This window comes from Plectropomus leopardus, chromosome 2, assembly GCF_008729295.1.
Source record: "Plectropomus leopardus isolate mb chromosome 2, YSFRI_Pleo_2.0, whole genome shotgun sequence".
NCBI classification, from domain to species: Eukaryota; Metazoa; Chordata; class Actinopteri; order Perciformes; family Serranidae; genus Plectropomus; species Plectropomus leopardus.
The window spans coordinates 30,030,974-30,150,518 of record NC_056464.1 but is presented as its reverse complement, the minus strand read 5'-3'; the positions used below and the strand labels follow the sequence as shown (position 1 = coordinate 30,150,518).

General features: G+C 39.0%; 3 protein-coding genes across 3 annotated transcripts in view; 2 read left to right on the top strand and 1 right to left on the bottom strand.

The window, feature by feature from the left end:
- The first annotated feature begins 6,850 nt into the window (after nt 1-6,850).
- Nucleotides 6,851-11,747, top strand: LOC121952779 (parapinopsin-like). Its single transcript, XM_042499608.1, has 4 exons — nt 6,851-7,181; nt 8,175-8,503; nt 10,454-10,696; nt 11,634-11,747. Exons 1-4 carry the CDS (start codon nt 6,851-6,853, stop codon nt 11,745-11,747), a joined length of 1,017 nt encoding a protein of 338 aa, XP_042355542.1.
- A 2,455-nt stretch (nt 11,748-14,202) lies between these two features.
- On the bottom strand, nt 14,203-103,738 carry cacna1da (calcium channel, voltage-dependent, L type, alpha 1D subunit, a). The gene is made up of 48 exons (XM_042508265.1): nt 103,500-103,738; nt 100,153-100,606; nt 97,050-97,155; nt 71,992-72,131; nt 67,694-67,866; nt 66,369-66,521; nt 65,327-65,523; nt 64,836-64,939; nt 62,408-62,577; nt 59,814-59,888; nt 57,774-57,861; nt 57,429-57,455; nt 56,751-56,911; nt 55,533-55,758; nt 55,219-55,426; nt 54,226-54,346; nt 54,025-54,112; nt 53,906-53,936; nt 53,654-53,808; nt 52,959-53,088; nt 49,357-49,416; nt 47,803-47,909; nt 45,027-45,114; nt 44,813-44,920; nt 43,746-43,798; nt 43,502-43,648; nt 43,188-43,389; nt 42,616-42,774; nt 41,534-41,644; nt 39,929-40,012; nt 33,650-33,682; nt 31,923-32,051; nt 31,767-31,832; nt 31,589-31,680; nt 30,600-30,759; nt 29,813-29,940; nt 29,602-29,698; nt 29,003-29,105; nt 28,741-28,842; nt 25,782-25,915; nt 24,809-24,925; nt 23,238-23,626; nt 21,793-21,819; nt 20,635-20,763; nt 20,341-20,480; nt 19,031-19,137; nt 17,469-17,786; nt 14,203-15,179 (listed from the first exon to the last, which is right to left on the bottom strand). The coding sequence occupies exons 2-48, from the start codon at nt 100,458-100,460 to the stop codon at nt 14,874-14,876; spliced, it is 6,357 nt and encodes a 2,118-aa protein (XP_042364199.1). The 5' UTR covers nt 100,461-100,606; nt 103,500-103,738; the 3' UTR covers nt 14,203-14,873.
- A 14,326-nt stretch (nt 103,739-118,064) lies between these two features.
- Nucleotides 118,065-119,545, top strand: part of LOC121951342 (transketolase-like) — a 16,082-nt gene continuing 14,601 nt past the window's right edge. The window contains exon 1 of the mRNA XM_042497627.1: nt 118,065-118,398. Coding sequence (XP_042353561.1) covers nt 118,292-118,398 — 107 coding nt within the window. The 5' untranslated portion in view covers nt 118,065-118,291. The remainder of the gene's footprint in view (nt 118,399-119,545) is intronic.

The following is a 119,545-nucleotide window of genomic DNA, read 5'->3' as shown; positions in this document are numbered from 1 at the left end:
TGAATCTTGCGGAGGTGAAGTCAGCAGAAAGGGGGGGGGGGGGGGTCCTCCATTCAGCCTCCAGCTGAGAGGAGCAGCGTGGACAGGTGTCATCTGCCACAGAGCTACAAAGGGACACAAAATTCAGCTGCAAAACGGTGAAAAATTAAATGCTAAACTTCTCTTCTACGGCTGTTGAGAAGTTGTTGCATTTAACGCTGACGCTGCATTATACTGTACACGCTCCATGTGCTGTATGTCCCCAATTTCCACGCTGCACGCACAAAAACCCGCCAAAGTGTGTGTTTTCATAAATGCATATCAATGTGATCAAGTAGCCTAGTGCATGAATGACACAATATTTATTTTAAAATATAAAGGCTGGAATAGGAAGCACAGATAAAAGGAGATTCTGACCTAAAATGGCTCTGTGGGCGATAATGAGACTGCAGATATTTGGTGAAAGCTTCCGCACCGCCAGCAGCACTGTACCATAAAAAAAACAACACAGTTCATAATGGAAGTCATTTATGTGCACAGAGTTCATTTTGCCTAATAAATACTACAAAACAACACAAGTGAGAGAGAGAGAGGTGGAAGAAGTACTCAAATCATTTTCTTTAGTAAAAGTACTCAGTTTTGAGTAAAAGTCCTGCACCAAAAATTTCTCTTAACTAATTGTACAAAGTATTAAACAGTGGCGTGTCCAGACTTTTTTAACAGGGGTGGCCCAGGTGGAGCACTGACTTATGCAAGAGCTACTGCGAGCACACACATCGACATTGCTTTAATTTAGATTTTTTGTCTCCACTCCCCATACAAGCTGTAATTAACATTCACAACAAAGTGACACCACACAAATGTAAAATAAAGCTTCCAAACAAACTGTTCCTACAAAAAAAAAGTACAATAGCAAATATAAAGTGCCGACAAAAGTGCCAAAAATTCAAATAAATAAGCCTGTGTGAACAAGTTTTTTAACAGTTGTAACAGTTTATTTGTAAAATTAGTCAGGCTTGACTCTGGCACATTACTGCCTCTCAGGTGTAAGACCGAACTGCACCTATAAACCAAAATTTAGTTCACTGGTCAAACAGTTCAAACTGACTGGACAGATAGCCGATCTTAATGAGGTGGCCAATCACACAAAATACTCAAAATGCGCGATGGCTAAAGTCAGTTTGCAGTATTATATTAGCAGACTATCAAATATGTAACTTATTGTGTACTTTAATGTTGTAGGTGGTCTAATTTTAACATATTTTGGTAGTTTATCGGGGTGGGGAATCAGCAGAGGCCCCACAATACAATATTATTATGATACTTAATTCATGAGAGCATTTTAATGCAATTCTAAATGTGTTGCAATATGTTAAGTATTGCAGTAACATGTGTTGCAATTTATTACCTTTTATTAACTGCAAATTTTGTCCCCAAAGGAAACTTTGTCATCTGATTTATCTAATAAGATCAAGTTTTCAGTCTGTTCTTCCCTTTAAAATCATTTTTATTGCAGTTAAGTGTATCTAGTGGACTAAAAAACAAACAACTTTATTATTCTACTATGCTAGCAAAAGCTTAATTTATTTGTAATGCTAATCATTGATATAATGAAAGAGTTGACATTTTTTATCCGTGCCAACACAATATTAGCATGTATTATATGCTAATATATATATTAGCATAAAGTGGAAATAGGCAGAGTATGGCAAAGTTGTATTTACAGTACTTGAGGAAATATGCATACTTTTCATTGCTGGAGAGAGATACAGATAATAAGAGATAAAGAAAATCTAGGAGCTAATCTCCCACACTGTCAATAATAAACGATATCCTTGAGAATACCTGAAATATTCGTTTTTTTAATGCTAAACTTACATTTATGTATGAAGTGCTAAAATCATTACTAGATTAATTATAAAAAATGTTTTGTATTCTCTTCTTGGGTAATTGAAAAAGACAAACACCACATTTTCTCCAAATAATGTTCAGTCTTTCAAGATATGGTCCATGATGAATCTGCAATGTTCTTATTCCTCTGACATGGGATCTGCATAAATGGATTTTTTTAATATAATGAAAACAATTAACTGGCAAATGACCATCAAAGACCCCTTTGGCATGACCAGCATGTCCAGCTGGTGACCCACCCAGCAAAACCATCAAAGACCAACAAGAACTGGACCAGGACCATCTAAGGCCATCTCAGCTAAAAAAACACCAAAACCAGCTCCCAGGATAAGCTGATTACCTAAAGTTAATGTTTCACTGTGCACTTCCCCTGTCTAAATGAAATTTCATTATGAAGTCTATCATCGCTCAAATAATCCGTTTGGACAATGACGTCATTCACCTGCAACTGTACCCACGTGGGTCCCGCAGATGCTTCCAGGTGTGGTGGTGATGTAGCGCCTCTGTCGCGTGACTGGCGGAACAACAACTCCTCGTGTATGAAGACACAAAGTTTCAGTTAGCGCGCCACATTCATCAGAGCTCACTACATAAAATAAGACCGGAAAATGTTTCCGTCGTCTTCTCTAAACGCTGATTAGGAAGCGATAATGATGTCAAGGCAGCAGGCCGGTTGATGCACCTCCTCCTCCTCCTCCTCCTCCTCCTCCTCCACAGGAGCCGTGTTTCCATTTGAAGCTTTTATTAGTTTAGTAATTGCATCGTACATCAAAGTTGTGAGGAGCCCGTACTGTCTGGGACGAGCCGATAAGGTGGCTGCATGTTGGATGACGGACAGTATCATCCAGTCTCTCTCAGCACACCGCCTCCCTGAATGCTTTAATTAACTATCGACGGCAAATAAAAGCAGCTTTCTGTCACGATACTGAACAAAGTCCCCCACTTTTATTCGTCCGGCTTAAAACATGACTAGGGGGGATTAAGTCCCGCTGGAGGTGTGTCCTTACCTGCTTCCGGGTCGTTGCACCAGTCTCACCACTAGATGCAAACTCTCCATTTGTTTGTTCTTTCAAATAATGACCTCCACCACACGGTGCAGCAGGTCAAACAAACACATTAGAAGGCCTGTGTGCATCTCAGTTGCTGCATGACCCCTGGTTTGCTGCACTGTTTGTGCTGGTGTGAAAGATTTATTTTCATGCATTGGGTTCCAGCAGTCTGTCACAAGTATTAAAACCTTTGAAACCTGAGAAAAATCATTTGGTTTATTTTAAAACTTGGGAAAAGGGGTAATGTGTAAGAGATGCCTCACAAATCACAAGAAATCAGGAAAGGGTGACAAGGAAATTACTTTAAAATGAGTTTGTTTTTTTAAAGGACAGAAATAACATTATTGGATTTTTTTAAAACTCTAATTTATAATTTATAACTCTATTTATAACTGTATATTTAAAATTATGCTACAAAAATATATATTGGCACTTTTGATAGGTCATTCACTTTTTCCCTTTTATTCTTTTTTTTGCTAACTTCTGGGTCATTTTCCTGTAACTTTTTTTAATCACACATTTCTTTCTAATTATGAGTAATTTATGTTGAATTGCTTTTTGCCTTTTCCCCATGTTTTTCAGCAAAATCAAGGCAATTTTCTCAGGTCTCAGGGTTAATTGTAATCCCGCATCGAGCCTCTGGAGCCTTTTGGTTCTCTCAATGCTGCTGGATTTGTGACTGCACCTTTTAACAAAACATTTAGTTTTTATTTAAATGAAAAAAAAATGTATTTGACATTAACTTAGAAGCTTGTTGGGGGGCTTTCAACCACACCACACAAACTTCATCAGGGAGTGGAGTTTGCTCACTAATCATGGAGATTTGTCTGTTCACATGTAAGCTCAGTAGCATTTTGAGGACTACTTGTCCGCATTGGCTTGATGTTAGTCCAAGTTTGACCTTGAAAATAGTAGTTTGACAAAACAGTTTGAATTCAAGGTCCGCTTAACTTTTTAGAAAGCTTTGAACCAGAAAAAGCTTAGAAAACTCAGTAAAAAGATTTAATACGCTGAAACCTCTGGGAAAAGCGAGTTAGTGGACCTTGGGATGAATTGTTCAGTCAGAGTGCCAGAGTCAAATGTCAGAGTTAACATGTAATCTTCTGTAAACAGATAAAGTTCACTTTTCTTGATTTGATTTGGGAATTTTTTTCAAACATCTAAAAAAAAAGAAAAAGGATCATACAAACAAGTGGACAGACAGAAAAAAAGTAATATTTACAGACAATGCAACATGATGACTTTGTTTACAAATTCAAAAATGATTGAAAAGACGTACACATTTATTTTATCCCACCCCTTCTCAATAAGTCAGTGATTTATAATTAACCAGTTTTCATACTAAATTAAACCTATACTCTTATTAATTTTCCTGAATGTGTCTAAATATAATATTTATGGACTTTTATCTTTGTCATAAAAAAATAAAGTCAGTAGTGAAATATGTCAAAGATATAAATTCATTATTTACATATTTATATCAATCAAAAATACAAATGTATTACTTATAAATAAATTTGAAAAAAAATTGAAAAATGTTATTGTTCCAGACATACAGCTTAATAATCAGAGCCAGACTGCTGTTGAAAGCTCAACCCAAACAGTTGTAATCTCCGTCTTGACTTGATTGAACATAAACCTCTTAAAGGGTTAAACACGGGACACCTGTTGTCATGTTAAGTCCAGAGGCTTATCCTCACCTCATTCATGTCCGACCACCTGCAACCTTCACCTTATTCTTATCCAGCGAACTGCAGAAAGATGACATCTCACCTCAGTGTAGCCCGTCATATGTCGGTCTTACTCACGTTCAGTCTCATAGTTGAGTGTGTGAAAAGCTTTAACGCTTTTTAATGTAAAACTCAACATTAATCTGACTCAGTGTTTGATAACATACGGATCTTTTTATAGCACATCACAGTGATCCTGAGTCCAGACTCTCTGCTGCGTTCATAATAAGAGCTTAACCGGTTACCATTTTGGGAGCAGAGGGGTTACATGAGATCTCACTGCAGGAACATGGATTTGTTCTTAAGCGACAGAAAACACTGTAATGTTTCAGACGAAAATGGAAACACAGGACTGTCCAGAGATGTATCAGAGGTACTGATTTTACATGCTTCGTGGTAGTTTACATCGTTGTTTAGCAAATGAATCATTAAATGTTGCAATGCTGGAGAGGGCTGATCTATAATTAGGTGTACAACAGTGATAATCAATTTATGGCCCATGGGCAAAAGCCGGGCCCCGATCATTTTCTAATTCACAATAAAAATAAAGTGATTCATGCTGGGATTTGTTTTTGTACTTTTAGTATACATAAGGTGCCAGAGTGTATAAAACAGCATCAAAATAAGTTTATCAAAAAAATCAAGTGAAGGATCCCCTGCACCCCCTGACAAAGGTCCTACTTAAGCAACTAATCCCAGACGTGTCCTAAAATCTGAGAAACATCCTAAAATCCTAGAAATGTCTTAAAATCATTCAAGGGTCTTGAAATCCTACAAAGGTCTTAAAATCCTGGAGATGTCCAAAGGTCCTTAGAAATGTCCAAATATCCTACGAAAAGCCCTCAATCCTAGAAATGTCTGGAAATCCTAGAAACATCCTCAATTCCTATTAATGTCCTGAAATCCTAGAAATGTCCCAAAATTCTAGAAACATCCTAAAATCTTAAGATACATCCTAAAATCCTAGTAATGTCCTGAAATCTGGGTGGTCTTGAAATTCTAGAAATGTCATTAACAAAGTATTTTTACAGTGTGGCATTACTTCTTCTAAATACTTCTTTCACCACTGGTTACATCAGGATGTTTTTAAGCCCCAAGGTGAGATAAAAGTTTGTAAAGATGTTTTGAAGCTGGAATCAATCTTTCAAACACACTGATACACACACAGAAACCAACAAAACATCAATGTCAAAATCTGACCAACAAATCTTTATCGTTTATTACAATTACTGTTTAGATAATTCTCTCTTCCAGCTACTGTAATTTCTAAAGCCATGAATCTTTTGTGTGTATTGTGCAATTAATATTTGTCTTTTCATGGCTAGATGAATGTAACTCTTTTTCTGGGAAATCCTAAAAAAGTCCTAAAAACTGAGAAACATCTGAAAATCCTTGAAACATCTTAAATCCCAGAAAGGTCCTCAAATCCCACATATGTTCTAAAATCCTACAAATACCAGTCAGTCATACCAACCTGCAGCTTGTCCACAACAACCTGCAGCGAGAGGAGAGACGATGACAGTTATGAGCAGACGTATTCAATTTAAATAAGTGTATTTATCCGTTAGGAACTTCATTTGTGTTAAAGCATCAGTGCGTATACAGTTAACATATATGACAGCTCAACACAAGAACAAACCATACAACTTTCTTATGCTGAAAACACTTATTTGCCTAATCATTTTGATTTCAACAATGTAAATGTCCTTTAATGATTGTAAAGCGCTCTGGTTAACATCTCTTGTGCTCTATAAATAAGTTGACTTGACTTGATGCTGACTGAACTTTCTATGACCCCTGCCTGGTTTGTGAATGGAAACAAGAGGACCAGACAGAGATCATCAGCCCTCATCAATATTTACTGGAGTTACTACACGTTGTGAAACACCTCTGAGCGTTTCTTTTTTTGCACTTGCTTAGCAGACTTGATCCTGCTGAGCAGCACTGTGTGGAGTCATCCTTTTCAAAGTGCCTTCACAATCAAGTAAAAGGACAGGGATCAAGGATCATCATCATTTGGAGGAATTACTCTTTGTTAAATCCAGATCTGGAGGACTTATTCTTAGACTGCTGCCATCTAATCTCAGCTGTCACACTCGAGCGGCGAGATATTGAACTTCTAGAAGCTCCGGGACAAGAAGAAGAAACAACCTCAACACTTCTTAAAAAGGTTTGATTGCCATGCAGCCGACTGTTTACTTCCCAAATGCTTCCCTCTACGTCGGACCACACGGGGAACCCCCTCTGTCACGCACTGGCTACATCCTGCTCTCCATCATTATGGCCTTTTTCACCGGTCCTGCCATCATACTCAACGCTACAGTGATCATTGTCTCCCTCATGCACAAGCAGCTGAGGCAGCCGCTCAACTACGCTCTGGTGAACATGGCTGTGGCTGACCTGGGCACAGCTATGACTGGAGGGCTGCTGTCTGTGGTCAACAACGCCCAGGGGTACTTCTCCCTGGGAAGGACAGGCTGCGTGATGGAGGGCTTTGCAGTATCCTTGTTTGGTGAGTAAAAAAGCAGAGCGTAGTAGGTTAAAGCATTGAAACCTGAGCAAATCTGCTTGTCAAAAGCATGCAAAGAAAGCAATGAGAAAGAAATTGTTAAAATTATTCAAATTAATTGTCACGAATCTCAGCTGTGGAGACACTGGTGTAGATGTCTCTTTGTTGTTTGATTGACTGAACTATTTTTATGGCATGATTTTTTTTATTTATTGTATGCAATGTTTTGTTTATATGGACCCTGAGCCTGGAATAATGATTGATAACTGAATGATTGATAACTGAAATTAGCGAGAAAAAAAAATGAAAAAACAGGAAATTACCTGAAAAAAAAGCTATTTTAAAACAAAAAGTAACTTAAATTTGTAGGATATTTCATGCCAAGTTACTGACTTTCTTTTTTTGCTTTTTTTTTTTTTTTAATTAATTATTTTTATTTATTTGATTTTCTTTTTAAGAAATCAGGGTTTAGATGCATGTGAAAGGTATCAAGGCAGCACAATAAAACTGATGTCAATCCAGGTTTCAAGGGTTAAGTCTTTAAACTAATCATAGTACAGCATGCATATACATGTAGAATTAGGTGTTGATATATAATACTAAGAATCATATAATTTAGTGTACATTACACTTGAAGGAAAATTAGGTCTTTTATCTATTTATTTATTTATCTTTATTTTATATATATATATATTTTTAACAATTTAAAGGCCTTAATGAACAAAATCCAGTTTTTATTTTTTTCATTCCTTCTTTCTTCTGTCCTACTCTTCCTAACTCAGACGCTCAGGGGAAATGTAGTGGCGCAAAGGAAAAGTTGACAAAATACAAAAACTCAAGTAAATTACATATACTTCCAATAATACTTAAGTACTGTTAAAAAAGGTATTATTACTTTGTTCACACCACTTTATCCGCAGAACAATACTGACTGGCGTGTTTCAGTGAGAAGGCGCTGTCCTGCTTCTCCCCTGACTTTCCCTCTCTTGTCCGCAGGCATCACATCTCTGTGCACAGTTGCTCTGATCGCGGTGGAGAGGATGTTTGTTGTATGTAAGCCTCTGGGGCAGATAACCTTCCAAAAGAAGCATGCATTTGGAGGTATCGCCCTGTCCTGGCTGTGGTCTCTCACCTGGAACTTACCTCCCCTCTTTGGTTGGGGCAGGTACGAGCTGGAGGGTGTCGGGACGTCCTGTGCACCAGACTGGCACAACAGAGACCCTAAAAACGTCTCCTACATAATTGCTTACTTTGCAGTGTGCTTTGCAGTTCCCTTTGCTATCATCGTGGCATCCTACACAAAGCTAATGTGGACTTTACACCAGGTGAGCATTTATGAGTCATTCCACGAGACACATCAGATTTGGACTGAACACCCCATAACATTAAGGACATATTTAACTTCCTTTAAATCATATTTGCTCACCTTAGGCATCAAAAGCACCATTATTATTGATTAGTATTTTATGATTTGGGCACAATTCTCCTCAACCCTATTAACCCACAATGGAAGCTGCCTGGATATTATTATAAAATTTAATTGCAATAAAAATCAACATTTTCCTTTTAATCAGATGTCTTTCAAACTAATTAAAAAAATGCAAAAAAACCCCAAAAAACTTAAAATCTCAAACTTTACATTTGACGTCATCACAGGCAGTGGTTAAGTAACAACTCTAAGTACGTTTATTTAAGTCATATACTTTACAGTTTTGAGGCATTTGAGTATTTCCTTACAACACTAAAGAGGGAAACATTGCACATTTCTTCCCACATGTAGTTACTTGTTACTTTTCAATATAAGATTTTACCTCAAAATAACACTTACACAGCCAAAACTTGTGGCTCCATACTTTACAAACAAGAAGTGCCCTTCAGTTGTTAACTCCTTCACAACCCAATCATGCAAACAGAAAAAGTATTGTAATGGTGGTTTTCTCTAAATTAACATTTTTGGCAAAGATATTTTAGGATTAGGATAATTTATGTTCTTTTTACTTTCCATTCCAATGGACAAAAAATCAGAACACAGGAATCACTTAAAAATGACGATAAATGGTCTTAACAGACCTTTTTTCAACAAAAAACATATTTATTTATTTTTTATGAATGCGTAAACTCACATCAGTGGCTAAAGTGATGTTATAAAACAAATGAAAAAAACCTGACTAAAAGCTGTTAATCTTCAGATAATATTTTGACATGCCTAAAATATATCTTGTGTTTACTCTAAAAACTGTTTAAAGACAAATTAAGTAGCTTAACAATATGATTAATAGATTAAAATGTGCCTTACTTTTCCTTCCTCACATTTGGCCATGCTTGTTAAAAAAGGCAGCTTGGCTCTACTGCAGTCGACCTCATATGATGTGGAACACTGTGATTGGCTGACAGACATCCTATCAAATAAGTCTGTGAATTTGGGTGGAGTCATGTGACAGTAATCATAAATCCAGAAATTCTAGAAAAGTTATGTCCGTTTACGTTAAGAAGTCAGTTTCCCCTCTAAACTTCTCAAATGGTTTTATTATGCCACTGCAACTGCAACAGCCTGCACAACCCTCACTTTGTACTCAAAAATGAATTGATCCGATTTGGTGGTCAAAGGTCACCGTGACCTCACAAAACACCTTCTTTGGCCGTAACATAATTCATGCACAAGGTTTCACACAAATATCTGATAAGATACAATGATGAAGTGATAATATTTTATACTAAACTGGATTTTTAACATTAGCTGCACTGTGATCAGCTGCAACAGTAAATCACTGCCAACTTGTTGCTTCAGTACAATAATCATACATAATACTCACATGGGACATTTTTTTGCAGAAATAGTAGCTCATCCTCAACTAATCCTCTGTTCTCCAATGTAAAAATAGTCTTGTTTTGTGGTTTTTATTTATTATTTTTTTTGTGTGGCAAAAAGGTACTTCATCTTGCATTGTGTTGCGCAACCTTTTGTTGTAGAATGACAATAAATTAACATCCAGCCTTTATTTTTTATTATTTAAGCACATTTTACTGAAAAAAAAAACACATAAAAAAGTACTCTTATTGATGTAGGATTTTAACTGCAGGATTTTTATTGGAGTATTTTTACAGGTGTATTGGTACTTAACTTAAGCAGAGGAGTACTTTTTCTATGATTAATCATAGAGTGCACAGTGACACACAGTGGTAACCTGTCTTTATTGAACCCGATACTCTGCAGTCATGTGACATGCATCGGCCACTGGACCCCAGACTTCTTTAAACGTTATTTTGTGTCACAGGTGTCAAAGCTGGCCTGTCTGGAAGATGGTGCAGTGGCTAAAGGTGAAATGAAGGTGGCGTTCATGGTGATTCTGATGGTCCTGACGTTTCTGATCAGCTGGATGCCTTACGCCAGCCTGGCCATGCTGGTGGTCTATAACCCTGAAGTAGAGATTCACCCGCTGGTGGGCACGGTGCCTGTTTACCTGGCCAAGAGCAGCACTGTGTACAATCCTATCATCTACATTTATCTCAACAAACAGGTAACGTAGCTCCATGTGCAGGTAATTGTGTGATGTAGATGTGATGAATAAAACAGGGTAAAAGCTTGCTGTAAATCAGCCACAAAATACTTCACATCGGCACCATCTAGTGGTATTTATGGACAGTGTTATATGTTTTAACAGATCAGGGGTAAAGATAAATACATTAAAGTGTAATTATAACTCTCTGTTAATGTTTTATTTGGATTTGATTTGATTGATTTCACTTTATTATCAGAATATTTTCTAGTTTTGTTTTGCATCACAGGAGCAAACACTGTATTAAATACATACACATAAATACTAAAACAAAACGTAACAACAAAACATACTACAGACACTACATGTCCCATCAGACATTACTTTACGTTTGTAGCGCAAATTATTTAATTATTATAGTAAATATTATAATTTTATTGGATTAATTTAAAACATTTCACAAGATTTTTAAATCCACCTTTCCTACTGAATGCATTTTTTAAAACATAATTTCAGTTTTGTTCTCCAAATTTTTCAGTGTATATGTACATTTGTATATTATTAAAAAAAAAGTCCTCAGGTACAGCAAAAGTTAAGATTAGTATTACAGCGGGGTTACAACTTTATTAATAAACACTGTGTTCCCACTACATTATAGTCTATTATGAAGATTTTTTATATATTTATATACTTCTTATGAATGCTTAATAGTGGGAGTTAAAGGAAAAGTGTTGTTGAAAAGTGTGCAATTATTTATTTGTCACACAATTTTTAATTAGTGTTAATTGATATTATTATATAGCATACATAATTTATATGATTTGGATTTGTTTGTATGCACAGTATACTGGCTGCTGAATGATTTCTGAATGTTGGTTAATTTGTTAAAAAAAAAAAGAGACGGTATGCCTCATCCTGGCTGAACTTTTTATGCTCTTGCTCATTTTATTTTCTATAGTTTCGTAAACACGCGGTGCCCTTCCTGCTGTGTGGGAGAGAGCCCTCTGTGGACGTCGAAGCATCAGAGGTGACGACTGCAGAGATTGCAATGAGCAAAGTTACTCCTGCCTGAAATGTATTTACACCCTCAACCATCGATTAAAAATGTTTTTGCCTAAAAGGTGTACAAGTCAGTTTCCACATTTGATTTGTCACCTGCTGCACACACATCAGTGAAATCTTTGTTTGTTAAACTAGATTTAATTGTTGTTTTAATAGCAAATACTGAGAGTTCAGACTGAGTGGTGATAAAAAACAGTGTTTGTTCTCTAAAAAGAAATACAGGAAAACAGTAATTCAGCATAAGTTTATTCAATGATGATCAATAGAAAATAAAATATCAGTATCGATTCAAATAAAGTCAAGGCCAAAATAAAATGAAAAATACAAAAAAATGTATTGATACAAAACCTAGAAGGTTATAGTAAAGCATTTGCTACTAAGAGAAATGATGTTTACTGAATAAAAACATTAAGGAGCAAATATCAAGACTTTCAAGTAGAGAACATTACCATGGGTCTTTCCATACTTTTGTACATATTTTACATTATCTTCTATTTTAATACAGCTTTCATCAGAACATTAATAGATGTAATAGTAATTATAATCATAACCATATGAAGAAAACTAATAGAAACGTTCAAATCAATATGTGTTTCTCTGTAAACTGGTACTTTACCTTTTTATTTTTTCCCTACCTGCGAACAGAGAAACAGTGCACCTTGAAAATATTTTTTTAATACTCTTTCATTCCCAGCATTGTAAGGTGAGGTGTAAATGACAAATATAGATTCCACTAAACCATACACACAGTCACAAAAAGTACAAAATTGTCTCACCTTAATACACAAATCTGTTTAGAAAAAGGAGAAACAAAAGCACTATACAGTTACTTGTGCAAAGACAAACAGCTATGTGCTAATATTTAAATACCATTGGTATAGACTGAACCAAATCATTATTTTCTTTTCTCAGGAATCCCTGACATGAGGTAAAAGTAAGTTCTTTTCATCTTTAGTTTAACACAACTTTTAAAAGTGTTTACAAAATAATGCATATCTTCAGTTCATCAGTACTGTAATTGCTACGAATAGTACAATGTGCCTGTTATGTGCATTGGTCCTTTTATATGACGGTCATCAACAAAAGGACTAGAACACATTTTTTTTTTTTTACTCACAAACAATTCAAAGAGCCCTTTCAATGTGCACACAAAATGGAAAACCTACATTTTCATGACAGTATTCGGTTGAATTGGAGTACAATACGCACTCGCCTACAAATCAAACACTCATGAACGACACATTTAATATCCTCGGTGCTTACTCAAACTCTCAACGGTAACGCCTGAAAAAGCCCACTTCAGTTGATTTAGCCTGTTACAGATCGATTAATGATAAAAAGATATTTTGTCGTCTCGTGTTCCAACTTGTGGGCTTCAGTTGCTTCTTTTTTTATGCATCCAGGGTGAGTTTTCCCTCCTAGTCTCATCAACAAACATGATCAGGGAAAATAAAATCTCCTTCAAAGACTCCACTGTGGGACACCGTGACAGACAAAGAAGCTGAGACAATGATATGTTGTCACCGTTGCCTAACGAGGTATACTGTATGCAGGAACCAGGCAGGCTGAGAGAGAAAGGGGCAGGGGGTTAGTATTGCTTAGCCTCTCTCCAGCATCCTGACACCAGGACACCCTCTGTCCCTCCACCTAACAACGCGCGTCGGACTGTTTCTGACCTTTGGATGTGTGCATGTGTCTCCTGCCGCCGCAGGCTGCGAGGCCTCACACACTACATGAAGGCTAAGATGTGATTGCCAAGATTCAGTACAAAGGTTTTAATGGAATTACACCATCAACAAAGAGTTATGTCATGGAAAATCCCAGCACAATTAATTTATCCCTGTTATAACCATCTGTCATTTTTCGTTCTTTCAGCAGCAAAAAGGCATTTCAGTAGGGGCTGACGGAACCTAGGTTTGACTCTGAAACCAACTAAAAAAGCAGCATTGATAATGCACTATGCATTTTAAAATCCTTGTGCATGCCCTGCACAAAATATGCAAACAAATGTGTTCGTCACATCTGTATAAAATTTCAGCGCTGGATCCTTGAGGCTTGCCTTCTAAAAATGCTCCTTTAAAGGGGGCGTAACCTTATGCAACTGGTGTTGGTTGAATGAACTAAGCTAAGAAATCAAAGCCATTTGCATATCTTGTGCAGAAGTGTTGTCACACAAGCAGAACTTCTTAAAAATGCTGTTTTGTATATGCAAAATAAAGGGTGCATATTAGCAAAAAAAAAAAAAGAAAGGCAAATAAACATCAGAATCTTGTACCTAATAAAGTCTGCTTTTATAGCATAACAGGAGTCACAAGGGTCCATATTGCTGATCTTTTAAATGATACATAATTACAAAATATAGAATATCTCTTTACAAAGTTTCTTTTGTTATATAATACAATTTACAGCATATCAACTATGAAATATTAATCAGGATATTCTAAAATTTTAAAATAACCTGCCTGCTAGTGCATTTATCACAAATGCTTTTGTCGCTTCAAAAGTACATATCTCAAGTTGAATGATGCTATAAGTAGGACAGTAAGTTCCTGCATAATCTGGTAGGACTCTACTGGTGCTCTTCACTTTTTGACTTGGCTGTAGCGCTCAATAAACGTTCTGCTCTAACGACAAAGGGATCAGGTCATACTAATGACTACAGGGAGGAGATATGCCTTTCTATGCTTGCATTGAAAACTTGCATGATATGCCAAACCTTAATAAAGTGACCGAGGTAATGACATCGTACATCTGATTGTCATCACCTTTAGAGACCCGTCCTAGAGAGTATCTCACACCTTTGCCAATTGGTCCATCTTTCACTGGCATCAATATCGTCATCTCTGGTTGGCTGCAGGCCGAACCTGTACGTCACCTCCAGCTCGAGGCCCTCGACAGGAGGGTGCCGTCAGTCCCTCTGTGCTCAGCAGGGATGGTATCTGGCTCTGTGCTGTGACCTCCTCATCTGGCAGGTGGAGAACAACTAAATGAACAGGACTAATGTGTCTCTCGTCTTTATGCCTTTTTCTCTTCGATGTAAAAGGCACTTCTTTTGGTCAGAGCCAACAGATGCATTTCTTTTTAAATTTTTCGCTGATTGTAGTCTGACAAGGTTCTGAGATTTCTCCAGCCACTGCTATAAAGTCGTAATGCAGATCATCTCGTCTGCCAGGTCCTCCTCGTAAGGAGCTCTCGGTTCTGTCTCTGGCTCCTCGTCGCTGTAGCTGGCTGCGGTGTCCTGCAGTTCATAGTCCCTTGGAGTCAGAAGGGGGAACACGTTAACCCCGTTGACGCTCGGGGCCATCCCTCCGTTCAGCAGGTGGCTGGCTGCGCTCTCCATCTCATCTATCGTCATCTCACATGCATCTGCTATCTCGTGCTTTGTGGCAGCGACGAACTTGGGATCCTTGGCGTATCTCCCAAGCCCTTCAGATATCAAAACCTACCCGACAGGATGAGAGGAAAAAAATATGTTACTGTTTCTGAAATCTTGTTTTATTTTATCTCGCTTGTCACATTTTGTTTTGGCAGCAGCATACATTTAAAAATGCGCCTGAGCTCTTAGAATTAAAGGTGCTAACATACAGGGTTCTGCGCCTTGTCCCCATCTGAGAACCCTTTTTTGTTCTTGGTAGATACTTTTATAAAGATTCTGCCTGGAGCTGTGAAAGTCTCCATCTAGAACCACCTAAGAAAGGTTCTATAGAACCCTTTTATGTGATTGTTCCACCCACAGCCCTCTCTAAGGGTTCTATCAAGAACCTTTCCACTATCTAAGGGTGCTTTGAACAGGGTTCCCACACATTTTCATGGAAAATATTTCAAAACTTCTCCATGACTTTTCAAGGACCCAAAATATTTTGTTTCTTGCTGAGCATTTTTTTAACATGTCAGATTTAAACTTTATTCCATTAATAATTTAAATTTCCCAAATAATGTGTTTAAGGACCGTTGGAAATTTGAAAATCCAATGACACTTTCTGTTTTGATTTTTTGCCATGATTTTTCAAACATAATGTCAGATAGGGAATGGTGGGAAAAAATAGCAAACGCACATGACAGTAAACAAGACGTCAAACAACGACACAAATTTCCATGACTTTTCCAAAACATTCAATAATTTTAACTAATTCCATGACTTTTCCAGGCCTAGAAACTGTGACTGTAAAATTCCATGATTTTTCTAGGTTTTCCATGACTGTGGGAACCCTGTGTTTAAATATTTGAGGGTGAGGATCTTTTAAAACCAATGCTTCCAACAATCCTCGAAGAACTCGAAGGGTTCTTTAGATGAAGAAGGTTCTTAAATGTGCGGTCTGTGATTATCGTCCAATATACTTTCTGTCAAAATCAGCAAACACATTCTTCTCACTGTCAGCTAACTGTCCCTTTGTATGAGAGGAAAAATAAATCTGGTGATCAAACGCAGTCCTGGCTCTGTAAAAGGAACACAAACAAAGTGGCTCCGACCAAGCTTCACAACACTGTTGTAGCCGTAGCAACAGGAAGCGTTTGTGCTCATGCACAGGACAGGGGGAAGGCTGTGTAAAAGAGAGAGGCAGGTGGAGCGACAGGAACGGTTTATCTGGCAGCACATGATGAAGTGAATTATAAAGAACGAGAGATGGCAGAAAAAAAGCCAAAGAGGGGAAAGTCAGAGGAACAAAAAATTACAAAAAAGGCGGTAATGATTGAGCCAGGGACAAAAGCTGCGTCAACAATTGTGAGGCTTTTCAACGGTGGAGAGAGCTCCGGCGATTAGGCATGAAGACGGATATAGAGGTTGCTATGTTTCTAATTAGAAGGCGTACTTGTAGGTCAGCTGTGAAATAACTTCGGATATATTACTTTTCAAATTTACTACAAAAGACCTCACATTATCTCCATTGGAATTACATTACACCGTTTAGTCTGTTTTGTCTGTTACTTATTGAGGCTTACTTACACTCGGGCAGCAGATGATGTGGATTCCACCATATCGCTCTTTTGAGCTGATCTCTGCACTTGTGTTTGTTTTGGTTTTGAGTTCAATTATAAAGAGTCATAGGTCAAGGATCATAGACTCGACCCAGCTCATTCTGTGTATCTGGAAGAGCCCACACAGGCCGGAGTTTACAGAGTGGCTGAAACTCATGACAGACTGCTGCCTTTGAAAGTATGATAGAGTGAATAATCCCCCGAACGAGACCAGTCAAATATGGCAAATCTTTCTGTCTCACATTAGAGGAGTAACACCTTAGAAGTGGTGGAGGCTACTCAGCGACGAGATGTTTACATATGAATGAATGTGTAGACTGTATTGTGTATACGTATAAATGTATATGTATGTCTAAGAGCGATTAGGGTACCAGGGAGGGTTTTATGTGGCTGCCTTTTAAGTTGGGTGTTTCTTGTTGCGTTTCTTTCATGTTAGTTTAGTTCGTCTGATTTGGTTTGATTTACTTTTTTTTGACTGTGGATCCTTTTATATCTATATCATTTGTATTTTTGTATAAATTCTAACAGTCAGTATGTTTAAATTGATGTTAAAATGAACACAAATCTGCATAACAAAAGAGAAGAATCATAGACTCCACCTTTAATGGAACCCGTAGTCTTACATAAAACCCTTAAAGAACCCTTCTGTCAAAAAAAGGTTCTTCAATAGTTCTGGGTAGAGTGTGTGAGATCAAATTATGAGTCACACACGTATTATCCCCTCCCTACATCTCAACTGAGACTTCAAACTCACCGCTTCCACAAGGCTGGTGGCGCTCCCTCTCTTCTGGTGGTACTGGTTGTGGTACTCAGGTGGCACCTGCAGGTGGACAGGTGAGTACGTCCTCTGGGAGAACTCGGGGTCGTCTGTGTACCAAGAGCTCTTGCGCACAGACACTTGGCTGCTAGCAGCACTCTCCCTGTGTGGGTGGTCCACACGGATGAGAGGGGTGTAGTATGGGGACTGGTCTTTACTGGCCGGTGTGGCGGGGGGAGTGGCCCAGGAGCGGGTGGAGCGGGTCGGGGAGAGGCGGTGGGCTCTGCTGGAGTCCAGGCCTGCTACAGCCATAACCTGATGGTTCGGAGGAGAATATCTTTATAGAAGGCGCACATTGGCAGTTAGAGCACAGTCAAGCGAGTGTGTGCAAAATTTAGATCAGATTCAGCTTTATTGTCACTGCACAGAGTACTGGAGTACTGGAGTACTGGAGTACTGGAGTACTGGAGTACTGGAACTAAGACGACAAAATTCAGTTTAGCACCTCACCAGAAGTGCAAAAAAAACAAACAAAAAAAATCCCAGTAAAAATTAAGATTAATGCACAAAATTTACAGAATAGAATATGGAATAAACAAGAATAAACAGTAAGGGGTATAAATACACTAGTTAATACTGTATGTGTAGTATAAACAGTATTAACAGTTGTAGAAAATAGATAAGATATATAAAACTATAACAATGGTTCCCAACTGGTAGGTCGCAATCCAAAAGTGGGTCACAAACTATTATGAATAAACCGCAAGTGACTCTCAACCATTTCAAGTTTGTGTAAAACTGGAGGTGTTTGTCCTACATGATGTGACAATTCAATGATCATTTTTGTTGTAAAGTTTCTGGCTGTGATAAATGGTGTCAATTTGGTGATTTTTTAATCTCTGCGGGCTGCAGTTTGGAAGACATGTTTTCTTTAAAAATCGTCAAAATTTTTTCAAGAAAAGAAAATTGCCAAAATTAAAAAAAAAACAAAACACCGATATTAAAAAAACAAACAAACAACAAAAATTCTCCAAATTTGAATAAGTAAATGTTTTTTTTCTGACAAAGCTCTGGGCTAGGCCCCCAATGTCTTCCAATGATAAACCCCCTTCCTGGTTTTAACTAATTGCACTTTATTCTTGCAATATGTTGTATGTTATTATGTTTTTCACCCATGTTATTTACATTTTGTCAAATAAATCTGAATATGTTATGATTTCTTTTATATACTGACCTTGAGTTGGGAACCACTGCTCTATAGATCAGGTATTTTACAATATAAACAGTGGCATAAATATGATTACTGGTAAGTATGTGCAGTATGAGCTTTAATATACATGCATGGGTATGTGAGAGTGTGTTTAGTGCAGTTAGTAGGTGAATGCGAGGTTGGCAGTGTTAGATAAGTAAGAGTTTCCCCATGCTGCAACAAATATACATGTTTTTTTACAACTTAATTTAGAGACTGAGGGGAATTCCAAACATGTTCAAAATGTGACATAGTGATCAAAACAATGTGAGTGAGCAAACAGTGCAGGTGAGCCATGTGCCTGTGTTACCTGGTGCTGCATAAGGTGCAGTGGTAGAGCAGTACGCTGATGTGGAAGCTCGTCCTGGCTACTTTGTCTGCGCAGACACTCAAAGTTGAAGGATGGTCTCCTGTGACCTGAACGAGTCAGGAGTGGACCAGTGAGTGACCTCATGCAGTAAGCTTTGACAGCATGCAAACACTACTAAAGGAATTTAAAAGCGTGTGAGAGGGTAAATCATACAGCGAGTGTTGAATGTGTTGGTGTGAGTGCATTTAGTAGGAGAGGCTCTTTGATGACAAAAAAAGATGTTTTATGACTTCTTTTATTCTGGGCAGCAAATGTCACATTTTCATTATTGGTTCATAACTAGCCTACAAACTGTAGTTTTGTTATATTTGCAAATTAATGCAACATAAGCCATCTCGACAACATCACAGGACAGCAAAACCACCTGTATAGGAGCCAGATTAGAATTTTACAGAGGATTCCCACACATTTCCATGGACAAAATTTCATAACATTTTCATTACTTTTCAAGGGCCTTTCATACTTTTTTTTTCTTGTATCACTTGTCCAGCGTTTTTCAAATATATATGATTCAAAATCTCTTCATGCATACATTCTGTGCAGTGTGCTTCTGGGAACGTTTTGGTTCTCAGATTTTGCTGCGGATTGAGTGCTCTTGACCGCCATGTTACGCTTTGGCACAGGCTGCAGCGGCACAGAGGAAGAGACACTCTGACCGTAAGGCTCAGAAAGAGCTTCCCTCTTCTGCCTACAAGTGGTGAATTTACAGTTCACAGCAAATTAATACGAGACAGTCTCTGGCTTTCGTTTGATATCTAATTTTGGCAAAAAATATTGTTGCACATGTGTGATCTGTTGTTATTGCCATTAGCTTGTTTAATATATCACATGTTGCTGTCACACTGAACATGGAAAAAAAAACAAAACTGTTGAAGATTAGTATTTAATGGTGGAATCTGATTCGAATACATCATTCTGAGTCGGGTACGGCCCTACTAGCATTTAAGTGTCTTTCAGTTAAAGGGTCATTGTTCAGTAAATCAGACATTATCAGTGGTAACTTTATATTATAAGGACAGCACACATCAATCAACATTTCTGTAAATGGGCCAGTGTTTGCCATCAGGCTTATTTTCAACTCTAGTCCTTTGGCAAGATGTTTTGAAACCTATAAATGATGCAGCACTCTATTGTATTGCTTTATACAGGCATTATTTTCTACCAAAAATAATTTGCACTATTCAGTGGGTACTTTGTTAAAAAAACATTTCAAAGTAGGATAGGTTGTAGGATAAAAGAGGGTGAGATACCTTGAGGCGTTGCAGGAAGCAACCGTCTCTTTGGTGACCTCCGTGAGTCGCGGTAGAGAGGCTGCTCGTCATCGTCATAGTAACTGTCGGGGTGATGGTAACCTTTGGGAGTCTCATACTCTGTATCACTGTTCTGGTACCTGGGCAAATATAGAATAAGGAGCATGTTGGACAGCAATTCATTTTGCACATACTTTCCTAAAACACTTTTATTTATACATCTTTAAAGGTGTTTCTTATCCTGAGCAGGGTTAAACTGCACATATTCTGCTCATATGTCAGAAAGACAAATACCTGTCCCCTGACAGCATGCTGTCGTCCTCATAAAACTCCTCCCCGCTGTAATACTCCCCAGAGAAACGGTCCTCATCAAACTCCTCCTCCCTGCGGATGGTGGGGTGGCGTCCATCAACACCCTGGGACCTGATGAGAGGTCAGGGTAAAGGGATTAGAGCGGGCACGCTGCTGCTGTTCAGTAACTGGAATTGGGCCATGCACTGCCATGCAGACGCAAGCCTCCAGGGGGCAGCGATGCAACTGACCACCCTCGCTAATATTAACCACAGCCAATCAAAACAACAGGCAGAGGATTCGAGCTGAGAAGCATCACTCTGTCATCTAAACATCCCATCACCTTGACGTCCATTATTAGATTAACTAAAAAACTCAAGGATCAAGGACTCTTTATTGACATTCCAGCCATGCAGTACATGAGAAGATCAGAATTAAGTACTCAGGTCCTGGTGATCATTAAATAATAACATTATAATGACTAAAACTCTGGTTTAGCAAATTAGTAATTTAATAAATAAATTAAAAAAGTGAGCAGTGCAGTATGTAAACAGTAAAATCCTAAACTCCAAAAAACAAACAAACAAAAAAAACCCACAAGAGACATTTCTAAAAGTGCCCTATAAAATATAAAGTAAAAAATAAAGTAGAATTAAAAAATATTAAAATCACAATAAGTCGCTGTTAAAATAGCAACAGTTAAGAATCAAAAAGGCAGTTCAGAAAACACAGATCTGTTCCGGAGTGAGTTTAGTGTAGGACCTTTAAGGATTTGAGCATCAAAGAGAACTAGCAGTGATTTAAAGGGTGATTATTACAAACATTCTCATCCATGTCCTTGTTTTCGAGCATCTGGTTCCTTCTTCAAAGCAAGCACGTCACTTTGACACATGCATAAAGCAGGGCTGCTCTCAGCGATATGCTGGCCACTAACATTTAGGTTATTTCTACTTTAAAGCATCGACTCTGCATCATAACAGAGGCAGATATCCACCAGACAAATAACTGGCCAGCATATAGCACATAACACTGACTGAGCAAGGATGCATCCATTCCCCGATCCAAAAACCAAGTCAAAATGAAACAAATAAACATAAAAATAAAGTCCTTGTTTTGCTGTCGAGACAAACTGCTGGAGCCAAACCTAGAAAAGCAACATACCTAACATAGGTCTCATAGTAGCGCCTTCTGTCCAAGAAAGCAGAGGGATGGTTGAGAGAAAGCATTTTGGTTAGGAAGGAGAAAGGGAGGAGAGAACACAGAGAAAAAGACACAGAGAGAGCATGACATATATATATCATACAGTATATGAAACATATACAGCATTCTCATATATATGTATGAGGAGGAGAGAGAGCGTGATGGCGGATGTCGACTCCAGTGTTGGTTGACAATTCCATTTTCTATTCTTGAGATAAGAAACAAACTAAAAGCCATTTCTCTTTTGTAAAGTGGCAGCAATGAAATTGTCCCCCAAACTTATTGGGCACTAAAGAAAAACAGGCCCAACACTGGAGCGGCTGACTAAACAGAGCATGGGAAATCAGGAGATAAGTGTGCTATTGATCACTTATGAAATTAACTGTCAGTATGAGAGTGGGCTTGCGATCCATTATGGAGTGAAAGGTTTACAGTACAATAAAGGTTTGTGAAAAGGGAAGGTTTGATAAGAAGCTGGGTTCTGCCTGTGGGTAAAAAAAAACAACTTATGCAACAGATAATGTCCTTTGTGCTGCAGCGAGTGCTCAATGCATAGATAGTTTTTTTTTCTTTTTTAAAGAAATGTCCTTAGTTATGTGCTGTCATAAGATAGCTGCATGAAATCGCCAAGAAAGCAACAGTGGAACAAGATTAATTAAAAAACTTCTGTAATAGTTTCTTTTAGCTATTGAATTTCTACATTCGGCACGTTTAAGAATGAGAACACACCTCTGTTGAAATGTGCTCAAAAACAGACTGTGCAGAGATTAATCATCTGATATCAGAGATATTTCCCTTTGATACCTGAGCAAATTGTCTTGATTTCTTTCAAAAACATGGGAAGAGGGCCCAAACAACTTACCATGAAATGGACCAAAAACCTTAGCAAGAAAATTAGCTGAGAAGTTACAAGAAAATTACTTCAAAATAAGCACAAAAAAAGTAAAAAAAACAAAACAAAGAAAATTGTTTCAATAAAGTTCTGTAGCATAATTATAAATATATGATTAAAAGGTTTAGAAATATATTTTTCTGGACATTGTTCTCTTTTTTTTTAATAATATCAAATAACCCCTCCCAGCTAATTTTCGGACCATTTCCTCGTCACTTTTTATCAGAGTTCCTACACGTCATTGACAAAATTCCAAAACCTTTCCGTGACTTTCCAAGGATGCAATTTTTTCTCTTGGCCCACTGGCATTTTTCAAACATGTGAAATTCAAACTCCATTAAAACATAATGTCATCATCCAATATGATGAGTTGCAATTTTCTCAGGTTTCAGAGGTTTAAATAGCTTTTGAAAGGCGTCTGAATGCAGCACAAGAGAACTGATGTCCATCCAGGTGTTAAAAGGATAATATATTACTGCAGCAGATTACGGGCTGATGATCAGTGTGTGGATACCTTTGACCCTGGGGTGTCCGCGGCTTGTCGTAGTCATAGTAGGAGCTGCGTAGACCCGGGTAGCCATTGGGAGGTGCATGTTCATAGTACCGATGGTGTCCTCCGTTGGGAAGACTGGACACATTGGCGTTGTTGAGGTTGATGTTGGTGGATTTTGGAGACTTTCCGTAAGAGTTGTGGTGGCGGTGGTGATGGTGGTGGTGGTGATGATGGTGGTTGGGGTGGGACATTGCATTGGCTCGAGACAGGCGTCCCACCGGCTGCTCCATGTGGGCGTAGTGAGGTGGAGGCTGCACCTGCAGAGGTCGCTGCGTGGCGTTGGTCTGGTGGCCATTGGATCGCCGATGACCGCCGTTCATGAGGTGGTTCCCGAAGAGTCCGCCGTTACGCTGTGAAGGAATGCTCAAAGTAAAACCACCGGAGCCTCTACGTCTTATTAAGCAGCAGAACAACTAACTATTGATGTTAAGTCTCAAAGCTGATTTTGTTTTCAGACAGCTCGTTCTCATTCCCAGGGCGTCAAATACGGCAGCTTGGTCAGCGGCGGTTCTAATCTGACGAGGCGGCTTCCATTAGTGTCTGTATAAGACAAACCAGGCATTCAACTAACTCTACTGTAAAACCACCCACAGCAATGATGTAGCATAAAGAACGAGAAAGTCCGAGCTGGGTGGCAGGGAGAGGAGCTATATGGGTCAAACAAAGACGGACTTTCACAAGGAGACAGCTGTTTGTGTCACACATGAAACAGGTGGTCAACATAGAGGAATTTTTTTAACTACCTTACGTAGTTGGGACCAACTGGCAATGTGTGGGGATAAAAAATTACATGGAAGTCCCAAAAACTGCAGTTCATCGACAGGCTTCATATAACGCACCAGTTTAGATGTTATTAAGGGGTAAAGTTACGCATAATTAAGGATGGGCCACTTTGAGTGACAGGCTGTCTGCTGATAGCATCCTCGGCTTTTCAGTCGGATCCACCCCTCCCTCCTCCACTGTGTCAGCCTCTCGCCCAACTATGGTCACTTCTGGCTCCAAAAAACTAGATGGTGGCTGCATCCATTATTTTCACAAAACCTACATTTCCTGTGAACATGTTATTTTGTTTTTTTTAAAGACATTGTATGTAAAAAAATGACATGTCGTCCAAAGCTGACACTAATACCTAGAGTGTGAAGAGTAGAGCCACTGACCAAGCAGCCAAATTTGATGAGCTGTGAGTGAGAACGTCTTGTTTCAGAAATTGTATGAGCAAAAATAAGTTTAGAAGCTGGTTTCATGACACATGACGTGAGCAAAAAATGAATGCACTGTTTGTAGTTTGTTGAAATTGAAATGGAAGAAAAACAAAGGAAGCCAAAATAAACTAAATGAACAAAAAACTACATATTGTAGCAATAAAAATGAGAGAAAATACATCTACATATTCAGTGGATTTATATTGCCTTTTAGAGATAGCTTTTATATGTACCATTACTGTGTTAAAACACTAATAAGAAACTTCACAAGCACATTATTTAAATGTTGCCACAAACATTCCTCCTGTCATGTAAAATTAAAGCAGTTACCCTATAAATTTCCTCGTCTTCCTCTGGAATAAAGTCTACTAGCTCGTCATCTTGCAGATCACATGATATCGCTCGGCGAATTTCGGGCCCAATATCATGCAGCGTGCGAAGGCCAGCCTGTAACCATGACAATAAGAGGGCTAAACGCTCCAGCGAGGACCTTCATCTTACAACTCACAGTAGGAAATCTGACATCACACAGTCACAACCACCACACATACTGGGCATACACACACCTGTGCTGGAATATACAACACCTGACATTTACAGTACTGACAGACTGTGAGAGATGAGAACACACAGACAGACAAATGTGCTCTCCTGAATGCAACCTGCTGTGAGGATTACTCTGCAGAAATGTCTCGTGCAGCATCCAGCTGTGCTTTGTCTCACATGTGCCGCAGTGAGAGTAATTACTCTTCTTCCTTTCCTTTACTTTGTAGGGGCACTTAACCAAATTAGCACAATATACACAAAAATGTCAATTTACATAAATGAAAAGCTGGTTATGTTTACCGTCTGACAATGATATATGGGGGTGCATTGTAGCCATATATCACACATTTTAAGGTAACACAAAATGGCGACAAGCTTTGCATGTGAATTCCATGAGTCGATGAGTGAATCGTGATGCACAGAAAACACAAGAAATGATTTTTTTGGAGATGATGACACACGCTTAACATCAACATCTATGATATATAAAGACACAGAGACACAAATAACACACATTGGAAACATAAAAAAAACACAGTAACAGATTCATACTGTACACCAAGATCATGAACGTCCTGCTGGGTCATAAACCATAACATTAGCACACTTGATGATATTTGAATGAAATGCACAAAGACACATTTTACAGACTTGACACAACAGAATTGCTCATAAATCCACGTTTCCACACAATGTCAAGCAATCTCTCTCCTCTCTTTCATTAATAAAACGCACACACAAACACTGTGAGACTCACCTGTAGCGCGATGGCCGTGTTGTTCTGCGACGGGTGAGCACCCACCAGGCCCTCCTCTTTACGTTTCTTGAATTTCCTAAAGTAGTCCTGTATCAGGAAGGTGGCATAGAACTTCCCCACGGTTACCTCATCATCTGAGTGAACAGACCACACAAATGCTTCCTGTGTCAGCAGGTCACTACACACAGCACCCAGGGAGAGAGAGGGAGAGGCTCTTCTCCTCCCTCGTCCATTCTCCTAAAAGATCGTGGGTCAATCAGCTCAGGACTGCAGACAGGTGAGGCACCCCTCAACCCCCAATCAACCAAAAATGATTTATATTCCAATTATATACATCCATCTTGATGGTGTATATACTGTACCTCAATCTGCATCACATGAGATCCTTCGCTGGATTTCAAAAAGAACAGAAAATCAGATATTTGCCACTAAATCTCCATCTTGTGTTTGTGTGTTTCTTCCTCTGAGCCGCTTTAGATGAGGAACAAAGAAAGAGATTTTCTACATTATATGTGTTTGATTTTAAATCGGATGGATTTATTTTATTAGTGTGACCCATTAAAGCTGTGACTAATGTCTATTGTAACTTCTCTCTCCTTTTCTCCCTGTTGTTGGTTATGAGGAGGACAGAATGAGCTGAATCGAGGTCAGATAAACTACAAATAAACAGTATTGAGTATGAAATGCTGCTACTTTTCAATTAGCAGTGTGTGACAGCAGAGAAATACAGGCTGCAAATATCTGGAGTAGTGGTTCCAAACTGGTGAGTTGCGGGCCAAAAGTGGGTCGCAGGTCCATTCTGAATGGACCACAAAAAACATGCAACCATTTCAAGTTTGTGAAAAACTGGCTTTTTTTGACTCCCAAATGCTACAAATATTAATCATTGAGCCTCCCCAAGTGACTCTGGAAAAATACACCGTGCCGTCCCACACGACGTGTTCAAAGACTGTCGGAAATTTAAAAATCCAATGACAATTTCCGTTTTTAATATTTCTGGCTGTGATAAATGGTGTCATTTGTTACAGCCAGCTGGCTATTTTCTTTTTGGCCTGATGGCTAGATTTACTTTGGCTGTCCTGTGGTTTGGAAGGCACGTTTCTCATTATTCTTGTAGTATGTTTTATTTCATTATGTTTTAAGCCCACCTTTTGTTTCCAGTTTGTCTAATAAAATTGAATATGTGGTCATTTCTTTCATGTATGGACCTTGAACTGATGATTAGGGAGAAATCTGGACCCAATGGCTGGACCAGCTGGGAACCATTGATCTAGAGAGCATTCATCTTCAACAACTGTCGCTCAATTAAAATTACCTTTGATACACCATTTTTTTAACGGATGCACCAATTCATTGGCTGAACATCCGTATCGGACGATATTCACATGTTTGGAAAAAACAGAGCTCTTTCCCTGGACGTCGTCGGGATAAAAGGGCGAAGTAACTCACTATAATGATAATGTTACATTGTGAACCGCAAATCTGGGTCGACATAAGCAAGAAGACAGCTAGTTAATGCTGCCTGGTAGAGGGTTGGTGGCCGCAAGTAACAGCTCATGTTGCATTCAAGCTCTATTCTATCAAAATGAGTATTGGGCAAAGGTCAATTAAAAAAAATGATATTGTGATGTGTCCTGATGTAATTTTGTTAAAAATAAATTTGTTGATGTTTTCAAAAGAACATCATGATTTATTATGTATATTGAAAAGGCTAGGCAGGCAGTTTTTAAAAAATATGTTTTCATGTGAAGGACTGAATGAAACAGTTCAGTCATTTTTATAATCATAAGGATTCTTTGTTTCACACAAAAGGGGGAATAAATAAAAACAAAAAACAAAATAAACAACCACAAAAAACATTGTTATCAGGTGTTGGCCAAATTGTTTTAAACATTGATATCAGCCCAGAATTTCACAATCACTGCATTCCTACTTTTTTAAAAATGTGTTAATTTTTTTAAAAATACTGTGTAAGGAGGGTGTACGAACCAAATTTTTGTTAAAAATATGTTTATAAATGCCATTTAATTATCTAAATTAGCACATGCAAGCAAGCAGATCTACAGTATGCGTCATACATGTCAGTATGTTTGGTAAATTCACCTGTTGGTGCTCATGTATGCCTTTTTGTTGTATGGTGTGAAACTTTTAGTCGTAGGCATGTTCTTGCATGTGTTTTTGTTCCATTTATTTTCCCAATTTTCTGATTTATTTGAAGAGTGTGTGAGAATCATTCTGAAGCAGGGGTCTGAATCACTTTGAACAAGCACGCTGGGGACAGAGATCGGAGAGAGAGGCAACACTAGTTCCATGCCACCACCCTAAAACAGAACTGCTTCAGAATATTCTGAAGTGCCTCAGAGTTTTGGATACAGAGATATTAAAGTGTGAGAAGAATAAGCTGTGGAAGCTCAAGCGGTGAGAAAAAGGACAGAGATTAAGACAACTGAGTGAGTCGGAGAAATTGAGAAAGGACAGAGACAGATAAATAAGAAAAGAGAGAGAGATTAGTGAGGAGGACAGAGCATGCACTTGCACAGTGGTCTACGAGGCCATGCAAGCCCAAAGCCCAGCAGACAGTCAGTGGCCTCCTTCAGCATCCGGGCCGGAGAGAGACGAGTGGATCAAACACACACACACACACACACACATAGATAAGAAACACACTGCTTAGGGGGCAACCAGGAGAACATGAGCAGAGCAGAAAGAGCACAAAACAGCTTTACTTGTGTGTGAGAATTAATGTGTGTGAGCGAGATTTTTTTATGAAAGGACAAGGTTATAAAACAGCTTCCTGTAATTTTAGGCAAACAGCATGTGGGCAGCATATGGTGTGTGCGATTCCACACGAGCTGCGTTAGCTTGGTGTGTGTGTGTGTCAAACTATAACAGAAGGACCAGGAGGTGTGTGTGTGTGTGTGTGTGATTTCATTGACAAACAGAGGCAGGTTCCACTAACCACCAGCAGGGGGCACCACTTGATCCAGCAGCTTCATGCTGGTCCTCTTCCAGATTTTTTTGATGACAGCTCGCAGCTCTTCGTTGGCCTGCTCGAGATTACCTGCAACCACAGGAAGACAAACGTCCCAGAGAAACCACAAATCCACACAAGCTCGTAATTACAGGTAACAGAGAACGCTCAGTGAATTTATCACCACAGATTTTTGTATGTATGTTTTTAGGAGCAGAACGGTCTGATGTGATTTATATTTGGCTCATACCTTCAGTTTTGATCTTCAGCGCAGTGCGAACCAGTGCGAACAAAGTGGCGTTAAACATGACCGTGCCATCACTGTTCAGAGGCATGTTCATGGCTACCAGCCTCTGAAAAAAGAAAGTGCATAGAGATCTTTAACCCTTTGAAACCCCTGAGCCAAATCACTTGTCATGTGCTGCTTTCAAACACCTTTCACAAGTATTTAAACCTCTGAAAAAATTGGTGCGTTTTTTTTTTTTTTTTTTAAAACATGGGTAAAAAGGCATTGATCGAAATAGTAAGAAATGGTCCATGAATTGCAAGAAATTTGTAGATTTAAAAAAATATTTTTTTTTTAAAAAAAAGAGGAAAAACTTTACATATAATTATTATAATTACATATTTAAAATTGTGTTTCACAATTACTATACATTTTTAAACAGTTTTTTAAACAAATTTTATTACTATTTTTCAAGTAATTTTCTTGTGCTTTTTGCTAATTTCTTGCTAATTTTTGGGTCATTTCTTCTTTCACTGCACATTGCCTAATCAAGTCAGCTGAGTGGTCAGTATTTCTGTGAGCATTTTGTAAATTCCATGATAAAATAAGGAAGGAGAAGAGACCTTGCAAGCGACTCTGTGAGGGCACAGTTTGCCAAAGCCAAGAGGAGGCTGGATACGCCGAAGAAGTGTTACAACATCCAGATGTTTAATTCTGCCCCTGTATGACAGAAAAACACACATAAGATCAGTGTACTCACTGACAGACACAAACAACTGCACACAAAAAAGGACACTAAATACTGTCTGATACTGCAGGTAATAAAGCACATACTTTGCCTCTGGGTCGTACTCTGACCAAATTCTCTTGAATTCATCGAGGTGGTGCGGTCCAAGAATGGACCAATCACGTGTTAGATAGTCAAAGTTGTCCATGATGACGGCCACAAACAAATTGATGATCTGGAGGGGCACAAGATACATTTACTGATAATATACATTTGCTGAGCATTGTGGAATAGTACAAACTTGTTTCTACAAATCATATTAAACATAATTATTAAACACACATATTCAAGTTATTATAGTTCTTTTTTTTTTTTTTTTTTTTACAGCTATCTTAAAATAGATCTAAACTTAAAAGTGTATATTGTGAATGTTGCTTGCTATTCTGTAAGTCTTACAGACATAATAAATTAAACAAAATTACAATTACAGACATATATTCTTGCTGTTTATCAGTTGTATTGGAGTGAATTACAGAGTGCTGGAGATAAGGGCTGTAGAGAGTAACCGGGTCATGATTTCTGGAAAGAAACATACTGTTACAAACAAACTGTTTTCAAATGCAATTTCTTGGCAATTTGAGCATCACAAGTCACAATGTCATCTAGTTCCATAATATTAGCAACAGGGCGAACTTCTCTACGGTCGATATCTCCAACATTCAGCAACTCACACCAAAAACAACCCAGATTGATAAATAGCACAAGTGTGAGGAAAAATACACATTTTTTGGATTTGGGGGTAAACTGTGCCTTTAAGCTGTTCTGTTTTTTTAATTTAAAATCTTAAATTCTTAAATAATTAGTACGACAAACACTGTTTATGTCAGTGTGTACCAAGAAGGCGCAGAGCATGTAGAAGGTGATGAAATAAATTATTGCAAATCCACTGCCACATGTCATCTCCTCCCCGGGGTTGTAGTCGGACTCTGGGTCACACAGTTTCCCTGACATGCAGGCCAACATGATCTCCTGCCACGCCTCTCCAGTGGCACACCTGGTGGAACAGACCGCCATGACCAAAACACAAATCAACAACTCAATTAAGTTACGCAGAAAACTAAAAACGCAGTGAGTCAGTTTCTTGATGACCCCAAAACACACAACTGGTTCTCATTGTCATGTTGTCAAATACTGATTCTTTGTCAGCGTCTTCAGCATCTCATAACGCACATGGTGCCCTTTAGCGTCCAGTTATGTGATGCACAACACAAACACACTGCAACATGAAGTTAATGTTGCAGGGTTTCCACACAGTTTCATGGACAAAATTTCAAAACATTTCCATGACTTTTTAAGGACTCATAATGACTTTTCCAAAACTTTCAATTATTTTTACTTATTCCATGACTTTTACAGGCCCGGAAAACATGATTGCAAAATTCCATGACTTTTCCAGGTTTTTAATGACTGTGGGAACCCTGATGTTGTCAAACGGTAAATAAATTACTTGGTTAGGTTTAGAAAAATAAATCACATTTTTGGTTAAGTATGTTATGTAACAGTAACATAATACGACATTAATTGGTCACGAGTGATGTTAATTACAAAACTTTACGTCAAAACATTTAGTTTTGGGTTCACACTGTACACACACTGTGGTCTCCTGGGTAAAAGTCTCGTTTCTCTCCGCAGACTTTCTCTTCACTTTTTATACTGCTTCAGTTGCTCTTGGCGTCAACAACTACAGCAGATGGGTTTGCATTGGAGTAAGTTGAAATCCCAGTTTGTCTGATAAAGATGTTATAAAGGGTGCCTTTGTGTCGATATCACACTTTAAGGGGCGTGACATCGTGACCTTGAAATGAGGCTGAAATCCTACACACCTGAAGAGAAGGAGCACAGCCTGAGGGAAGGTCTGGAAGTTGTTGTTTCTGTTGATGTGCGTGCCGTCCACCATGGCAACCTTTCCAAACATCTTAAGCAGACATACATTTGCGCATGAATTAAACTGCAACTTTGGTAGCACAGAGGAAAATATTTCTGTCACATTAAGTTACCAACCTGCATGCCGATGACAGCGTAGATGAAGAACAGCATGGCTATCAGAAGAGCAACATATGGCAAAGCCTTCAGGCAAAAACAGAGAAAAAAGTAGAAAAAGATTAATGGGGGAATATTTCTGTCAGTCACAGACCAGATAATTACACTACGCCTCACCTGGAAAGATTTAATGAAAGTCCACAGCAGCGTGCGAATGCCCTCCCCTCTGCTGAGGAGTTTGACCAACCGCATGACTCGAAACAGACGGAAGAAGGTGATGGAGATGCGAGCGCTGTCCTCCGTGTTCTGTGGAGAAACAGTCTGGAGTCAGAGGACAGCAGGGCAACAGGGCAACAGTGCATGTGGAGGACACAGAGCACCTGGCTGCGCTTTACGGGATGATGAGGTCTGAGCTGAGACCCCAGAGCCAGATACATATGGGCTGAAAGCAGCACTGCATCTTACACACTAAACTGGATGTTTAGAGAAAACCTAACTTTGCATTTGAGCATTGATTCAATTTCTAGTGTGGTGGCAACATTTGTTAGATGTTCAAAGTGCAGGTATTCTGTACAGCAATGGTTCCTAACTGATGGGTCCTGGTCCAAAGGTGGGTCGCAGATCCATTGTGAATGGACCCGAAGTGACTTGCAAGCATGTCAAGTTTGTGAAATATTTTTTTATGTTTTTTGAACCCAAATATATAACTATTTGTCCATTAGCCTCCCTGACTGACTCGCTAAAAATGCATGAAGCGTTCTTCCCACATACAGTGTTTAAAGACCTTTGGAAATTTGAAATCCAATGATAATTTCTGTTTTTTTGCTGTGATAAGTGGTGTCATTTTGGCAATTTTTATTCTGGAAGCCCTGCAGTCTGGAAGGCATGTTTTCTTTAAAAATCACCAAAGAAAACCTCCAAACATTTTTAAAAATCATCAGACAATCTCCAAAATTTTTTAAAGAAAAAAAATTCTTAGAAACAAGAGAGGGGCAAAAAACACCCAACAAGAAAAAAATATATATATATTTTTTCATTGTGTTCTAAGCCAATGTGTTATTTACATTTTGTCAAATAAAACTAAATATATGGCAATTTCTCTTATCTTGACCTTGAACTCATGAGTAAGGAGAAATCTGGACCCAGTGGCTGGAGCAGTTGGGAACCATTGCAATACAGTATATACAAGGTTTCAGATTTTAGACACTAAATGATCCAAACATAAACAGAGTCTCTAAAGCAGTGTAGCCACAGCTGATATGTTTCTGTTAATCTGCGTCCAAAGCACTGTCAGGAGCCCTGTCACTGAACAGACCTACAAGGGGAGGAAGCAAGGAGGCAGGCATGCTGGAAAAAACCTTGCCATACTTGATAGGACACATCTGCACAAGCATGGCACCCTCAGTCCAGAGTCACTGCATGCGGAGTCACAGTGGGGCCAACCCGAATGGGTCGGCCAGGAGGTTTCACAGGTCAGAGCTGGTTGACCTGATCCCAGGGGGGGTCACCCATGGGTCACTACCCCACGCAAGAGTGGTGGCAGAGACCATGTAGCGGTGTCAACAGCACAAACGTGAGGAGCGGCTCAAAAACCGCTCCCACCTAACAGGATACGCAGCGTCACGTTTGAGTGACACACTCTCCTAAGAAATAACTCCAAACATTTAGGAAAATGAAAAGCAAATTAAAAAAAAAAAAGCAAATTAAAAAATGAAACAAATGCGAGAAAACATGGAATAGTACAGAGAATGGAAACATACCATGAGAGAGTAAATGAAACAGAAATAAGCGATAGATCATAGGAGGTGTAACAGAAAAAATACCAAACAAAGAAATGCAGATCTAAACATGGCATGGCCCTGAAGGGGGGTAGAGAGGGGTGGGAGGGGGGCGGAGCATCTTACCCCCTGCTCATCCACCTGAGGAGTCTCCGTTGGCTTTAAAATCAAAGACCTGTATTAATGACTTGCACAGAGCCCGCAGGTCTCACACACATTGGGCCAAACACGTAAACATCACATTGGAAAAGTCTTTATCACACAACGCCAGCACACGCCAGTCAAGACGCAGACGAACAAAGTCACTACTCGTCTCGTTGACGGGACAAAACTGTCTTATTGTTTTACTATGACAAGGACAGACATTCATGTGTCTATGTAAACTAAATATAATGACAGACATGACACGTTATCTTAACACTTCAAAGGACTGCCACACAACAGGTTTTTTAGCTTAACATTCCTACAGAGGACTGGCATGTCAGACTGACGAACAACATGGAATTACTTAATTACTTAGTAACATGTAAGACACAACTTTATCACTCCCCCGGTGTAATGGTCATAACTGATGGGACTGAATGGATTTTATGGTTGGGATGTCTTTGCCGAGCTTCAGACGATGTTAATGAGAAGTTAACTGGCTGACATAACAAATGTTATGAATTCATGTCATGATTAAAGCAACAACTGCTACTCTTACAGGGCCTCGACTCACAGCTGACTAGTTTTTCCTGTATATCAACGTTAAGGCGTCAGATTCAGACACGTCAGCATATGACTTTAAGGTCCAGTGTGTAGGATTTGGGAGGCTAATTGGCAGAAATGGAATATAATTTAATAAGTATGTTATCTTTACTGTATAATCATGTGAAAAACAAAGTATCGCAGTGTTTTCTTTAGCTCAGAAGGAGATGTTTATATCTACATAGGGAGCTGGTCCTCATTTATGGAGCAGAGCCAGTAGCCGAGAGCGTACAAACCAAACACTGCCTAGACAGGCCCATTTGCATTTTTGTGTCAGCTACTGTAATTAGCAGCCCCTCCAGGACGAGCAGTGTTGGAAAAACACAATTTTTTTTAACATGAAACTTTTTTTATTCAGTGTTTTTACTGGTTTCAATCAACTGGCCCATTTGTTTTGCAGAGGAAGAGACCTCTGCGGTAATTCATCTCACAGTAAAAACCTCCTGAACATCTGGATCTCCCCAAACAGTGTCAGTATAAGTGCTTTATTCAGTGTTTTTACTGGTTTTTAATCTCAGTGCCTGTTTGTAGGAGGCGGCCTCTGTGGATACTTCAGCTCATGGTAAAAACCTCAATTAACACTGAGGCATACCTTTACCTAAACAAGTTTACTTGGCTGATCCTAACCTCCGTTACTTTATGTTATGGACGTAATGTCATTTGTGAAGCACTTCTTCACAGGATATATGATCTGTTGTGTGTGCACATTTGTAGGATATTTTACGAACCCATGTATGAGGATACATCGGTCTGCAATGAGCCAAGCAGCATAGAAAAATCATATTATTATAACATGAAACTGCTTTATTCAGTGTTTTCACTAGTTTAAATCCCCTGGTCCAACAATCGTGGAGAGGAGGAAAACTCGGCAGATAATTCAGCTCTCGGGAAAAACCTCCTGAACAATGAACGCTGAAGAAATTCTAACTGGGAGAAGTTTCAGCTTTTTGCAATCTGCAATCCTCACCACTAGATGCCACTAAATCCCCCTAAATCTTACACACTGCTCCCTTAACTGGACAAAACTCATACATTGTGTGCATCATCAATGGCGCCCATAAAAGAATAAGAATATATGTAAGACAGCTTAAGTCTCACTCTTCTCTGGGTTGCAATGATTTGATGTAAACAAAGTATTTTTCAGTGGCTTGAGATGAAAATGCTTGCTGATCAAAAAGCATAATCAAATAATTTGATCTATACATTCGCTCACACAAATCCACATCCACACACAGTTTGCAGTTCACATCATTGACAATAAATTATCAGCAATATGTGGTGAGCATTTGTAAACAAAGAAAGTCCAGGTGCAAAATAAAATAAGTCACAGTGGTGGCGGCTTAACTGAACCTGTATGATAATGTGATTTTTTTCAAAAAAAAAAAAAAAAAAAGATTAACGCTAGACCGAAAAGAGTCATATCAGGAGGCTCAGCGCTGAAATAAAGAGATACTCCAGACAGATATGGCTTCATTCAAATCCCTCTGCACGATAATTCACAATCCGCCAGTATGAGGTGCAGAATGAGCAGAAATGATAAAAATAAAATGTAGAATTAGCTTGAGGAGGTTCTTTAGGTAATCCTGGCCACAGCGTTGATGGAGCATGCGTTCAGCATTGCCACGTTGCTGGGGAAGCACTGCACGCACACGCAAGACATTTGGATGATGAGGAGCCATTGGTGAACTCATAGCAATGCAGCAACTCATGCATGTCAGTAGTGCCCTCCAAAAAAATTAAATAAAACTGCCATAGCAGGGCGCTCTCACAGTCCGGTGCAGAAAGAGAGGTGAACAGGAGAGGAGAGAGACAGACAGAGAGGGAGGACGGAACCAGAGAAAGAGACCAATACTGGGAGAGGAAGTAAAACCAGACAGATTGAGTCATACTGGAACAGGACAAAGAGGAAAGGCAGAGAGGTGTAAAAAGTCGAGAGAGTTACAGTTGGAGTGTTCATGCACCTGACTGGAGTCTACACACCTGCGCTACACATGAGCTCCATTCTGAGCTTTAAGAGCTCACTACAGGAAGACAGAACAAAACACAGAGACAATCACTCACAGAGACACAAACACAAGATCATCAAAGAACCTCAAACTCAGCTGCATTAAACCACCATCAATGTAAATGTACAAAAACGACTAATTCAGTGTCTTCTGATCCGCCGGAGGATTTTTGGTTCACAGGCTCTTACCTGATAACTGTGTGGTGCAAGGATGCTGAGACTTGTACTGTAATTTAAGGACTTTAACTGTATAGTTGTTGCAAAAAAGCTTCTGTTTCTGTCCATTTTACTATATGACTCATCTGTTTTACTTCATATTGATCCATTAAATCAAAATCTGTTAAGCTGCAGTGGCCCACACAACTTCAGGGAAAGCAAAAGATGACATTTCTTAAAATTCTCACTCCGAATTTCAGCTTTTCAAGGCAGATTGAGCTCCACAGATTATGTATTAAAATTGTCCTTAATGTTGTGTAGGATGGACATTTCCAAGCTCTGAGCTCCAGGGCCATTCTGTCTGGAGGGAAAGATCGATATGGGAAGAGAGAAAGGGCAAACTTCACAAGGCTCTATGGAAAAAACTGACCGGAGGGGAATGGAGCGGGTGGCCGAGCGCCATCTGTGAGAGGCGGGACATGGAAAGGATGTTAGGGAGTGAGGTGAATGGCTGATGCTTCCCAGCATGCATTTGGAGAGCTCACAGCAGTCAGGTGAGAAACTAAACAATCACACAGCTCATGACTGAAATGACGAGCAAGCAGCAAAAATCACTAAATCAAAATGCAAACCCACGATAGATCAGCTGTTTCGAATGATTACATGGAAAAGTTTAAAATCTGATCTTGTCAGTTTGACACGAGTTTGACATAAACAGTAAAAACCGCATGCAATGCAAACCACAAATAAATGTTAATGGTGGATGAAAGGTGCCTCACAAGAACCACCATGAAAGTCCTTGTGAAATCAACATCATGTCCCCAACATTCACAACACACCTCATACGTACAGCACACCTTAAAGAACAAACTGTACACATGTAGAACACACATGCAGAACAATAATAACCTGCACACACCACCACCACTGTATGTTTTAAACAAAGTTTGTGCTTGTTTATACACTCATGCAGACGCACATTTGGGAACACAAACTGAGAAAACACAGAAAACATGAAATATAACTCCAGAAAAACAGCACTGCAGCTCAGACGTGAGAGCACTCAGGAGTGGAGGAGGGGCCGCTTGAGCAGTAAGTCTCGGGTACACTGCACCGCTATCAAGAACCACCATCAGCATAAACTGTTCCTTTAGGTCTCAGCATTCCTGGTGTTTGTATCTTGGCCTACGAATCTGGCTATCTCAACCCAGCCCAGTCACCAGAGGCAAAAGTTGGCATTGTCCGTTTCTACAAACCATGAAAATGTTACATTTGAACGTTTTATAGGAATCATATCAACATTTCTAAAGCTATGTAATACACAGAGTGCCCCAGGGATGAGGCCAACCTGAAAGCTAAAGTCGCTCTGGTTCTCTCATCAAAAAGCCAATGGGATTTTTCAATTGGTTTTTGGCTAATTGCAGAAACAAAGCTCCGTGGTAAACAATTATGATACTTAAACGTTTTGTTCAGAAGTTAATCTTCACAAATAAACACCTTTTTCAGGATTTCTGAAGCCTAAATGCAATCACCAGAAGTAACAAGCTACTGCTAGGCTTAAAAGAACAACACTTCCATCGCATCGCTACGGTTACGAGGCTGTAAGGCCGTGTTTGGCGCAGTTTGGCGTGATGATGTTCTGTACTCTTATTTAGCCACTTGTTAGCAACCGTCTTTTGTAAGACACATAAAAATGTAGTGGGGTCATTACTGACGTATTTTATGAAGTAGAACAAAACGTTAAAATGTCTTAGGCTTGTGTTAACCACAGACCTTATTTAAGCTTTCTAACCAAGTACTCATTAAAAAAAAAAACATTGACTTTGACACAAGGGAACAGGATATGCATGCTTATTCATTTACAGGATTTAGGACTCATTACTGGGGTTCTTTATAAGCGAGACGTCTGCCACGCTGCAGACCACTACAGATAAAAAAAACCCAAAAAAACAAAACAAAAAAACATTTTTGTGAGTTAATGAGTCATTGCTGTGTTCCCAATGGCTTTTCTGGCACCCAATGGGGTTTTTGGAAGCGACCCATCACTGTTTTTTCAGCAGCTTTTTAGGCACAAAAAGCAGTTTGTTTTTTTTTAAGAGACATTACTGCTTTTCCAGCAAGTATAATGACCTGAAAAGTGGTTGTTTTTTTACAGAAACAAGACTGCTTATCCTGCTGGGATTTTGCTACCCATGCAGGGTATTCTAAGCCAAAACATGATCTTTTCCAAATTATAACCAAGCGTGTTTTGCGTATAACATAACCACACGTTAACCATAGTGTTGTTGAAACGTGACATTTTTACATATCCACATACATGCAACAGTAATGTGGTTTGCAGAAATGTTCAATGCAGACATTTTTTCTGGTGATTGGGTTGCTTTTAACTTTTGTATCAACTCAGAGCAAGAACAACAAAGTAGGTCACAGATACTGAGTCTTTTTGGGGGGTGTTTTTGTTAAAAGCCAAGCCATAAAGAGAAAAGTATTTTGCAGTTGAGTAATGTAAAGAAGTAGTCACCCACTATTTTATTGAGCCGTGACATGAATTTTCAATGTGACTGACATTGATCAATACTGAAATACGCTTTGAATTAAAATTAAATCTTCTGCTCTATAAAAAATACAAATATCTATTTTTTATCTGAGTCAATAGAACGTTCAATTTTGTCTTTAATCCACTGTAAAGGGGTCCCGAAGATAAAGTTGTTATAAACAACAGGTTACACACACACAACATTTTTGTTCATTGCCATACTTGCCTCTACAAGTTTCTATGGAAACAAAACGAACAAGAGTAAGAATTAGACAACCACATCATAAATCATCCTGCTCTGAACCAAACACAGGCCTCAGTTCACACAGAAATGTGACGGACTCCTGTTTTTGACCAGTATTTTCACAGCTGTGTCCGAGGGTTAAAAATCAGAAAGTTCAGACATTTTGTTATGATTCCTGCAACAAACAGCAGAGCAACACATTGACGATTAAACATTTGGCAGACGCAATTTCAAACAGGACAGACTGTTTGATTAACTCAGAGTTCTGTCAATGTAACACTAACAACAACAGGACATAAATGAAGGTCAAACTGAAGCTTTTCAGAATAAACCAATGGCTCTTTAACAACTATGCATGAAAAATGATCCAAAATGCAAAGTTTTAGCGTGCTAAGTATCACAATAAATATGGAAATTCTTATTTTAAAGTGACGGCTACAACTGACACACTAGAGTAGACGTTCCCAAACAAAGTGAGGTGATTAAAAAAAATACAAAAATGTTTTCTGTTACATTTGGTTATTACCTAGGACCTTAAAACTCATTGATTGATTTGCTCTCTTGATTGATCTCTTCATTGAAATTGCTTCATTTTCAAGGTCCTAAATACAAAAAAAGTTGGGAACGATGGCACTAAAGTTTGAGAACAGCAGTTGCCATATGGCTTTCCTGCAAGGCTTCAGTTCAACTTGAAAGGCAGAAGAAAGTAGTACTTACATTAACTTCAGTGATAGCAATATCGACGACGCTACCAACAACAATTAAGGCATCAAATGTGTTCCAAGCATCAGCGAAATAGTGCTGTTAATGCATGGGCGTTACATGTAAGGGTAAAGATGGGAAAGACAGAGAAAGACAGAGAAGAGAAGAGGAGAGGGAAACAGGATCAGACAGATGATCAGAGGAGTGGGTGTAATAAGATGGCAGGGTCATGGGAGGACAAAAAGAGAGAAAAAAGAGGAGATATTAAGTATTAAGAGTGGTCAGATAAAAAGCCAGAAATCACAGTCCTGCCGTGGAAACCTGCAGTGTGAGCCGAGGCGGCCCGAACAGAGAGAGGTCAGAGAGCAGCGGAGCTCGTTGTAACTCATCTTTACTTACATCAATCTCACTGAGAACTATGTCTACTATGCTGCCAATCACAACCAGGGCGTCGAACACATTCCAGGCATCCCCAAAATAGCCCTGAGTGAGGTGGAGCGAGTGGTGGGCAAATAGGATGTGAGATCAGCACAAACAAAAAGTGTTTACTCTTACACTGAAATGTATATTCTGGTGATTAAAACACACAGGAGCATCTGCTGGCTACGATTACAGTGCACTGATTTCTATAGAGTGTGGCTGAGCTGCAAAGTACTAGATCTGCACCAGACTGATGTTGATATGAATATTACATGCAGAAGCACTGCTGCCATGAACTTGACAGACAGCGAGTGCTATTTTATCTAAAAGGAAAGTCGGCACTGCACCCCACACTCTGACTCTTACTAGCATCCTGTCCTTCTTCTCAACACAGAGCTGGTGGCCGGGCAGTTTAAGGGAAAATGAGAAAAACATTCAATGACTCAACAGTTTTCACATGTTCATGTACGCTGCTCCACTTTTTAACATTTAAGTCAGTGGTTACCAACTGGTGGGATGTGGTCCAAAAGTGGGTCGCTGGGCCATTCTAAATGGATCGCAATGTCAAGTTTGTACAGTACAGTACAGTTTGTAAAGTTTTTTTCTGACCCTCCCAAAAGCTACAAATATTTTTCCTTGAGCCTCCCTAAGTGACTTGGAGAAATGCATGAAGTGTTCATCCCACATGATATGTTTAAAGACAGTGGGAAATTTGAAAATCCAACGATAATTTCTGTTTTTAAAGTTTCTGGCTGTGATAACTGGTGTCATTTTGTAAATTTCTATTTCGGCTGGCCTGCAGTCTGGGAGGCATATTTTCTTAGAAAAGAAAAAAATTAAAAGAAATCATGCCTTCCAAACCCACTGCATGTTTTCTTTAAAAAAAAAAAAAATTCCTACAAAATCCGTGCGGATGCTAGAAACTAAATACTTGCACTTTTTTCTTGCAATATGTTTTATTTCATTGTTTTTTAAGCCCCCATGGTATCATTGTCAAATAAATTGGATATGTGGTCCCTTCTCCTATATGCAGACCTTGAACAAATGACTTAGGAGAAATGTGGACCCAGTGGCTGGACCAGCTGGGAACCATTGATTTAAGCATTACTTCAACATTTTGGGAAACACTTTTATTTGCTCTGCAGCTGAAAGTCAGATGTAAGTGGTTGTGATTGAAGATGTTTGCATGTAGTGACTCACCCTGGGTTTGAAAGCGATGAGTTTAAGAACCATTTCCACAGTGAAGACAGCAGTGAAGACCATATTAAGGATGTCCATTACGTAGTTAAAGAGCGCCGACTGGCCGTAGTGCTGCAGAGAGGAGATAAAGAGGGATGGTTAAAAGAACTGAAAAAGGGGAAACTGCTATTATTCTATTCAAGACACTGGTTAAAAAATGATGAGAATGAGATTTATATTGGTTGCTTCAGGTGACTAAAACACGCTTTGCTGCTGCCCTCACAGTAGTACATTACGTAGCTTCAGTGGCAGTTTTCCTGTCTGCTTCTCCAAACTGATGCCGCCTGACATCTTCTGCAGGTATTACACTGACTATAAATAAGTACTCTACACAACCCCACTTAAAATATCCAAACTTTTCTTTTCGGAAGACTACCTTTAAAGGCCCTAAATGTATGTGATTACAGTATCTTTCAAATTATATGAAGGATTAAGTGTTATGTTGGAGGAACAATTAAACTATTTGGGTGAAAACTGATCATATATGCTTTACTTCAGTCCATTTATCAAATTGTCCCTGAGTGTGCTTGCATTCATGTCTACCACAGTGTCTTTCATGGTAATACCACTGGAGGGAGCCAAAATCAAACATTTTAAAATTGTACACATAATACCTGGCAAAAAAAAATTCACTACTAAAAATAATTATGGCAGTTAGGATACTGAGAACATTTCAGAGATTAATTCAGATATATTGATGAAAATATGTTTGGTACAAAAACAAATATAATACATATACAGACAAATTTAAGATTTCATAAAACTTGTATAAATTGATTTATATTGATCACCCAACATATCTGAACATTCAGAAGAATTATTAAATGCCTACTGATAACAAACTTTCTCAACTTCTGCTTGGACCTAAATAAACACTGACACATACAAAATAATTTTAACCTGTAAATATATTAACTTTTCAATCCAGCTACTGAACAATTCTTGCCATCAAGTGTGATCTCAGTCTTTTCAACAGATTTTATTTTATTTTTTGTCACAGAGCTGGTTGGTTTCAGCAGCATAAATACATTGCGACTTCTCACCTGCACAGCCAGGCAGAGCGTGTTGAGCATGATGAGCACAAACATGATGTACTCAAACCCCGTGGAGTTCACCACATACCAGAACTTGTACTGGTATGGGTTTTTAGGGATGTACCTCCTTAGCGGACGTGCCTTAAGAGCGTACTCCACACACTGACGCTGCACAAAAAAACATACAGAAGTGGTTTTAATGGTCAGTTTAGGACGCAATGTAACAGTGATAATGAGTTATAGGATTCTCACAAGAGACCCAATAAAGTCTATTAGCTTTTCTGTGGAGTAAATTAAAATCAGTACAGACAGGGTTCGTGCAGAGGGCTACAAATCAAATTCACAAACTTTCAAGTCCTTTTTTTAAGCACTCATTTTTTTCTCATGGATGAAATTGTTCTCTTCACCACCATATGTTGCAAGGAAATTATGCAAAATCATAAATGGAACAAACATGCAACCAGGGCCTATATTAACTTATTATTGATTAACTGGTTATTAGTCTTTAGGGGCATGACATCACACACACACACACACACACACACACACACACACACACACACACACACACACACACACACACACACACACACACATTCACAGTTTTTGTACTCTTTCTCTCCTTGTTCCTGAAATGTGACGATCACAAAACCTACAAAGATGTTCATCATGAAGAAAGCGATGATGATGATGTAGATGATGAAGAAGATGGAAATCTCCACGCGGTAGTTGTAAATGGGACCCAGGTTCTCTCTGTTGGAGTCGATTGCCTTGTAGAGTAAACTGAGGAGAGACAAAAACAGACAGAGAGCACGTGATCCAGTTTTGTTAATAAGACTGAGATGTGACTTCTCTTGTTTTTAGAGTTTTTGAGATTAAAAAGTGTGATTCTTACGCAGGCCAGCCTTCAAACGTGGACACAGTGAACAGAGCCATCATAGCCATGAGGACGTTGTCAAAGTTAAAGTCGCTATTGTGCCACAGTCGTTTGTGGATGGTCGGCTGGTTCACATCTCCGTCCTTATACAGGATGAATGTGCCCCTGTGAGAAAATAACACGTTGTGTGGAGGTTAAGGCTGAAACTATGGTGATAATTGCAGATAATTAACTGTAAAGGTGCAAGATTAATGAAACTAACTTGCACTCTTCTGGGCTGGACTTGGCTTCATCTGTGCAGCGATAGAACTTTCCCTGTGGAGGAAAATATAATGTTTTCACTCTAATGATACATATTTTAAAAGAATTAACTCAATATTTCTGGCCCCAAATAAAACCCTGGGCCTCATGCAGCAACACTTTCTCAAATTTCTGGTAAGACAAAACATAAGAGAAATCAACTCCAGATGCACCAAACGCTCTTAACCATCCAAATATGATGTTTCCCAGGTGTGCTCAATGATGAATCCCTGAAAATAGTCACCTATTAGCACAGGTAACGCCCTCTAATCACTATTTAAATACACTTTAAGTAAATGTGATTTCAGGGAAAGTTATTATTAAAGTATTAAAAGTGAAAGTATGCATGCAAAAGGATTTTAATAAAATAAATCAAAATAATTAAAAGGAAAAGCAGCAAGACTTCATACATGTAGTATATATAAGAATCTGGAACCATGATTTTTTTTTTTTTGCATGAAAAATGATTTGCATGATGTAAAAACAGTTACCAATTTTTTTGTGTGTGCAAAAAACATAATTGGTAAAGTAGTTATCTAATTCAAGTAGTGGAGTAAAAAGTATATCATTTCCCTCTAAAGTGTAGTGGAGGAGAAGTGAAAAGTGCCATGAGATTAAAATAATCAAGTAAAGTAAAGTTCCTCAGATTTGTACTTAAGGGATGCACAGTAACTAAAATTACAGTAACTGGGATCAACTGAGCAAGTATAGTAGTATTTCTTTAGTCCTGAAATGTAATTAAAAAAACAGTCATTGTAATTACTCTGAAACATTCTCTAAATCTAATGATATTCATACATTTTTAAATGTTCCTCACAAGTAAAACTTATTTTTTTTTCTTCCATTGGGCAACAATTAGTGGCCTGTAAAAATGACATGTTCTCTTATCTAAGATCAATTCCAAAAAACAATAGATACTAACAAAATACGAACAAATCCTGGATACGAACAAAAATAAGAGGAAATTTGTTGGTGTATAGTTTCCTGCATGAGGCCCAATGATTTCTTCTTAACCTCAGTGCCGCTGACCTTAAATAGCTGCACCCCTATGCAGGCGAACATGAACTGGAGCAGAGTGGTGACGATCATGATGTTACCGATAGTTCTGATGGCCACAAACACACACTGCACCACGTGCTGTAACACAGAGACAAAAACACGTTCACAGATTGTGGCATCTATACTCGTCATGGTTATTATTGTTGCGGACAAACTGCCAGGTGACTTTGTGATGAGGTCTGACCTTTAGGCCCTTGGCTCGGTTGATGGCCCTCAGGGGTCGAAGAACACGCAGGACCCTGAGAATCTTCACCACTGAGATGGCCGAGGACCTGATCAATGAAAGCAAATGGATGCAGCGTCAGTTTAAAGTCAGGATATTTCAGCATGATGACAAAGACAGGGTTCCCACATGTGTTCATGGACAAGATTTCAAAACTATTCCATGATGGGTTTTTTTTCCTGACTTGCTCGCCTGGCGTTATTCATATTTCAGATTCAAACATAATTTCAGCTAGCTGCATGAAGGGAGGGAAGGAACGTGCCAGTAAAATAAACGTCACCCATCAACGGTCATTATAGCTACGTTACATCGAGAAAATTTTCCATTATGTTACATTACATGGAAGATTATCCATGGAAGATTACTGTAACAAATTCATTACACAAAGCATGGGGTTACAGTAACAGTACATATTTTACTTGTAGTTGTAATTGTGGTATTGATGATGATGATGAAGATGTTGATGTGAGAGTGACAGGAACAGAACATACTGCACTTCTGCGCTATGCTGCATTATCGGCCCTCATGGCGCCGGTTCTGATGCTGCATTATCGTGACTGTCATGACCTGATGGCGTTGTATATTTAATAGTGTTGTGTACTACAATGTAAATGGTTTAAGGCATTCAGTGATGTTATCATAGCTAATGCTCACTGATTTATTACAGGCCCAGTGGAGTTTTGTTGGACACTTATTATCTGCTCTTGTGGAGCTTGAATGTGCACAGGTTCAAGTCACCCTGTGCAGAGATTAATGACAACTGTGTCATATTGTTGGTGCTTTATGTGTTTTTGATTACATTTTTACACTTGCTCTAACATAAATTGCCCTCTGGGACAAATACTAAAATGTAATTGAACAAAAAAAAACCCAAAAGTTTTGACTTTTCCAAAACTTTCACTGATTTTTATTCCTTTCAAACCTAGATCGTCATCAGCTTTCTTGAGCTGCGTTCAGATGCTGTCCACAGGTGTTTTAAGTGCTGAGCAAAGTGGTTTAATTTAACACGCAAGAAAGGCAATGAGCAACTTGACAAGAAATGTTCCAAAACTGGCAAGAATTTAGTAGATTTAGAAAAGTAATATAAAAAAGCTAGACAAAAATGATGAGAAAATTATATTTGTAATTATAAATATTTATTTAAAATTATGTTACAGAATTCTGCGTTTTAGGCATTTTTTTCCCAGGTCATTTTCTGGTTTGTTATCTTTTTTTAATTTTCCTTTTTTTTGGCTTATCTTCAGGTAACTGTCATGTACTTTTACATGGTACAAGGAACAAGGGAGATTTTTCTGATTTGTTGGAAATTTGGGGGTTATTTTGTTTTGATCATAAAATTTACTTATTGCCTTCTTCCCATTTTAAAAAATCCTTCCAGTTTAATCAGGTTACAAAAAGTAAAAATATGTAATGACTTTCCCAAAGCTTTAAATTATTTATACTTATTCCATGAGTTTTCCAGTCCTGGAAAACATGATTGTGAATTTCAATGATTTTTTCCAGGAAATTCCATGACCGTAGGATCTATGCTTATATCTCAGTTTCACTGAAGAAACCTTTTTCAGAAGCCAAGGAACCATTTCAGGAATTTACAACTTGTTTACAACTTTATTCACTCAATAAGGAAACCGGGGGACACTGGAATCAATACTGGGACAAGAGTGGGACATTTCTTGTAATGTTCACTGAAAACAATCAAAGTTGTGTTGACAGCTTTCTGACTAATCTAAAAAAAAAGAGACAGAAATATAGTGTGTGCAAAGGAGCTGAAGGCACAAGAGAATGAAAGAGATAGAGGGAACAGCGACCGAGGGAACAAAGTGAGCTGTTAAAGGTTTTATATATATATAATTCAGAACAGTACTGTAGAGGTAAACTGGTATTTGCAATGTAGAGATAAATTGGAGTAATGGAGTCCTGCGCAGATAATGAAGTCAAGTTCTCTGTGTTTGTTGTACTCAAAGATTCTGTATTCACTGTTGTGGTGGATGGTCTGGCTGAGCGTGCATGTGAGTATCTGTGTGTTTCCCCCTAGCAGCTGCTGTTCTGCACTGCACTCAAATAGCAGAGGCCGCTGATATCAGGACAGGCTTAGCTACTTTAACGTTGAAAGCCGTAGAAAACAAAAAACATAGAAAAAGTAGAAAACAGAAAACATGCTTTCAATGGCATAATTTCTTTAAAAGAAATTAGCAACTTTTTTCTGTTTTAAAACTTTGGGTAATTTTGAAAAACATCCATCTATTTTCTTTCTTTAAAAAACTTTTGATTTTTTTTTCTATGAAATTTTTTCCGGGGTGATTTAAATTTTTTTTTGCAGATTTTCGTTAACTCTAAAAAAAGATTCTCTAAAATTTTGGGTGATTTTTAAAGAACAATAAAAAAAAACGCTAAAGGGATACCGTTTATCACAGCTGGACTGCGACCCACCAGTTATGAACCACTGGTACAGAGCTCCATAATTATTAAACCAAAAATGAGCATGGCCATAAGGCACTTAGCAGATCATCTATGTTGGAAAAAGAGGTGCTGGGGTTGTTAGTCTCCTTTTCCACTTCATCATGTCTCTCTTGCATCCATTAAAACATCTACACTCAGTTTTTGATCCCTTAAGTAGGTCATTTGCTAAATTTTCATGTTTTTATATAAGTGTATAGAATGCAAACACCATTGCTCCTGTGGCAAAGAATTGTGCAACAATCAGGAGGTGAATGTGTCAGTGTTTGTTCGTACTTACTGAATGCCAAAGGAGACCAGAGAAACTCCCACCACCAACAGGTCCAGGAGGTTGAAGTAATTCCTACAGAATGCCCCTTTATGGAGAAAGGCTCCGTATGTGGTCATCTGAGGACACGACAGAGGAAGTTAGAGGAGCAAATGACGAAGAAAAAAACACATATTTCATCCAGCACACACTAAAACACACACAAACACAGAGTTACACTTTATAGGACGTAGACACACAAACAAACAGTACAAACATGTTAAAAAAATCTGTATGCTCACATACATCACCCTCCACCTTGCACACACGCACACGTCTCCACACTCTTTTAGATCACTCTGATTCGGGGTGGCGAGCTCAGAGCAGTGAAACAGGAGGCTAGATCTACCGTCGCCACCCCCACAGCCCTTAACTACATGAATGTAGTAGTAAGTCATTCATTTCACAATCCACTATGGGATGAGGCAATAAAACATGCATTTTGTTGCCATGCCGTCAGGGATATTTACCACCCGCAAGAGCTCTAGTTATAGTGATTGGAAAGTAGAAATGGCCTTACTGTCACATTCATGTGGACCGTCGTCTTAAAGCACATTCCGTTATGTTCTTTAATAGTTCAGAAAAAGGGGAAGCAGCTCCCAATTAAAACTTCAGAGTTCAGCAGGCATAGAAGAAAAACCAGCCAAAAAAACTCCTCGTCAAATAATAAAAGTAAAGGATTAATTTTCCGAGTGCATGTAAATGTGGAGCCTTGCAGAGAGACGGAGAAAGGACAACGCTAACTGGGAGCACTGGAGAATTTGAAATAAGACAGCGATGGACTTGGCCATTTTTTTTGCCCAAATGGCTGCGACTCCACATTTCTATGCACTCAGTCAGGGAAAGCAGACTGAACCATGCTCGGCAGGAACATGGTTGGTTGTGCCCCCTCTTTTATGGGTAATCTGAAGAGCAGTCAGTACGAGAGGCATGGAGTCAGCTTTGACTGGAGTTGACTTCGAACACTTCCCCGAAGATGACCTCAAACTCAACTTCAGCCAACGCCTTAACGATGTCTGAACAGCCCATTAAAAATGTGTTGCATCGCACAAAGGGGTTGCATCATGTTTTACATATCTGCATCATCAAAATCATCTCAGCCGATGACTGCCCGAATGACGTGACACCCATGTGAGTATGTAATGTAATGTAGATGTGATGTTTCCTTCCCCCAACATGAGTTCTTTCATTAGTGTGTTTTGAACAAATCTTGTGTTTGTGTAAATGTGTGCAGAGTAACAACTCCAAAATTTGTTTTTTTTTAAAAGAGGTGCCGTGAAGAAAAAAGTAAATAAGAGAAAGGAAACAAACAAGCCAGGTTGTACTGAGTGGCAGGTGACACACAAGGAGAGAATGCAGCAAGGCTCTCGTTGTCATTTAAGGGGTTACCTTCAATATGATCTCAAATGTAAACATACTAGTGAAGACATAATCTGCATAGCCTAGGACCTGGAAGGCAACGAGACGTTTGGAGTGTTATTGGGGTGTGGTTAGTCACAGCACGGACAGGGGACACATGGCATTTACCTTCAATACGATCTCAACAGTAAAGATAGCCGTGAAAGCATAGTCAAAGTAACCAAGTATCTGCAAAAAGCAACGTACATGTTTAACAAAGACAGGTCATCGTGCAGCTTCATACAGTGTATGTGAACAAGATAAATGGAAAAAAACAAACATTTGAAGCATTTTCTGGAAAGAGTTTGTTAGGCACACAGTACATTCATTACTCGCAAAAAAATATCCAGTGACTAGATCATAATGTGCGAAGTGAATATTATTATTATCGTCATCATAAATAACCATAGTAACATCAGTGATCATAGTGCAGGACTGTACCAGTGTTTTTGCCTGTTTTAGCTTATAAAATATAAATTGCATATCTTTAACATTATTGTCAGCTAAAGATTACCGTAAATTCAGACCTTTAAGGGAACAAGGGAGGTTCATTTAAATTCCTGGATTTCAGAAACCCAACGCTTGCTTAACATAAAGTACATCACTGTGAAACAACATTGAGTTAAACTGATCTTTTCAATGCGACTTTTGTCATCTGATCATGCCAGGATGTGTTAACTGTCAGGTCTGTATGCTCTGAGATTTTGCATAGTGATCCAGTCATCCAGATCACATGCTGAAGTGGCCTGGCTCACATTTACCGTTTCCTCACACTAATGTGCTGAGTTGACTTGACTTGGTCTGCCCAGCATGGATTTGTATCTCCATAACAACAAGGCTACCTACTTCAAGGTGTGTCTTTAACTGATGAGAGCAGTCATTTTGAATTTGGGGGTGTTTTTTTCTTTTTTTATATTTTGAAGTTTGTAGGTGTTTTTTTTTTTTTTTTTATTTTGACTTTTTTGGATATTTCCTTCTTTTTTTGAAAATTTGGAGTTTTTTAAGGTGCTTTTGTAAAAACATTTTTAGCATAATTTTAAGTGTTTTGGATGTTTTTATTTTAAAGATTTATCTGCATTGGGTATTTTTACTTTTAATACTTTAAGTACATTTTTCTGATAATACCTGCTTACTTTTACTTAAGTATTATTTTCAATGCATGACTTTTACTCACAGCATAGTATTTTCCCAGGTTGGTATTCGTATTTTTCTTTAAGTAAAGGATCTGAATATGTCTTTCACCACTGTCCATTACACAGCAGGCCGGTAAGAGAAGTTTATGGGTTGAAGGGGGGTCTTTAGGGGTTGGCTGTGGTCGGCAAGATGTCACACTACGCACTTGAAGGCGGTCGGGCCTACTTTTGGGCCTACTGCGGAGATGTTCTGCACTGCATGATTTGACTTAGTGCGTCCAAAAGCACTATTGGAAACCCCCCACTTGAGCTAGGATCTCACTGAGGTGTGGACAGCATAAATGCACAATCCAGACAAGTTATCCAACATAGGAACATGGGAGTCTCTCTTGCGAAAGGGAGCAAAGGGAAGAGCAGGGCTGGAGCACAGCTGAGGCCCACCGTCGTATCCCCCTGTGGTCCAACACCACTGTGCACCACTAGCTGCGTTAATCACTCGCCTCTGCTGCTCTCTCCTCAACAAAGCACATCTGGTAAAGGGCCTTTCTATTGCTACAAAACAAATAAAATATAAAGAAAAGAGGAATTCTCTCTCTTGCACTAGGTTTTCTGTAATCCAGTTATTACCAGTTTTTGACTTGGAAGATCTGTATAATCTCAATATTCATAATGTCCACAATGAATCTGTTAAATATGCACCTTTGCCACATAATTTAAACAAAGCACTTGGCCTACCTGTTAGCAGTGCACTCAAGACCATATCCTACTGGAGACACTTAAAAGATGGATACTGAGTACTCACTTTCTTACTACGACTGTACTTTTTAAACAGAAAACACACGTTTTGTACTCACTGTTCATGGACAAGGAGCAAGTAATACACCTGCGTGGAAACATAATCGATCATCAACTGATCAGGCAAGTCACACTGAATGACAAGTTTGGACACATGTATGCGGACACAGCCGAGTCCCGATCTGGCGCGTCGGATCACAAGAGTCAGATTGAAAAGACAAGTGGAGCCACAGCCTTTTTTGTACAAAATGCGTCCTCTGTGAGTTTACACAGGCGACATTTGTAAAAGTCCTCCTCTGTGGTGCATTTAAGGACATTCTGACATCTGTGATGTGTGAGCTGCATTGCATTCATAAACCATGTTGTTGTTAAAACAATTACAAGAGACAAACAACAATGTCAAAAAGATAATGTTAGTCTCTTGGATTTAAAAGATTGCTGTTGAGCACCTAAACCTCTAAATCATGAAATTTGGAATAGACCAGCATGTGCAGGGTTGCAAGATGTCGGCATTAAATTTGGATAGCCCATATTTTCAAACATTTATCCTGTCTTTTTCCTGGCAATTACACTGTATGTACTGTTTTGGAAAATAAACTTTGAGTCATCTTTTTGAAATGTGTTGTCAAGGACAAGATAAATGACGAAGATGTACAAGGAAAATCTGTTTCTCGTATTTCTCTTTCCTCCGTTTTGCCCTCTCTGCAGCGTAAAGGAGGCCCAATGAGTGCAGCTCGAGCCTCTCTGCAGAGAAATGACAAAATCTTTGATTTATGGGCAGATGAGTTCTGACTCACAGACAAAATAGATAAATGTCTCTTTCATGTCGATTAAATAATACTTTTTTTTCTGATGATACCTTTCTGAAAATAAGACAAATGCATCCTTTGTTTGTTGCTTCACTTATTATGAAAAATGCTTTAAATCCTCCTAAAATAATAGTGCTGTTAAGAACAAATCTCATTAAGTTGCTTTTGTCCTGCATATCAAAGAGCTCTAATTGCATTACTGAAACAAAAGCAGGACTGCTGCCTCAAAAGAAAGAAATAAATAAACTTAGAATATTTTTAATGACTAATTTCCCTGCTGCTTTAACACAAGTTTTATCTTTAACTAGACTAAAAAGACACTAAGAAAACAGTCAAAATTATGCACAATTTAATGTATAAAATTAGACACTGTCCAAAAAAATATTGTGTACATCATAAAACCGATTTGAAATTGTTAATTAGATTTTTGAACTATATTTTAAATGCCACTGAAATGTGCGGCACCTTGCAGTGTGCATTACGAATATTGAAAATTATCCTACAAAACACAGCAGCAACTCAGTAAATAAAAGTTAAAAAAGTAACATTTACCCAAAAAAATATTCTTTAGGAAAATAAATCTTCAGGAAACATATCTGATTATTACAACAGCCTTCTCATTGGGTAAACACAATGGCATAGGTAATTATTTAAATAATAAGTTTAATCGACGAGTATTCCTGGTGCTGATTAGCAAAGGAAGCAATGTTTAAACAACTAGTCGACTAATGGCGCACATTCCCAGCATTAACTCACGTGGTGTTTCCTTTGTAATGGTAAAATTATTGTAGTGTATGCAAGTTATAATAAATGAGCTAAAACATGCAAAACCACCAGTGTGGTTAATGAATTATGACGACTGCATCTCAAAATGCTGATCTAAAATCACAGCCAGGAAACTGATATATTTATGATGTCACTTCACCTGCTTGTCTTTGCTATAAAGCCTGTTAAAATCAATAAACACAATTCTGTCGAAGGTTTGTGGACTTACAATATTGCGAGCTGAGAAGTTTCGGATGGGATCCTCAGCAGCGAGTGAGACGGAGCTGAGCATGATGAACACCAAGATGAGGTTGGTGAATATGTGGTGGTTGATAAGTTTGTGGCAAAACACACGAACCCTGGAGAACAAAGGAAATACAACGCAGCCAGAGAATCAACAACACATCACAGCTGGAGTTCATCTCCTATACTACTACTGCTACTAATAATAATAATAATACATGTTATTTATAGAGCGCTTTTCACATATTCAAAGACACTGTCCAAAAGTCAAAAAAGATAATACAATAGAGTACACTGAAATACACAATAAAATACACATTAAAATTCACACTCCTCAAAGTTTGCACTCAGCTTTTTAATGTATTACTCTTACTTGACTTATTCTATTACTGATTTTGAATTAATATATTATTTCTATCTATCTATCTATTTATCTGTGTGTGTGTGTGTGTGTGTGTAGATAGAAGAATAGATATAGATACATAGAGAGAGATAGATTGACCTGTAAATTTAATATGTGTATGTAATGAATGACTGTACGTAATGAATTTTTGTTTTGTTTTGTTTTGTTTTGTGAACTGCTTTGGCAATAACATTTTTGTTCATGCTAATAAAGCCATTTGAATTTGAAAGTGTGATATGGGCATGCTAGTTTTTATGTGTCTGTGCGAGAGTTCGTACGGGTTTGTGGTGCTGAAGATGAAGAAGGCGCTTCCCTCTGGGATTGGTGTGATCTTCTCCTTCTTCACCAGCTCAGAGATGACCGGCCGAGGCCCCGATGGAACTTCTGGATCCTCCTCCTCCGCCGCAGTGTCATCATTGTCCTCTTCTTCGTCCTTACACACAAAAGGAAAGTTTGAAAAGTGTGTCAGTACGTTTAACTCCTCAAACTGTGACGATAAGTTTGCTGCATGATTCAGAAAGTAAAGATACCTTCTCATCTTTGTCATCGTCCTTTTTGTCCCTGAAACGAACACAGATATTGTTATGAACGACAGAGCTTGAGCATGATATTTGTCACAGAGAGACAGTTTAAGACATCCTGCTGTCACCCTTTCTTGTCTCCTTCGTCCGTGTTGAGAGACTCTGCATCTGCCAAGTTGTCCACAGCGATAGCCAAGAAGACATTCAGGAGAATATCTGAGCAAAGTGTTTGGTAAAGGAAAACTCTCTCTGTAGAAGATTATATCTTATGCACACATCAAATGGTGAATGTTGGTTAAGTGCGTTTGTATGAGTGTATGTCAGGATACAGTTTCCACAGATGAAGAGGATGATGAAGTAAAAGCACACGATCATCCCAGAAGAGGAAGGGCCTCCATACGCCATGATCCCATCATACATAACAGCGTTCCAGTCTTCTCCGGTCAGGATCTAAAAACGGTATCATATTTATTTTGTGGGAGATGCATCAACAGTATCAAGCAGCAATTATAGTTTACAACATTTCACAACCCCCCGTCCCCAAAGAGAGGCCACAATAAACCTGTTAGGGCTACTAAGACTGTGCAGAGAAAAAGGGGATGCATGTCCATGCTGAGATATGGCCAAAAGATTTTGTTTTTTGCTTTTTTTTTAATGGGAAACAATTTTTTTTTAAAATATTTCATGAAATAATTTATCTTCTAGTTCTCCAAATTTTATTCAAGTACTTATTTTCAAGGACCAGGTTAAAAAAATTACAATATTCAATATATTCCAAAACTTAAATGTCTGAGTGCCACATTCAAGTATTTAAAAATATCATGCACATTTTAAAATAATAAAACAAAAAAGTAACAAAAAGGCAAATGTAGGCTTGATTAACCACATTTTGTATTCAGTAATCTTATTTTTAATCAAATGTGTAAAGGGGTACTTCGCTGACAAATATTTCAAAAGGGGTTCAATCCACTGTACTCAGCGGTACATTTGACAATGAACAATCAACTTGTTGGTGCTCTCTGGTGGACAAACTATGTAATAGTGACACTATTTGTCAATGACCTCAAACTTCGTGGAATTTCTGCACCAGCACTATCTGGCATAGCTCTATCACTCTTCTCTTTAGACTTCGACAGTCCGTGAAACCTCTTACCATAATTATTTCTATAACTGTTTGCGTGTACAATTGTACAACAGCTTTTTCATATTTTTATGTGCATGCATTTTTCACCAAATGCATAGATGGACAGACGCTCATAGTTTGCTGTTCAGATGGGAGTGACTGTGGTGAGCAGGTGTGTCATAATCTGACCAGTAATTACCTGAAACACAGTGAGAAGGGCTTGGGGGAAGTTGTCGAAGGTACTCCTCTTGGTCTGGGTCTCATCAAAGTTGAACTTTCCACCAAACACCTGCATACCCAGCAGGGAGAAGATGATGATGAAGAGGAAGAGCAGCAGCAGCAGGGAAGCGATGGACTTCATGGAGTTGAGCAGAGACGCCACCAGGTTACTCAGAGACTGCCAGTGACTGTAAAGCAAGGTGGAGCAGCGGAAAGGAGGAGAGACCGTGACAAACTGAACACCACGCATACACTAGACACACACGAACAACCACAGCATGATGGAAGTCGTACCGCGTGACCTTGAAGATCCTCAGCAGGCGGACGCAGCGGAACACAGAGATACCGAGAGGGGACATGATTTCCAGCTCGACTAGAATGGTTTCAGTGATTCCTCCACACACCACAAAGCAGTCAAAACGGTTGAACAATGACACAAAATAGGCCTGTAGCCCGAGACTGTACATCTTCACCAACATTTCACACGTGAACAGGGCGAGCAGCACCTTGTTGGCCACATCTGGGGAAAAAACAAAAACAAACAAAATATAAGAAATAAAAAAAAAATAAAGCAATAAATGAGAGAGAGACGCAGGGTTTTAGGGTCATGGATTAGGATGTAGTTTTTTCTACCAATGAATTACGCAGCAAAACATTTTCTACCATTAAAACACCCTCTGGCATGGCTGCACAAAATATAATAGCTGCACAAAACAAATATTCATGGTAATTTATCAGATTTTTTATCAAATTTAATATATCTATATATACATGCATACATACACACACGTATATATATATATATATATACACACACGTATATATATATATATATATATATAAATATTCACCTTAAATTCTTCTTCTTATTATTATTATTAGAATTATTGTCAAAATTATTATTGTTATGACAAACGGGCACACTGCAGGAGCACAGGCACTCCTCTTTTTTGCCCAATTAGCCAATTAAACTACCAAAAATATCAAAAGTTACGATGGTCACAGGCAACAGAGCACACTCCTCAAAAGACATCACCCCCATTATAAATGTAGGTCCTCCTCAGCTCATTGTTGAAATCTCTGCCTAGTTTCATTGAAATGCAAGATATCTTAGAACTAACTAAACAAAATAGACAAATAAGGTAATAACAACATGGATCAAAAGTTTCTCCTTTTTTCTAAAAGCACATTCTGCCGGCTTAACAATATTAAAATATTTGCAGCTGGAAAAATGAAGCAGTGAGATAACACAATCAGCACTTTCTTAATCTTATATTGTGACACAGTTCATTTCATTTTCACTGGGTATCTACACTTTGCAGGCTCACAAAGAGGCCTATCTGTGACAACCAATCATATCTGTTAAAATAATGCATTATACCTAGTAACAGGGTCAACCACGCCTTCTCACTAAGATAAAAGTTTCTGTCCCTTCCTTGTTCAGTATACTATTAATATACTAATTTGGACTAATTAAATAAGACATGATGTGTACTGCAGTGATGTTCATACCCTGCACTTGTGTCAGCCACATAGGCTGGTTGTAATGCTCTGATGATATGGTGAGAGTGTTGAGAAACACCAGGATGATGACCAGCCAATAGAAAGGCACCGATTTCACTGCCAACCGGCACTTCCTGCGACAGAACCTGTTCCAGCGGCGCCAGCGCCGACTGCAGGAGGAGAAAGTAACGTCAGAACGAAGAATGATACTCGCATGACTTTGCTAAAGAATTCATTTATAAGAATAAAGGATCTGATCACATTAGAACAGTTTCTAAACAACAGAATAAACACATCACCTCAGTGTTTTTTAAGGAGTTTGTTTCCACTAATAACAAGAATGCAGAGGAGTGAGGGGGAAGAGCCACAGGGGAACTGCGTCGATATATTTTTTGCAAGTCATACTGTACAGTAAATGAGCTGAAAAATACTGCGTAAGACTATTCTCTAAAAATACCTTATGGTACATGCTGACTTTCTAAAGTCTGTTGATTTATCATCCCACAGTAAAGTCTCATTAAAATACAGTAAAATGAAAGCCAAGCACTTACAAATAAAAATCTGTATAATCAAATGCTGTGAACAAACCCCTATAGTACCCGCTACATGCAGCATGCAGACACACGCACGCACGCACGCACGCACGCACGCACGCACGCACACACACACACACACACAGATACTGACCTGAACTTTGACTTTGAAATTTTTTGACTGAAAGAGAGAACAATTTGTCAAAGTTTATAAATGCAGGTTGTTGCAGTATTTTGAACATTGATGGGTTAGTTGGGTTTATTGAAAACATATAAAGTGTCTTTGTGTTAAAGTCAACAATATTACAAGGTAGGAAGATAATATAAACATTAAGTCAGTTTTTCTTTTGAACATTTTCCTTTTTAACATGAGGGACTGATGTTTTTTTAAATCTCTGTAGCCACGGTTAACCAGAGGGGACAGGAATCTGATATATTATAATTCAAAGCAACAACTGTGGTCTTGCTTTTGAAAAAGTTTGTTGTGCGAAGTTCTCACCACAGAGGTCCACAGCATGGTGTCTTTTCATCCTCCCCGTTTTGATTCTCGGTGTTCACAGATTCTGTTTCGCTGGCTGGCACGCTCGCTGCAGCAGCAAATAAAGCAGACATTTAAAAAGAAAATACAGATACGTGCTTCACAGTGGCAGAGGAATCTTCACAGATAGACACAGTGCAGTGCATCCCAGGGGAGGAAGTATTAAAAGAAATAAAACAGGAGCTGCTTTCCTCACATCACGCTTTTCTGACAGAAAGAAACATACAGTACAAATCAGCAAATTTAAAAAGTGTTATACTTAAAAAACTAAATGCATCACGGTTATTTGATAGTAATTTAAAAAAAAATAAAACAATTATTGTATTTTTCATATCGTTGCAGCTCCAAAACTTTTGACCTCACAGAGAGGAAGGAGCTAAGCGCTGTGGCTGTGCATCACTGTCATCATTAGTATCATTTACCAAGTGCTGAAAGGGAGCTGACATGGGACAGGCGAGTGGACAGCTGCTCTGCGAGGGCTGACTGATGCAGACAATGAGGGAGCAGAGGGGAAGAGGGGAGCAGGCCGAAGAGGACAGAGCTCTTAAAGCTGTCTCTGAAATGCTACACTCAAAGTACTGCCAGCGCTGCGGAAAGACTTTCTGCGCAGACAGATGATGATTAACTGTGCGAAAACGTCTCAGTGCTTTAACTCGTATGAGGGAGCGTGGTGTGTGTGCCGCTGCTTAGCTTATGTAGACGTGTTGGCTTTGATTCCTGAGTGGTCGGACAGCTCTCAGCTCTGAAAATAGTGCTGACTGCTGGAGTAGTGATCTGGGTTTAGCCCTGTTTCCTATATTCATACTGAGCCGCTGCTTTTGAAATGGGACATGACAGGGAAACGGGGCGTGCCTGCTATCAAACGCAGCCGTATTTCTACTCCACATCAGACTCATTTAATGAGTAAAATATGGGCTTTTTTTAATTTAGAGACCTTTCAAAAGAGAACAAAACTGAGAGGAAAAAAGGAGAGAACAAAAGCTGAAAAAGGCTGTGATGCTCAGACACGACGGGTTTAACACAATAGTAAAGCACAAAGTGATGAGGTATTACATTAGGCTGCACATCAACACACACACAGACTCACTCAGCCGTCACTTAGGATGCGTCTTAATGGGATTTTAGGACTACTGCTGCTTACCTGCTTGATTAATTTAAGTTTTTGTGAAGAACAGATCAATGGTTCCTCACTGATAGATGTTTTGATGGAACAACTTGGATCAAAAGCTAACAGCACGTATGGTTGTCTTTGCAATCATTACTTATTATTATATTATTATTATATAATGATTTACTTGGAAGAGAATATTTTCACTACTTAAGTAAAGGATCTGAATACTTCTTGCACCACTGGGTATAGATAGAAATAGATTATATTTGGCTTTAAGTTATCCATTTTGTGACCACAATCACAGCAGGAAAATTGGTAATCTTGGTAAATAAAAAACAAAACAAACAACAACCACTTTTTGTGCCATTATCCCAGCTGTAGAAGCAGCAGAATCTCACTTTTCGGGCCTAACGAGCTGCTAGAAAGACAGCAATCAATTGCTAAAAAACACCCGTTAGAGATTGCTGTGTTCTCACCGGCTTTATCAACCGTATTATCAAATGTAGGGATCTGCAGTGGTATGCAGCTTGGCAGGTGTCTTGCCATTTTCACCATCATTTTCTCATTGTTGCTGAAATGTACAATGCCAATATTTTCGTCTGGCGACTCGGCTGTTTTTGGAACGTTCCTGATAACAAATAGTTGTAATGTAATGCCAATGAAGTTAACTAAGCTCTTAAAAAGCAACAACTCCTAACAGTTCAGGTCTGATTATTGAGCACTGACTAATATGAGCATCACGCACGCACGCACGCACGCACGCACGCACGCACGCACGCACGCACGCACGCACGCACGCACGCACGCACGCACGCACACACACACACACACACACACACACACACACACACAAGAGCAAGAGAAGACTGGAGGGAAACCACAGGATTTACCATGAGTGTCGGACGACTGGCTGAACCACCCAAACCTTCCTTTCTTCTTCTCAGTAAGGTCAGCCAGAGTCACCCCTTCATGTGTAATGCATGCAAGCCCATGCATTCAGACACAACGGCACAGCAGAGGGACATGGAGGGGGCGAGAATGGGCTGCTATCAAAATGGGTCAGAGCAGACAAGCACCACATGGACAACAACAGTATTCAAAATATCAATATCCAACAATGACAAGAGCAGCAGGAGCCACATGGGGGCTGCAGACACTGAGGAGGGCAGAAGAACAACACGGAGAGCTGTTAGTCACTGGAAGCGCCTGCGGGTGACGGGGCCCTGCACTAACATTTTACAGTGCAAATTAAAGCATTTGCATGTTAACGTGGCAGCAGGGGCTCATGTATCGTCGACAGACACCGAAAGCTGGGATGGATGTTGAAGAAAAGCAGCATGGACCTGCCTCCTCGTCACACAGATCCTCCACAGCTTTAACCAAACATCTAACTTGATGAGAGGAAAAGACAGGTGGGAGAGGCGACAGTAAATGAACAGAGTACATTGAAAATGAGGGGAGATCGTTATGAGCAGACAGAGTGTAAAAAAAAACCTCAAACTATAAGGTGAATCAGTTGCAGTTTCTCTGTTCTGCATCATGTGTGCTGCTTATATAAAGAGGATTTGGATTAAGAGTTTTTCTACTGCTCAAGAAATATCATTTTCCCCCGTTTCCCTTCTCAGATAACTGTAGTGGTACTCACAGCGTGTCCCACTTCCATCAGTGACATACATCGAGTGGTAAGATAAGAACAGTCTGTACAGCTCTGCTTCAAACACCTGTCATATGGTCATACCAAAACACCTCATGAGAAAGGCTCTTCGTCAGTGCATGCCTCTATGTTTTGTACAGTGAGGGTTGTATCTATGCCAGGATGTCTACAGGTATCCGGCATTTAAACTGAATGCATCTTAGGACCTTTCCAAGAAAATGTAAGACTTATTTTAGGACAAATCATCTTTTCTTATTCCAGCCTTTGAGGTAATAAAGGTAAAGGTAAAGGTAAAGGTAAAGGTAAAGGTAAAGGTAGGTAGTACTGAGTTTTGCCAGCATTTAAGGGCAAGTTTAAGGTAAAAATGTTTTAAGCTCTGTAACATCAAAAATATGGAAATTCAAGCAGAAGAGGTGGGTTCATTTTGACAAAAACAAATTTAAATATATAGAAAGGTTAAATACTAAGAGATTTGTGGCAATTAAGACCTAAAATATTTAATATTCTAAAATATTTAATGGTTTTGTGTCTAATATTTATAAAATCCAATTTAGAGTCTGGGTAAAGCAAATATAAATGTGTAATAAGTCTGTCACACCACAGAAACTTGTGTTTCACATTACTAAAAATCTCCAGGTATTCAAAGTAAGGTTTCAAAACCGTGAGAGAAAAACATATTCTCTGCTCTGAGATGCTTGGGGGAAGTCCACCGGAGGAGCTGAAACCTGAAACTACATTAAGATTACTTCTAATGTTAGAGCTCATAGTTATATCTTGTATTAGTGTTGTTCTGTTCATCCCCTGTGTGTGAGCGGCGAGTTTGCAATGTTCGTATAGAGTGGGGGAGGGATTATGTGGCTCCTGTGCGTCATCAAGGAGGCTTTTAGGCCCACCCAAAAAATCCTGGACACAGAAAAATACTTTAACGGTGTAACTCCACAGTGCAGAACTACACAGTTCCCAGACTTTTTACATGCTTTCAAGACTTAAGCAACATCCTGCTGTGTATTTGTGTGAGCACTGTGTACGCAAAATACTACAGCACAAATATTGTCAGTAATGTGGCATCATTACGGGAAAATTGTTATGAAACTGTTAACTCATGTAGATTTTGCGATTATTGCATTGTAACTAACCTTTTACTTCGGCGTTCAATCACCTCGCTTCATCAACTTTTGCTTCAGTTAGTGATTTCCTACAATTCCCAGAATTGCTTTTTTTGGAAAGCTTGATCAGACCCACAAAAAAAATCTGCATGAACTGAATTACACACTTTTGATGCGACCGATGGTGGAGCTCTCTGCTTCTCTCCTCTCTGGTGGATTTTTTCATATTCACTTGTTTTATAGTTAATACAAAATCGTCAGACTAAAAGATAAGCACATGTTTTAGCTTGTAGGCTCTTTTTTCTCCTAATTTACACCCGCTGTATCTGTGCTAGATATGTCTCGACGTGATTGACCAGTTATCTGGGGCAATGAGAAAAAATAGAGCACTTTTCACACAGATGGACACACGAGTGCAAAGAAAAGCACCTATTTTGTTTTAAACTGTATTTTGAGACAAACATTTCTCCTGCAGAGAGAAATGATCTGTTAGCTAATCCACTATGACATATTATAGATTTCTGGAGTGGAAACTCTGCCATTTCCTGATTATATAAAAATGTCCCTAATCATAGTTCACAGCCCTTTCAAGCCAACAACAACACACCCTGCTGGATATTGTTCTTGATGTTGCAGAAACATATTCGATCAGTTTGCTGTATTGAAAGGCTCTTGTGATGCCTGCACAGCGTTACTCTGGCAGTAACAGGAGGAAGGTGCTTACGGTTGCGTTTGCTCTCCTCATCGGCCTCATCCTCGTTGTCGGGGTCAATGTCTTCGGCCTGAGTGATCCAGTCCAAGTAACCCTTCAGATCCTCCTCCAGCTGCTGCTTCTCACGCAGCTTCTGGAAGTCTCCGCGGGCTTTGGCCTTCTCTCTCTCCTTGGAAAACTCTCTGGGTTTACAGAGGCACACATCATCAAAAACACGCAAACACATACAAACACACAGGAGTGCATAAACGATCAAAAGCACACACATGAAAAGACAGCAAAAAGGAAAAAAGTTCCTCACACAAAATGAAAATAAGCAAGTCATAGTCCTATACTATGTAAATCTGAATGTCTCTGAATAAAGACATGCTACATAATCACACTCCTCAATCACAACCTTTCAATGTCTCGTGTGTTTTTGTGAACTCTTGCCACTGGAGGGAGATGTACACCTTTGAAAGACAACACAGTGCTATATTTAGAGCCTGACAGTACAGTAGCGTATCCTTCAGGCGAGCATCTTAATCATACAGAAAAGGCAATTTAGGTGGACAGATGGTTTCGAGAGACACGAAACATTTGCACAGCGTCTAAACTCATAGACTTTATAAAACAACAACTGTGGAAACTACTATATGCAACAGAAGACGGTGGGTAAATACATCCTGTGCATGGTGGGATATTGTCATTACTGGAAAATAAAAAGTATTTGAGGTGCGACAACGAAAAAGACAAAAAGATGATAGGGGGGCAGCCAAGCAGCATTTGTAAAACTGCATCTATAAAGTTCATGAAAATAATAATTATGCCAAGTTAAAGCAGCTGACCAAGCTGCAAATACTGTCTGAGATGATGATTCTGTTAACCTTGTTGGCTTTAAAAAAATAAATAAATAAAAAAATCGGGCTTTGCTGGCTGGTCAACCATCCAGAGTTAATTCTACTGTAATACCCAACCCCCACTTCACAAGGCTGGGAAAGCAAACTGGGGTTTGAGGGAGCTTAGAAGCGCAGAGGGAGTGAAGGGCGAGGAATAAGATTAATTTCTCTCTCAGGAGGTTGGGTGGGTTGAGGATGGGGTGGGGGAGGAAACGCTCACTTTGCAGTTGCCGTGGAAAGGACGTGAAAGTGTGACGCCAACAGAGGTCAGAGAAGAGAGCCTGAGAAAGTATTTTCATGTATCCCGTGGTCCGAATGCAAAATAGCCAATCACAGGTTTAAAATCTCCATATCCACATAAAGGTACATTTATCCTTCTGTTTTGGTTGTGTGACTGGATTCAGACATTTTGGAGAGAGGTTCATTCGGTGATTCAGGAAGTCACTGGTAAACAGTTTGTACCATCTCCCCACTCTACCTGTTAGATCAAACTTTGGAAAGTCTTTTTGATATGGACACCAAGTCTCTGTTAATAATAATCTTATTTCTGGCTTAAAAAAAAAAGTTTTTTTTTCTTAAAATTCTGGCCTTTATTAGATAGGACAGAGAGTAAGTGTGAAAGAAGGAGAGAAAAAGCACAACATGCAGCAAAGGGCTGAGGCCGGAGTCGAACCTACAACCACTACGGCAAGGACTCACCCTCTGTACATGGGGCGCCTGCTCTATCCACTGAGCCACTGATGCCCCTAATTGATTTAATTTTTTAAATTTTGTGTGGGGGTCAACAGATTATCAGCCTGGCCAATTATTGCGGCCGATATTTGGCATTTTGCTGATTATCTGTATCGGCCTTTTATCTTAATAAAAGGCCGATATAATACATGCAAAGACAGTGTCAACATGGGGGGAACTTTTATTTTAGAAAACCTCAGAGAGCTCATTTTATTTATTCATTTTTTATTTAAATTTTCACTGAACTTCATAAAAGAAGTTGCAAGATTCAGTTTTGATTTAAAAATTTGCTAAAGGCATTTCAACAAAGTTTTGTGTTGTAGTTTGTTATATTCTAAATTCTAAATTTCAACAGAAATATTTTCATTTTTATTGTAAATGTATATCTGTTTCAAATATCGGTTATTAGTCGACCCCTAGTTGTGTGTGTATGTTTTTGTCTTTTTTCTTTTATTTTGTTGTTGATTAAAATGTCAATGTCAAAAATCAATTTCTTTCTCAAAAAATTATAAGCTAACACTACATAGCAAGAGTTGCCAGAGTGCACAGTAAACCACTGCATGCACGCTTAGCCCACTGCACACGAAAACCACAGCACAAGTTTCCTCTTACCCACTGAGCACACCTAACACAAGGTTTAACACGAAAAAGGATCCCAGTATGATCAGGCTAACAAAATAAATCCAAGGCGTTTCCCATCCAATGGCGTCGTTGACCTACAGGAGCCCAGAAGTCTCTTGTTAACAGACAGAAGCACAAACATGAACAGAGACCCTCTGGCCTAAACTAGAGCAGAAGGTCTCTGTCTGCAAAGAGAGGAAGGTGCTTACCCGCTCAACACACCCAAAACCAGGTTAAGAACGAAAAAGGAGCCGAAGATCACAAGACTGACAAAGTACACCCATGGAAGCTCAAAGCCCATAGCATCGTTCATCTGGAGGAAGAAGCGTCCCCACAGAGGAAGAGCAGGAGGAGGAAGAGGGAAAGAAAGGAAACTGTTAAAGGTAGAAACTGCCAGAAAAGAAAGAAAAGTCAGACAAAAGCTTTAGATAGCTTTAGTAGCTTTAGATAAAGAAAAATATCTTGCAAAAACACTGAAACTACCAGGACAGCATCTAACTGTTATTGTGAGTTGTTGAACGCATTCAATCATTTAGTCAATCAATCATATCAGAGTGATAAGAGCTGCCGCAGGAAGTTATCAGCAGCTTCATCATCACAATGTCAGTCACATTACCGCTGTGCGTCTGATCTGAGCGGACGTTTGAGCTGAGGGCGTTTGACAGACACAGGATGTTGAACTGGGAGGGCAGAGACTCACCCAGTACAGCACGTCGGTCCAGCCCTCCATGGTGATACACTGAAACACTGTCAGCATGGCAAACAGGAAGTTGTCAAAGTTGGTGATGCCACCGTTGGGACCTTGCCAGCCTTCCCTGCACTCGCTGCCATTGATGGGGCATTGGCGCCCGTGCCCTGAGATCGCACATGGAGCGGGTTCCTCTTCCGCTATCGCATCTAAAGAAAAGAGAGGAAAAAAACTGTAATCATGAGGAAAACAACTTATATTTTTAAAATATATGAATTATTATTATTAATTACTTAATCTATTCATTTATTTTTCCACCCTACACAGGTAATCATAAAACAGATGTGCCATAATTATCAAATTTCCCCAAAATAAACTGAAACTACCAGATGTTATGTATTATTATGGCTCCTGTTTGATCCTTTTTTAGGGGGTTTGTTCTGTCATCCATGGAGTGTGATGAAACTTCCACCTTTCTCATCTAGGAGGAGAAAGCTACTGTTGTGTGTTTAAGTAGCCTGTACCGGAGGGAATAACCTGGCTAAGTAATTTAAGATAAGTTAAGTTAAATTCAAGTTCAAAAAAAGGTAAACTAACACAACAAAATGTGTCAGGCTGTGCGTATTTATGCATATACTGTGCATAAACTCTGTTTTCATGGATTTGCAACTGTAAATACGCAAATTGTGTTTAATTCCCCATTTTAGAAAAAGTGAGTAAAAAAATTACCAGAACCCCAAAGGGGAGGCGTGCCTGAGTCTTTTATGCTTCAGTTTATGCAATATGTAATGTACAGAAACTATTATGTCAAAAATAACTTGATTGATTGTGTAAAAAGAAATCCATCATACACCTGTTCAGCTGGGCCCACATGCTGTCAGACTTAGGTTTCGCCTTCAGAGTCCGGACATGCACGTTGATGTTGGTTGGAAATCAGTGTTAAGTAGTAGTTTCACTTTTAACGTAAAATTACTGCTATTTACAACATTCAGGATGTGTAGACTAAAAAGGTGGCTTGATTTTATGTGTACAGCACAGAGTGGAGAGAACGTACCTGAGCCAGGAATAAAGCAGGTGGCGTGCATTTTACCGATGAAAAGCTCCAGGCCGATAATAGCGTAGATGATGATGACAAACAAGACCAGGAGGGCGATGTGAAGGAGAGGGACCATGGCTTTAATGATGGAGTTCAACACCACCTGTAAACCTGAGCGAGGAGAAAAATAAACACATTATATGAAACTTGGCTGTACTCTGAATGCACAGTAAGAAGTCTCTCTCTCTGTTCTTATTGCAAAATAAAATAACTCTTGTGTTGCTTGTAAGTCATGATCAGTGGGGGAATGTAACTAAGTACATTTATTTAAGTAATGTACCTATGTCAAATTTGAGGTACTTGTACTCTACTTGAGAATTTTTGTGATGTTTTTTTTCTTTAAAATTTTTTGGGTGATTTTTAAAATGTTGGCGATTTTACTCTACAATGTTTTGGCAATTTTTTTTCCACTAAAATTTTCAATCTTAATTTTTAAAGAAAATTTGTCTTCCAAGCTGCAGGCCTGTCAAAAACAAATTCCAAAATGACACCATTTATCACACCCAAACAGAAATTATTGTTGGAATTTCAAATTTCTGATGGTCCTTGAACACATCATGTGGGACTAACACTTGCATGCATTTTCACCGTGTAACTCAGGGAAATTCAAGGAAACACATTTGTAGCTTCGGGGAGGGTTAAAACAAACAAACAAAAAAAAAAACAGACAGCAAGTTTTCACAGATCTGACATGATTGAGTCACCTGCGGTCCATTCAGAATCGACCCGTGACCCACTTTTAGACTGTGACCCACCAGTTGGGAACCACTGCTTTAAATAATCTTTAAATTGAATTTACAGAACAGTTACTGTACCAAGATTTAAACCATTAGTGTGATATAAAATCAAAAAAATAATGACAGGCTGATGACGTGAATAAAAAAAGAAACAACTCAGTGATATACTGTATGTTTTACAGCACTAATAAATTTATATTTATATAATAAAGTTTTATGCCAGTTTCAGTATTTCTGTACATTTAGAATCACATAAAGCTCACAAATAGGTCAGATGTGTTTACTCTGAATTTGTTTTTATTACAGAGCTCAAGTCTCTAGGGCGCTGATGTAGATGCTGAATAGATGTTTTTGAAAAACAGTCCTCAGGGACCGTACATCGACCATCTGGACTCGTCATGTGTAACCCCTCAACCTACAATTCACTGGGATCATAAGATCATTATGCAGGCTATGCTGGAAATGTGTTTAAAATTTGTTTTTATACTGGGTTTCACTGGGTTTACATGGGTCACCTCTGTTTGGTTTATGGAGATCAGAACTTACTGGGTACTCCTGAGACCAGCCGCAGGGGTCGCAGCACACGGAAGGCTCGAAGGGCTTTAACATCGAATCCACCTGGTTTTCCGCCGTGTCCGTGCATTGATGGATGGTTAGCTTCTCCTTCACCATCTGACTTCTCTTCTTTGGTCAAAAGCTCCAAGACAACACTGAAGAGTCTGTGAGAAAACAAAGACAGGACCTCGCACTGTGAGTCTGCGGAGAAAACACACTTTATAACACACAACAACAGGTTTGCATCTGAGCTGCTATATTGTGAATGCTCCAGAGAATCCTCATCTCATGTTAAAGAAAGATCGATCGACAGAAAATTAACCCTTTAGAACTTGTATTGACATCTTTTTTTCGTGCTGCAATCAGATGCCTTTTACAAGCATTTAAACCTCTGGAAACTGAGTAAATAGGTGCAAAAAAAGGCAAAACAGGCAATAAGCAACTTGGCAAGAGATGTTTAAAAAACTGAAAATAATAAATATTATAAATAAATATTTCCTAATTCATTCATTTTTTTTAAAAAAATAATGCCATCAACTTGATACAAGTTCTGTCAAAAATCATTTGGAGGCATTTTTATTTTACAGTTGCTGATCTCTAAAAGTATCATTTAGCACTGAACTATAATGTGTCATCAGTTTACTTTACAGCCACCCACAAACCATACTGACACCTTTAGGATACAGTTGGATTAACAAGAGTACTACACATATATTACACAAAGCCTCTAAATGTAAACTATCAGTATAATGGTTAGTAAACACTGCAGCGCTGACAGTTTTCATATATTCATTTTTAAGACCTGACAAAACAATTGTCAATTATTTATTTTCAATGAAAAGCCAGGGCCCATGCTGCACAGCACCTTCTCTGTCTCAATGCCCAAATAAAAGTACACAAACAGCAGACAATTGTAGTACAGGAACTGTTTTCTTACTGTGGCCACAAAGTAAATCAGCAGTGAACAAAGAGGACACTTCATTACAGTCAGTTAGACATTCCTCACCTAGCCGAGAGGGGAAATCATCTCGACACATCACGTCAAAGCTGCGGACTAAAAGCAGTGAATGAAGCTGCCGATAGGAAGGAGTTCTGAGGGCCTACAAGCTCAGTCTGCTCAGACTTATGTTATACTGAGTCACAGCTGTAAGACCGACCGCCTGCCACTGGGGTTTCATTATTCATCCAGTCAGGTTCAAAAGAAAACATATCGACACCCTTTCACTGCACATACCTGAGTCGAGCTTTTATACAAGTGATACAACAGGTGTCTTCACCAGTCAAGCTGCATATCTCCAATGCACCCGATGCTGGTGTTACCAGTCCATTAAATGGCCGTTATTTTTGGTTTTTAGCCTCATCAAACATCAGTATGGGTTGAAAAGGGTCAGCCACATCTACTATTAGGCTCAAACGCCATGCCCGATGCTGTGAAACGGTCACAGTTTGCAAGTTTTGCCATATCACATATGTCGACATATAAACAACTAATTTGGCCGCTAACCAATATCGATGTATCCCCTTTTTGTCCCACCTAATTTTAGTGATCATGGCCCATAATATACAATGCTTTTCAGTGTATGTAATATTCAGTTCAACTGTATTTATGCAGCCCATTATGACAAATCACAGTTTGCCTCAGAGGGCTTTACAGCATAAAAACAGCGACTATATTCATTCATTGAGCAAAATAAGAGAAATACTTTAACTTAGGGTTTATGTTTTTTTACAAGTTCCCTTTGTCAATAAAAAAAAAAAATTAAAAATGGTTTGTGATATCGACAAAAATCAGCATGTTGGCCAATTCCGATATTTAACTTTAAAGCCAATATCTGTCGACCGATGACATGCTGATAGTATCGTGCATCCCTAGTTTGAACAATCCTCCACCATCACACTCTCCCATCCGACATGAACTTTGCCCCAGCTTTTCAATGTGCCTCCTCGCTGTTTAAGGAGTCATAACAGTGGTTTGAACTGTTGTAGCCCATTAACTACAAAATACTGTACAATCATTTTATAAATCAAGCTACTGTGTCAGACTATAATCAGCACATATCCAAGAGGAACAAAAAAACACCCTAAATATAGCAAGCCCAAACTGCAAAGCAGACACAGCTCGTTCCAAAATGACAGTGAATCTGGGGTTGTCTTTCACTTTGCGTTACGCCTGCAATACTGTTTACAAACAGAAACCGAAGAATCCCGTATAGTATACCTTTAACAGCTTTCAAAACACTGGCATCTTCCTATCTCATAATTACTCACCACCACTTCAAACTACTGTGCCCTTAAATTTAAAATGTCCCTTTTTTCTAATAAATTCAATAAATGTTCTTTTACATGACCCTGCTGTTACCTTTTTCGTTGCTGCACAGCTAATTTACATTTCTGACACCCACGTCCTTTTAATACAATTATCCTTTTAATAAATCTTTAATACATTTCCCCTCACTTGTTTTTCACTCATTTTTTACTCTGATAAGTCAGAAACACCTGAAATGCCTTAGATGTTTTTTAGGGGATTTTTTTGCATTTCAATAATTTTCTCTCCTTAAGGAGCATTATTGATTGAAAAAAATGCATTCAAGCCCTTCATGAAGCACAGTTAAATCTTTGAGTGCCTACAACCTTTAACCTCTGCTGAACAACAACGTGACCTCCTATAATCTATCAATACAAAGGCACAAACATATTGGAGCATGTGGTAAAGACGGCTGAACTTTGACCTTTCAACGTGAATTTATGGTGCTGTTTCGGAGCCATATTGACACTGCTATATTTTGATACTGGCAGTATTATTTCAGTGTGTCATTTCAGTGATTTAGCAGTAACAGTCACTCTTCATAGTGGGAGCAGCCGTCTTTGCATTTGACTGCATGGCAGATCAGCCCCGCATGCTGCACACAGACAGAGATCTGACCCAGCTACCCACTGGACTGTGTGTATAAGAGGAGAGAGAGAGAGAGAGGGAGGATGAAGACAGAGGAGAGAAACGGAGACGCTGCGATGGGGATGAAGATAACAAGAGGAGAGTGTGCAGGAGATAGGAATGAGGGCAGAGTGAGGTGGGGAAGTGTAAGCATGACGTACGAGATCGAAATGGAAGGAGGGGGTATAAGACAGAGCTGCAGAGACAAAGCAGAGCAGAGTGTGAGCGAAAGACAGACAGTGAGAGGAGAGGGAAAAATGGGAGGGAGCGTTGGAGAAGAGATGAAGTATGGAGAGATGGTGACTCACTCCAGTGGTGGTAAAGCTAACGAATGATTTATTCTCTCTGTCTTTTCTGGGTCATATACTGTGGGCGTATGAGGGTCTCTATTAGCACTTGGCCGCTTAGAGCAGAGGCTTAAGCAACTTTAACTTTAGCACTGACTGCCTCTCGCAGAAACACTGTAAACTGCATCTGTCACACAGAGATCTAAGTGCAAATCCAAACCAGAAACTGAAACAACAAAACCTCACGATGTGGTCTGCAAAAGAACACGTTGTTTGGATCAGCTGGCATGATGTTTAGTATAAGCAGGATACCATTTTCATCATATACATTATACCTGTGGTTCCCAACTGGTGGGTCGGGGTCCAAAAGGGGGTCGCGGGTCCATTCTGACTGGACCGCAACTGACTCGTGGCAATGTCAAATTTGTGAAAAAACTAGCTGTCTGGGTTGGGGTTTTTTTTAACCCTCCCGAAAGCTACAATTATTTTTCCTTTAACCTGCCCTAGTGAAAATGCATGAAGTGTTTGTCCCACATGATGTGTTTAAGGGCCGTCAGAAACTAGTTTCTTGTCAGAAACTAAAAGATAATTTCTATTTTTGAAGTTTCTGGCTGTCATAAATGGTGTCATTTTGGCAGTTTGTAAGCCTTTTTTTTTTTTAAACACCGAAACTTAAAAAAAAAAGAAAAAAACGTATTTTCTCTAAAAAAAACTTTTTTTTAGTTTTTAAGTTTTTAAAAGTTTCCCCAAATTTTAAAGAAAAAAAGTAAAAAAAAAAAAAAAACAAAACTTTTTTTTAAAAGAAAAAAATCCTTCCAGATTGTTTTTGTTTTTTAATTTCGCCAATTACTGTACTTTATTCTTGTAGTATGTTTTATTTCATCATGTTTTAAGCCCCTGTGTTATTTTGTCAAATAAAACTGAATATGTGGTTAGTTTTTTATGTGCATACCTTCAAATACTGACTTAGGAGACAGTGGGATCCAATGGCTGGACCAGTAGGGAACTATTGCAATTTACAATGTTTAAGGATAATAAGTCCATGGAAATAGCTGGACCTGATCACTTACCCTATCACGACAATGACGAAATCCAGCATGTTCCAACCGTTTCTCACATATGCATTCTGGTGCATTACCAAACCGTAGGCGATAATCTTCAGAAAGGTCTCAATTGTGAAAATGATGAGGAAGGCATACTCAACTGTTTCCTGCAGACACACACAAAAAAGAGAACAATAGATTTTTGATAGGAACTCACTATGATGGATTTTTAAAAAATATCATAAAAAAGCATGAGCATGGCATTACCACAGTGAACAAATACAGAACTACAGACGGATAAAGAATCTAATGTTAACAGTCCAGTCTGGCTCTGCTGCATTAATGTGCTGAATAGAGTAAAGGCATAGCAACTCTTTCATCCCTTTTTCTATATACATGGAACCCATTCCTGCACCTAATTTTGAACAATTGAGAGCTTTTAGACCAAAAATAAATTGGTTCAGGACCTGATAAAGTTGCTTCTCAGCTGAAAACAAAAATAAGGCTTTTCTTGACCTGAGGTGCAAACCACGACAACATCAGTGGTCGTTTCATATTCTACAGATTGGAAAGAGAGCACAGAGAAGTCCAGTGAGAAACTCAGGAAAAAAGAGAGTGCAATTGTTGGTTCATGCTTGTTTTTTGAGTGAAATCTCTTCACAAGTAGAACAAATGTTTGCAGGTAATCAAACTACTCTGCAATTTCAGCAGCTTTGGCTCAGAGGTGGAGCGTGTCATCCTCTAAATCAGAAGGTTGACGGTTTGATCCCTGGCTCCTCCGCTCAACATGTAAAAGTATCATTGGGCAAGATACTGAACCCCAAATTGCTCCTGATGGCTGTTCCATCTGTGTGTGAGTGCGTGTGAAAGTACTTTGAGTGGTCCAAATGACTAGAAAAGTGCTATACAAATGCAGGTCCTGTCCTATTGCTTCTGTTTATTTTCATTGTGCATTGTGCAACGCTCTCCGTTGGTACAACAATGGAAATAGGTCCATGGACCATATTGGGTAATGCTTTAGATTATGGCTGCAACATACAGTGCAATTTGTTCCAATCTACAGTGTTATTTCTTTTTTGTGCATCAGTGCAGTTAAAAATAATTACAGTGTAAGTTATAATGGTGGAAATCAAGGACCAGTTCCAGTTGAGAGCCAGTTTCAAATTGTTAGATCCATCAAAATCATAGGCCTCAGAGCTAACCAGTCGTTTTTATTGATGATGGCATGTTTTTTTGACAGTTGGCCGTTGCTAAACAATGACATTAAGCTCATGCTTTTGGTAAAAGCTTGCAACAAAAAGAATAAGTCAGGGCAGAGAGGAAGACACAGTCCAAATTATTTCATGCTACTCTTGCAAGAGATACTTGGCACAGAGAGAGACTGCCCTTCTGCTTAAAAGTGGTGAGATTACAGCTCACTGCAACTTAATATCACACAGTCTCTGACTTTTTTGCAATATTTAGTTGTCAAAAAAAAAGTTGCACATTTGCAATCCCTCCTTAACGCTGTTAGCTTGTTTAAAATATTACATGAATGCCACTGTCCAACTGAACACTCTGCTGAGCCCCTTCAAACTTAAAAAAATTGCATGAAAAACAAAACAAATCTTTGAATATTTGTATTGAACAGCTAAATCTGATTCAACTGACATAATTCTGAGTCGGGTACAGCAAACAACAACAACAACAATGCTAAAAACCTGCAGAGAGTACATACGGTATACAGTATATACCATTAATCAAAGTCAAAGTAAACTGGAGAGTAAAGAATTTCACCACACACTGCATGCTGTAAACTAAAGTACACATATTAAGTACATAAGAATGCTGTCCATAAACCTAACCGAAATATAGAGATGCATGTTGTTACACATTGAGGAATGGTTGCAGTGAGAAAAGTGTCAACAAATGGACTTATACTAGATGACCCAGTCAAGTTTGCTGAGCCTACGAACAATCTAGTTCACAAGCTTCACATCCTTTCAAATTTGAAAGTCAAGCCAATTAAAAAAGTAAAAACAGCATTGTTTTCCAGAGCAGCAAAATCCCACCTTGTCCTTGACCTCGTTCTGATCTGATTTGCTTCTCACACTTCCCAACACTTGTCTCAGCACATATTCACAGAACACAAGAGCACCATGACATCGTGAGACACCTTGACTAGGTGCACAAAAACATTTCAATCTAGGAAAGAAATGTAGAAAAAATCAGTGCTTTTATTTTGTATTATTTAATCTCAAAGTAAAACTGAAAAGTCCAGAAGCAGTCTGGCTTTATGATTTACTCCGCACTATACTAACCTCCAAATGCAAAAACTTAAAAAGAGTGACTGGATGTTTTGCTGTTGAACTCACCACAAAGAATTAAGTGGACTGACAGCTTAGCACTGACATGCATGCACCCTCTGAGCCTGCACGGCAGGAAATATCTAGCAAAAGCTGTCTCGAAACTAACAGAACATTTTTTTTTTGTTATTAGCTTGGAAGATGAATTGATTATATGTGATATGAAGGTAAAAAGTTGCTTGGTTGTGCGCAGGCCTTGACAGTCAGTAATCTTTTGCAACTCAGCATTGTGCCTTTGTGGAAGAAAAAAAAGGAAAAAGCACAAATAAGGACAAAACAGCACTAAATGGATGAAAACACTGATTCACTATAAACTGCACAACCAGTCGCAGATCTCTCGCCCACCGCTGCATGAATGCATCTGAGAGAAGTTAAAAAAGGGACAAACACACTTTAAATAAAAAGACTGTTTTTAGAGGGTACACAGAGACTCGAGTCAGTGATATAACTCAGCATTGTGCCTTTCTCCGGTTGTTTCAAAGACAGAGAGAGCATGGGAACATCCAGCCGTCAGGTTGAGGTCGATTGAAAGCGAAGCTAAGAAGCTCACGTTGCTGTATAAAGGTGGTGCATGTTAGTGCAGTGCGATGTGTGAGATGCTGGAGGTGGACACACCACAGGGTGACTCAGCTTATTTAGGACAGTCCTGGGACCTCCCTGGAGATATGAAACCAGAGAGAGAGCCCTCTTCATCCTTTATGCATGAGGCGGGTCGACGTAAACTCTGCACATGGGCTGGTGTTTATAATATCTGTCTGTCAATACAACAGTCATTTACGGGATGCCCATTGGGCGTTTTTAATACACAATGGAGACAAATGCTAAACACCACACACACACACACACATATATTATATATACATAATAACCTCATCCGCCTGAGGGACCCCTTAATCCTTTGCTCTGTGTTCTCTGCGGACAACATAAATGCAAGAACACTGTGGGCTGCGGGGCTCGTTTTCCCAACAGTTTACTGCAGATTGTGAGAAGCACTTAGCCCAGAATAGGAGACATGGGCCTCTTTGTTACTGAAGTAAAAGGTTGAGTTAAGCTTATGGCTGCTGCCTCTATGACGGAGCATGCTCAGGGCCGCAGGGAGCAGAGAGAACGGAACGATTCATACGAGGATAGAAGGGAAGTGACGGAGAAATAAGTGAACAATTTTAGAGGCATTTATAAACCAAAAGGACCAACTGTAAACTGCTGCTGCAGTAATCTGTTTCTGTAAAGGAGGCTCCAGTTAATGGTGGTTATAAGTGAACACAATAATTGAGAATGTGTTTTTTTTAAGGCATGCCAAAGATCTATGAATGGAGCAACAGCATGTGGATACATTTTCTCTATGAATTTAGAATGAAAAATATAAAATATCCTAATATTTTTTCTCTGTGTGGTCTACAACAGTAATTGAGTAATAATTGTGAAGATACAGAAACCAGCATGTAACACGCTGTCAGAACAGTTTTGGCTTTCAAAGGCAAAGTAAATTTATGCAAATTGCCACTTCCTGGTTCGTGAAAGCATGTTACATATAATAGCAAATGATAACCATTCCCTCTCAATTAACCAGCAATTTATTCAATCATCAGCACGTTAAACTGCGAGCAGAAATAGAGGGAGGGAGAGAGGAGCGCAGGAGAGCGAGGAAAGAGGCCTTTGGGGATGACCATAAATATCTCTGACTCATCTTAGTTTATTTGTGCTGTAAAGAGACTTACAGTAGTATGTGTAGCACATGTTCCTATTTCACATACAGTATATGCATATAATAAGCAGTTGATGTGTTCACTTCACTGGCTGCTATTCAGTTCTGTTCACACTCACGCATACACGGCACATGTTTATGTCCTAAACTGCACGCTAACAACACATAATAGACTCTTGTATTCCAGGATACCACACGGCATAAAACATGTTCCTCCTCGACTCCCAACAGACACACAAGCCCTCCTCTGCCTCTGTGTGCACGTCTACAGGCACGACTCGGTTTATCTCACAGAGCTCAGATCCCCATATGACAAAGGATGCAAACCCGCTGAACCATGCATTCTTCTACATAACTCACCGTATGACTGAGCCGTGCGGACAGCGGTAATGTAAACCTGTTCAGATGGGCCTGTGCGCAGTGCCCACGAGGCTCCGTCTATCTTCATCCAGACTATGCACCAATTAAATTTTGTGCATGCTAATAGAAAGTGGAGATGGAGTCGTAAAAATACAATAAAACAGCTTGTCTTGCAATTACAGAGCCATTGTTCATGCATTATCTTTTATTATCTAAATAAAGACAGTTTTTAACTGCAACCTCCCGAAGTGAGACCAGGAGCATAAAAACTAATCACAGCCCTAAAATGTTTTCAGTTCAATATGCAGTATATATTAAAATACAATCAACATGAAACACTGTGCTTAAATATTTAACATTGCTTCCAAACCAGCTATATTTCATCCCTTAATCAAGACAAGTCGATTTTATTTATATAGTGCTACATCAGAAATCACAAATTTGCTTCATGGGCTTTCATCTGCACAGCGTACAACACCCTCTGTCCTTAGACAGAGACATGAAATACATGAAGTGTGTACAGGATAGACCAACATCCTAAAATACACCAGATAATCAGGATGACAAACAGTTATAGAATACCGAATTTAAAGGAATAGTTTGTTTTGCCAAGTTAATAGATGAAAATATCAATCTCATGGCTGTGTGCTGAAAATAAAGCTAGAGCCTGTAGAGTTTAGTTAAACATAAAGACTGAAGAAAACAAACCTATAAAGAAAAAACAAAGTCATACCTCAATTTATTCAGACTGCTTCAAAAACAAAATTTATGAGGATATCGTATGACAACAAAAACAGATATAAATGCAGATAAAAACCTTGAATCTAGATTCAAGGTTCGTCTCAATCCTTCATCATCTTTATTATTTTATCTCCATTAGAAACTGAGCAAAGCCAGTAAATATTTATCCTCCAAAATATCAGATTTGAAAAGTGTCCCTTCCAACATATTGATAAAAAAATACAGAAATCATGCACTGCTGTTCAAAATAACAATTTGCAAATGTAATCGTAGACATAAACAAACTTAACAAATTGCCATAAAACAGCAGAACACGGCTCACAGGGGTATTTAACCAGTGTTAGTGTCTGTATTACCTTAGCGTAAGGTGTTAATCTTTTATGTTGTGTTGCTTGTGTAATGTACTATGTAGACATTAGAAGTTTAAAAGTAATTTATTGCATACAGTATAGCTGCCATTGCTTAAGATAAATACTGTAACGGAAAATTAGGAAATCAGTTTTTAAATTTTAGAAATTATTCTGGGCCAGGGACCTCCTATAGATTTGGTACGCCCCCCATGTTGACTCCATGGCTACTGCCTTGAGTCATTGAACTGTGCTGATTTTACATTAAAAGGAAGCAGAGCAGGCCTTTACTGTATCTGAGTGTTTGCTTAGTCTCAATGTTAAAAATGCACCAATATATTAAATATACAAATTAACCAGGCGGGGCAGTCAACCTGACTGAGGGCCTGTAATAAATCTCAGTGCTTTATGTTGAGTAATGACGACACTGAGAGGAGATCAGCGACCATAAAAATATCTCCATATTCGGTTCTTGACAGTGGAATGGAAAAGAGAGAACGGCTGTGAAAACTTTACATCAGAGGTTTCTTTTTTCTTTCTAGTGATCATTCTATCAAACTTTCTATCAAATTTAATTTATGTAGCACATTTAATGTTGTTAAAAGAACTTCACAGACGACTGACGGCTCATTATGAGACAGAACAAGAGGCGATCATAAAAATAATAACAATTTGAGACGGATTTACACAAGACATTAAAGATTGTGCAAATGTAATAAAATAGATTTTAAAAAGTATAATAACAGTAATATCAATATAATAAACTCTACTAAATAATAGATAAAATAGATAAAAATGACAAAACAAAACAAAATCGACGTGTAATGTAAAAATAAGAGATATATTTAAATGGAATAAAGTTGTAAATACAAATGCAATAGAATAATTACATAAAATATATAAATAATGTCGATAAACCACTCCTAATCAAAATCATTACTAAATAGGTAGGTTTTAAGTTAAAAAATGTCTACACTTCCAGCTGCTCTCAGTCACTGTAAAGTTTTAAGCTGCTGATTAACATGACTGTTTGAGATGAGATGTGAAGAGCGCAGGCTTTGGAATAAAATTCAACTTTTGTTCTCTAGTTTTGAGTAAAAGCTGTTCAGGATGGAAAATATCTGCCAGACATCATGACAAATATACTGTTTGTTAGGGCTGAAACTGAAGATTATTTCATCTACTTTTTATATTTATTATTGATTAATTTCGTAATTATTTACTTAATTATTTGGGCTATAAATTGTCAAACGATTGTAAAACATGCCAAAAGCAATTTTGCAAAGCCCAAGACATCACGTCTTGTTTTGATTAAATTCTTGTTTAGTCCAATCCAAAAATTCAACAACCAAAGATATGAAGTGCAGACGACTCAGAAAATTAGAAAGTATTAATTCGAGAAGCTAAAGCCAAAAAAAAAAATTCTGAACAATTAATGCAGATTCATTTTCATGACAATTGACCAATCCATTAATTGGCTAATGACTGCAGATCTAAACATTTTTTAACAAATATATTGTGCAGCCTATTTTATGTGTTTCAGATTACATGACCACCTGAGTGTCACTATGTGTGCGTGTATGAAAAGCCACATCTGAGCGTGTGGCGGCAAGCCCACATCAAATGAGTCAGAGTGACATCATGCATGTTTGATATCTGTGTGCAACCAGAGCGCTTACAAACAGAGCAAACACAACAAGCCATAACACCAATGTCATAGCAATCCATATGTAGTACAGTGGAGAGTACACACACACACACACACACACACACACACACACACACACAGTCAGTGCATCGACACCCAAACAGCACAGTAAGACGACACAGCAGCCAAAACGTGCCTGTAAAGTCTGCAGCGATCAGCCACGGGACAGTTTTAGAACACATCCCCCCTGAGTGTCACAGAAACGTTATAATGTCATTTTGGATCTGATTGTGCATACAATGAGCGGACATATATTCTGCAAGACTTCCCACATCAATCTCCCGCTACATCTCCCTCCCCCATGCGCTTTCCATCCCTCGCTAACTCTTTTCCTTCCCTTGTCTGTATAGATCCGTCAGTGCCATCCAGCCGAGCCAGGGGGGGCGAGGGCAGCCAGCATTTAGTGCTTCTTCACCGCCTACTCCTGCAGGTTTGCACAGTAAATAAGTGTGTTTGAGTGCACGGTCTATGTTGGGATGCCTGTTCAAGTGTGTGTTATGCATGTGGTGTGTGTTAATCTTGTGTATCTTTTGGTAAGTCTTTAATATATTACCAGAAGATCCTGTGTCCAATGCTGAAATTTGACAGTTCTAATCAGGAAATAGGATGTACTCAGAAATGTATCAATATGTTTCCCGTATTGCTGTTAAAATGCTCGTGTTTAACACTGACTAAATCCAACAATAGAACAACAACAGCAGCAACAAATTGCCTTTTTTCTACTTGAATGCCCTAAATTAAAATGCAGCAACTACATTACAAAATACGACATTATGTGCCGAACATCTGTTCTTATGCCCTGCTTTATACTCTATATAGCTGGGCCCATGTGGTTGTATGCACAGTATACAAAAGTGTCTTTGTGTGGTGTACACACAAAGTAAATGTGTGTGTGTGTGTGTGTGTGTGTGTGTGTGTGTGTGTGTGTGTGTGTGTGTATGTGAAGTACTGTGGGGGCGGGAGTTGTGTGAGGATCTGGATGTCATTCTGCCAAGGAAAACACTACAAGTGCAGGTCATCTTAAGTATACCCACATTACCAGTGTCTTCACAAAAAAAGAAAACATCACACTGAATATCTGTTGCATAAGCTCGGTGATGTATTGCTCGTTTCCACCTTAAGTTATACGATCAATACAGAATTGAACAGCGATGTAGTTGTTCAGTCATGATGTTGACAATAATAATAATACATCAGACTTATATAGCGCTTTTCAGAGTCCTCGAAGATGGTTTACAGAAGAGACATAAAACACAATTTAAAAAAAAAAAATTAAAACAATTAACAGTAAATTCTTTAATGTAGGTCCAAAAATAAAAACATAAAGTGAAGATTAAAACTGAATAGAGTCTCCTCGGGAATAAAAATATTTGCTTTCTCAGTTAGTAAATTGGTGCAGCTGTCAGACAGCAGCTTGGCTTTACACAGCAATATAGTGGCTCAGTGGTATTACTAAAATCACAGTATTTCAAAGCAGTCGTCTACGATTCAGCGCGACCTGTGCACAGCAGCTGTGTGTCCATCAGCCAAAAGGATTCAATCTGCTGAGTTCATTAGCAAAAACCATGAAAGCTTCTCTTGATGTTTAGCTGTGTCAGTGTCTGTGTGTGACCGTTAGAGAAAGAGGCAAATAGTGAATCTGCAACCTGAATGCTGCAACACCTCACGGGTAATAAAGCAGTCTCATGTATTCTCGTTCACCCAAGCCCACACACTCCTATCTCTCTCACAAATATGGGCACACACACACAAAAAATGCAAATTACAAATGTAAAGACCTATGATTCCCCATCTGCCCTCTCTGGTTTTATTTCTTTGTGGTTCATCACTTGCAAAGTGCACCAGTGAATGTCGGTGCTCCATTACTGCGCAGCACATCTGTAAGAACACACATGCATGATTGCAGATGTGTGTCCATGTAAGGAAGCACATATGAAAGACAGTTGCTGTCATGGAAACCAAAACAATGGCTGAACTCAGGAAATGAAAGGAGGATCGTGAAAAGCCAAACTTCAGCTCTTCAGTTTTATTGAAATTCCTCTTCTGCTGCTTTTGGCTCAAGCGGGCAGCTGATGCTTAAGTCAAATATTTTTACAAAAGCAAGCAGTGGATTACTGACTCCATGTCGTAAATACAGAATCTGCTCTGATGTGAAATTACTACAAAAGCTGCATGACATGAGAAGGAAAGGAAGAAAACTGTTGCATAACTGCACAGGTGCATCCAGCTCTGTCAGGGTTTACAGCCTCTCTTTATTGTCTCTTTGACAGCTCTTTCACATTATGATTTGGTGTCATCCTCAGTTATCATGCCTCGCATGTTAAATTAATCTCGCTCACTCTGTCAACTTCAGTCTCCCTCACATACACGTGCGTGCACACACGCACACACACACACACACAAATTGGGAAAGTCAGCCAAATACAAATACAATCTATAAGGTCACTCAGACAGCACAGACCTCCTTAGTCTGTATATATTTCCTTAAAATCTCTGGTGAAGTTTATGGCAGAAAATTCACATTTGAATATAAGTAAGACTACAATTACTGACATGATATGTGTGTATTAATGTAGCCACGCCTGAGTTTGAGACGATAGCGTTGCTACAATTGTGACAGTGTTACAATTATTACAATTTTACCATGAAACCAGTGAGTTCTCCATAATGATGCTTTTTGTATGACGTTTGAGCAAAACCATATGAAGATTATCCCAGAGGAAACAGGTACCCGTGAATGGACTGTGATATGGAGTCACCTTATTTCCACACCTGGCTATGTTTTTGTCACTACTGAAATGTACTACCATCCTAGAAATACTGCCACACGGTTGTTTGTCTCCTCACACCGGTCAAGTTGCATTTACAGTTTACATCAGTGTCTGTAAAAACTTGGATGCTTCACACATCTTCCCACTGGCAGCACAGAAGATCTATACAATCAGCACAGTTTCAATTCAGCCACCAGTTCACTATCTGACTAAATGTCTCCCGCTCAGTTTCTCAGTTATGACATTGAGTAATGGCCAAAGAAGTGTTTTTGCAGAATTCCCTGAAGGTGTTCTTAAAATGTCTTTTACAAGAATGATATGAATGCAAGGTCATCGTGACTTTGACCTTTGACCACCAAATGCTAATCAGTTCAAAGTCTGAGCCAAATTTGAAGAAATTCCCTGAAAGTGTTCATGAGATATTACGTTCACAAGAATGAGACAAACAAGGTCAAAGTGACCTTGATCTTTGACCTCTGGCAACCAAAATCTAATCAGTCTTGAGTCCTAGTGGATGTTTGTGCTAAATTTGAAGAAACTGCATAAAGGTGTTCATGAGATATTGTGTTCATGAGAGTGGGCCGTATGGATGGACAGACAACCCAAAAACATAATGCCTCCGGCCTCCGCTATCACTGATGCAGAGGAATAAAAACAGAGGAATTACTTAATATTTGGTCAATATATTTGGAAATGTGTTATTAACTGCATTTTATTAATAAGAAACTGTACTGTATAAAATTCCACAATTCATACATGGTCTGTCGTTTCCCTTTAAGAGGGCCTGTAAACACAAACTCTGCACATGCTCTGCTGTTGTACTTTATCGAGGATGCATTCACACAGTATCCACACGAAGCTAACACAACTCTGGCTCCTTCTTTTCTCTCTCTCTCTCTCTCTCTCTCTCTCACACACACACACACACGGACGCACGCACACACACATGCAGAAATGCAAGTTCAAGATAACAAGCAGGGACAGTGCTAGTGTGAGCCACAAATGAGCAGTTGCGTTAAGTGACTAAACACATACTTCTACCATCATCTCTATGGGAGTCCACAGTCCAGACGTCGCTGCTTGTGCCAGCCATTACACACACACACACACACACACACACACATACACACATTGCCAACTGCTTCCTCCGTCACACACATACAAATTTACGCTCTGCTTTACACGCACAGCCAAAACATTGGCACATTAAGCACTCCTCATATGGAAGTACATGTCATCAACCCCCCCAGCGAAGACTCCAATGATAGACTGTGATTACTGCATCAAAACAAAGACTGAAGCAAACAGCAATATTAGGAACTCAAAGGTCATTGATTCAGGAGGAGGACTGTTGACAATGTGCTGTGGAGTTCAGCACGTTAGCATGTGCCAGATTTACCGTCCCTCTCACTCCCACCGCCCATCTCTTTACACATCCATGGCCTTTCCCCCGTCCTGAGCACGAGCACAGACGCCCCCTGTTGCTGATTGGATGGAACAGTGTAATGCTGCTCTGTCCAAGCCACTTTGTTTGTTTCCCATTTACAGAGTCAGGGCTGTGTGTGGATGCCGGATTTTTTTTTTAAGTGCTCGCTCAGAACAGGCAGCTAACAGACCGTGAGAAGATATTATGTTTGCCATTCTATAAATGTACAATACGCACTGTTTAACTGGCACACAGCCTGAAGAGCACTACTACTACTGTGACCTTGGTTTGTCTATGAGTGACAATAAAGCTGGAAAATAATGCAAGGCACTTTAATACAAGAGAAAAACAAAAGCAAACTGTACACGCACATCGAGGAGCGGGCAGAGGGGGAACCTGAGCAGAACTGTCATGGTGAAATATGGTCTCACTCCCAGGATATCAAAACATGTTTCTTGGGCAGCGGCCATCTGCGCCAGATATGGATACAGCATGCCCTTTAGCTTCTGTATGAGGTGCGCCAGGCTTCCAACCAACTCAGATGTAAACCCATCTGTGTCCTTTACAGGCATTCAGAGCACCGGACAGAGCACAAAGAGTGAAGAAGACCACTTAGGGCAGTGGAGAGTGGAGGGGGATGGATCCAGCAAACACAGGGCTTGACCAAGGGGACCAATGATCATTTCCCGTGTGAAACTACAAGTCAACATAAAGCTGGGGGATAAAATGACAATGATTATCTTAATGTAATTTCCCTTGATAGTGATAAAAAAATGTTTGATAAATCCTTTATATAATTAAACCACATATACACCCACAGAGGGGGCGGTAATGAACCTTAAAGGCCAGTTACTACCCACCATTAATCAGAAGAAGAAGACGGAAAAGTAATAGTAGTAGTAGAAAAAAAAGAAGCTAAGACAGGCCACCTTTCGTCGGCCACTTAAAGCCGTGACACAACATGCCGACACTCGAGACACGGCAACATGAGGCAACACAGCAGGGGGCTTCCCTGTATTCTCAGAAACACAACAAACTGACCAGCATGTACATTTTGCACTGGCGTGAGAGGAAGTATCCCTCCACGCCAGCAGACGGCGGTCATCCGTAAGAGTAATTCAAAATGGGAAACCGGTTGCCAGTTAGCACTTTAATAACACAACCCAATATTGAAAGAATGAATCATGAATCAACACTGAGTTTTTTTGTCGTGCCAATCTTTATTCACTCATCAGTCACTCCAGTCGGCTCACGAGAGTCCATCACTATATTTTCCTAACCTCGACCAAGTACTTTTGTTGCTTAAACCTAACTGCTGACGTTATCTGTCAAGATGCGCTGCAAAAGCGACATCACAGTGACTGCAGAGGAGTGTCTACTTTACGCATCCTTATTCCCCTTCTCTTTCCTCCTTTTTCTTTCTTTTGTCTATTTACCATGTATCACTCCCTTGTTTTTAACCAACAGGCTGCACAAAGACCCTGAAAAAGGCCTGTCGGTCGCAACCTGTTGGTCATTTTCCATACATATTGCTATGTAAAATAAAGGCATTTTAATTTGCACAAATCCTACAGTGTGCTTTGGATTGTTTTTGAAGGAGAATTGCATTTTATATTTTTTAGTGAGACCATATTCCAGCCATGCAATGAACCCTTCACAAGATGGACCACAGTAACAACACCGCTGTAGCGTGGCTTTGGTCTTGTGTAAGAGGCCTGAAGTTCACTGAAGTCAGTGTTAAAATGCATATGTGAACTAACTGTCAATGTAAGCTTCAGGGAATAACTGATTATGGATCTGTGTGATTAGTTAAACCGCAGTGTGTTTGAACCTGTGACAGGAGCTTCTGCTGCCCGCTGGCCTACAGATGGAGCTGATGAACTGTTGCCAGAGTGTGCCATAAAGCTAAGTACTACTTTATGTAAAACTTCATTAGATGTGTCTTTCAACACTGCAATAACATTCACGCAAGAGTGTAGGTTTTGTTTCAACACTGTTAGGGGGAGACACAAATGAAATGAGCAGGTTTTGGGGGTCTGCTGCCAGAGTATTTTGAGCATCAAACACATAAAGGGAAACTTTTCAAGTTTTCTACCAGCTTTGTATCAAAATAATGCGGGTGGTTTGTGTAAATGAACTATGGAAAACATCCCTCCATCTAACCAGCGCCCAGATCTCCCTGCTCGTCTCTCAGCTCAGAATATTCGCATTAACGTATGCCCGCCGCCACAGACACAAAGAGTATATAGAAGCAGGTCAAGAGAGAGACCCAACTCTCTCTCACTCTCTCTCTCTCTCTCAAACGCAGACTAAACTCAGATCAAACCGAAAAACAAGACAGTGTGCATTTCAGCCTATCGTCAAGCTGTGATATGAGATCATTTGATACCAGCAGGCCACCATATTGTTTCCTGTAGAAATTCGTTCAAGCTTGATTATGCCACCCACCAGCTGAAACATTTTTTGGTCTTGTACGGCGCTGTGTATTCTAAATGTAGGTTTTCTTCCAAAAAGCAAAAGCAAATGCCATAGTCCCTTTTCTCTTTTTTCAGAAAGTATTTGCCTCTCTCAACTGCATAGACAGCCCAGATTTATGAAAATCTTTCCAGCAATAAATACTTCTTTTCCTGCATTCTCAGGCGAATTTTTATGCACTAATTTGTGTTTTTTCTGCACCAATTTATTCTGTAAATGTCTTAAATTTTGTCCAAAAAAACCTCTGTTATGCTCATGTTTTTATTAGGGATGTCTTGATCAAGTTTTTTTAAAAATTTTTTTTACCCCAGATCCTGATCTGAGTTATTTAATTCTGAGTATGTCCCAATACCAAGCTGCAATCTTATACTTGTATTTACTTGGATAACAGAGTTGCACAATGCACACTTGAGTATTTTAAAGTTATTTAAAGCAATCCAGTGTATATTCTCGACAGTTTAACGGCTCTGCAATGCAATACAAGAAAAATTTGATCATCCCTAGCTGACATCCCTAGTTTTTACAGGGTGGGGGGGTGTCCCTGCATTGTGTACTCTGCATCTCTCCTGAAATCTGCACCATTGCTTTTACAGTGTGCTATGAAGCATATGGTATATGACTTTAGATGATAAAAATGTGATTCTTGACCATAATTTCATAATAGAATAAATCTTACCTTGGCTTATCAACTTCATCTAATCAGTCAACATAGCAGCTATGTTTGGCTTCTCTTTATTCAATCAATTAATATTCATTCTTAAATAGTAGCATTTTTTAGGAGCAAAATTGCAAAAATGTCAAGTAGACACATTAAGGTAACACATTTGTACAAAGCCTGCCATCTCAATTAAACATGGCATTAGAAAATCTGTGCTGTCTGGTTGTGTGTCATAGCAGAAAACACAGTATCATTACATCACTGGGGGATGACAAGCATGTAACTGTCATTAGTGTAAACAAGTTTCACTTGTTAGTCTGAAACAGGGGGGGCAGTCATTAACAACCCCAGTCCCTGACTCTTCATGTATTAACCACTTTTTATGACATTTAGGAAATGTTTACCAAAAATCCAGACATCACACAAGGTATGAAACAAAACAGGGCTCCTACAGCTTAAGGCAAGTGGTATCTAAGACTTTTTAAGAATTTATTAAACACCTCTTATTTAAAACCAGTTTTACAGAAGCCATCAATTACTTTGGGTTAGAGAGAAATTCATTTTATCTCTTAAATATTTGTGATAAAATAAAGCATGGGTCTTTGGTGATATAATGCAAGAGGCATTCTGTAAATTATTATTATTATATTAAAGTTACCTATTGTTTTGAGCCTTTGCAATGCAAAGTAAGAAAAAAAAGATTCATAAAAATCATACCTCCAATGTCTAAGCATTTTAAAATCTTGTAAGACCTTTTAAGAGTCCACGGGAACCCTGATTAAACCAGTTACCAACTTGTGTTTGTGTGTTCATCAGTCCCTCTGTCAATAGCTATATGTTTTTCAATCATTCATATTTGAAGAATATTTAACAAATGATTCATGTTTTTAAAAAATGCTGACACCCAGAGTTGTAACAATATCCAAATGTGAAGCTGATTCAAGCTGTGAATTCTCTGCGGGCATCCAAATGACCTCTGTATCGGTTTGTGCGCGGACATTTCAGTCTTTACATGCTTGTGTCCTTTTGTCCCCAGTAAAATAAATAGCGCTGCAGCTCCAGAGTTATGCAATAACGGTGGTACGGGCAAACACTACATGATACCATACGCGATTCGCTGCGTGTTGCCTTACGAAGGATGTATGAATCATATTCACCATGAAAAGGTCATTGTTTTTGCTCAGCTACCTTCAGCAGGAGCTGCCCGCGGTGTTGAGTCTCAGATAGATAAGTCAGAAATGACCTTAAAGCAAAGGCAGGAGGCTTGCAGACTATTTGTCTGTCCCCTAGACAAGGTGGGTGCGGAAAAGACACAGTCACGTGCAGGATGGGTTGTGTGTCTTACTATTGCAGAGACATGACTAAACAAAGGAAGGACAGGAGAAAGCTGAGCAGGAGAAGAATGAGGAAATGACTGTGAGTTACTGACAGGGTTTTTTGTTTTCCTACATGTGCACGTGCGTGTGCGTGTGTGTGTGTGTGTGTGGTTGCTACATCCTGTTACTCACTTGTGCCTCCTGGTGGTAGCAGGACCCCAATCCTTTGCCCTGTGCTCTGCCCAAGGAGGAAATTGCTTTCTATTTATAATGAGCTGCTGCATTAAACCAAGCCTTACTAACAAGACGGGCAGACTCATGCTATTAAGGCCTCTGTGACTTTGCAGCATTGCACTGTTCTAACCCAAAGCAGCTCTGCAGCACCTCGGCACTTGTGTGGACAGAGTAGCACATAAACACATTCAGTAAATTCACCTTTCAGGAGCTCATGTCAACAGAGAATGCACTAAGTACAGAAAAACAGGAGAGAAATGAATGTTATTATTAGGGTGAAACAAGGGACGATGTGTGAGAAAGGGGACATAAAGTAACAAATAGCTCACTACTGAAGGAGTTCAACTGGAAATTAAATATGAGGTATTTTTAACTCCTCTCATTGTTTCAAAATATAACAGCAGTAACACAAACTTGTGCTGGTGGGATTGTAAACAGGCCAGACATCACATAGACATTTTTTGGGACTGCCCAAAATTGAAGTTATATTGGAAAGGGATTCATACAGAGATACTGGCAGTCCTGAATATTGACTTACCATTAGACTCAATGTATTTTATTTTAGGGGCAATCTCTGAGGGAGATATGTCTAAAAGAAAGGTCTGTTGCTCTTGCAAAACAAAGCGATAACTCTTGTTCCCGCCACCCTCCCTCAACGCAAAGACTGGTTGGTGAAAATGTACTGAATGGAAAAAAGTGACAGCAAAACTTCATGTAAGGATAGACAGGTTTTTGATTCTATGGGCTCATTTAATTACCTATTTCAGATTACTGAAGTAATAATGTTCTAAAATGATTTAATTGTGAATTTGGCCAAAAATAGTAATTTCTTTTACTGAATTTTTATTTTATTGTATTACTTTGTTTTCTTGAAAGTCCTCTATGTGGATGCATATGTCGTCATGATTTATACTCTGCATATTTGTTTGCCGGACTGTGACTAGTACCCTTTTTTCTTTCTATTTTCTGAGAAAGTAGAAATGGGGTCAACAGATTCTTGGCCTCGCTAATTATCGGGTCCTATATTTGGCATTTTGCCGATTTTCTGTGTCTGCGTTTTAATGACTGCTGTTAAATTACTTAACCAAAAACCAACACCAGGAAAAGAAAGTGCCAGCATGGGAGGAACTTTTACTTTGTTAAAATTCAGGAAGCTATTTTTATTCAAGTATTTTAAATTTTTACTGAACTTTATTTAAAAAAAATGTTGCAGGGAACTTGCTTTATATGATGTAGGCATTTAAACAGAGTTTTGTGTTGAAGTTTGTTAGATTCCAAATACTAAATTTCAACATAATAGTGTCATTTTTATTGTAAATGCATATTGGTTCCAAATATTTGTTATCAGTCTAATCATGGAAATTTACGAAACATTGTATTCAAAAAAAAAAAAAAAGAGAATGCACTAAGTGAACTGTCTAAACATCCACAAGCCTAGAAGTCGGCTTATCTGCAGCGCAAGGTTTCAGTTTCTCTTTGTGCTGAAAGTTACACCCATTTTCAATGTATCACGGAGTAAAAACCTGCTTAGTTCGGCAGCCTATAGTGATATAATTTGATCCTTCCTTTATACATCAGGCCTCTCAGCACCTCGGGTTTCATATCAGTCCTCAGTCCACCTGTGAGGCTGCAGAGCAGAGCGGTGTGAAATGGCAATCTCCACTACAGCCTTACCTGCTGGCTGCTATAGTAAAACTAGCTCAGCAGTTTTTGTCTCCAGCGCTCCTCCTGTGACTACAGCGTGAGCTCTGTAGAACAACCAAGGCCAAGCTGGCACACCTGCCCTACAAAGTATTCTATTGTTCAGCCTCTGCTGAAAAGGGAAAGATTGCATTATTCGTCCTCTGGTATCTGATTTAATGTCGACGCTGCAGAATTAAACCAAAGTCCTGTGCAAGCAATGGATAAGGATCAGTATGAGGATCAGCAAAAACATACATAGTGCAGTTAAAGAAGAATCCATATAAGCACAGAGGAGGCAGTTACGCATTTTAAAAAAGTTAAAATCCAGATGAAACAGCATTTCCAGAGTATCAGTACACTACAGCATTGGCAGATGAGATATAACTTTGTGATGAATTTTGTTTGAAAAGTGGACATGTCATAACAGTGAGGCCCCGACAGTGTAAAGCCGACAGGATGGTAGTATTCATCGAGGAGAGGGAGACAAAGTCCATATGCTCAATGTAAAGTTAGTTGCTGAGGCAGTTTGCAAAAAGCCTTGTCCACAATGGGGCTGTCAGAGATGCCACTTTCCCTAAATCCAGCCAAAGGGCCCGTAACCACTAGGGCTGTAAATCGCCAGTTTCATCACTATACAATATTATATTGATTCTTTAAACAATTATGATTAATTACGATTTTTGCCGATATCACAAAGTCTGCCACGATACAATTTCAATTTGATTCGATTAAGGGGCCTACGGTTGATAGGAAACAAGATTGTTTAAAACAATCACTCACTGAAAAAGCTGCTTGGTCATAAAAGATGAGTAGTTAAGTGCACTAAAGTTTACTTTAAATTCCCTCCACTAACACACATCAAACAGCACACAGAATAAGTCTCCCAATAGCCATAAAATATGGATTAACCGAAAAGACCATTTAACATTCAGCTCAATAATAACTGTCAAAGTGCGCAGACAAAACAATTTTTTTTTGCTCGTCAGACAGTAATAGCTTGGCACTTTCACATTGCATAAATTAGCCTTGCAGCTAACGGAGTTCAGCTAAATAATTTTTAAACTCATGGCTTGTTTGACTCACTGCATCTACCGACCAAACACAGCAATTAAAACACGAAAATAATGTTACAGTGTTGCAGCAAGAAGTTAGCAAAGTGAGATGGCGTCCAAAATATTTCCACACTGCTGCTTTATTCCCGAGTAGACAGTGTTATCTTTGCCGTATATCTCTTTGGCTGCCTGCAGCTGTTTGAGGCGGCGCAGAATTTCAAAATAAAGGCGCATTCTAAAGATCATGACATGGATCGATGTTTTCACTTTGCATCGATCGAACTGCATGGTTGATCATTGAATCGATATTTCTATCCAGATCAATGAACTGTTACACCCCTAGTAACCATGGCAACATCAGGTGATTTTGTCATAAGCCTGTCCAGCTGTAAACCTATGTGAAGCTCACGGCATGACAAAAACTTTTACAAAAATATAATTACAAAAGAACATATGTGTATATCTATCTATCTATCTATCCATCTATATCTATTTATATATATATGCGCCACAGTCATCGTAACATAACAGCATGTCAAAATAAATGCAAGTTTGTGTGTGCAGGGTCTGATCGGCAGCGCTGAGCTACAGCATCAAGAGTAGAGGAGAAATAGCAGCATATACAGGTCCAGGTGGAAACAACTCAGTTATTTATATATGTGTACTATTTATGGATTGAAGACAATGTTTTTTGTTTTTGGCTGCTGTTCAGATGAGTAATTTTTGATTTATCTTATCATTTTTGTTGTTATATTAATATTTTATACAGAATCTAAATCTCACTATGAGTTACTACTGTCGTTCACAATAGAACTGAGATATTTTTTTAGTTTTTACTGAATATTTGAAGGTGAAAATATTGTGATGTAATTTTAAAGCCATATTGCCCACCCCTGGTACTCTATTGAGTGGTTGAAATCAACCAGCCACAGCGGAGGGAAGACGAAAAAGTTAATTTCCATCCCTGGCTGTAGAGAGTGATGAGCGAGCGAGAGGTGAGCAGGTATGCTAAAGCTACAGGCGACCTGCTGAGGGGGTGGGAGGAGATAGAGGCGGGGAACTAATGTGCATATTCAACATTCAGTGCATACTAAATGAGGAAAAAGTAGTTATGTCCAAGCCATTTTGAGGCATGAAGAGATTTTTTCATGGAAAAATCTTGCAAATATGTAATTTTGATGCAGAGAGCTGTGTTTTCAGGGTTTAATCAATGCCAGACAAGGAACTTTAATGATCTTGTTCATGAAGCATGTCAGCCACGGCTAATGACGCTGTGCAGTCCAGGACCGACTGATAAGAATACTAAATGTACCATTTTGGTTCATCCTTAATGGCTGCATGTATAGCTCCCATCTGACACTCATATTTAGTGAAGACATATAGAAAATCCATTAGAATACAGTGACAAATATTACACAGCAATGCCACAACAGGCTCAGACAACAGACATAACGACAGCGTCGTTAAAAAATGTCAAACTTTCCGTCACATGTTCATACTAACAGCTTTGGTTTGCATAATAAAGACTAAAATGAGACGTAGAATGTAAATTATTTCCAAGAAAAGCTCATTATTTAGTTTGATGCTATTTGGTCATTACTAGAGTCAATATTGAAATGCTCCGAGATCTTTCTCTCTGCCAGACACCTTTGGATGTGATCTGAACACATGAGAGGGTGAAGCTCTGAATATATAAACACAATTTATGACAACGCTCTGAATTCATTAACATTGCAGTTTCTTGCGCAGCAAATCTATAAAAAGACCTGAGGTTTAGAGGATATACAAAAAGTTACAAGTATGAAACAAGCACCTGTCGACGCTATATACATAGACCATGATCAGTGTGAGGCTGGGACACACATTAGTGAGTGCTGAGAGTAGCTTTTTAAAAAAAAAAAAAAAAAAAAAAAAAAAAAAAACCTGACGTAGTAAAGTATTTATTTTACTACATTTTATTATAATTAAATTATTTTTATTTCACTACATTTTGTTGTACTGTATACAGGCAGGAGAAATAGACATTTTACTCATAAAGGCAGAGATGCAATAATGCAACTTTTTCTTCCCTGATACTGATTTGATTTGACATGATAAATACTAATCTAATATGATATCTCCATTCCCAAATTTCCCAAAATAAGCTCCCAAATCAGTAAACCCAACAAAGGGCCCTCTCACACCAGGCCAATGGTCCGCTGTTTGTCAGTGTGGGCACTCGGGTTGGGTCTTGTTTAAGATTACAGTACCAGTACCTTTACCAGTACCCGTACAGTGATACTGATGCCAATCGAGTACATTATTTGATACTCCCAATGTGAATGTAGTGGTGTGTATATCTTAAAACTTCAAGTAATTAGGCTTTTTTTTTTTTTTTTTTGCTTCTATCACCAGGGAGAAAGATATGGAGCGAGTAAAAAAGACAGAGATTGTATGCCACTCGTTTAACTGCACCAGAGGATTACTGCACCCAGTATACCGACACAACACCTCTCTGTACTCTCTTAAAACAACCCAACTGGCCACCAATGTTGTTAGACACTGATTTTTGGTTGAATTTAGTTTTTGACATCTGGCAACCAGAGCAATTACTAAAGGTTGACCAATATTGTTTTTTCAGGGCCCAGCAACTTTTTTTATAAAGTCAAGTGAAAATTAAAATGAAAACAAATAAAATGAAAAAGCTTCCTGAGGTTTTACAAAGTAAAAGTTTCTCCAATGCTGACACTCTCTTTGCACTTTTTAATCAATTCATTTTTATCAGCGATCACTAAAATAAAACGCAGATACAGATGATCGGCAAAATGCCAAATATTGGCCCCAATAATCAGCTAGTCCGATAATCTGTAAACACCTAGAAATGACAGCTGCTGCTGCTGCTGCTGAGTGTGAGCGTGTCAGCGGGGAAAGTTGTGAGAGTCTGCACACACCAGTGTTCAGGCTAACTGCTGGCATTACGGTGCTTTTCATTGAGGAGTTTAACGACAGAGTCGAGCCGTTTCGGCGTCTGTGTGTGTTCGTTGGCATGCTGTGTAGCTTGTGCCTACAGACATTTAACTGACGTGGCCGTGAGGATAGCAGCTTGAGATGGTTAAAACAGAGTCTGCTGGTCCAGCAGAGAGATGGGATGATTCAGGATCAGACACCCGACACAAAAAGGATCGAATGCAGGTATCGTCTGACTGGAGACCTTTCGATACCACTTGGTACTGAGTTGTTTTATCGGATAATTTAAAGGTATTGCATACTGATTACCCAGCCCTAGTGGGCACATCAGTGAGCGCATGATACCCGAGATTTGGCGGTATGTCCTGCACTGTTGGCACTGGTCGGACCTTATTTGTTTGTTTTTTTAGTTGATTCAGCATGTTGAATCAGCGTCAAAGACGGCAGAGCCAGTTGGTGAGAAAAATCACCCATTGACAGCTCAGCTCAGCGCATGAGAAGAGAAACAGAAGTGAGGAGAGAGGCTATGAGGTCGAACCAAACTTGCTGTATTAAGGTAAGAATTTGTTTTAGACATTGAGCTCTTTAGCAGAAACAGTTCACAGTTGTTTGCTAGTGTTCACCCTGGTTACAATCCTTTTTTTTAACATCAAGTTGTGCTGTTAATGTGCTAACTAATGTCTTAAATCTGTTGTGTCGTTCTCTCAGTTTTCCTTTTTGAATGACAAATACCAACTACCACCATCTGCTGGAATTTAAGTGTGGTGTGTTCAAGCGTGACTTTTTCAGACAGGCGAAGAGAGGTGACACGACAGTCGGCCTTAACACCTTAACCTTCAAAGTAAAATCCCTGCCGCATTAAAGCTTTCATATTAAAATGCATCCATTAAGTGTCTTTATGCATCAAGATGAGCTCACCACAGAAAAGGAACGAAAAGAAAATTATATTCGGCCTAATGTGGATTGTTCATGTCTGGCCGGTACCTGCTTCACTTAATGAGGTCAATTTGGACACAGAGCATCCATAAACCAAGACACTAAAAGTGCTGTGTGTGTCTAATGACTTCAGTCCAGCAAGTACAAAAGACTTTTCATGCATCTATTCAAATAGTCTTAAACAGCTTTTGTTATGGGAGCAAAATGCACAGATGTTTCAGTAATGTTTTCTCCAGAGTCCAATCCGCCTCTCAACATGATGTGCACATTTTCTCACAGCTGACACTCAGTACGTTTACATGATGTTAGAAAAGTTGAATTATTGTCGGACTGAAGCAAACTTTTAAAATACATGTAAACATGTTAGTCCGACTTAAATCGGACTAAGTGGAATTTCTAGAATTCGCAGTAACACACCCAGATAATTCAATTGGAAAGCTTTGCCATCACGTAGACAACTGAGTCAGACTTTCACTGGCCGAGGCGTTCTGCGCGTCCTCCTGCCAGCCTCCCTCAGTGGTCAAAGATAGGGACTATTCATTATTTCTGAAGGGGGAAGTGGTGCTACAAATCGGGTCAGGCATTTAAGAAAGAAAAAGCACTGAGGAGGGACTTGTTTTTTAAAATATTGGCTTACGTGAAGGACAACAACTTTCAATGGTAGTATTTTATATTTGCTTTAACAAAAAAGTACAGTCCTGCAACACCGACATGGAAGCTAAGCGATGTACTGCTGTAGACAGGGCCGCAGCAAAACATATTTTGGCCAGCCAAAAAAATCAATGTCAGTTTGGATGTTCACTATATTTGAATATTTGTTCCTTTACCTAATGCAACAGCTGATGGAGGCAGCGATAGACCAGCAACTCCGCTGTTCGGTGACACAAATGTCTGGTGTTTTTGATATAATGGTCTCAAATCCCTGTTGGTAAGGGCTGTCTTAAGGCAAGGTAAAGCGGTGAAAATATTCTAAATACAGAGTATAGCCTAGGTTTTTTTTCCGGTGGCTTTAAAATAATCAGTGAAGGCAGAGTTTACTCAGCGCCGTTTGATTAAATGTATCTGATGCTGCAGTTTTCTACCCCGATGTTGTACATAAACAGTTATGATGGTGATTTGTTCTATATCATAGACTGTAGAAATAATATAGGTTTATTGCAACTAGCTGAAAGGGGGCATTATCCGTGGTGGAGTCAGACATACCTCTGTCAATAAATCCATTTTACCCCGGTGCTTGTATACTGGGGCAGTGTCAAATCACATGGCCTAATCAAGCTATGACCATAGCTCGACTGAACTGTACACATAAAGGTTATGAGTATCAGACAATCCAAGTCTTTCAAACTTCACCCCCAAACTAACCCTGACAACACACTGTACATAATACTGTATCCAACACTGTAATGTCCCAGATGGCCCACTTTCCCCTGATGCACCACCGCTGTGTAAACAAACACCCTGAGGTCACCCTCCAGGAGGTCAAACTGAGAAGCAGTACACCGTACTTCTTTAAAGTAGACCAGACGCACTTTTAACTAAAGCTGTAGCTTGTCTTTCACAGCGTAACAGGCAGAGAAACACTCTCCTTACAGTCTTTTACAGCGGGCTGGTAACCTCGCTCTAACATGTTTCTGCTCTCAGACGAGGCTTTCAAGAACCTTCAAATGTCTGCAGACGCACTGTATAAGCTGCTCATGAATCATTGAACACTACAGCTAAATTCTGCTCATGTAAGGACCACATTCTGCGTGCATGTCTGGCTTTTAGAGAGCGCACTCATCCTCAGCTGTGGAACAATGCTTACAACACTACATCACCCATAATTCATCACAGAGACATAAATGCACAAGGTGCACAGAGTGGTGCAATGACGATAAATTCTATAAATAGAAAGCTGAATAAAAACCTCTGTACAGGGAAACTATGACATGATAAAGCACCGATGAGGATAGTTGTCAAAGTGTTTCTCTGTGTGGGCGCAGCAGATACTTCGAATCTGCATGATAAAGCAATATACTGAAGATACGATCTGTACGCAACGTCTTACTGTTTCTGCAAAATCTCTGGCTACATCTTGAAAGGGCGATAAAATCAAACTTTATCAACTGAAAGAGGATTATGAAGCAACAGCACGTTTTATAATCTATCTTGAAACTATTAAAGCAAAGAAGAAAACAACTACAGGCACAGGAGGAGATTATCTTCCATTATTTAACCCCGTAGCACAAACCACACATTAGGTTTCTGACAATTTGAACTCAAAAAGTCCACATTAAACTATGCAGAGCAATACTAGTCATACCAGTCACTGTCAGTAAGCAGCAGCATTGACACAAATAAATAAATATACTATTTATGTATTGGCATATAAAGAGTACTCACCAGGTCATGATTTGTGGAGTTGGAATCATCTTCAGGGAAGGGGACATAGACAGCTAAGGCCATACAGTTGGCAAAAATAGCAATTAATATAAAGATATCAAATGGCCTGAGGAAAGAAGTTAAGGAAAACACAGAAGAAAGCAGATGTAACATAGCAAGAAGAAATAATAAATAAATAACATGAATAAAAAACTGTTTTGCAAATCCCCTGCTGTGACACTAAAACTTCTGCAACACTTGTAAATGTATTAACTATTCACAGAATTTAACAAGTTAAACATGAAAACAAGATAAGACATCAGAAGTGCATCTTTGATGGTCTTTTTAATCACTAGTACGTTTAAATGGCAGAACAAATCCCTGCATGATCTGTACGGCTTTGTTTGGGTAATTGAACTTAGCTGCCCTTTAAGCTATGTAATTGTTTACTTGTAGAACAGTGGTTCCTGATCAGAATACATCTAAGATAGATCAATAGATTCGTTGTTGTCCTTTTCCGAGGAAATGTGTTGCAGCAGTCTCTACAGGGCCTCGTTAAAAACTCTGGGATACAAATACATTATACAACATTACATATCTACTTTAAAGAAGTATTTCAACGATATTAAGAGAGTTTTAACATAAAACTAGGCCGTCTCTGCAGTAGAATGACGCACATGCTATTGAAACCGGTGCTACATGATCAGAGAAAACAGAAACAGGACGCTTTTTATCAGGAAACTTACAACTACCAGAATGCATCACACCTTGCCAGGGCGCTCCTGTTGTTGGTTAGGTTTTTGTCATGACCAGAAACTTTAAAAACAGAAATTATCATTGGATTTTCAAATTTCAGCAGCCCTTGAACGCATCATGTGGGACAAACATTTCACTTAGAAAGGCTCAAGGAAAAATGTGTGTAGGTTTGGGGAGGGTAAAAAAAAAAAAAGAAAAAACAGCCAGTTTTTCACAAACTTCTATTCAGAACGGACCTGTGACCCACTTTTGGACCGCAACCCACCAGTTGGGCACTAATTATTTCTAAAAAATCTTAAACTGAGTTCATTCTTTACCCTCTTCTGATCACTGACAAGGTTTTCTAATCACAAACTGTCAGACATAAACACGCACCACCGTCACTGCACTGTTGCACACAGTCCATGCAGAGCAGTTTACTCCTCATACGGCCGCAGCTGCACAGCCCAAAGTCTACTGGTAGTAAATCCCTACTGACCTTTTTTTTTTACCAGCAAACACACATAGGTGGATTATGAAATGTATCTTTGCGATCCACGTTAGGCAATCTCCGTTATAACATCTGATGGCTTTTGTGATGAAAGCATCTGCTTAAGCAACAAACCCACCACGCTGTCACACAGCTGCCAGCGCTGAGTCCCCTTTATGTATATACCCTACAAGTATTTTAGGATTCAGGGACTTTCACTTGGTCTTTTGTGCAAGAAACTTTTTTTCTGCACCATCATTTTTCTAACTGAGACTCAGGAGAAAGATTTAAAAATATATCAAATACTGTGGGATTGTCTACAATATATTAGTTGTTGAAAACACTTCACATCATACGTCAGATTGTGTCTATTACAGCTATAAAAAATGCACAGGCTTTTGGAATAACTGAACCAAAACTTGTTCCAGAAACAAGAAGGCAATGTCTAAACCAAGAAAAAATGTCTCTTTTCTTTTTTTTGTCACCTTTTAAGTTACCCAAGTCGACTGAGTCTGAGTCTTACTTTAAAAAGCACTAAATAAATTCACCTGATGTGGCAGTCATGAATAATTACCACAGCTAAGATGTAACAAAGGTATACACCCAGGACCTGTGAACAAGTGGGGCAACTAATGATCGTTTTCATTATCAATTTATGTGACAATTATTTTCCAGACTCATCCATTAATCATGTGGTCTATTAAAGCAGTGGTTTCCAACTGGTGGGTCGTGGACCAAAAGTGGGTCATGGGTCCATTCTGAATGGACAGTAAGTGATTAGTGAAAGTGTCCAGTTTATTTTGATGTAGACTTTGTTAACCCTTTGAAACTTGGAGCAATATCACTTTTCTTGTGCTGCCTTTTGCAGGTATTTAAACCTTTGAACCCCAATGAGTTTGTGCGATTTCTCGTAAAAACATGGAAAAAAGGCAATGAGCAACTTGGTAAGAAGTCTTCCACACATTACAAGAAATTTGTAGATTTAAAAATAGTTTTAAAAAGCTTTAAAATGTATAGAGGGGAAAAATATATTTATATTTACCATAATTGCATGTTTAAAATTATGTTACAGAATTATTATAATTTTTAAGCATCAGGTCATTTCCTTGTTTGTTTGTTTTTTTTCTCTTTTTTTCTTTTTTTAAAACAATTTTCAGGTAATTTCCTTGTACTTTTTAACATTTTTTTGCTAATTTTTGCTAACATTTTTTCTTTTGTTGCTCATTTCCTTCTTCTCGTGTTTTTGAAAAAAAAAATCAAGCCAGGTTAATCAGGTTTCAAAGGGTTGAGGGTCTCAAAACCTTTTATTACAACCATTTATTACTTGGCATTACTTGGCCTATTAACATGCTCTGTCTTTACAGTGTTTTTATGTCACCAGTCCTAAAGCAATAATAAGCTCTTTTTTGGATGCCATACTATTTATTTACTAAATTTAAAGGTATTGCACTTTATTCTTGAAATACGTTTTATGTGTTGTAAGCTCATGTGTTTACATTTTGTGGAATAAAATTGAATTTATGTGTGGACCCTGAACTAATCATTCAGATAAATCTGGACCCATGGCTGGACCAGTTGGGCACCAGTGTAAGTGCAGAAATGAGTGAAAATGTTTCCCAGCGCTCACGGTGGCATCTTGTTTTGCCCGACTAAATATCAAAAAGCCAAAGAAATCCAATCTACACTGATATAAAATGAAAAAAAGAAATATTGTCACATTTAACCAGAAAATAGTCAGTGTTTTTTCTTTATAAATTACTTAAATGATTACCTTATTATCAAGTTGCTAGTTTTCCAATCTAATAAATTGATCAATGAAGCATTTCGGCTCTATGGATGATCTCTGGTAAAATCCCAGCAGTCAGACATGCACCCAGCACCACATGTAGTAAAGGATACTTCCACTCCACCAGGCTGATGCAGGCCCTGCGTATGGGGTTGTTGAGGTTGAGGCAGAACAGAGCCCTCGGTGGCCTGCTGTTGGCGTTGCTGCCCTGTTTCTTGCTTTTGGCATACTGCTGCCGCTTCTTCTGTGCCAACGCACCTACCGGGATGGTAGTGGACGCCGGGGCAGGTAGGGCAGGAGGAGCGGGCGGTGCCACAGGGGCCGGGGCTGGGGCTGGGGCCGCAGCGGGGGCAGGGGTTGAGGCGGGAGGGGCCTCTGGGGCCGCGGGGGCTGGGTCTGGGGCGGGCCCGTTGGCGCTCATGGTGCGGGCGTGGCTCTGTGAGGAGCATCCAGCAGCATGGATCTGCCAGGGTAGACGGGGTGGCTAGAGAAGGGCAGAGTAGTCTGACCAATGAGCTGGCACGTCACCAGGGGGAGCGACTCTGGTGCTGCTGGCATAATTTGCCTCTGAGAATGAGGAAAAAAAGGTGAGAAGAGATGACATCAGTACATTTTACACTTTTTGCTCTAACAATAAAAGAATAATTCATATGGCTTTGAAGCGAGTGCAGAGTACATTACATCCATCCTCAAATCACTACATTGTGTTGCATAATGCAGTAGAACGAACTTAAAGGTTTCTCCGCCTGTCTCTAAAGCTCCCAGTAAATATGTCAGACCTGCTTAAAAGCTTCTCAGACCTCTCAGGTCTTCTTCTCAATCAGTGGTGTCGTGGAGGGTTTCAGCAGGTATTCGAGGCATAAACACCTGTTTTTCTGGCTGTTTACAGCAGTGGTTCCCAACTGGTGGATCGCGGTCAACAAGTGGGTCACGGGTCCACTCCGTTTGGACTGCAAGTGACTCACGACCATGTCAAGTTTGTGAAATCCTGGCTGTCTGGGTTTTTTCTGACCCTCCCAAAAGCTAAAAATTTTCTTCCTTCAGGCTGTGACAAATTGTTTTGACGAGTTTTATTTGGGTGGGCCTGCGGTTTGGAAGGCATGTTTTTTTTTTAAAAAATCCCCAAAAAGATTTTTGAGGGGAAAAAATGGCAAAAAAAAATGTAGAGAAAAAGAAAACCACCAGAAAAATTTTTAAAAATCACCACAATGTTTTTAAGAAAAAAAATGACCAATAGTTTTTTTTTTAATTACCCCAAATTTTAAAGGAAAAAAATCTAATTTTTTAAAGACAACATGCCTTTTTTTCTACAAAGTTCTGGACTAAACCCCCAATGTCTTCAAATGAAAGAAATGCCCCTGGTTTTAACTAATTGCACTTTTTTCTTACACTGTTTTATTTCATTGTGTTTTAAGCCCACATGTTATCTACATTTTGTCAAATAAATGGGATATATTCCTCCTATGTGTGGGTCCTGAACTAAGGACTACTGAGAAATCTGGACCCAGTGGCTGGACCAGTTGAGAACCATTGTAATAAAGGATAAATAAACAATTAAAGTTTTGCCTCAAAATTAATAATGTTGAATTTCTTGTGAAGGGCTATCAGTTAGAAAATATTAAATGAAAATCTCCTTTAAAAAACGTTCAAAGTCAAATAGTAGGGTTTGGGCAAAAATTAAAATGTCTTCATTGCAATAAAGATTAATATCTGAACCTGAAGTATTCAAAGAGCACTTGTATGTAATCACTACTACGACCCTGCAGCGCTTCTGTTCCTCTGTCTTCATAATAATGTGGAAACTTGCCTTCGGCTTTAGCAGTTTGTTAAAACACATCATAGTAAAATCACAATACATAAAATAAATAACACAACATGCACAATACAGACAAGACAAATAAACATGGTCCCAGTGCGAATTGAGGTTACAAATCTAGCAAAAGTTACTGCATTTATGAGGCTTCTTGTAAATGTTGCTGCAGCAGCTCTAAAGCATCGTCTCCAGTGCAATTTTCTGAATTCTTTAAAAAGGGATTAACAGGGTCAGCCAAAATTTGTAGAGCTATTTGTTTCTCCTGCATTTTAAACATATACCCCCATCGTCTCTGCTCTTTCTCAATATTTTTGTATAATTTTACTGGCCATGTTTGTGATTCTGGACCTTTAATTTTAGCCCCCAGGTGCCCATAAACACATTAAAACACTTTCAACAAGACTGAACAACAGTTTCTAAAATGATATTGGCCATATTGCATGAGTAAATATTCCCGATCAGATATGAGTGCTGCAAAAAAAAGCAAACAAAATAATTACATAATGTCATCAAATGTATCCTGGTGTTTGCTTCAAACAGTGAAAATAATGAAATGTGCAACTGAAGCTGAGGACCTTTCAAAACTACAAGACACATGGCAGGTTGGCCTGGTTCTCATGTTGCCATCAAGAGTCCAGATAAACAACCCAACATTTCCTGAGCCCGACCATATTCTACTAGGAAAAAAATATGAAAGCAGATGACGTGCAGATGTCAAAACACACGCAAATTAAGCTGTAGATTCAGAGCTGCCACTCTCAGGCATCACTTGGTCACATCAGTTGTGTAAGTCCTTGAACTGCTGAGCAGGCCCCACAGAGGGAGAAACAGAAAAGGTCACATTGCAGTGATGCTCCGAGAAGATTTCATTTTCATATTGCACAGAAAAATGGGATATGAGTGTCACTGTGATGTAAGACTGCACATCTTGTGGTGTATTCAGGCTGCCAGCTTTACATCTCCTTTGTGCTACGATGCTGCTGCTGCTGCTGCTGCCTTCATGTAGCGGAGGCTAGTGCGAGCTCAATATGTGAACAATGCGTACCAAATGCGCTTATTTTGGAATATTAATTTCTCTGCTGCATCGACAACGTCGACCGTGCACCCGTGATGGAAATGAACACTGACATTTCCATGAGCGATTCGTGACAAAATAACCATCATCAAGCGTCCTCGCATTTCTCCTTGGACGCCACCAAGGTAGGATATGGTGAAACACCCCCCCCTCCCCAAAAAAATGATGTGAAATGACAAGCTGACTCCGGGCGCTCATAGTGAAAATTGAGCAACGCACGGCCGTCAGATGGTCCTCGCTGCCCAGCAGAAACAGCTGGCAACGTTATTACAACAATCAGTGATGCTCTAATATAGTGGACAGTCCACATGACCAGAGCCCACCTCAGTTTGTAGGAAAGATACCATGCTCTGATAAAAAAAATGTATCTAAATGTCATGACAAGTCGATGAATCTCCTCCTCTGAATCCACAAAACACGACAGCGTCGACAGGAAAGTGGCCATTTAATAATAACTGCTGTCCTCTGACAGTAATAAGAAAAGCATCATCACTGCCTGCATGCAGGAAAACGCAGCTATGCTAAAAGAGGCTAACTTCAGTTTGTGGAGCAGAAACCGCACCGTGCTGTACCTTTTCTGAAGACTTTTATGGCTCAGCCGCGGTCCTCTCCGCTCGGTAAAACGGCTCCAGAGGCTTCGGAGGGCGAAAAACGCAGGTCCGGGGTCTCAGACGGCGGTTTAAAATTCATCAGCTCCGGGTAGCAGCAGGGTCACATAAAGCCTGTGCATTAATTAAGCTCTTCCATGGTGATCGCGGAGAGCTGGAGACAGGAGAGTGCGCACCAGACAACAGAGCATCCTCGTCCGCTGCCTGCTTATCGTCACGGCGCCAGTCAACAGTGAAACGAGTCTACATCAGAGCGCGAGCTCTCCTCCTGCTCCTGCACGAGACCCCCTGCTCACATCACACAGAGCTGAGCCGTGGCATGTCCGCAATGCTACCTGCTCCTCGATAAAAAGTGACACGTTTCAAACAGGGTGTCACATGCTGCACCCATTAATCACGTGAAGGTCACTAGAAGACAACTACTGAGTACTCAGATCAGCGGAGACGGTGTTATTTATTTGTAAACGTGGGAACAAACACAGGCAACTTATCTTACTGGACACACTTTAAAATAAGACACATTTATAAAGGGCTTTTATGAAATCTGAATTGACACCAGTTTCCTTGTGCTGCATTCAGAAGCCTCCCACAGACATTTAAACTTCTGAAATTTGAGCATATTGGGTTTTTTTCTTTTTTTTTTTCAAAAACATGGGTGAAAGGGCAATCCCCAATTTGGCAAGAAATGTCCTGCAAAATGCATTAATTTTTAAAAGGTGAAAAAGAGATAGAGGTAGAGAAATCATTAAAAAGTTGTCAAAAAAACAGGGGAAATGTCTAGCAAACTATAGTTCTAGTGATTATAATTCTAGATTTAAAATCATGTAATAGGAAGACTAAATATATTAGTTTTCTCATCATTTAAAAAACTTTTGGCACTTTTTTTCAGGTAATTTCCTTGTTTGTTTGTTTTTTCTTTTTTTTTCTTTTTTTTTGGGTTTATTTATTTTTTTAGTTTTTAGTTATGTCTTGCTAATCTTTTGGTAAATTCTTGCTAATGTGCTCATTTGCTTTTTCTATGTTTTGAATAAAAAGCAAATCTGTTGTGGTTCCAATTGGTTAACTTATAACTAATGGCTTTGCAATGGTTAATATATGAGTTAATAATGCTTCATAGATAGGGTGAAGTCAGGTAATTTGGTACACTTTATTGGTAGATTACCAAGAAAACTAGGGGTCGACCAATTTTTTTTCAGGGCAGATACCGATTATTAGTAGTTAATGAGAATGATATCCGATATTTTGAGCCAATAGGCATTTACAATAAAAATTAAAATCTTTCTGTCAATATTTGGAATTTGTAATATTTGCATCGTTGAAACTAGGGATGCACAATAATAGCATCACTTCATCTGCAAATTTTGGCTTTAAAATGAAATAGGCATCTGAATCGGGCAACATGACTTCTGCTAGTAACAAAACCGATTTGATTTTTCATAGACGAAGAGAACATGTATAAAACATCAACCTAAAGTTGAGGATTTTTTCTTATTTTGCACAATAAATGAATATTACAAACAATGAAAAGCAAAATTAAATTGGCTGATATATTGATATCGGTATTGGTTATCATCCAGATGAGTTGTTATATATCTGCGCATCCAATATCGGCAAAAAATCATATATTGTGCATCCCTAGTTGAAATGTAAAGTTTCAACATATCCACTACATAATAACGTACAAATGTAACATGTATGTGGTTTGCAGAAACATACAGTGCAATTAAATGTGTTTTAAATTAGGGGGTTGACAGATTATCGGCCTGGCCGATCATTGGGGCAGATATTAGGCTTATCTGTTCCGGCGTTTTATTTTAATGATAGCCAACAAAATGTATTGATTAAAAAGTGCAAATAAAGTGTCAGCATGGGAGGACCTTTTACTTTATCAAACCTCAGGAAGCTTTTTTTTAACCTAGTTATTTATTTATTTGATGTTGCCAGTTTCAGTTTTTTAATTAATCATTTGCTAAAGGCATTTAATGTTGTTGCACGTTTGTTATTTTCAAAATTCTTAACACTGACAGAAAGATTTTAATTTCTATCGTAAATGCATATTGGTTTTAAATTAACGAATAATAATCAGTATCGGCCCTGAAAAACTAATAAACTCGGTCAGCCCCTAATCTGGACCTGGTCCAATGTGATCAACATTTGAAAAGTGAAATCTACCTTTTTGCGTTTTCACAAACAGAATAAAGGTTAAGCAATGTAAGTTACTTTTCCCTTAATTCTCCCCTTAACTGCTGAATTGGAAGCTGAGAATCAGAAGCCAACTTCAGCGCTGTCTCTTTTAGTTGTTTTTAGCAGTTGTAGCAGGTGATAATGAACTAAGGAAACAACCCTTCATCTTACCAGCACCCTGATCTCCCCTGCTGGCTCGCTCGCTGTTGCTGAAAATACACATTGTAATTCCACATTTTCATATACCCATCGCCACAAACACAGAAGCTCTCATTTTCTCTTAACTGTGACCAAACCCCAAATAAATAAAGGTAAAATTAAGCAGTGCTAATTACATATAAACCAAGATTTTGTTGCTATAGTACCTAATATGTCTCCAAAACCATATTTCGGCGCACTGTTTGAATCATAATTTCTGAAATAAAAGTGTGAGCGACGTTTACTATATTGTTAAAAGGGACGCTAAAGATACTGAGACAAAACTAAACAGTGCCGATCAAATATAAACAAAGATTCTGTCACTGCGTTGCTAATTTCTCACCGAAAATGGTTTCAGGAAACATATTTTAGCTTACCATTTACCTCTAATTTGAGGTCTTTTGTTGTTTGACATCTGCACAGCTCCGTCATATTCATACTCAAATTTGTATGTTAAGTACAGTACTTGAGTAAATGTACTTAATTACATTCCACCACTATACAGCACCAATTTCAAAAAGATTTGTGTTATATTTTGTGTTTCTAATGGAGACAGACTAGGTTTATGAAAAAAACTTGTTTCCAGCAGTAAAATACTTATTGAAATATTTCAATATGTTCACCAGCTCCACATGGCCTAGTGGGTTTCTAGAGCTTTTTGCTGAAAAAAGCTGCCAACTATGGCAAAGAACGAGGCTATAAGAGCAGTGAGAGTGAACCTCGCAGTCAATTTGTTCGCCGGACAGCTCAACAATAAGCTGAAATACACTTCGCTGTAGATTCACCACTACAAAAGACCGTCGTCACATTGTTAACATATCGTTATTTGATTCGTAGTTGTGTTGTTATATATTACAGCAGTTTTTTTAAAATACATATTGTGCACCAAATCCAATGATGAATATAATGGGACATGTCAGTCAAGCAGATAGCCGTCGTCCAGACTTATTTTAGGAAAAATACATTTATGTCTCTTCTGCCAAAGTCAGTAAAAATGTGTCCTTTCCATAGACAGTATGTTGCTCTCCTTCAACTGTTCCCTTTTTAAAAGTTACTACATTTCCCATTTGCCTCGAGTGCATCGGATGAGAAAGTAAGTCAACACCGTTCTGCCTGATCTAGTTTAACACACACACACACACACACACACACACACACACACACACACACACAGGCCTCTCTCCCGTTACAGCAGGTCTTTGTGAGCGAGGAGATCTTTTAGAAGTATGTACTGAATATATATATAAAAAACTGCCGGTTTACATACTTAAAATAAAACCAAAATAAACAGAGTGACAGGCTGAATGTGTATTAAAGAATTTTTTCTCAAGTGAATGCATTATGTTTTGTTTATCAAAATATATTAGATTATTGAAAAGTTATGATAAATATGATAATTATCTAAATTTAGAACAACAGAGCAGATTTGTTTTTCTCAAGTGAACGACATTGTGTTTCTGTAAATGTGATACTGTTTTACATCCAGAAATAACTATTTTGTTTTATAGAAGTTTTTGTTCTGGGGTCAAACTAATATCTAGGCCTATAAACTTAATTTTAGAGAGTATCTCCCATAAGATACTGCAAAAAAATACATTGTCATTGTACGATCTGTAACTCTGTTAAAGAGTAAAATATCAGTCCAGCCCATTATCTTCTATTCTTAATTGATTCATTTTACGGTGTTAGTTTTATAGAAGGCCTAACCTCCTAAGCCAAAGCTGTTGACATTGTCGCATTATAAAAAATGTGATTTGCAAGTTAAAAGGCAGTCTGACAAATGCAGCAGCGTCACGAGGCACTTGTACATCTGTCATGCACGCATTACACACACACACAGCAACACATTAATCCCACCCTTATGAAAAAGTAATGACCAAATGATAGCTTTGACCCACAGAAGACCCTTTAAAAACTCTTCAGCCACTTGTTACGTCGAGCCTCTTTAGTAACAGCACTTATGAAACAGCATCTGTTGAGTAAGACTGGCTTTATCGTGCCATATAAAAGTTAAAGCACTGGTTCCCAACTGGTGGGTGGGTCGCTGGTCCACTCTGAATGGAGCGCAAGTGACTCATGTCCATGTCAACTTTGAAAGAAACTGGCTGTCTAGGGTTTTTGTTTTTTTTGACCCTCCCCAAAGTTACAGATACTTTTTTCTTGAGCCTCCCTGAGTCACTAGTGGAAAATGCCTGAAGTGTTTGTCTCACATGATATGTTTAAGGATCACTGGAAACATGAAAGTCCAACAATAATTTCTGTTCTGACTATGATAAACGGTGTAATTTTGGGAATTTTTATTTTGGTGTGCCTCCAGGTTGGAAGGCATGTTTTCTGTAAAAATAACCAAAATGTATAGAATTTTGCCTAAACATTCTAAACCAAAAATCCCCCCAATTTCTTTTTAAAAATAACACACTCAAAACAAAATTCAAGGAAAAAAAATGCCAGTTTTTTTTATATATACATTTTGAAAAATCACCAAAAGTTTTTAAAAATTACTCCAAATTTTAAAGGAAAAAAACAGCCCGAAACTTCTAAAAGAAAAAAAATATAAACATAAAAAATAAAACATATAAAAATATAAAACGATTTTTTTTCTACAAAGGTCCAGGCTAAGCCCCTAATCTCTTTAAATGCTAGAATTGCCCCTAATTTTAATTTGCTGCATTATGTTTTATTTAATTATGTTTTAAGCCCACATTTTATTTACATTTTATCAAATAAAATTGAATATGTGGTCATGTCTCTTATGTGCAGGCCTTGAATGACTAAGGATCTAGTGGTTGGACCAGTTGGGATCCATTAAGTTAGATTTTCAGTGAATGGTGTTAACCCACCACAATACCTTAAATACAACCTTAATAGTACAACAGTAAGACAGGACCTCATGAGACAGCATGAGGTCCTCAGATAGCAGTGAGTTCAGTACTACCAAGCTATTGTCGTTAGGGCTGTGAAAATCCTACCTGCCAGAGTAGGACAGCTGAGCCGAGGCCTCTGCTTCACCTACATGTCCCAGCTGACAACAAAGAGCAGAAAACACTCATCGTCTTCCCTGGCGAGCTGGTCAGTGAGTGAACCGCAGCGGTGTTTGGTGAGAGGTGGAGAACGACGGGGCGAGGAGGCAGGGACGAGGCTCACTGTATCAGCTTACCTGTCTGCAAAGGATAATGGTTTCTTCTCGAATCTTCTTGAATTATTCACCTATGAATGAGGTGCTCTGTGTGTGTGTGTGTGTGTGTGTGTGTGTGTGTGTGTGTGTGTGTAATTGTTGTTGTTAATTGTGTTGCTACGCGTGTTAAATGGCAGAAAATGGTTTGGTCACACTTTTTGCACTGTTTATAATTAATACACATTTTCGAAATTAAGAAGCAATTTATATATTAAATATGAACTTACACTGTTGTTGACTTATTAACCCTTAAATGTGCAGGCACAAATAACTATCATGGAAAATTAATTCATTGCAAGTTTCTAATGTATCTAAGCTGAAATAACAGAATTTTGTGATTAAAAAAAAAAAAAATCAAAATATGACCTTTAGTTTCCAAATTAAAGTTAGAATCTCCCAAGAGACATTTCCCATTTAGGGTATACATTTAACATTTACGTTTACATTTAAGGGTTAACTCAAGGGTGGGCAAATAAAAGACCCTCACCAACATAGACTGAAAGATCATTAATACGGTGCTTGATTTGCAAGAAATTGTGGTCTCAAAAGTACCATTTAAGTTTTATTTAACATCTTAATACAAAACCAAATATAATAAAATCCACTTTGTAATTAACTCAGGGCTTCAGCGTTGTGTTGGTACGTATTTATGTTATTTTGTCCACTCTGTATTTAGACAAACAGTTCAAACATCAATTAATGTTTAATGTATGCTTATCTTTTTATTAAATAAAAAGAAATGTAGATTCTTAGACACCACTATATTCAATCCTTTGGTGTTCAAGGAATATTTTGACATTTTGGGAAACACCAAGCAGCAACCTGCAGAGCTGAAAGTGCCAAAAAGCTGCAGTTCCTATGATGCTCATCTGAATCTGTCTTTGAGACAATCCCATGCACCAAATAAAATAATGCACCCAGCTGCCGCCTGCAGAGGCGCGGGGACGACGCTTTTCTGTAGGCCAGCCTGGAGGCTAACTTTTGATTCACATAAGAATCTCGATTCTCGTTTTTAACGATTCAGAATAGATTCCGAAATCCTAAACATCGATAATAGACTATATTTACTATAAAAATTAACCTCTAAAATTGTTATCATTCGGAAAAGTCGTAATTATTTAACACCGTTTGTCGGATCGCCTTACTTTTTCCTCCCGGTGACAGCTGCCGCTCAGAGGGAAGTCTCCGGTGCATCGTGGCTCTTCTAAAAGTCTCAGTGTCCAACCTGGAGTTCTGATGTTTTTACGGGATCTTTTTCAATAAATCCATAATGATAGATCCGATATTGGGTGTCTTCCGTCCATAGTTTATCCATATTTCGATGATACAAGTGCATTAGCGTCGATGTTAGATGCCATATTGGTTTCCCATGGTTCCTTTGGGGAGAGGTCAGAGGTTTGTTTTGGTCTTGTCCACCAATCGGGAGACCGTCCGACACTTTGTATCCGCTTACGTATGATACACGTCATCTGGAGCAAACTGCACCGTGATTGGCCTAATCCTACTGTATCTATCGCTCTGTTATTAGTAGCGTCTCATGCATTAGAATAAACTGTGGTAGCCCCTATAATAATAATAATAATAATAATAATAATAATAATAATAATAATAATAACAATACCAATGACCAGGGTAAATCAGGAAACAGTGTAACAAGCAGCAGGGCCTCATATGAATATAAATCACTGCAGGCAGAGCAGGCAGGAGAATCAGGGCCCTCTCTGAAGTGTCAGGAGTGTGATGTGGCCCTCTACAGCATCACAGAGAGGAGCTGCTTTGCAGAATGGCACAGATAATGGGATACACTGCAAAGAAAACAATGGGACTTTTTTTTTTTTTAAAAAAAAAGTGTGTCCATTTTTTGAACTATAATAATTACATAGTTTATTTTTTCACTTTCTGATTCCCAACACTTGGGAGAAAGGTTTTCTACAACAAAAAAGCTTGCACATAATAAAACCTCTACAATTTCATACACACTTTGCTTTCATAACATAATATGTCACTGGCAAAACAGACTGGAGTAGATTTACACCTCTTATATTTTGAATCGGGAATCGTTTTGAATCGAGAATCGATTCTGAATCGAATCGTGACCCCAAGAATTGAAATCAGATCGAATCGTGAGATCGTGAAAGTTTATGTACCTCTAAAGCGTTCTAATGAAGATGTTATATATCTAATTTGTTTAATCCGTACAGGAAAAACTTGCTGTTTTTTCATATCAGTTTTTGTAAACAAAAGAGGTGTTAACTGGTGATCTTTAGAGGCGAGGTATATCACTCTACCCTGATAACATGATATTAGCAGCACTTTCCACTTTATTAGGAAGCACATCACCACTAGTTTCTTTGCCCAACTTCACCCATGAGAAATGCTCCTTTTTTCTCTCTCTCACTCTTTCCTCCTGTTGTTTCTGACCTGGTTTCTTCTGAACTGATGATTTCCCAACAAAGATGGCCGTATGGTTGTGAGGATGGTGGAAATAACAGTTATATGTTTCAGTGTCCATTCACCTGGAACAGCCGATGTGCATGTATCTGAGTGTGTTTATGTGTGAGATTGTGCTCAAACTGTGCACTTCTCTTCAAACACACACTCTAACCCAGTCTGTAGTCCCCAATAGGAAAGCGCAATGCAGTTCATTTTCTCTGAAAATGGAGTAAAAACACAGACAGAGGGTGCAGTGGCCCCAAGGGACCATGGATGCCATTTGGCTCAGTGCAGCAGTCTGCCCCCACCTCCAGTTTGATCTGCTTTTCTACTCTCTGCTCCACCAAACTCTGAGACCAAATTAACTTTATTCTGATATGGTGATTAACTTTGAACCTGAAGCATTTAACAACGGGAGTTTCAGACTTCTCTGCTCTCACAGTATAAGAGAATTATAATCTTAATTTCACAATATTTTTTTTTTGTATTTCTCTAAAACTCTTTTTGATGATGCATTGTCTCGAACCGTAAACTGTAATCCGTGCATAAGCAAATCAGACAAATATAATTCTGCACAAAGCAGGTCTTTGGCTCTTAGCTCTGCTGTGATGACGTTCCTCTGTAAATATTGTGTTGGACAAGCCTCTAAAGAGATTATGATGTGTTGACTTGATAAAAATGCATTTGTGTTTAGTTTACACATGCAGTTCACTCAAACAGCTGTTATGTTTTCATATCTCTTTGTAAATGCACTTAGCTTTTACTCTATGTGCTTTATCCCCCGGCCTCACCCTCTCCCTCCCTCCCTCCCTTCCTCTCTTTCAGCGGCTCTTTTTAAATCAGATTGTAATAAAGCTACATGAGCGCTTCATTCATAAGCTGCAGAACTGCCATTTTCTTTCCATTCTCTTTATAAAGCTTCACTCACTGTATAAATCTGAAATCTTCTTTTTTTCCTTCAGTCATGTAGGGGTGATGAAGTGTTGAGATTTTTGAGGAGTTTGAATATTAGCACGTGCAACTTGATGTCTGGCCTTACCATGCATGCAAAACCTGGTTAGCAGGCACTGATGCAAACGCACTGATGTAACAATCAGTGCTTTTGCATGTTTATGAGAGAGCTGTGTGTGTATTTGTGCATGTGTATGTGTGTGTTTGTGTGTGTGTGTGTGTGAGGGAGAGAGCGAGAGAGAGATGGAGTGTGTTGGTGGAGCTGCTTGAAGGAGAGCAGTAGTGATGGAGCCTGAAAGCCCTGCAGCGCAACTGTTCTCCCAGTGCATCGTCAACTTCACTGCTGAGCCCACAACACACGCTCAGCCTTAACCCCTGCTCGCACACTCTCCTCTCCTCTCTGAATCTTTTCTCTCTTTGTTTCTCATCATCTGCTTGTCTTAAGCTCATCTGAATCTTTATGTCTCTCATCTACAAATAGCTCCACTCTGCTTCAAGTACATCACTTCACCAATTTCACTTCCTTTTTTCCTACTTCAACTAAACCCAGACCCCTGCTTCCATGATGATCACCCAGTCCAGCTGCGAACATGATATATGAACGCTCCGGTGATAATTCAATCATAAGTCCTATGCTCTTGTTTCGTGCACTGTCAGGGGGGTGGGGCCTTTGGGTGACAGACAGCTCTTAGATAGAAGGGCAAGCAGTATGTCATCGTGGTGACTGCAGAGCGATTTAAGGAAATGGAGTGATAAGAGCAGAGTGGAAGAGGCTCAAGCCTGAAGGAGCGACTGGCATTAAAGCAATGTGTGTGTGTAAGATTCTATGCATATGAGTGTGAGATTATTCCAGTGTGCACACGTCTGCAAGCCTGAGTGCACATACATATAGGCCTGCTGTATATTTGTTGTGTATCTGCACTTGTGCTGCTTCTAAAATTCAAGCCCAGCGACGCCAAGTACATCTTTGTTTACCTGCGTTGTGTTGGAAGAGCCACACACATGCTCTGTGTTATATTAAGGCATTGTTTCAAAAGTGGTTGCTTTGCTCCTCTTTTTCTGCCAGAGAGATTAAAAATAGAAACATTCATGCTCTCTGAATGTACTTTCCCTCCAGGAAGTGTGCAGCTGTGGGTGTCTGACATTGGCTGCACACCATCACGTGGCGTCTTCTTCCCAGGCTGCCATTGGCTGGCACCTGTGGGGCTCTGTGAAGAAAAGCTTTTCTGACAGGACCCAGGAGCCCAGAGGAGTTGCTGGAAACTGGGAGAAGGACAATGTCGGTGGAACCAGGAGAGCAGTTTGTGTGTGTGTGTGCGTGTGGTTATGTGTGTAGGGGTGGGGGGGGGCTCAAGACATGGCATCACCATGGCTGTGAGCGCGGAGGTGCTGGGATGTGACCTCGCAGCCACAGCAAAGAACTCCACAGAGATGATCACATGAGCTGAAGAGGTGCAGAGGAAGATGAATGAGGGGCAGGAGAGGACGATGATTTGCAGCAATGACACTCAAAGAGCACGTGTCACCATCATACAAGCTCGGCTGACACTAAGATTTATTGTCACTTTTCCCCAAAACTTGACACACACTTGGTTTTACTCCATAAGGTGATGCTTTAAAACAAAGATTTCTCCTTAGTCATTTGTTCAAGGTCTGCATATCATAGAAAAGCCCACATATTCAATTTTATTTGACAAAATGTAAATAACATGTGGGCTAAAAATACAATGAAATAAAACATTTTGCAAGAGCAAAGTGCAGTTGGTTAAAACCAGGAGCATTTACAGCATTTAAAGACATTGGGGGCTTAGCTCAGAACTTTGTAGGAAAAAAAATGCCAAACTGCAGGACAGCCAAAATAAAAATTGCCAAAATGACACCATTTATCACAGCCAGAGGGTTTAAAAACAGAAATTATTGTTGGAATTTTTTTCAAATTTCCTATGATCCTTGAAAACATCATGTTGGATGAACACATCATTCATTTCCTCCGAGTCAGTCAGAAGCTTAAGAAAACAATACATGTAGCTCTGGGGAGGGTAAAAAAAAATCCCAAAAAACCCAAACAAACAAACAAACAAAAAAAAAAATCAGACAGTTTTTCACAAACTTTACATGGTTGCGAGTCACTTGCGGTCCACCTCTGACCCACTTTTGGACCGCAACCCACCAGGTGGGAACCATTGCTTTAAATTACATTTCTCATTGCCATTCCACCTCAGTATTGATTCATTATTCACTGATTTAATGAATATGTAGTTTATTCAAAACCTCACCTCTGCTGAAATATATTGTGGTTCTAATGGGATTTTTCTCTACTTCAGTTATTGGCTAATAATGTGAAATGACATATCCTATAAACCATCATTAGAAGAAGCAGTCATCCTGCATTTATGAGGAGACAGTGTCCTCTGGTGTTTAATGTTTGGAGTACAACTGGCCTGTAAGGAAAGGCTGTTCAAAATGGAGTAATGATGTATGTTCATGTGACACATTCAGGATTATGTCCAGCTGATTTTTCCATAAAATGCCTCCCTGATTTATTTAGTGTTTGCAGTCTTTCCTTATAAATTGAATATCTTAAATCTTTAAAGACATTGGACTGTGTGTATCCTGGTCATTAAAATGTGCATATCATTTTGATTTCCACTCTGATCCCCAACAAGAATGAAAATATTTATCCTCCCCCTCTCTTCTGTCCGGTGGCAGATTCTGGACTGTACCACTGTAATCTGTGCTCATCATCACTGTGCACTGCAGCTTTAAAAGACTTGGAAACACACTGAATTCTCAACAGCACACACACTTTAGCAGCAGTACATGTTCAAAAGTAAAGCAGACATGTCTCTCCACATGCTTTAGCTTGTCTTGTGAAATCACAAGTTACTTCATGTCTTTCAAAAGTAAGTAATTTACCAGAGGTTTAAGAAAAAAAAAAGGCTTTGATATGGCTCATATTTTATTGATTCTCCTCTCATGTTGGACTCAGCAGGTGACCAGCGGAAAGAGGTCAAATGTAGCATTGAAGATTATCCTCTAGATGGCAGGCCAACTCTCTCCATGATGATAATCCCAGCAGATATTCAGTGTGTGTGCATTTGTGCAAAGGCAGCAAATTTCCTACAGTCCAGTGTTTTAAAAAAATATTCACTTATTTATTATTTATATCAAAATAAATAATATGTTTCATATTTCTTTTACAGTATGCTTACAGTGTTAGTAAAAACAAGACCGTAGATGTTATTCATATTTAATTTTGTGCAATATAAATCAATTAAAATGTGGTAAATGGTCAAAAAAGGTAAATGTATATGTATGCACTCTATATTTGGAGTGGCGTGATGCTACTTTGTGTATGTAGTACAAACTCAAATTCTATTAATAGGTCATCTTAGATTTTAGAGAAAGGAAAAATGGGAATACATTTTATTTTTGCAGCAGCAGCTCAGTGATGTACTGCGTCTGTTTTGCCCTCCAGGTACATTAAAAAAAGCTCTGAATAGTGCGGTCCAGCTATATAGAGTATGTGGTCCATCAGGTCTTCTGCAGAGGGCTACTGTGGAAAGAACACAGTGTTCTCAGAGTGCGAGTCATAAAACCCAACTGAGTATCAGGATGTGAAACAGACGGCAGAAAGAAAAACAATGAGTGGCAAGGACTTACTTTTTATTTCTTTCTCCGCCTCTCTCATACACAGTCCCATTCAATCTTTTTCAAATTTCAAGTTGCTCCACTGGCATAGTGGCACTTAACTAATGGCACCATACTTAAGTACAGCATTACCAAAGCAGAATGGAAAAATGGATAATTCCTTTAACCACAATAAGCATGCTTTACACAACTGGTTGGCCAGTTGCCAGACTCTGTGTGAGCTGCTGATTTTGCTCTGATATACTTAAAAAATGCCCCAGAGGACTTATCATTTTAAGCCTTAATACTTTAACTCTTTTTTTTATTCTATTTGTCAGTCACATCCATCATCTCTTTTCTATTAAATTTCTCACAAATTTAGACCTGTTCAAACATGGGCCTTGGCTTTCTCGTTGTATTCATTTATATTGCCATTGTGTCGGTGTAAGTGTGATTTTTGTTTTTTGTTTCAGTCACTTTTGTGTGTTTGGTGTGTGCCTGTCGCGTTTTGTCCCTCCTTTGTTCTCGCACTTGTCAGCACTCCTTCACTCTACACACCTGGTGACACTCATCAATCTGCACACCTGCCTGCAACCTACAAGAGAGTCAGCTCTACAATCTTTCCCTGCTGGATTGTGCCACTCTGTCTTCACCTCTAGCCAAAGAAAACCACAGAAACATGGATCATTCCTCACCGCAGCCCGTCCTTGTGCATCGTTTTCCTTCACAGTTCACAATTTTAATGAAGACCTCTTTTTTTCTAACATCCTTTTGTCTGTCTGCTTTTGAGTATTTAGCCCCAAGCGTGACAGTCAGACTGTTTGGGTTTATCTTGTTATGTTGCATTCTGAGTACCCCCTTTCTACTTTTGCCTTGCACTTTGTAAGCTCTGGTTTTAAAGGTGCACTAAAAATATATAGCTATTGTTTATTTGCACTCTATTAAAAACTGCATAAAATCCAGATTAATAAAAAAAAAAGTGTATTAGGAGAGGTCAAAAAGCCAAAGGCTTATACAAATGCCCCCTCCCCCATTTGAAAAAAAACCAAATAATAACAAAAATATAACAAAAAAAGCAAACAACTGAAACTAACATTTAAAGAAAAATACAAAAAAAGATAAATAACAACAAGGAGGAGAGATCTCGATAACATGTACTCAATCATATATCTGTACATTATGATATCTGTGGGAGTATAGAATAATAGCAACATAGGCTTTAGCTTTTTATTCGTATTAATTTCTATTGATATTTTTTTTTATAGTGCATCATGAATTTTTTGTCCTCTTGTTTTAATTTTATCTTATCTACCCTAGTTTTGTCTCGCTCATGTTCAGTCACACTGTAATAATAAATACCGTTCTTATTATTATTATTTTTAAGATTATTATTATTATTATTATTACAAGGATGGTGTGTTTGGTGTGAGTGAATAACGAACAAATTAAGCATCCATCCATCAGCTGTACTCCCTTATATCTTTGAGGGTCACTAGGGGCTGCAGCCCTCGCCAGCTGACACTAGGCGAGAGGCGGGGCACACTGACAGATCGCTGGTCGATCACATGTGTGACACACAGAGACAGACAACCAATCACGCTCACATTCACACCTTCCATCAAGATCTGAATTATTGGTGTAGACAGTAAAGCCAAAGTGAATCAGAGTGAGATGCTTCAACTGCCCCTCCTCCTCCTCCCAATTATCCAGCCCCTCCTCACACACACACACACACACACACACACACACACACACACACACACACACACACACACACACACACACACACACACACACACACTCATGCACATCTAGCTGTGACACACCTCCACCATCCCAGTCACACAGTAGCCAATGAAATGAGTGGCATTCAATTTTAGCAGCAACACCCAGCTGTCGTCACTGGATCCCCCCTCCTCTATGTGTGTGTGTGTCTGTGTATGTGTTTGCGTGCAGTGTGTCCTTGTGCATCTATGTGCCTGACAGGATAAATCCAGTTTCTCTTTCATTCTCTCTCTCTTTCTGTCTGGCTCTCACACACAACACACACACTCTCACACACACACACACAGGTGCTGTTCAGTGGCAACCCCTCACTCTCATACACACACACACATCCAAAACACACAAACTCAACAGAGTTGGTCCACTTTTCTGGTGCTGAGGAACTTGACATTCTGCCTTCATGGAGGATTACCACAAACCTGACCAGCAGACAGTGCAGGCTCTGAGGAACATTGCCAACCGCCTCCGAATCAACTCCATCAAGGCAACAACTGCAGCAGGCAGCGGGTGAGTTGCCTCCTCTGACTCTCACACATGACGTAATAGTAATTATTATACAGTAAATACTTTGGATGCAATGCAGAAGCACAAAATGTGTGCAAAACTTAACTTAAGATGTTTTTGCAGCATGCATAGATGAGCAGCAGCAGTCACATGTACTGAAGTGCATACATGCATGTGCAGATGCACACGCAGACAGGGCCAAAGGAACAACATGTCCTGCCTTTGTTCTCCTCCTATGGTCCACTGGCAGAATAATTTCAACATCCACGGTCTCTGTTAAATAAATAGTGCTCTAAATCCCCTTTCAATTAAACGAACTGAATAAAATATCAACAATAAACAAATTCTATTTTATTCTTCTTTGTAGATTTTTTTCTTTTTTGGGGGGGTTTATGAAATATGCACCATGTTGCACAGATGCACAATTTCTTCTTTTGATTAAGGAGTAGTTAACATACACGAGACACTTTAATCACATTTGACATTAAAAGGGAATAATTTAAATCTAGCAGGTGATCAGATTTTCATACTCGGGAGAAAAATTTCTTATTTCAAAATCTTATATTTACTTTGCCTGCAGGATAAATATTGTATTTGTTTTTTAGACTTTGAAATGGAGGTATGACCCCATGCACAGGAGGACAGCTGAGATGTGGATAGATTGCATATTGCTTGCTATAATTAACTTGAGTGTTGCATGGTCGTTGCAAGAAGGGACTTCACTTTTAAGTTTTATAAATAAGTTGAAATCTTGTACATCATATCCTCATGTTAAAGATGGCTTTTAAATTGTTAAATGCATGCTATTACAATATAAAACTTGCCTCTTTGGAGATGAGAAGAATAAAGGTGATTTTCAGAATTCTTACTGTTTGAAAAGCTATATGAACCAAAAATTGCCTGTCTGTCTATTTGAAGAATCAATAGGTTATATTGGCCACACTCTTTGTCCAACAATTGTGCCGTAACAGACACCAGTGGGAACAAAGAAAAACACTGAATAATATTTTACAAAATAGTTAACCTATTCAATTCTGAACCTTAACAGTGTTACTGACTAACGGCTGCTTTAGAATGTCAAATAACTTTTGCATGTCTCATATTCGTACATTATTAAGAAAAATCCTTAAATACCTTTACATGTGGGAAA

Coding starts and splice junctions, on each gene's coding strand:
- cacna1da (XM_042508265.1), bottom strand. CDS start 100,460: ATGAGCGCCAACGGGCCCGCCCCAGACCCAGCCCCCGCGGCCCCAGAG. Junction 65,524..66,368: donor CTGCTTTATTCCTGGCTCAG/GTACGTTCTCTC, acceptor TCTTTTCTTTAG/ATGCGATAGCGGAAGAGGAA. Junction 53,937..54,024: donor GACGAAGGAGACAAGAAAGG/GTGACAGCAGGA, acceptor TGTTCGTTTCAG/GGACAAAAAGGACGATGACA.
- LOC121952779 (XM_042499608.1), top strand. CDS start 6,851: ATGCAGCCGACTGTTTACTTCCCAAATGCTTCCCTCTACGTCGGACCA. Junction 8,504..10,453: donor TAATGTGGACTTTACACCAG/GTGAGCATTTAT, acceptor TTTGTGTCACAG/GTGTCAAAGCTGGCCTGTCT. Junction 10,697..11,633: donor ACATTTATCTCAACAAACAG/GTAACGTAGCTC, acceptor TATTTTCTATAG/TTTCGTAAACACGCGGTGCC.